The following is a 125,643-nucleotide window of genomic DNA, read 5'->3' on the forward strand; positions in this document are numbered from 1 at the left end:
CTGAAATACCTTTAAGAGAAATCATAACAATATCACACTTCTTATGTCTCTGTTCCCTGAATACCTCCTTAAAACCAGCCTCTACAGCGCTGCCTACAACTGCTTTCTGTTTTCCAGCAGTACTTAAGGTGACTGGCTCCTTGTAGTTAATATGTCCACTGAGGCCACTAAATTATACAAATGCATATAGACTGACTGCTGCCTTCACCTTGTTCATGTCTGTCTGAACACTTGTGGCATGTCTTCCTAACTTATCCTGGATAGTTTGTTCTCTGAAGCGAGGATTGTCTCTTTTGATAATCTCTATAGCAACTGGCACAAAGACCTCAATCTTTAGCCTCTGCTCCTTTTCCTGAGCCAGAATCAGAGGGAGAAGGAGCTTCTGAGTCTCTTGCACGTGGGATGGAGGACTCAGAAGGTCAGCAGGGTTGCTTCCCATAGGTAGTGAGGAGGGAGGGCAAAGGAAATGTACTGCTGTAGGGTTTTCTGTTATTAGGAATGCAGTGCTGGGCTCACCACCTTGAGAGGAAGCAAATTTTGTAATGTTTAGAAAGGATGTTGGATGTTGGTGTAGACACCAGGCTGGGAAATCTAAAAAGGGGTTTCAAATGAGTGGTAAGGATGTTTCTCTGACATGATCAGACTTACTTAATTATTCTGGCTATAGATATTGCAGGACAAAATCCTATAGCTCTTATATATTCTCTTCTGACTTTGACTATTAAAGGTGAGAATCTTTGATTCACTGTTTTGATATTTACTATTAATTTCTTAAAAGAACTGTCCTAAGTATTTTACAGGCTCTTAAAAGAGGGTAGACCCTGCTCTAGGAAGATCTTAATTAATCTTTACAGTATATTAAAAAAAAGGGGGGGGGGCACAATGACAATATGTGCCTTTTTTTTTTTTCCTGAGAGAAGGGCAAGAGTGTGGAAGCTTACTGTGAGACCCAAAGGAAAGGGAAATGGGTGAGAGCCTGAGGTGCTCTCCTCAGTGTGGGGCAGCATCACAGTGTCTATAGATCCCAGGATAAAGCTCAGGATCAATATGTCACTCCTCAGCTCTTCTCAATCACTTCCACAGCTTTGCTGCTGCACTGAAATTCCCAAGGCACACTAAAAGTATCTCCAGCTTGCAGGTTTCTGTCATTTGAGAAGATGGCTCACAAGCTCTATTTGACTAAAGGAATTACTGTAGGTATAAAATTACAATAGAATTAAAGAGATTAAATAAATGACCTATTCCATTACCTGCCTCTTAAAGTATAAATTTTAACAGGGTTTTTTTTTACTTCCACAGGTAGTCATTTCACAGTTCCTAGGTTTCATTTCATAGTTTTCAAACCCAACCATTTAGCTTAATTTTTCCAAATTTGATCTAAAATTTGAATATATCTTATTGGTATAGTTACTGACAAATGTCACCTGCTCAATGCCAAGTAAGAAAAAAATGTATACCCATTCTAATTCTCATTATTCTTCTAGCTGCGTATGCAGTATGAAAATCCACGCAGCCAAGCAAACACTGGGGTACAGATATCTGACAAGGAATAATCTAAAGATCCTGAGTTTGGTTTCCTGATCTGTTTTCTGTGCATGCTGTCATACTGTAATAAAGTTTTCCTAATTAATTATGCTTTCGCACTTCATACCAATCCTGCTTCTGGCCTGTGACTGGTGTACCTGTTGCCGCAATAGTTTTTTCCACTGACTGAAAAACTGCAATTCCAATTGGACACATATTAGGAATATCCTGGGTCTGCAAGTCCCTATTTGCAATGACGCAAAACTTGTCAGTATTACGAATATTAACATTTTCAGTCATCATCTCCACATACAAAGTGCACAGTATGAGGCACACAGCTCGCCTTTACTTTTTTGAGTATAAGCACAAAGATATACCTACCTTCATTCTACATTTAAGAAGGCACAATGTATCACTAGAGAGAGATTGCATAGCCACTACTTTTGCATTTTTCCTCCCCTAGTTTCATTAAAACTTGTGGTCTTCCTGCCTACAGATCTTATTCAGTGGGACACAGGAAGAAATTCCATTTTTTTCAGTGATGTTGCATTTTTTTAAACTAGCCAACACTGTCTGAGTAGGACATTATCTTTGTACTGTGTGCACTTTCTGGTTCCAAATTAAAATAAGCATTGCAAAAAAGGTCTTCAATAAACTGAAAACATTCATCTGTGTAAGAAAGAAGATTACCCCCACGAAAGTTTATGCATGATGAAGGTAAAAATGAACATGCAGCTGGCCTGGGATGGTTTATGCATCACTCTTTATGATTATATTTTTGTCTTGATTCTAGCAGGCATTAGACATGCCTAGAATATGAAAAAAAACGACAGGGCTAATATGTTAGAACTAGTGGATTTCAATTGTTTTAGTTTACTAGTGCTTATATACGTTTAACAAATATGAAACTATTTCCCACCTAAAAGGTCTGCCTTCACTAACACAGACCAGAAAATATTTTTTAAAAATCTTATTCACAAGTTGTGTGTCTATTTCACAGACCTTATATATACTAAACTACAGTAGAAATTATTGGAAAAGGAATTTGGCACTATCATGAGCAAAGGTTTCAAGAAAAGAGCTTATTGAATACAAATATGAGAAAATAACCATAAGAAAAGATCATAAGAGCTGAAATTGAAGCCACCACAGAAGTTTGAAAACCAAATTAGGTTTGGTACAGCTGTGCTACAGCTCCTACAGGCTGTGAGCTGGCTGTGTCGCACCTCAGCACACTGCTGGTGTCACCATGTAGCACACATGGGTCAGGGTGACAGCTCTGCCATAGGAGCTCATTTCACTGACAGTTGCAGTGGACAGGAAAGGTAGTAGTGATAGAAATACTTAATGGTTCTGTCAAGACAGATGCTTCCATGCAGGGGACATGCACTTTTTTTGGTATAGCAATCTTGTTAGACTACATGTTATATCCAATCTTATTAGAAAACATAGATTTACAACTACTTATCTCAGAGGTGAGAGACATTTAAAAATGTGGCAAAAGTCTCCAGATTAACCTCCTCGGACTTTAGACACTAAGCAGCCTGATTTCCAAAATTGAAAATTAGCACATCTACTTAAATGCCTACATTCTGGGGTGCTCAGCAAATTCCAAGATGCCCAAAAGCCATCTTGGGTACCCATCAGGTTTCACTCAGCCTGAGTAAGTGAGCAAACCCCACTGGAGTGGATGGAAAGACACTACTGTGTTTTGAATCAAGTTTATCAACTGCAGAAGCAGCTGCAGTTTGAACCACATGTGCAAATCCGATCACCAGATGTCTTGGCATCTGTATAAGCTTTTAGAAAATGTTTGTGAACAATACTGATAATATCTGGGCTTTGAGAATTAGCCTCTTCCCCATAGTCATTCATTTTGGATGTCAACTGTTCTTCATATAAGGGGTTATTAAAGAGCTGCCAAAAGCAAGAATTATGTCACAAGGTGTGTTTTTATCAAAATTATAACAAAATTCTTCCACATTGGTGGCCTGGAAAAGCATACTACATTCTCCTAGAAACAGATCATCTGCAAAGAAAGCAGAATTTCAAGTTCTTAAACCATTTACCACTTCAGCTGGTAACATATCACAATGGAAGTCCTGCTAATAATAATTCATCTTTTTTAGTCCTGAAAGCAATGGCAAAAAGGTCCCAGACATGTTTCCATCATCCACCACACGGGACAAAAAGAACCCTTCTCACCATGCCTGCTGTGGCAGTGTAATGCTATGCAGGTCCTCCTTTGTGTAATTATTAAAAGCACCATATAAACCTCTTTATTCCCAAGCCCCAATTAGTGAGGGAGCTTTTCAGTATTGTCTCCACACAGCAGGATATTTGCAGCTGTTTCAAGACCCCAGTTTCGAGCCCAGATGTCCCCAGCAATCCAGTTGAACAAAATGGAGTTGAATTTCTACAGTATGCCAGCTTTGGGTCTTATTTTTGGGATGTTTGGTGGAAGAAGCTCCAGATTGGTCTGCAGAAGCCAGGACAGATCAGGTGGTAGAGCTTTCAGAGAAATTGACTTGCCAAGGAGAACATCCTCATCCTCCTTGGAAATATACTTGTTGGGCTGAGGTGTCCCTAATGGCAGGAGACCTGCAGGACAGGCATTGGTCATGCCTTCTCAGACCAGATGATAAGCTCCAGAAAAGCACCTAAAACAGTTCAAGCATTAATGTACCATTAGTCCAGCGGCCAGACTACAGCTCATCTGAACTAAAGTTGCCCCAAAATGTGCAGCAAATGAAGAATTCATATAGAATAAATGCCTGCACTTATGCCTTAGAACAAATTTTGGCAAGCGGAAGAGAGCAGTGGTCTCCCTTTCACACTGGTATATTTGACTTTCACATGGCTTATGACAAAGCTAAATATAATGCTGCTCACCACGAAAAAGTACAAGGGACTCTATAGTCCCATGGAAAATCCTAATTCAGTGCTTCAGATGAACCAGGGAACTTTATTATGGCTGTGTGTGATACAACTCTGAATAAATTTACTTTGTGATAGACATCTACGGTAGGATTTCTTTTTTAAGTGCTCTATGCAAGCCACACCAATTGTAATTGAACAAAACTCTTTCCAAATACCAATGCTAAGGTACGATCAAATTGAGCTTGGAGGTCACATTTTGCAGCAACTAATTACTGAACTAGGAGGAAAAGAAATATATGTAAAACTTCTCAAAGAAAATTGAAAATCTTTATTATACTGTTATAAAACATCAGAAAAATAATTATTTTCATAACCTTGTACTGTCATGGTTAGAGAAAGCGGATGTGAAAGACTCCCATGGTAACCTCTCAGGAAGGGTGTTGTGGTCCTTCTCCAAGAACAACAAATTTGCACAGAAAAATACATTGTTAAAATGTTCAAAATTATCACTAGTATGTGTGTCACGAACTATTTATAGTCAATATTCATGCATTTTTCGATATTTGGCATATTTCAGTGACAAAAAGTTTCATCAAAAGTCTGCCATTTCTCAGAAACAGGTCTGCATGACACTGTAGTAGCCTCAAAAGCATCCAATACGTATCCCAAGGTCACCACACGCAGGATGTGTAGCACACAGGTGAAGTGGGTTGAATCCTAAAGGGATGAATGTTATTTCTGCTGAGCTACAGTGCAGTGAAACAGAGCGGCACGGAACCGGCAAAGCCATAAATTGTTCACAGGGCTCCGGTCGGTCACCGTGTAATATTGCTCACGAGAGGTGAGGTTACATCAGAGCATCCATTCCAAGAGTCTTAAAATCAATCAATCAATCAACCAACCAACCTCGTTCTAAAGGCAAGATCAATTACTTTGATTGTACAATCACAACTAAAAACGTGAGACGACCTCCCGCTCGGGGCAGGGCGGGCGCGCTGCGGGAGCGGCGAGCGCTCCGAGGGGCGGGCGCGACCTCCAGCCTCGGCAGCGGGACAGAGCGCTACCTGCACCGAAACGCGCCATGGCTTTCAAATTTGCCATTTCCCTTTCGCGTTATGGCTAACACCCCATCGGTGTGCGTTTTCACACAGAGGTGCCCTCAGCAATTATTCACGGTCTCTTGACGGGAAGCCCCCGCTCCAGCTGGCTGAGGGGGGCGCACCGGCAGTGGCTGCCCCTGGCTCACAGCAGCCCGAAGCTCCCACTCCCGCCGTGTCCCGCCAGCCCCGGGCCTTCGCCGCCCTCAGCGCTCCCGCGGCACCTGTTGCGGCAGGGCCGGCCCGGCCCGGCCCAGGGGGCAGGGGGCGCCCCCGGGCCCGCGGCGCTCGGCGCATGCGCCCCGCCGTCGGCAATTGTTGCTCCTCGCCGCCCCGCGCCAAGTTCCAGCGCGCGGCGCGTCCCCCGCGAGCGGCCGCCGGGATGGGGGCGGCGGCCGGGCGGGCCGGACCGCGGGAGCTGCTGCTGCCGCTGGCGCTGGCCGTGGCGTGCGCGGCGCGCAGGTGAGCGCCGCCAGCATGCGGAGGGAGGCAGGGAGGGAGGGAGGCAGGGAGGCGGACGCGGGGCGCCCCGGCGGCCTCCCTAACCCAGCCTGTGCTCCTTCCCGCAGCGCCGACGGGCCCAGCAACATGTCCTACGTGAAGGAGACAGTGGACAGGCTACTCCAGGGCTACGACATCCGCCTCCGCCCCGACTTCGGAGGTGAGGCGCCCGCGCTCCCCCGACCCGCACTCCGGCCCCCCGCGCTGCGCTAACGCCGCCTCCCGCTCCCCCCGCAGGTCCGCCCGTGGACGTGGGCATGCGGATAGAGATCGCCAGCATCGACCTGGTCTCCGAAGTCAACATGGTGAGTGACCCGCGAGCCAGAGCCCGGGCGCCGTCCCGCCGGTGCGGGGGCAGCCGGAGCCCCGGGGCTGGGAGCCCGGCTACCTACCGACCCACGGCAAGTGCTACAAAATAACCAAGCACGTTACAGTTGCTAGGAAAAGTTATTTCGCATTTTTGAGATAACGTGGCACGCCTGCGGTGGCACTTCAGAGGAGCCTTGCCTTGGTCAAAATACTTGCTGCAGGTTTGAGGTTCTGGGTCCCGCCTTGCCCTGGTTTGCCGTTTGCGTAGTCAACAGCTGTCTTCGGAAACGTTGGAGTTTCTTGAGCTGTAGCAGCAGATGGCCAGATGTGCGTGTTTTCATGTTAAATTATTTAAAGAGTTAGACACTTCACTTTGCAATCTAGTGGCCTTGAGTAAAAAGTGCAAAGAGAAGATAAAAAGGAGCTTCTAGAAAACACTCTTGTAGAAGGGAAAGAATAACGACATTGCAGAATAAGTACAAAGGATGTTTCCAGCTATCAAAATCAGAAAAGTCTCATAGCTACAGGTGTGAAACATACTGCATTTGATTTCAGATCTACAGCAAGAAGGAATGCTAATAGACATGCAGGCTTAAAGAGCAAATGTGTCTGTTTAGTGCCTGCTTCTTTTGACAGCCCTTTCCCAGAAGAAAACGAAAAATCAGTTGTAAGTTTGAACATTATACAAAATCATGTTGAATTAGTCTGCACCATGGGCATTTTGCTCTCAGTCTCTTATGTTTGATCTCATATGAAAACCTTTCTCGTATGAAAATGCTTTCTGTACAGAGGGGAATACCTACTTAGTTAAAAGAAGCTAGAAACCTTACATTTCCATCCTGATCAGCAGTTTATTTTATTGGGTGATATTTGCCCATACAAAGTAATTTACTCAAGAGTGGGAATTTCTTCCTTGATGTATTAGTTAACAGCTGTCATTAAAACAATCTCTTCAGAGATTGTTTTCGTTTTCATTTTCATATTTAGTTTTTTTCTGTTGTTTGTTATGTATACACAGCTTATGTTTGTTTGTAACTGTTATATTTGCTTATGAATATGGATGGCAGAATGGGGAGGAAAGGAGAGTTGTCACATTGTGTGTAGCACACTAGGTTCTGCAGACTGCTAATGCCACTCAAAGAGAACATTTTGCAAGTTTCAGCTCCTGGAGTTCTTGTTGCTGTATTGTACGTTCAGGGAGGAACATGGTACAGACAGTACAGATGAGGCAGAGAAATCAGAACACAGACCTTATCAAAATTGTCAAAGAACAAATATACTCCAACTCCAAACTATTCCTCCCACCCTGTAATAGGATTGCTGCTTCTACAAAGCATTACACCTGGGAAAAGCCAAACAGACCAAACAACAAAATACCTGTTCTGAAAGGTCCAGAATTTGTAACATCTCAACGCCAGAAATATTGTTAATCTGTTGATGTGGCAGTTCCCAATCGCAATCTCACGGGGCATTAATTGCATCAGTTCACAGCATTTCTTAGTTGCATGCTGGATCCATCAAAGCTTTCTTCTCCATTCTAACACTTGCACAGCCCCTGGGAAACTGTAATTTGAACCTTCTGATTTTTGATTAGGGGAAGTTACGTGCCAGATGGATTCTTTGAGCTAGGAGGGCAGCTTGACTAAAACTGGTCAAAAAGTAAGAAAATGTTTTCATTTCATAAAATGCCGCATCTCACAGCAGAAGGAATCAACCATTCCCAGTTATAGCCAATAGCCCATTACTTAAGGCAAAACACGGGAAAAGCAGTCTGCATTCTGAATCAGTCTGAAAGGGCTTGCCCCTATCACAAGTGCTGCCTGTACATACCCATGTGTAGGGTGTTCTTTGTTGTAACGTCTTTATTGTGTTGCTAGAGGCTGTTTGCCTGGTTTTGGACAATGACCAATTATTTCATCCATCATTGCAAAAATGAGGGAATTGACATCTTGGCTTAAGAAAAGTTTTCCTACCTAGTAAAATAATGCTTTGTTCTAGTACTTTTTTTTTTCTGAGAAATCACAGCCTTGAGATGCTTAATGTTGCAGTCACATGTGAATTGTTTACCTTCTCTTCTTTTAAACTGTTGTCTTATAGATTCTTCTATTTTTAATTTTTTAGTAAGAGCTACCATTCTTGGCTTCAGACACAGAAATGTTTTTCAGAAGTTCCTAATTTATAGCTTCTTTTGGCTATAGGGCAGTTTTCTTACTGAAGGAAAGGAAATGAATAACGTGAGTGGGAAAACAACACCCTCATCAAGTGAGCTCCTCCTGGCAAGAGAGTCTGGTTGGATTCCACCAGAATTCAGCCAGTCTCACCTTAGCAGTATTGGAGGGAGTTGTCTTATCCCTTGGTTTTCCTCAGGAACATGAAACCTTATACCGAGAATGACAGACAGCTATTCCAAATCATAGCACCCACAGGGTTAAATTTTGTATTCCAGTCTCAATGCCTAAATAAGAGTAAAGATTAATGTATATATATCTAGGCTATGAAGGAGGTGTTCTCCTTTGGTGCATTAGCTGGACTTTGTCATGGCTGTAGGATGTCTGCCAAGTGAACAGACTGATTTGTATGTCCAAATAAATCCAGTCCTCAGGTAAAAAGTTGAAATATAAACAGAATTATTTTGAATTCTCTGAACACCAGTAGTAATAACTGCCTGTTCAAGCAGCTTGTCTGGTTTTAGTGTCTTCTTCTAATATACTAAACTATTGTGAAATACTTTACTAATACTTAACTAATGAATCAAGACTTGCACAGTCTTGAAGTCAGCTGTTCGTTATTTCTCCCTGAGTACTTGGTCCTCATCTGTTCAGCTCTTTAAACATTGTTTTATAGCTGCTTGGTGGTTCAATAATACTGTGGTGAGCTGCCATAGCAACTTTTGCAGAAGGATTATTTGAAGCATTCATTCTTATGACTCTTCCATTTGACATCAGATGTGTTGTCTTATGTTGATTTTTGCAGGTAATAAGCTGAAGAGCTTGTCAAACAATGAACAAGCAGGAGAAGTAGAATGTAAAAGTCCCAGGGACCATTGCCCAGTTTCTCCCTAATATACTTGAAGTTTTAGTGTTTCCATCAGATTTGCACATCCTTGCTACAGTTACTGGAAGCATTCTCTTCCAAAGGTACAAGGTGACCCTTCCCTTTGTCTCAGTTAATGACTGCTCAGCTAACTTTCATCCATGACAGAGTTCCTTTAGAAGGATATCGGACATATACATTAATATAAAGATTTCATTAACAATTGTGCTATGACTAAATCTATTAAGCTGCTGTGATGTCTGGTTTACTCTGATACCTTTATGTGGTTAACGGAAGGTGCTGCTTGTACATCAAGAATAAACATGGATAGCATGATTGATGGTAACTACTGCATGCAAATAAATAACATATTGCTGTATCTACTAGGAAACAGTCAAGACTAGACTCTAAAAAAAATCACGTGGTTCATGACTTAATTTTCTCTAAAATATATTTCTTACTGAAGAAAAAGTGTTAAAACCTTTATAATAGGCAAAAGATAGCTGTACATATTTTAAAGTTTAAAAAAAATTCATATGATAAATAACTTCTTTTAGAGCAGTTAAAAGAGACATCAAGAAGCAGATAAAAAAACCCCTTTTTTTTATTTTGGGAACACTGACCTACCCTACTGATTTTACACTAATGATGATGTAGTTTCTATGATCACAGACTGAAGGTTTTGTGTCTCAGCAAAAAGAGGTTAAAGAAAACACGGAAAGAATGTTCAATTGTCTAGCTTCTCTACACTAGTACTTAAGGCTCTTACATTTATAATTGGTTAACAGACTCCAGAGGCAGAACTTCCCTTAACATTAATAAACATATATATGTATATATATGTACAAACAAGTTTTTCAAATTTGCCTGTAAATCTAGAGGAAGGACATGGAATCCTCCAGGGCCTAGAAGAGCAGAAGGCCTTCACCTTACTTTAGGGCTGATGCCAGCCAGGTGGCTGTGGCATCCTATACTGGTAGATGTTTAGTCAAGATAAGCTAAATCTGTGGGTTTAAACACTGAGTTGAGCTGGGTAACCAAGGCATTGAAAGTTAGACCATTAATGCTGGCAGGCCAGTGCTCATGCATTAGACCCCAGCTTTAAGAATGGTAGAAAGACATATGGATGCAAGTTATCTTAAGACACTTTTTGCAGATTGAGAAAGACTAAGTTTACAGACATAGCCAGAGTTTCACAGGTCTTGTTCTTTCTCCCTGTCTTGATAAGTATCTTGAGAATTAGCTTAGTGGCCATTGTGAATCTCAATGTAGGAAACAAACTCTACAACAGGAAACCAAATTGGCATTATGAACTCCATCTCATGCCTCTTTGAATCAGAGCATCCAAAAACTCCTTCAGTTCAGCCAGGGTGGCAACACAAGTGATCAGGGTAGTCATAGTGACAATAAGTGCTCCTTGGTCTAAATATATTTACCTGACGATGTTCATACAGATTAAACTGATTTTTTTTTTTTTAAGACATAAGGCTCAATAATTACTAATTAAAATTTGCTTAGCTGTAGGGCAAAAGAAGAAAGAAGTACTTTTCTGTTATATAGCATCTATCCTAAAGAACATGGAGGACATGCAAAAGCACTTTTAAATGAATATTAATACAAATGTTTGGCAAATGATTTTATTTTTTTTCAGCACATGTGGAAAAACTAATCAGGTAGTAATACATAAAGGTCAAATCATTCTGTCACTGCCTATTCCAAACAGGAGTAATTATATTAAAGAGTGAAACATGGAATGAATGTAGAAATTGGCAGCCTGAGGTTAAACAACTGGATCACTGTCACTGGAAGTTTTGTTGGCTCATTTTTCATTTGACAAGAATAAGAGGTTCTTCAACAAAATTGGCAAGTAGGCAAAAAGTATAAAGCAATAATGTTAATGTTGTTTTATATGATCCAGAAAGTGGATATGTCTTAAGTTTTCAGAGGTTAAATGAACTTGAGACCAGCTTCAGGGTTGATACAAACTGTATTCCAATTTTCTTTTTAGCCTGACTGGTGTAATACTTCCCTGATTTTAAGGTTTAAACAAACTAGGTATGAATGCCCTTTAGAGAAGATGTAATTCTTTTATCTAGTGTTAAACTCACAGTTCACTGCAAGGGCAACTCGCCTGACTCCCATAGTTGTTTCACTTTCTAGCCACTGCAGGTGGCTTATCCTCACTTTTCAGCTTTTCTCAAGAGCTGGTAAGCTCAGTTCTGACCTGTGTGCTTCATCTTTTGGCCCAGATTTAACACCTGACACCACAGGGCATCGTGACATGCCTGTAGTCTAGCCAGATAATAAAACTTGTGCAGAGTTTACATTTCTGAAGACAAGAAATAAAGTGGTCACACTTCCCATTTGTTCAAAAAGTATTCTAGGAATTCAACAGAATAGCACAAGATAACAACAGACAGAAAATAACTAGAATCAGTTGATTTTAACATTTTTTTTAGTAGCTGCTTTTTACCTTTTTGTTTCTTTCATGGAGTAAACAAACAAACAAACAAAACCCAAACCAACTTGAAGTTTGAAATATGATGGTATTATTGTGATGAACTGTCAAAAATCTCTTCCGCTGGAGTGAGCAAGTAACCATCTGCAAAGGAAAGGACCACACATTTTCTTAACTGTGCCCCAAAACACTTCTCCACCCAGATCTAAAATCTACAGTTAATCAATCTTATCACAGTGGTGCCTATGGCATTACCTGAAATTATGGAGTGACACCCTCCCCCTATTTAGTGGAAGCTTTAGCACTCAGTTTGGGGTGTCTAGGATTTAACTAAATGAGTTACTTGCAATGAGATAAGCCTTGTAGTTGTGTGGATGAGAAAATGCAAGGTTTTCTCCAGCACTGCCTATTTTGTGCACCCACATCAAACATCATGGCTGTGCTGTGACCACTGGAAATGTCCAGCTTGTGATCTGTTAGCATGCACAAATCCCACAGTTCAGTGGCACAAGCCTTTTGAAACATTCAGGGTCCCAGATGATTGGGGAATGGGAAAAGCCCATTGGGGAATGGAAGAGCCAATGATTAACACAAAAGACCCATTCCCCAAAATAAACTGCTTTCTAAAAAAAAAGAAAAATAAAGCCATAAAAATTAAATTTTAAGTTCTACCAGGAAGATGAAAGATGTGTCCATGTGCAGGACAGGACAGAGGCTTAATTAAAAGCTTCTTTTTTCATTTTTCACAATTGCATTGCTCCTTCTGATTCTGGAGAGAATCTTCCAAACTAAGCATTTTTCTCCATGAGGAAATTTAAGGGATAAATTTCAAGCTTCTGCAAAACTTAGTGATTTTTTTTTTTTGTAATCAGCTTTACTTTATACTCTATTGCCTGAAAAGTTACTTAACTCCTCTAGGCTGTATTAATAAAGTATCTGCCAGCTGCAGTTCATAACAGACCTGGAGCTGAAGCTGTGCAACCAAGAGAGGGAACATTCACAGCACCAGTTCACTGTGAGGTGGGAAAAGATACCAACGACGGTGGAAGAACAGTAACAAGCTCCAAGGCTGTTACCAGAAAGACTTGTTCCTGTTCACAGGATGCCAAGTACTCTGACAACAGCTGAAACTGTTAAATCAAACCCAAAGATTGTCTTCATTCAGAAGTATCCCCAGCTGATGTGTTTTCTTGATCGTTGTGTTCCAAACAGCTGCTGCTTGGAAGAGTTCTATAGGATGTCTCATCTCTCATTCATGTCAAGTGTGCTGTACTTCAGAGCATTAGTAAAGACTGAAAAAACAGTTAAGAGCTTCTAGCAGATGATGAAAAAGTCCAAGATGGCTACCAGAAAGATTTTAGACTTTAATACTCTTTGATACTCCTTTTTTTCTAGAAAGAGAACTCAGGATCTCAAGGCGTGTGTTTTCTTGCTTGTAAAATTCCCTTTCCCTCAAATGCACAAAAAAAAAATGCCTGTAACTCTGGCACTGCTCCCAAAACATATTTAAATGAAATTATTTCCACCCCAAATGCTAACTACTGCAAATATGTTCACAAGGAAATTGGTAGTAGTAGAATAATCTAGCAGAATAACACCAGAAAACGCAGCCTGTTTGACTCTTTCTTTAAGCAGTAGCTCTGTATTAAGATTTACATGGGCTGGAGAATGTAGATTAGATTTCTTGCCTATCAACCTTCGCAATACCCTTTCAAGATTAAAAGGTTGCTTTTGGCCAAAGCAGTTTCATACTGAGGTTTGCTTCATCCTGTTCTGGGCCGAATCCTTAATGGTTTGTTTTACATCATGAACCAAGGAAAGGCAATTTAAAAGACTGAAAGGCATTCTAGAAAGCTGCATTATCACTCAGACATCAACCTTATGGCAAGATTAAGTTGTATGGTTTTAAATATTCATGATAGAGTATGTAGTTTCAAAGCAAAGATTATTGATTTCAGACCACCAAACTTAATTAAAGGTTGGAATAAATGTTCTCTATTAAAATTCATCAATACATTTGACTGAGAAGGAAGAATTTCAGTCATGTCTTTTTTAATTGTCTATAGAAAGAACTGAAGAGACAGCAAAGTTAAACAGATAAACAGTGTCTAACTATTGTGCAGAATCTTTATCATATTAAAAGAGCAGTACAGTTAATTTCCCAGCATATTTCTAACCTGCAGAGCCTTTTAAGTGTAAGTGAAGTAACATGAGTAGAAGTCTGCTGGAGGTAGATATCTTCATGCTTGTGTATCTCAGGAGCTTCTGGAAGTACTAATTCTTAAATGCACTGAGGATTCTGGTCCCATCCAAATGAACTAGGTGCTGATAGACCCATTGTTTTCAATGAATATGCTTATAGGTAATATTTTGCACACCACTAAAATGAAGTACATATTAGCTTTACCAGCTCAACAGTTTACTCAGCAGCTTGCAGGAGCAGTCCAGCTCCCTGGTTTACATCAGTTTTAAACCTTTGTTTCTTTATAAATTTCTATGGTGTTAGTCTTCACAGCATGAGAGACTAACCAAGCCTGGAATAATACGCTCCCACCCTGTGTTCTGCCATTATGATTTATCCTTTCTTGAACCAATTTTTTATAAACAATTCACTTGGCAAAACAATACACTGGTCAAGGAGAGAAATGGATGAGGTTCAGAGGCTTCATACATATTAGTGCATTTCACAGGCAGTGCAGCTTTGTCACAGGTGTCATATGAAGGAAACGAAACATGAGATTAACAGCCATTCTGGGTTTATTTTAAGTACTGTGCCAGAACCAACTAGGGGGAAAAAAAATAAGTTGCAAAATATCAGTAACATGCTGGGAATCAAATCTGCAGTGACAGACTTCACAGCTCCGTGGATTTCTAAACTCATAGAGAGCAAATACACTGTCATTGTGGTGTCAATTGGAAACGAATCCTGAACATAGATCTTTTCAGTTCCCACTGTCAAGAGAAATGAGTTTGTTTTCCAGAAGCACACTGAGGTTATGAATTTCTGATATGTTAAAGATTATTTACATTTCATATAATACATTCTTTCTTTTTAATTATTCCTAGTAGAAACATAGAGTAAGTACAAAGCAGATGATGAGAAGGACTAGCAGATATGAGGAAAATATAAAGACAAAACATAAAGTAGTAAACCATCAACTCACAGCAATCATCATGGTTCTTCTCACCAATGTGACATGGTCTGGTCTATCAGAGAAAGTTTATCTCTGAGGACATTTTTATATTGGATCAATTCAGTGAACCAATTTCAAATATGAAGCTAAAAATTCCTCCTCCTTCTGGAGTGTCTGATCCCAATGGCCGTTTTGTCCCTCCAATGCTGAAAACCTTCTATACTGCTCTCTGTCATTTCAGATTCTTGGCTTGCAGTCAGCTTGGTTTTCCTTGCAGCTTTTTTACAATTTTCCTGTTCCTGCTGCTATATTCATCCATAATAACGTAACATTTTAAATAGGGGTTGCAGTAACCCCCCAATACAGGCTGGGGGTTAAAAAGAGAGAGAGCAACCCTGCTGAGAAGGACTTGGAGGTGCTGGTGGATGAGAGGCTGGACATGAGCCAGCAATGTCCTCTCATAGCCCAGAAAGCCAATTGTATCCTGGGCTGCATCAAAAGCAGCATGGCCAAGAGGTTGAGGGAGTGAATTCTGCCCCTCTACTCCGCTCTGGTGAGACCCCACCTGCAGTGTTGTGTCCAGCTCTGGGTCCCCCAACATAAGAAGGTTGTGGACCTGCTGGAGCGAGTCCAGAGGAGGACCACCAATAGGATAAGAGGGGTGGAGCGCTTCCCCTATGAGGAAAGGCTGAGAGAATTGGTATTGTTCAGCCTGGAGAAGACTCCAGGGGTGACCTAGTTGCGGCTTTCCAGTACCTGAAGGGAGCCTACAAGAAAGCTGAAGAGAGACTTTTTACAAGGGCATGTAGTGACAGGACATGGGGGAATGGCTTCAAACAAAAAGAGAGTAGTTTTGGATTAGATATTAGGAAGAAATTCTTTTCTGTGAGGGTGGTGAGGCACTGGAACAGGTTGCCTGGAGAAGTTGTGGATGTCCTGTCCCTGGAAGTGTTCAAGGCCAGGTTGGGCATGGCTCTGAGCTACCTGGTTTAATGAAAGATGTCCCTGCCCATGGCAGGGGGGTTGGAACTAGATGATCTTGTCCTTCCCAGTCGTAACTATTCTGTAATTTAAATGCTGATATAAGAAGCTATCAGTCTTTCTGAAGTAGAATGAGATCTCGGTCTCCTTATTCTATGCTGAGCCACCTCCAGTGGAAACAAAAGGAATGTGAACAACCACCTATGCATATTCTTTTTTATTATTCATGTCTACAACACCATTATCAGAACGGCATACAAGCTTTAAAAGTCACAAGTAAGAATCTCTTCTTTTCTCTGTAGGTATGAGCAATCAACTATCTTTGACTTTATTTGTATATTTGAGAAATCAAAATAGGTCCATAATAGAAGCTTTGAAGCTTGTGCTGAAACTGGGGAAGTGTGTGAGTGTTAACACTTCTTCCTCCCGGCAATCGTAACAGTCATTGTAGGGGCAGAACAAAGCTGTGAGTGGAGGTCCTGATTTCAAAGAAAAAGGCAGCAATTCAGTTGGCTTGGGTCATGCTCATAAAGTGTTTCAGATGCTGGTGTCTTATATTTCACTCTTGTGTTCAGTAGGAGATCCGTTCCTACAGGGGTTATGTATTTTTGCATTAGGGAAGAAAAATCCATCTCAGGGGAGAGACTAAGTGCAACCCAAGTGTCAGTGTATGTCCTTACATGGATTGTTTGTTTGTTTGTTTGTTTGTTTGTTTTGGCTGACTGTGGAAATGCAGCAATTCATCTGGCCCTCAGTTGCTTCTACATTAAGATTTCTACCTTACAGGGATATTATGAGAATTAAATGCATTGTGTGAGTGTTCGTTTGGCCAGTGAGCAAGTTTCTGCACAGTCAGGTAGAAAGAAAAGGCATACAACCTGCAGCTAAAAAAGAATATATCCCTCATGACTGGTAATTTCAACACAGCATCATGGCTTATGACCCAGCTGGTCTGTTCCTACATCTCTACAACAGTATTTCTGCAGTCAGAAATCCCAAGACAGCACAAGATGTTGCATGGTAATTACATTTTCCTCAGTGGTATTGCTGAATGACATATTGTGATATATCAAGAGGCAGCTGTGAATTTAACTTGAGTCAGCACAGTAGACTTTGCCCAGTACTGTCGGTTTACAGATGAACATAGTGTGAAGAAGAAAGAGAAGTTTCTGAACACCTCACAGCATCATGCATACTCTGTCAGCATTAGATTTAAAAATACACATGATTCTGAGCTGTCTTGGGAAATCTTCATGTACTCATTATTTGTTTAGCTTACGTATTCACTCTAATATTTAAGAACATATTGTTTGGAGAATGGTTTGACAGGAGAAGATGATAACGATACTCATTTATCAGAAGAATCAGATGTCAAAATATGAAGCTTACTCTTTATTCAGTTTTTGATGCCACTAAAGGCCTATATCTTGTGATTAGTAGAACAAGTAAGCAGCATGCATGACTATTCTGTTAATAGGCTATTTAACCTTATTAAATTTCAGATCATTATTTTCCCAGTTTTTGGAACATGACAACAAAATCAGAAGGCTTTGCTGATCTTTAAAGAGGTGGGCAGATTTTCACATATATCCTTCCATGATCATATTGTCTTTTGCAAGAAATTGCAAGGCTGGTATTTGGGGAGGAAGAAGCAATAGAGACTGACACAAATTCTGGTTTTTGTCTCACACACTTAGCAGGGCAGTTAACATGAGCAAAAATTCTCCTCTGTGGAAAAGATGTTTCTCTTTGTGGAAGATTTTTAGTGCACCCTAACAAAGAATAGCCTTCATGGAAAGTGTGTGGCTGATAAATGAAAAAGTCTTCCCAGACCTGCCATTCTTATTTCTTGAGAGGACACTTACTTCATTGGGTTCTCTGTTATGGCAGGCCCAATGTGCTCTGCAGAATAGCAACTCTGCATTGTAGTTGCAGCCCTTTGGCCTCTTGGTAAGTTGTGTCTTATGCTGGGAGCAGCGCTTTTAAAGTCAGGCATCCCTGAGGAGTACAAAGAGGTGGATACTAGTTTTAGTTCCTGGGTAGAGGAGCAGGTCAAGTACTTTGATTCCAAAGCACTGCTACTGATGTGCTGGAATGATAGTTGAGTGTAGTAGTGCCAAATATCTTCAGTCTATCAGTCTACTAACCAGAGAGGTAATGCAGGTTGCTTAAAGTGACAAAGAGGAAAGTTTTTCTCCCTCCTCTAGATAATTTATTTGAAGGAACCTCATCTCTCTCTCTCTTAATCCTGTTGTGCAAAGCTTATACTGATATTTCTTCAAGGTTAGGAAGATAAAGTTAGGCAGTAGGAAGACCTTGACAAAGATTTTTTTTTTTTCCCTGCTTTATAATCTGCCACTCCTTAAATTCAAAGCAGGGAGCAATCCCCCAGCAATCCTTAGTGTCATGATTCTAGCATTACTGGCCCAGTTGGACAAGTAACTGAAAGACGCCTAAAAACTGTATGGATATTAGGTGTGTTTTGGTGCATAAAATTGCTTCTTGGACTCATTTTTTTGGCCATGTCTCTACCAGAAAGATCATTCAAAGGCAACAGAAGGTAATATGGCTGGTGTGTGCCAATTGGAAATTTTCATTAGCTTGGCAAGAAGTCCCTTGATAACCTGGATAACACCCTTGGTGAACCGGTGTTAATAGCTGCTTAAAGGTAACAGGAATTAAGAATGACAAGATATTTAGATCCATGACAAAACCTGCTACCTTTGTTAAGAGGAAAGTGTAGAAATCAACATGAAAGGAGAGAAGTTATCTTACCTGGTCCATCCACTGAGTAAGGAGAATTTTACTCCTCATTGTGTATTTTCTATGCTTACTCCAAGCCAGTTTAAAAGATTCCAGGAACTAAAATCAGAACATTGTTGAGCAGTGCTTCCCTACCTCAGTCAGGACGTTCCCCTTTACTCCAGGACATTATTTCTCATCTGTTCATTTTATGACTTTGTATCACATTTCCCAATACCTGCTTCTTTCACAAAAAGGTAAGTAATTTTGTCTCCTTTGTCTTACATTTCATAGTGCTTTTTTTCTTCAAGGTTTTCTCTGATATGATATCTTTAATGAAACAGCACATCATGTGTCAGTACAAGTACCAGTCTCTGTAAGGATCTGCCTTAGGCTGGCTGGAAATATATGCTTGGTTAACTTGTTGCTTCCTAGGTGTATATTCATACATGTCACTGAGAAAATGTAGCAACTAACATGTAATGCCATTACAGATCAGAGGATAGGAATAGTCTATTTTGGAGTCATACTTTTCACTGTACAGTAATGTTGGATCAGAACCCATGCTCATCAACACTATTATGAATTGGCAGTAACTAGTCTGAAATGAGTGAGTCAGATTCAGATGAAAGAGGACAAGCAACATAGTGTATTTTCAAAAGCCAGCTTCTGCATATGTATGCATTCCAGAATAAAGCATCTTTCAGATGCTGGATGGAAGGTAATTATAATTCAGTGTATTATTCTTAAATCACATTTCTTTGTAATTTTTGTGCCTTACAGCACAGCCCTACTGGTTTTTTTTACTATGAATTATCTTTTATTAATTCTGTTTTCTTGCCTGTTTTTACATCTAAGCAATCTTACCTAAAAGTACAAGCACCCAGTTTATACTTTCCGCATTCACTCAACTTTCTGGTTGTATCATCCCAGAAAATGATATATAATAAATTCCTCTGTGAAAAGAGCCAGGAGCAAAGAGATTCAAGATGCTTTATCACACAAGATGCTTTACTGACACAAATTATTTCTCAACAACTTCTTAGCTGGTCTGACTGAAGTAAGTTTGGAACCAATGTCTTTCAGGTAAGGATGTAGATAAAAGGCTTTGACTGGTCAGCCTGGGCATTATTGCAGACTTGAAACAATCAAATTCTTGGATAGGCAGTATATTTTCCACAGCATGAATTCTAGTAGATAGGCAACTTTTATATTGTTTTCCACATCAGTGCCATGAATGAATTTTCATGGAAGACTGAGTGAAAATATGTTACAATAAGATAAGTAAACACACATTTTCTAGTGTCAGCAATCCAGCTCATTTTCTCAGGGTTGTTTTTTCCATTGAATGTGCAGCAGTAGGCTATCACCAAATGATTCTTTTTTCAGATTCAATATCTTCTGAGGCATAAGATATGCATAATGGGGCAGCCAAGCTGAAAGGTCACTGGGTGTCTCATTCATTGTCATGGAGGTGAGCAAACCAAACATCTGCATGGTGAATGTGAGGGGGGACTTCTGGCAAACAGTAGGAAGATACCCAGCTGGAGTTTAGTTATGGACTTACTGAAATTGGCCTGCACTTTGAGAGTAATTTAGATGTCATTCGATGTTTTTTATCTGGTTCCAGGGAGAACACTGGCATTTTAAAATGGCATTGGAAGCAAGAAAAGCAAATGCCTGGTGAGCCTTCAGTCTGGACAGTGAGACATAGCTTAGACCCAGATCAAGAACAGTGCTTACAAACCCCAAAACAAAACAGTTGTCTTCTTTCCAGCATGTTTCTGAGTTTGGTGAGGGTGGGCATTGTGTTTCTCTAAAGCAGATTATAAGCATCAAGCAAGAATATGATTCTCACCTTAACAAGGAGTGATATAATACTTTGATAGCAGACTTGGGCAATTTCTCAGTTTCTTTGTAGTCTTTATACACCCAGACAGTCCTATTGACAATTTGTATTCACAGAGTCAAATGATAAAAGAGAATCAGTGAAATGTATTTCAGAAATGATCAGCAGAAAACGTGTAAATAATATGATAATAATGTACCTAAAGCATGCCAGACTGGAATACAAATACTAGACGGTGTATTATATACAATCTACCATAGTACGATCATATTTTAAAAAATAAGTACATTTCTCATAGAAGTAAAAGATGGTTTCTGAGCAACAAAATCTCTCAGAAGAGATTAAACATTAAAAACAAAATAAAAACAATTTCTTTTTCATCCATCTCTGTTAACAGATTAAATCTCTACTGTCTGGACACAGATTAAATCTCTACTGTAAGCACAGTATAATCTAAAGAGAAATACAAAGTTTAATTTGTTTGGTTTGGGGGTTTTTTTGTAAGTTAGTTAGGTGTCCTTTCTCACTTTAAGTTGTTTTTACTTTATAAAATGTTTTACCCTCTATGTTTAGCTGGATAGGAAAAGGTGGCCAAGAAATTTTCCCGTCAAAAAAGAGCTTTCTGCATTCTGCTGTCCCATGGCTCCCATCTCTTACTATCGTTCTTTCCTGTATCTCAAATGATAATAAGCCAGAACTGGTGTTTCCAAAAACAGTGCTAGAGGTGTTTGCTCAGGTAGCTGCATAGCTAGGGGTTGGAGCAGGAGGATTTGGGCAGAAGTATGTGGGGAAAACATTGTCCTGAAAAATGCTGCCTAAATTCCTTTATTTATTTAGTGATTAGCAGAACTTAAAGGTCCATAGAAGGGTTAGGTTATGCTACAGACTTGGAGTTTACATTGGAAAATGGAATGGGATAAGCTTAACTCTTTGTTGCTAAATAGACAGAGCAAAAGCAAAATTCACAGATGAATTTTCATCCCAAAGGTGAAAATCAACCCTGTAGCTCTACCGTACTTGTGAATAGACCGTATAATCTTTGGAACTGGCATATATTCCCAACTCTACTCTAGAGCCTTCTTGCTCTAGAAAATGTTTTGCAAACCAGAGAGTATAAACAACTGAGCATAGTATTAGGCAGTGTTAAAAAATTTACTCTTAACTTCCCTGTTATTTCTACACAGAGATACAAGATTTAAAAAATGTAATCGAAATACTGTGATTCAGTTTCTATGTAATCAAAATACTATGACTCAGTTTCTATATTCTAGTAACCACAGCAGTGCTGGATCAAGGGTTGGACTTGATGATCTTGGAGGTCTTTTCCAACCCAGTCGATTCTATGATTCTGTGATTCTATCTCCCTTTGCAGTGTTCCATGGCAAAAATCTCTGGATTCTCACTGTGAACTAAATAGTAAAACAAAACTTAATGCAGTGCAGAAATCCAGATTTTATCCTGAAGATTTTATGAACCACTCTTCCTGTACCTTTGGCAGCCATTGTTTCTTTATGTTTGCCATGTTTTGAAATGGGTATTATAGGTTCTCCTGTACAATCCTCTGGAGTTTTCTTCACTTGGCATTTCCTGCTGACAAATTGCCAGCGTAGAAAATCCATTGCCAAAAATACTCCAAAACTCATTAATCTATCCCTTGTCTTCCACAACAGCTATTTGCATCTGTTGGAATACAGTAGTTGATCAGTAGCAGGAAAACTATGTGTATCTTGCACTGTCCAGGCAAAACAACCTTTCAAAACAAGGTATTTAGAAAAAAAGTTATTTCCAAAAGAGGTAGGAATAGCTGGCCACAGTTGTTTAAACATTTACTTAGTCAAAATTATCAGTCAGGCAGAGAAATGTTAGCTGGCAATAAGAAACTGCACAGGGCAGTAATCGAAGACATCATATGTGAAGTTGTTAGGGACCATGTAAAAGTCAGTGTTGTTTTTCCCTAAACCAGGATTAGAAAAGAAAGCTGTTCTTTGGCTGTGATTCTAGATAGCCTGATTCAGTTCCTAAATCAGCTGTAGAGTTGCAGTTGCATTTTATCTAGTGATATTATTTTCTTTTGCTAAAGATCTGAGATTTCCAACATGACCAGTTGTAACAGCATTCAACAAGTTTACTAAAGTACTGATATTTTATGATACCTCTGATTTCATTTTGTAAGCAGAATTACCTAAATTAATTTCACAGCATAAGAATTAGAGTCACAAAGAAGGATTTATATCTCTGTGTGATATATTTCTGCATCTGTATTTTCATGTTTTATTAGGTGACTATGATTTGCTTCCAATATTTTCAGATCACAGAGGAGTTTCTTTGAATGCTCATAATTCAAGTTCCTAATCTCTTGAGAATTAATTTTTGCTCAAACAGTTAGGGGAAAAGTGGTTAAGAGGATTATTTTATGAAAGAAAATTCCTACAAAAATGCATTTTCCATATAAATTTTCTTCTGCTGATTATAAGCCTAAGAGAATTAAATTAACAATATCTACTGGACTTGCACATGTTAGCAAAAAGAAAGGGGGTTTTATGGAGTCTCCAAGTCTCTGAATGTTTTGTCTTTTCTATAAGTCTCTGGAATCTGTAAACTGATTATACAACAGCAAGAAAATGTAGGGGTTTTGTTTTTACTGAGTGAATCTGACACATTTGTCAAACCAGTGATATAATTTGTTTCTATGCTGGACTGCAAAGAGACAACTGTTTTTTGCTTTCTTTTCCATTAATCATCCATTCTGTGATGAAAACAGCAATATCAAAGTAAAAATCCTTCCGAAGTTAAACTAAAGGAAGGAGACAACACAGACAGAGAAGGGCAAGATCTTCTGGTACAGCACTTAGTGACAGTGTTGTCTTGCATTTGCTTTCAGTATTTTCCTCTGGGAAGTTCTCACTGTGCAGACTACTGTTTGGTTGCTTCAGAATATCCGAAAATACAGAAGTTGATATAATCATGAAAACTGAAGGGAAGGGCATGAAAGAGTTTCAGAATTGCTTATCATTTGTGTAAATTTTGACATTTCAGAAATACTGGGCTTCCCTATCTCTAAATTGCTGTACATTTTTTTTTCCCTGTTATGTTGTTCTTGGTCAAACAGTAGGTTCATCCACTCCTTTTGCTCAGCTTGCAGAAAACTCTGATTCTGCTTTAGAGTGGTATCGGAAGGTTAGTTGTAAAGAAGAAACAGAAGGAACGTTAATTCTTCAGTTCTTCGGGGACATTCCTTTAGTGATTGCCAGCAAGATGAAGTATCAGACAAACAAACATAAATAGCTCATAAAGGAAAATGAAATAAAAAATAAAACCCTGGTGCCCAGCCTTTGGGATGCATGGGTTTAAGAGTATACGGAGAGATTCAACTTTCCATTAAAAAGCCTAGTTTTCACCACTTGTGTGTTGAAGGAGCCAGCTGTCAGGTTCTCCATGCACACTGTGGTCTCAGGCAAGTTTGCCTATGACTGATGATTCCCCTTGCTGTGCAGGATATTGTCAGCCTTAGATTTAGCGCTTGCTTTGTGTTCAAATCCGAGGAAGTTGCCAGCTGTACGTAAATCTGCCATTGGGGAAAGAGCACAGATATTACCTGTGACATAGATCAATTTTTCTGGCATGCTGCATTAGTGCCATTTAATAATCACACCTTGATAACCAAAGGTGTGATCATTATAAGGTCTCAATGGTCCTCTTCAGCAGTTGAAGTCATTTGTTAAAAGGTGTCAGGGAGTGTTTGCTTGCTGTCTTACCAGCATCTATTTGGAGCAAGTAGAAAGAGTTGCTCTCTTCTCTCTTTTCAGTATTATTGTTCAAAAAGGATTCAAAATTTAGCATGAATAGGTGAAGAAACAAAGCAGACTGTTTTCTCAACCAGTTTGGAGTCTCTGAATCTCTTCAGATTTAATTCTTGTCACTCATAGTGTTTGGACTGTAGCCCAGACAGAGAGTAGGAACAGCAAAGACCAGTTCGCAAACAGAAGGAACCATAATCAAATTCCCAAGCCCATTCCAGTGGTAACAGCCTCAGCAGAACTTCATTCACCCACACAATTCAAAAACAACTTCACTTATTCCAGGGAGTTATACCAACAACAGAGAAATTAAGAGCTAAAGTCACAAAATACCAGCTTCTGTAGCATTTCAAAGGCTTACACAGTGATTGATGCTATTGTGATGATGCTGTTTTTATCAATACAGCTGTTAAACACTGGGAAGGGGGAAGAACACACTTGATATGCTTGAGATACTGTTTTTCTGAAAATGTTTCTCAGTACTTTAATATTCACAGCTCAGTTAAGATGGTATTCCAATTTATTTGGGTAATGAAAATTTATAACCTATCTGACTTTAAAAAAAAAAGTGATTTCAGGTAGATTTCTTGAAGTTTGAAAATGACCTGTGATAAAAAGAAAAGGATTATTAAAAAAAATAACATTAACTAATAAACTGCGTCTTTGAAAACCGATAAAAATTTTAAACAGAAATTTTATGACTCTCTGACTGAAAAAAAAATCGTACTGCCTCTACTAAAGTGAAAAGAGGCAAAAAAGGAAGTGATTACAGGCTGAGAATTTATATTCCAAATTTTAGTTGGATGCTTGCACTGTAAACTCCTCAGATTCATTATGTTCACACTGCCAAGAATTAGTCTAATGTAGTAGATGAGAATTGCTCTAATCTATTACTGTTGGTTTCCAACAGTAATTCTATTAATTCAAAGAACTAATGACATTTACTAGTATCGCCATGCTGCTTTATTGGAGCTTTGAAAATAGATGAAATACTTAGTGGTATGTCATTCTAAACAGACTAAATTTAGAGCATTGTTCTCGGCTTTTTTCACTCTGTTTCATGGGACCAAATATGAACAGCAGTGTTTTGTGTCTGGTCTGCCCTGGTGTAGTGGAGTAAGTGGAATGGCACCTGCATGCCCAAATTACATACTCCACAGCATACATGGAGAATGTGAGGTGTCCCAGATGATGGGACACTTAGAAGATTGTTTGAATATTTTAAATCCCTCTGTACCAAATGTGCGTAGACATGCACAGGCTTTATTTTTCAGATGACAGATTTCGTAAAATGAAGTCTCTTCCCAAACAAAGGTGCTAAAATCTAACAGCAATACAGCAATAGCCACAAAGATTATAAACAGGAATGTGTACGGTGATAAATTATTTGTTACCTTCCTCCAGTCTTGTAGCAGATTCATTATCAAAATACACAGCATCTCTATCTGAAATACCCCCCGGCAGCTCTGAGTGAGTGGCTGTACTGGGAATTGCAGACTAAAGCATATGCAGCATCCTGCTCCTTTGTGACTGCATGTGCTAAAAGAGGGTGGAATGCAGGAAGTCAGTAGTTCCCACTGCATCACCAAATGATTCCTAACTGCTGGTGCAACATACGGGAGCATAATGGTTATTACTTACTGGCTTGCAATTTCCAGATAGTACAGGTTAAAACAGAGTTCTGAAAGCTATGCTCAGCAATGGCAAAGGCAGAAGCAAAATAAGCTGTTACTGAAACTAAGCAAGTGCTGGACACAGAAAATTTGTAGTGGTAAGCATAGGAGTGAAATCCTGTAGGTCTCACAGCGGTGACCACAGCTCTGCTCCAGGCTCACGCCCTCTCTCCAGAGCAGCTCATTCAACTGCCCTCTCCCTGTGCACCCCTGAATGCAAGTTTCTCTTGCAACACACACCTGGCCAGTGTTGACACTGAAGGAAAAGGCTGCACAGGTAAAGCTGCCTTGGTGGGCAGCATGGTGGCAGGGAGAGGCAACTGGCAGCCTTCTCCTCACATTCCTCCAGACAACAGGGCAAGGTCTGGGCACATGAGCTCAGTATTGGCAGAGAAAGTAGCCACTTCAGATACAGCTGAGACAAGTGTCAGGAAAGGGAGCTCATTTAACCTTTACTCACAGCCCATGTAGGTAGATGGTGCCTGACAGAGCCATGCTGTTGTGATTGTGAAACTGAATTTTGTCAAAATTAATAAGTTATTTTATCTTATCCTTATGGCAGTAATATTATTTGTGTTTGCACTGATATGAAACCTGCAGCCAACTCACTACTTGGGCAGATAAAAACCAGCTCATGCTGCATCTTCTATGTACTTTTCACAGCAGAAGGCTACAGATCTTGACACATCATGCTTTGCCACAAGGAGAATCCATTTGTTATCACTGCACATATCCTCCACAATTAACAAGATGTGATTTCACTGTGCCGAATCCGTAAGGAGCATCTTCATAGCAAATATGCTTAAATTTCCTGTGCTTAAATTTCCATACAGCTTACCCTCTAACTCCAGAAGTCTTCTCACTCACTGTTTTTGAATAGTGAAAGGGTCAGCTCTGAAAGAACAAGATGCCTGTGCATATACTTTGAAACCCATCCTAGAAGAGTTACTTCAGTTTCCAAAAGAGAAGGCTGCAAGAGAACCAAGAGCCTGAACTGATCCTGCCATCCACGATCTCAGGAAAGCAGTATCTCCCTAAAGGGTTAGGCTTGGTTTCAAACAGAGAATTTGCTGCAGCTATTAATGATTTAATTTTTTTTTTTTTTAATGCTAGCTCTCTTTTATTTTTTCTGCTACCTGACAAAACCCTTTCAGTTCATGGAAGGAAAATTATGAAGGCCCAAGATGTATAAACTAAACCATGAGCCTTATTTGTGTTCTACCAAGGTGGAAATCTTTGGGTCAAAGCACGGCCCTGTAGGTGTTAGGAATCTGATCCAAATCTTAATCTAAGCTAATTTGTAGTCATAAGAGAAAAACATGCCAGCCCAGCAAGTTACCAATCAATTCATCCCCATTCTAAGATGCATAAAATGTCTGTCAAAGGTGCGGTGAAAAATTCTGTTAAGTGAAATGACAGTTCACATAAAGGAAAAAGTGATTTGTTAAATGAGGGAGACAATCTACATGAAATAGTGAGCAAGGGAAAAAAAAATCAAGAATCAACAATAAAATATTTCAACAAGCCAGGGTAATTGAATCAGTTGCAAATGTTATTAGACATTTTCCTCCACTCACAATATAAAGCAGAGTGGCAAAGCTCTATTTGCATATACTCTCCAGTTCCATATTTGTCATCTGGAAATGGCGTGACAGAAACACACTGATTTGCACTTAAACACACACCCACACACAGAGTGGTCCCAGTTACATAAGAATATAAAGCAATTAAAGCCTCCTGGAAAGAAATAGTGTTATTTATTGCAGCTAATTTCATGCCTCCTTGTGCGCATCAATAAAGTATCATTAAAACCATCTTTTCTGTGGAGTAAAAAATGTTCATCTGAATATAATCAAAATGGGCAGCATGAGCTTTAAAGAACATTACCACAAAAACATAGGTGGTATAAAGAGGGGAAATTTGTGAATGACTTTCAAGGGTTTGATTTTTCTAATTGTGAACTACTGCTAACTGTGTGAAGTGCTTGTGCCGTCCACGTAAAAGCTAGTGAAATAATTCTTGTTAATGTTACTACAGTAAGCACAGAAGAACTGTTGATTTTCAGTAAACATCAGTCCATTAGAGCATCATGATGTATTTTCTTAAAGGAGAGTATTTATAAAAAGAGGAGGACAAGACAATTGATAAACTGCTCCCAAACTCTCCAACCTTCATCCCATTTTAAATGTTACCATTCATTAATAGCATCTTTATTTTCTGTGTCTCGTGTTTATACCCATCCCTCACCATGCTCCTTACAGCCACAGCCTTGGTGTGCCCAGACCCATCCCAGTGGTGGGAGGAGGTGTTTCGTGCCATGGCCTCAAGTCCCTGTGGCCCCATCACTGTAGCCAGGGAATGAACAGGAGCACAGTACAACTTCTCCTACCCATGCACTTGATTTCTAAAGCATGGAAGTGGAGTCAAGGGAAGACAGAACAAGTCACACTCATTTTGGGTGTTTTCATGCTTAATTTGTAGACTTAATTTGTGTAATTAAGTCATAGAAGCGATAGGTCTTAGGGGCACCTGATGCTGTCAGACTTGCACTGCTGAGTTAAAAAAAATAAAGTACCATTTTTCTGTGTGCATTTCAAATTAAAATTACCTTCATCTGAAGAAGACATCATTCAAGGCTTATGGGGCTGAAATTTGAAGGAATGGTAGCAGTTAAGAGACTCATCATAACATATGAATTAAAAAAGGTAGAAACTATAAAATTTTCTGTAACAAAAAAAAAGTACTTATGCCAAGTAAACACAAAAATATAAAAAGGACTATACTAATCAAGTTACATTTGATAGGAAAAAATGCTGTACCTTACTGCTATCTATAGTAGTTTAACTGTTAATGTTGCAAGTGGCAACACTGAGTTGTTGATAAACCTTCAAAACAGGGAGGTGTGTTCATTTCTGCTTGTAAAAGCCAGATTCCCTGAGTCCAGTTTCTAGCTGGACCAAATAGACTGCATGCAGGTTTGTTACCACAAGGAGTTTCTTTAAAATAGTTGTATAATGAGTGAAGCAGTTTCTAGAGAAAGAACAATAGGAGAAGTTCCATGTTAGAAATATACCATTTCTTCTGAACTTGTTTTCTTTTATGTTACCAAGTGTTTCATCATGAATTTTACTAGGAGGAAGACTATTCCAAGAATCCTCTTTAGGTCTGTACTTTTGACAGGTTTTTCTCCTTTTCCTGTCAAGGTTCTCTGGTTGCTCAATGACTACTGTTTCTGAAACACTTTTAAAATTTCTGGTCTCTTTTAGTGTAGTTCACTGGGCCAAAAGAAGCATTTCTAAGTAATTAATGCTCTACTGTGAATGAGAGCAGCTTCCCTGAGATGATCGTATGCTGTGATCTAGCACTTACCTTGTGCTCAGTTCACTTTGCTCAGCAACTGACTGGTGAGCAAAATTTTTATCTTGGCTCCACCTTCTGTCTTTATGTGGAGCTGATATATGATGCAGTAAAAAAAAAAGTCAGATGGTAAACGATGAGTAATCAACTTGAAACAAGTAGGTTCAATATTTAAAGGCTTCACCTGATAAGCAATGGCTGCAGCCCCCTCCCGTGGCTCCTAAAACACTTCCTCTTCTGTGATTGCTACTACCCTTCTGCTTTCTTTTTCTACTATGCCCTCTTTTTTTGTCCCTGTGGTGTCCCAGCCCCACACAGGGCTTGGTAGCTTGCTTCATTTGCACTCTGGCAGGCTGGCCAATATGCCAAATGGTAAAGGGGGTTAAAGGAATTGTCTGTAGGAAGTTTTCCACAGTTAGGAGAGAATAAAGGTTTTGGCAGGGGGGAAACCTCAAAAACAAGACTTAGACTGAGGATGACCTGTAGCTCTGGTAACAGGATAATTTGTATTACAGAGATTGTGTGTATTTAGGACACCTTCTTTAGATGTTATTGTTAACTTTTGCTATTAGATTGTTAGGAGTTGGCATGAATAGATATTTGAGTAATTGTAAAATAAATTAATATACTTAAAAACTGTTACCTTTCTTCCTGCCTCTAACAAAATACTACCCGATAATGAATTAATACAGTTATACATATTGGCATAATCCCAGAAAAGCTTGAACAGGTCACACAGTTGATTTCTTTGAATGCTGCAAGACAGGGTTAGTGGGGCTATGGTACCTGTACAACACATGTGGCTAATAGGTGCTTAGAAACTACCAGTGACTGATTCCATGTACCATCCTGAAGTAACTGATGTGAAGTGTATCCTCAGTATCAGAAAGTTTTCCCCTTGCTAACTGACATCTACCTTGCTGCATTTTAAGCCCATCATGTCTTGACTTAGCAAGTCAAAAAGTCAACGAGTCAAATCATCATCAGCCTTTCATGTATTTGAAGACTGATAGCTTATCCCCTCTATGTCTGCTCTATACTTTGTTAAATACAAGATGTTGCAGATTCTCCCTCTTCACACATCCCACTACAGCATATGCCTTTTTTTCTTCTGCAACAGCTTGACATTAGTCCACATTCATTTTGAGAACCACAGATCCTTTTGCCCAGAGCTGCTACCTATTCTCTACCCTGTATTTCACATTCTGTATTAGTGTTGAATATAGAACTTTAGTGCATCTTTAACTAATCACATCACACTTTTTCAGACTGTTTCTTGAGTACATCAAGACCTTGACATAAAGATAAGACAGCTAAAGGAAGAGACAGAGCAGAATCTTTCCTGTCTTTACAGTCATTGCTTTTTCTATTACAGGCAGAAATCTTGGCGGTGGGGAGATAAATATAACAATTCCTTGTCACTAAACATGTTTAAGGTCGAATTCACCACTACTGTGACAGGATTGTATCTTATCCTTTCCATACAAGGTTCTTATAAATAGTGACAATTTTCAGTGACATTTTTTCCCATAGAAAGAATGCTAGAAACCCAGCAAATAAAGCCAGAGTGGGACCTCGGTTCTCTCAGTGTCTCTGATAGTTTATAAGTTAATATAGAGTCACCTAAAGTAACTGAGGAAGTCACAAGCCACAATATTTTACTACTATAATTGATCATTTCAAAACATTAAATTCTTTTTTAATGTAATTATTTTTAGAGGTGGTGTCTGTCAGCTTCAAGGAGCTGTAGAGAAAGTTCAGCTTGTTGAACTACTTGTATTCTAAGAGAATCCAAGAGAAATAGTCCAGCTCATAACACATCAAATTAAAGACAACTGCTTGTTGAAGAAAGAGATGCTGCACTCCATCTGTTTATAACAAAGAATGGAAAACAATTTAAAAAGCTAATGCAGGAATCAGCACAGTATTTTTTCCCTGTAGTATTTAGGATAATGTGTCCAACTCTCTTTTTACAGTATTACAGCATACACATCAGAATACTGAAAGGAGTAAAACATACCATTTCCAAATGCCGATTCCGTATGCCATTGGAAACAATGGTGTACTTGCAATATCTCAAAATAAATGTGATTAATAGGCAAAGATTAGATAGAAAAGTTAAGGCCTTAAATCAGTCTTGCTGAATATCTGTAATCCTGTGACATCCGGAATGTCCAGAGTCAAATTATCTCTGTCCAAGAATTGTATAAAGGTACAAAAAGCAGCACTTTTCAAAATTGAGGATATTGGTACCTATTCATGTCATATTTTAATACTGAACCATAGTAGGGGTTCTTTGCCTCAGGAAGACAAAATTATAGCTCATAATCACCTTCTGGAGAGCAGCTTATAGGCATGGAAATCAAAACAGATCATTGTCCGTTCTTTCTCAGTCTGTACGAGAAAGAAGGCAGGAGGTTGAGTAACAGCTTCCACAGATGCTACCCCATCTCTGAACTCAAGCGTCTTATGGTAACTTACGCAAAGAACAAATCCACAACCCTTGCCTTGCTGTGGAAGCAGGTAGGGCAAGAACAACCTAGATTGACATGATTTAATACCTGCCAAGGATACTACCGCTCAGAAGATATATTTTGCAGCACTAAGTAGTGCAAAATCTGTGAAGACCAACTGTGGCATATACGTGGCATCCATGACAGGATAGATTTATAAAAGACAGCTCTGAGAAGTTGCTAGGTAACAGTGCCTTGTCCTCACAACTGCCGAGTGCTGATCATCTGTTCTCATGCTGCATCCTGCTGTCCTTGCTTAAAATTTCTGTGTATACAGATTTTTAAATAAAAGTAGATATGAGGTGATCACTAATGTATAAAATGTTTCCTTTGCCTACCTTCTAAAAGTCTGCCTAATCCATCACTCCTACACCAAACACAGCTCTTCATATTTCTGGGAAATCACTACCTGATCCTGAATGCTCACTGTTTCTGAAAGATCAATAAGGAAACTTTACAGCAGAAAGCTCTTCCCTCTGGCTGATTTCATTAAGCGAATATATGACATACAGTATCGCATTCGATGTGTACATTCAGTGTGATGTTAACTCAAAAAAAAGCATTGCGGCAGCACATACAGGAAAGTGACTTTGAAGTTTATGGGCCATCTGAGAAAAGACTTGCTCTGCAACAGAGCTCTCAGAGGACCTGAAACAGCCTAGGGGAAAAAAAGATGGTAGCACCAACACAAATCCAACTAAAAGGCAAGTTCCTACAGCCTTTTATAAATAATAAAGCACATCTTCTGCAAACATAACATCACTGGGATTTGTATGATTGAGTGTGACAGCCAAGGAACTTGGACGCTGACAATGGCTTTTCTTGGGCTTTGTTTTTTTTCCAAGTATGTTAACATGGCTTACCCATTCCCTTGATTCGTATCACTGTCATTTTGTCCTTTCTGTTGTTTTTTTAAAAGTAGACTAAGCAATACATTATAGATCATTGTCTTCCCAAGTTAGAAATTCAAGGCTAAAAAGTCGCTCTATGAGGGGTGAGCTGGTACAGAAGCTACCAGGGGCATCGGGTCTAAGGTGAGCACAAGGTCTCTGAAGGAACAGCTTAGCTGCCCCATCTGTTCACTGTGATGCTTTGTTCCCCAGCAGGGCAGACAAAAGCCATGAAATCCTGGCTACCAGAGCCAGAAGAACACAAACAGCTTCATTTTACAATGCAGGGAACTCTCACAGGCCATATGTCTTCGGTCAGATCCATTATAGTGGGAGCTGTAACTCAGGTTGATATTTCAAGTGATCCCAAATTGCCCAACACTGGTATCCTGCTTCCAGCAGTTTCGATCAGTTCCAGTCAGGAAAAGAGTTATTTGCTTACTAAATTCTGTTCAACCAGAAGCCAAATATTCTCAAAAAAACTTTTTTGGCAGTAATCGTCGTATTTTTCTGCTGGTTTTCTTATTTTTCAGTGTATTGCCCTAAGCATTCTGTGTACTATCTGAAAGTAATGGCTCCATGTTAAAGATTTTCTAAAAGTGAACAGGAGTTTTTAAGGTTGCCTTACACCCTTTCCAGCAAGTGCCACAATTCAAGTGCATCTGAAACCTCCCTTGCACATGTTACAGACACTCTTCCCAAGTAGGCCAGAAACTTGCTTTTTCACCAAGATAAAAGCTTCACAGTCATTAGGTGCTGTGATTTCGGGCCAGACTGTACAGTACCCCCTTGACAGAAGTACTCCTCCACCCAAGACACGCTGCACTTCTGAAGGCAGAGCCTCACAACTCTGCCAGGATTATCCTGCTTGAATAATTCTTCACATCCTACTGCCAATGGTGTTTGCTGTTTGGGGACCTAGTTCATTAAAATTTCTTCATAACAGAGGTACGTAGTGCCTTAAGTAAAAGGCAATGGCACATCTGACCACAACTAAACCTTATTTTCCTGGATATTTTTATTAAGTTCAACTTCTTTCAGGCACAAAATTGATTCAGAGGCTGACTAGCCTCTGCCCCCCTGAAAATTCCCTTTTCAGTGCAGCTAATTTCAGCATCTTTCCCAGCACATAATACTTTCAGAAATAATCTCTTTGCCCTGGGATCTTTCCAGTTTTTCAGAGTATACCTGAGTTTTCAGCTTACCAAATGTAGCTTCCTTGCATGTCACATCTTTTATAATGAGTAGCACCCAGTCAGAGTCTTTAAAGACATACTAGGGTATGCCTTCACTGCATATACAACACATTCCCCCATTCCAGTGCTCAACACCTTGGTCAACTGTCCACCAAGAATTTGCACACCAACCACACCTACTCCTGTTTTTAAAAGGTGATGTTATACTGTTTAGAAATCTGTCCCCTGTGTGTGTGTGAATCTGTTCCTTCTAACTACAAGGGCTACTGTTGTAACCGAAAAAAAAATACTCAACAGATTTTGTGGGGTTTTTTTTAATCTGAAGCTTTTTCAGGAGTGATATTGGACACAAAAGGAAGAGTTCAAAGAAAACAGAGACTTTTCTTATATCCATAACAGCTGTAGGTTTCCTCTGATTCTCACTGCTGCCATAGTGCTCTTTTTTTATTATGGTATTACATGGTCCATCATCAACTGCCAGTCTTGGGTTAGGTTCAGCTGTGAGTTATTTGGAATACTAGTCTTGAAATAACTTGTTTGTAATCAGGGATTAACAGAGCTGCACACTGTACTATGCAACTCCCCATTTCTCTTTTGTAAACATTTTTACAGACATTTCAAATTCTAAATCTCTAATTTCCTGCTGTTGGCTTAATGTTCCGCATTAAAGTCTACTTCAGTGGCTACTACTCTCTTCATAGGACTTTCCTCTTAATAACACAACAAGTGATTAAGGAACATCATTTTGTTATGTGTTACCTGATTAGCACTAGGTTTATTCGTCCTAGTACACAGTTCAATGTCAAACTAGTTGGTCGGTTCTTCATTACCACAGGTTTTCACCCATTAATCTTGCTAGAATGCACCATAAACCCCACACTCCAGAATATAAATCGACTGCATTATGTATGAATGTATGCCACATGACAGAAAGTTCCACTCATTTCCTTATTTTTAAACCAGTTTGAAATAATTGTGATTTCTACAATTTTAAATTAAATTAAAAAATCTAATTAAGCTCCCTTTCAGTGCAAAGAGTGAGTTTAGTTCATATCATACTAATGTTTAGAGCTGCTCATCTCTGTATTGGATCCACTTCAAAATGGATTATCTAAAGGCTTCCTAGGCACATATGTGGATGCTTTTTTTTACCAGCCCGTGTTATAAGGCCCAACAACAGAGCTAACACCATTTTCAACAGACATCAATACCAGAAACAAAATGACTATGCAGATTACCATCATTCTACTCAAACCACAGAAATTATATATAGAGTTCAAAGCAAAAAGTCTGTAACTCTGGAAACTGTTCTAGCTAATTGATCTCACCGCACGCCCAATGTACTCCTTCAATATTGAGAGTGTCTCTGCCACTGAAGTTTTGAGCTAGAGTCTTCATAAAGTGCAAAAGTGTGAAGTAGGAAACAAGTCAAGTACTTAGAAATTTCACTGAGAATTTAAACAAACGTAACACTTGCAAAATAACATTTACAAGATTTTCCAGTTATTTCTAAAGATGCATGCCTGGAAATTTCCCTCACTTATAATAGATACCTCTTAATACCACATGTCAGCTTAAAGTCCCCAGAGCATGTCACATTCTTGGTTATTTGCTTGCATTTCCCACTTCCTAGCTTGCTGTGACAGGAAGGGAAAAGTTATATAGGTTATTACTGTTCGTGAGATGTTTCTGCTTTATCCCCTCTCTTTTAAAACTGGTCGTTTGTTCACCCGTTAACACTAATTGCAGCAGCAGAGGTATCAGATGTGGAAAGCCAATTCTCTGCAATAACAAAGTCCCAAAACATTTAGAGCCTTATAGGGTAATAAGGCAGAAAGCAGCTAATGCAGCGTACAGTGTGCTAGCAGAATGTGTGAAGCACTACAGCTTAAATAAACCCATTCAGGCCTAATTCACCTCTTGTGTTATCTCAGTAAACAGTTCCATCTACTGCATAAATGTGTATTAGTGAAGGGTGATTATCTAAGTCAGACAGGCCAGATTCTTCACAGTAGACGTGGCTGCACAAACACCCAGAATTGAAACTACTTAAAAACTGTAAACTTTTCACTTTTCTGTGATAAAAATCACAGAATTGTTGAGGTTGGAAGGCACCCCTGGAGGTAATCTGGTCCAATAACTCTGCTCAAGCAAGGCCATTGTGAGCATGTTGTGCAGGACCATGCCCGGATAGCTTTTTAATATCTCCAAGAAGGGAGACTCCATGACCTCTGTTGGTAACCTGTACCAGTGATCAGTCAACCTGCACAGTAAAAAATGTGTTTCATGAAGTTCAGGAGAAACTTCCTGTGTTTCAATTTGTTCCTGATCACTGTTGTCCTGCCACTGGGCACCACTGGAAATAGCTTGGCTCTGTCCTTTTTGCACACTCCCTTCAGGCATTTATAGATATTGATGAGATCACCCCTGAGCCTTCTCTTCTCCAGGCTAAACAGTCCCAACTCTCACAGCCTTTTCTCACAGGAGAGGTGCTCCCATCCCTTCAACATCTTTGTGGCCCTTTAACTGAACTATGTCCAGTAGTTCCATGTATGTGTTGTTCTGAGCAGCCCAGAACTGGACACAGTACTCCAGGTATGGTCTTGCCAGTCCTGAGTAGAGGGGAAGGATCACCTTCATCAGCCTGCTGGCAACACTTTGTCTATCACAGCCCAAGATACCATTAGCCTTCTTTGCAGCAAGGGCACCTTGCAGCTGATGTTGAAGCTGCTTTCCAGGTGAGTGTGTGTCCCCCACACGTACCAGTGAATGGGGTTGTTCCTCTCCAGCGGCAAGAATTTACACTTCTCCTAGGTGCAGTTCATGAGGTTCCCACCCTGTCAAGGTCCCTCTGGATGGTGGCATAACTCTGGTGTATCAGCCCCTCCTCCCAGTTTGGTGTCATGCCCTGTCATAGAGGTCAGTAATGAAGATGTTGAACAGGACTGGACTCAGCATTGACCGCTGGGCTACAGTACTAGTTACTGGCCTCCAACCAGACTTTGTGCCACTGATCACTGCCCTCTGGGCCTGGCTATTCAGCCAGCTCTCAATCCAAACCACTATCTGTTCATCTGGGACATGCTTGATCAGCTTTTCTATGAGGATCTTAAGGAAGAGTGCCAAAAGTCTTACTGAAGTCCAGGTAAACAGTATCCACTGTTATCTCCTTGTGTTTATTCCCTGTGTTTCCTATTCCTTCAACATCAACCTCTACGGCAAAGCCTAGACTATTCCCCTCAGCTATAGCATAGCTGAACAGAGTCCACAACAATAATGTTGTAGTTCTCAACCAAGGGGTTGACCACAATCTTCCAACATCCTTGTCTGTATTTTCCTTTTGTTATAGCCCAGTACAGAACCTATGCATTTTTAGGATTCCTGGCACCTTGTTCCTGTTGTCTTCACAGAACAATGAGTACCCAGGCTTTTTCAAACCTTTTCCAACACCTCCTCCTATGGGGGCATTCATCAATTTAAATCAAAGGGTTCCACAGTGAAGTATCAAAACCCACTCTTTATATGTGTGTGTATATATATACTTGTGTATATATATGTGTGTATATATATGTATATTTCCCTCTGTGATTTGCATCAAGAAATTGCAAATTTCTTAACTAAATGTTAATTTGCTACTGTAGGATAGCTGCGGGGAGTGTTTTAAGTAACAAATACTAATTGAGTTGAGAGTAGCTGCTATATCCAGACTAATTGAAAGGATGAAAAGGCAGTTTCCCTCCTAAGCAATCCAAAAATCGCTTGGGATTGCAAGTCTACCAAAATTTCAAGCAGAAATGTACTAAAAGCCTGTGGGCCTTCAGAGGACCCATGTGCTTGCAGTTCCCCAGGCAATGACAAATACGCTTTGACTTGGTTCTAAAGCAAAAAAAGGTCTCAAAAAAAAAATACTGACTACAAAGACACCATTTCTAGTACCAGAGCTATAGCTTTCCAAAAGATTCAGCTGGTATATCATAGTAGGTGGTAGATTAACAGGATGCCTTCAATATTTGAGTTCCAGACCCTCTTTCTAGGCTGAGGACACTATGCTGTCTTTCCAAAGTCTACACATTCCCACTTTAAAGAAGTCTTGCAAAATTAGCAGCAAAAGAAACCCTATACTGATTTATTTTTCCGTTTCTATTCCTTTCTGCTTTGCAAATTACTCCTGCAAAAAAAAGGTAAAAGCGCCTTCAAGAGACATATCTCTTCTCATGTATAGCTATTAAGATGTTTCATTTCTTACCAGTTAAAATCTGACATTTTACATATCACAATGTAATAACCATAGTCCTGTAATGAGTGCAATTAATTAGGCCTCAGAATTAGCCAAGATTTATTATTCTACAGGTGAGTGAGCTGAGTGAGGCACAGAGAAGTTAAGACCAAGAAGAAACAAGAGAAATACTTAGTACTAACTCACCACATTCTTGCACAGATACTGTTAAGTTTACACTACTTGCTTCTAGCAGCTTATTAATTTGCAAGAAGACATTCCATCATTTACCAACAGTCCTGACTCACTGGGGAGGTCCCAGATGATTGGAAGTTGGCAAATGTCACGCCCATCCACAAAAAGGGCCAGGAGGACCTGGGAAACTACAGGCCCATCAGCCTTATTTTGGTGCCTGGCACTGGCAAGGTTATGAAGCAGATCATCCTAAGTGCAATCACACAGCACCTACAGGATGGACAGGGGATCAGACCCAGCCAGCATGGGTTTAGGAAGGTCAGGTCCTGTCTGACCAACCTGATCTTTTATGATCAAGTAACCCGCTTGGTTGATGAGGGGAGGGCTGTGGATGTGTCTACCTGGACTTCAGCAAAGCCTTTGACACCATTTCCCACAGCATTCTCCTGAAAAAGCTGGCAGCCCCCTGCAGGCCAACACAGAGAACTGCAGGCCCTGCACCTCCAGTGATCCAACAGGGCCCCCTGCAGGCCACGATGAGGACTGCGCTAAAGGACAGAGAAGTATTCATTCGGACTTTTTTGTTTGGTTTTTTCTAGGATTACTGTCTGGTTTTTTGTGTTCTGTTACTGTTTTTGCCAACATACATATATCTTTTAATAAAGAGTTGTTATTTCTTCTGTTTTTTCCACACTTCCTCGATTAAAGCCCCCTAATTTTGAATTTACAATTGCTGAGAGAGAGAAGTTTGGTCTATCTCGTAACTCATCCTCTTTAGTAAACACTTCAGTCTCATCAGACTGTGACAGTTGTGCTGACCTGTTATTTCTCCAGTTCACCTGGATTTCCTCCTAAAGGAAATGTATGGATTTGGTAAATGAAAACCACTGGCTGTTTGAATAGGTTGTCTGGCTGGGATGATTAATAGACCAGGTCTAATGAGGGTACAGCAGAGAACGTCTGATTGAACTGATTCAACATAGATTGAACCAGTGACAATATGGCACAAGAAGGCAAAATTTCAGGCCCTTGCCCATTAGAGCTCTGGAGATTAGTATTCAGTTTCACCTGGAAGTCAACTGTGGGCCAGGGTACAGGTTGTGAACTCCATTATAACTACACATAATACTGTTTCCCAGTAAGATGATGCTGAAAATAAATTAGGAGAACGTAAGAAGCAGGAGGAAGGGTTGTCTGTTTGAGCATGCATCACATAAATTTGACTTAAGGCAAAACTGACAGAAATATAAATATTTTCTACTTTCATATTCAAGAGAAATTACAGTTATCCACTAAAGCTAACACTGACTGCTAAAATATGTTGAATACAGTGAAGAAAATTGAGTTAGAAACATATAACAGAAACCTCATTCTCTTGAATTGCATAGGCTGTTGTAGATCTTTGTGCAATTGGAAAATAACTGCTAGAGGCACCTTTTCCATGCACTATCCGCCAAGTTCTGTGAAAAGTATGAAGCTCTTACAAGAAAGCTAAGCTTTAAAACTTACATCTAGCAGATTGTGGGCTTCAGGCTTTTCTTACAGAGGGAAAAATATAAACCAGATGTGCTAGCTAGAATGAGCCAAAAAGTATATCATAATGTTAGGAAACTAAGAAAAAATATGTTGAAGTAATCTTTGTGCTTTAAAGGTCCAGCCTTGTGTCACTGATCGGAAAGAGAAATCCTCTGGCAAGGTGATCTGTGAGTTTTCAGGATCAGTGATGCTTTCAGGAAAGGATTAACTGAGTAGCAAAAAAACTTGCTCTCCTCTCTGGAAAGAGATCATGCTCCTTATGGATTCATTTCAAGTTAAATTAACCTTGGCCCATCACTCTTCTGTAGGGTTACTTCTTCCTTCATCTTCTAAAACCCCTTTTATCAAGTCCATTACAAAACAAATTATATAAATGAACTTGACACAGCCTGGACTTTCATACTGGTCATTTCTGTAGTCAATAGACAGTCATTCCTATGATAAAGGAAGATTTTTATATTCACATAGTAAAAGGCTAAAAATTGAAGAATAGACTATCCCATAAGAGGGGAATTTGGAAACAAAGTGAAAGAAAAGGAATTTAAAAAAATTAAAGTTCTTAGGATCAAAAAGGATAAACCCCCCCCACTTTATCTTGGTAGTAATCTTGCTATTCATCATTGCAGGAATATCTCTGGCAAGTACATCTTTCATGTATTGAGAAAAATGTTTAGAATGTTCTTTTTCTTCACATGTGATGCACTCGTAAAAAGGGACATTTTTAGTATTCAAAGCGTGTTTTAGGATAAAATACTAAACCATAGTGGAACTGATAAGGTGAGCTGTTGCAGGGGATTAATTACCATTTTACTCCAAAACAAAGCCCCTCTAAATACTGTCTTTGTAAGCACATTACCATGAACAAAGGTAATTTGAAATTTTGCTTTGTAAGATACTGGGCATAACCTTCTAGTACATTCAAAACTAATCAGTTCACATGTGAACTTCATTACATAAAAGACATCAGTCTTATGACGAAATAAAAACCAGTTATGAGTACATAAGCAAATAACAAAAACTGAAACAATTCCAGAAATTCAGACAAATTGCTTCGAAATTCAGGTTATTGGAATAGTCAAAGCAGCATGCACAGACTTTTAAATCTACCAGAAATACAACAAAACAGACATCAAAAGCATATCTCTGAATTTAATATGATTCTCCTATTTCCTTTAAAGGTCCTTGTCAGACATAAGTTGTGCTCATTAACATGTAAGTTCTTGTGAACAAAACATTCAGCAAATTCTGCTTCTTTCACTCTGTAATATTACAAATTTCCTTGATGGGATCATTATTCAGTAATACTTGGTAACTAGTGCACCTGAACTGTTTATACTCATGAGGATATTTGAACTTTAGGCCAGGCTAATTAACTCTGCTTCAGTTGCTAGGGAAATAGAAGCACGTTAAGGAAACTTGCAACAATGGTCAAATAGCTAGTGTGCATAATCACAGAATGTAGCATCGGATTCACTATTAATGTTGCAAAAGAAGTCTACCTATTTGTCTCTCTCAACAAGCATTTTCAAAATTACCTCATCGTTGCAGGACAAAAAATTAAATGTGGCCACACACAGTGGAAAGTGGTAGTTAAAGGAAGGATGATAGGTTTCTTTAATTAAAATATTGATCCAGACTGGCATCAAAAGCCAAATTTAGATTTCAGCATCTGTGAAATGTAAGAGTTGTCTTTATTAGATCAAGGAGGTTGCCTACAGCTGACACTACCAGCCATTATATATTAATGCATTTGTCAGAAAAGAGCATCGATTTCCAAAGGCAGTCACCACCTGCCTCTCCCAATTTTTCTGTGGAAGGCTGGTATGCTGCTCTTCATTGCTTAAGGAGGTCTGTGAATCCCATGTTAGTTTCTTATAATAGTAATTTTCTGGATTTGCTGCTGGCTATATTACCTACATCTTCCCACTATATTTTAGGTGTTTACAAGCCTTCATAGAGTACATAAGACAGAGCTCTTTAGCCCTGTTCTGCTGGGCATGGCTAAGATCATAAAGGTATATAGTTACTTGCCCATCAGAAATACTAACTTCTTTCAAGAAAAGGGCGTGGATCCAGGTCCCACTGCCTCTAAATGTGGTTAAGGAAACAAAGGAATGGCTTGCTCAGTAGCTTATGATTGAGTGGCAGCAGACAAAAGCTTTGTTCTAAATCAAGGCTGAATATTGCTTCTGAGAGGAGAGTGTAATCAAAAAGTTATAGCAAGTACCTGAGAAAACTAGTGTCAAAATTCAGGTGATCAAGTTATTTGTTCATTTGGACATCCCTAAAATACATATTAGAGCTTCTGAAGTTCTAACAGAGCAATTCAGTATTTTAAACTAACAATGTGTAAAAGTCGAGAAGCTCAGAAACAGTTCTTGTATGGCACTGATACCTTCCTAAATTTACAGTAAAACTGCTGATTTTCTCCTTTAATTTCTCCTTTCAGATTTTCCCAGGACTGAAATAAGGTCTTCCTTTTTTCTGCAATCTTCCTCTTTCCCAGAATCTCCACTGACAATTTTACTTTCAGTTTGTCCCCATACAAATGTTGCATTGCCTTGACCACCACATCCTTCTGTAGCCTTTCTTTGCAATGTAATTGTAGAAACTCTGTAAGCTTGTGCAAAAGCCAGGCTGTCTGTTATCCTAACCAAATCCAGTGTTAGCAGACAAATTCAAGAGGCAGGATGCACCACGTTCAGAATTTGTACAGGTTCGAGTTTTATTTGATTCCTCAGTGGCTTTACAGAATATGCTCAGGAGATGAAGAGAGCCAGGAGCACTCTGGCTTGGATAGAAACTCTTATTACTCATAGTCACACGAAACAACCACATCAAAGTAAAAATTGATATTAAATAATATTTACAAACAGATGAGAAAGTAATGCAAACACTATCTTAGTCCCTATGGCTTCTATTATGCTAATTTATCATAATATCAGTGTCTTCTATTAGGGAAATGTGTCTTTTTTTATTAAAGAAGTATGATATATCTTAGAGAAAAGAAACGGAAATGACCTACTATTCTAAAATCAAATGTCAGATCTTCCTCTATATAAGCTTGCTGATGATTATGAAAAGCTTAGCCGGAAGCCAGTTCTTATGCCAGGATATACACTGAAGCATTCCTGTACTTAGGCTACACTCTTATTCCTTTATACAATGTGCATTGGCCAGAAGGAAATATTATTTGCTACTTACCAGCTAAAGAAAATGCTGAATACATTCACAAATTGCCTGTGCATCCCTATAGGCAAGCAAATACAAAATTTGATTCCCAACAGTCCTTTGCTGAAAGTATATTAGCAAAAGTTACTTTGCTTTCCTTTCCTCCTCAGCCCTCAGATTTTTTCATACTTGGGAATATGACAAGAATCTAAAACAAAGTAAAACATGTCTGACGTTTAATAACTATTAGTCAAAGTGACTCAAAGCCTTTCACTATTATTTTCTTCATTACTAATAAGAATTCGATTACAGTGAAATGTTCTAGATGATCATGAGCTCTATTTCTGTCACACTTCTGCTGAGATATGACAGCATTTCACGGTTAAAAAAATTAATCCCCAGTATTATTTCCTGACACACCTTAAGTTAAAAAGAAAAATATCATGCAAGTACACACATGCTATTACTAGAATATTACAGAGTAAAATAATACAGAAGATTACCTCAGAAAAATACTTTATGTGAATGAAAGTAATTTTCTGGATTACCTACACATTAATGAAAGACAGATATTCCCCACCAGTTCAGTGTTTAAAATTACCAGACCAACACATATCTGTGAGAACTTTTCCTTCACCTATAAATGAAGAAAATTTAGCAAATTACAAAAGCCCTTTGATCTACTCGATTTTCTAGTCTACATGTTTAAAGCTAACCATTTCAGCCAAAATTTCAAATAGTGCTCAGTGGAGCAAAAGATATTTTAGAGATAATTACAATACAGTTGAAACTTCTAAACATAGATTGTCTTATGTTGTCACATATAGCTCTATTTTAACGTGCTTCTATACAATGAGAAATTTCCTGTTCAAAAAGAATGTTAACACATCATGTAGGAATATATAAGAAGAATTTAAAAGTCAGTATCATCATGTAATATCATTAATAATCACAATCAGCTCTATTGAAATTTTTAGTTCAATACATGAGCTTTTTTGTATTTAAGTTACACACATCTTAAAGATTGGATGAGAGACAAGGGGCACAAATTGAAACATGAGAAATTCTGACTGAACATAAGGATGAAGGTTTTCCCTCTGAGGGCAATGAAACACCAGAACAAGTTGCCGAGGAAGGTTGTAGAGTTACCATCCTTGGAGATATGCAAAACTCAAGTGGATAAGGCCCCAAGAAGGCTGATTGGATATGCTGTGAGCTGGAAGAGATTTTCTGGAGCTTCCCTCCAACCTGCATGATTCTGTAGTTCATATAAAAACTTGTAGGTGTAGCTTAGAAAGAGGCTGAACACCCACACACTTTGAATCATTTAGGTGGAAATCTGGGGAGGGCTCTCAGAACAGAAATATTTTTTCTTAAATTATTCATTAATTCTTCTCACATTTTATGAAGTCTTTTGACCTCTCTAATATAAAAAAATACTGCGTCAACAGCCTGGTATATTGATTTTTAAGATTATATTTTTATAGCATATTCATCTATACTTAATTATGTATAATAAAGTAGTTTAAAAAAAGCAAAACAAAGCAAATGTGGGGTGTCATTTGATTAAAAATATTTTAGAGGAACTTTCAGTAAGAAAACTTAAGGTTTTACTTTTGAATGATTGAAAATTCTTTTAATTTTTCCATTTGTTTCCTGACCTAAAAAAAAAAGCCCCCAAAACACCTCATGCCTCCGTCAGATGCTGCTATTCTCTGATGCACAATCGTGCAATCTTGCCTCTCTCTTTTCCTAGGCTTTCCCAGCACAGTCCTGCTTAATTTCCTTCTGTTGTATTTTTATTTTTCCTGTTCCTTAGAAGTGAAAACTTTGTGGAGGGAAATGTCGTTCCCTTACTTCACTTAAAATATAATTCAGAGAAGTGATTTCCTGAACTGTTTTCTGATCCCTCCTGATCATTTTTCTGCTCTCTGAAGATCTAGTCTTTGCTGATCCCTCACTGACCACTTTTTCCTGCCCCTGTACTTCATGCTTCCTTCACCTCTTCTCCATGTTCACCCTTCTGCCTTTATTCTATTTTTCAACCATCACCTTCCCCAGGATACCTTAATAAAGATGTAAATGATAATTCCAATCAAACAGCTACAGACAGCCCTACTTTTCATCCCCTGCCAACAGGACACTTCGCCACATCCAGATTGTGCCCGGGCAGCCTAAACTGAAGTTGCAGTCTGCTGAGTTGCTGTCCCTTGCCAGCAGGGAGTAGCACACAGCAGCCAGGCTTCACAAGAGCTTGCGGGCATCCTTGGAGTTATCAGGATAATGCTGAAGCTGAGGAAGGGATGAGCTGTGCTCTTACACCATGCAAGTGAGGGAACATCTGCTTCAGGAGAGGCATATTCAGCATTACCAGCTATCATTCCGATGCTGACAGTAAAGCAGCGTATTTGTCAGAAGTGCATTTTTGACAATCAGTTCTTATCAGTATGTAAAAGCAAATGTATCACACGAAGTCAGAGAAGGTAGCCCTGCCCGTATGTAAAAGTTGTGCACATCTGTGGCCTTTAAGCTGATGCTCTGCATTTCCCACACCTTTCCCAAGTTTTTCAGCTGGCGATAGCTCAGGCTCACAGTGTGTCACAGATCTGTACTCTGACTACCTGCATAATGACCAGTCTGGCTTTTACAGCCCACCACTACCCGGCAGAACAAACAGCTCATATAAGAGGGCATCAGCATCCCTATATAGTAGCATGCAGATTTCCCAAACTCCAGTTAACTAAGCCTGCTGCTGTCACACAAGGCTGAACTTGAAATTCAGGACTGCACTCTCCATTGACTTGACCATCACCACAGCCCTTCTCTGTGACTGCCCCAGTCTAAATCAATCTCCTCTTTAATTAAATGGTCCTTCTGTGAAGGACCAGGACAATGTTCAGCATTCCCAGTCCCTTGTGCTCATGGACAGTAATATTAGCTGGTTTCTGATTTATCTGGAGTGCAACATTTAGTACTTATAACAATCCTGTTTCTTCTATCCCATCTCCATAACAATGGCACATGATATAGATAAATATTCAGCTCTTTCATCTTTTTTTTCATCCCATTCCTCAACAAGATCTCATCTTATAAAATAAATCCTTGTGATTAGTCTCCTAGTCTATGACTTTTCAGTATTGAATATAATCCCACTTCTACTGCCCTAGCATTCAAGGTGATCATTGTGATATTCTAATACTCTGTGATGTTAACTGTGGCTCTTTAATATCAGCTGGGAATATCATTGGCACAGTTTGATTTTTCTTGTGGCAGAAAAAATATAACAGAAAATAAAAATTAGTCCCAAATCTCATCCTTTGAGGATTTCTCCTGTAATCTCCCTTGGCGTGTTTCTTCTACATTCACTGCACACTACTGGCACATCCCCTTTTATCCAGTATCTTAACCATTCTGCTGTTCGTGCTGGTTTTGGCTGGGGTAGAGTTAGTTCTCTTCACAGTAGCTGGTAGGGGGCTGTGTTTTAAATTTGTGCTGGAAACAATGCTGATAACAGAGGAATGTTTTAGCTATGGCTGAGCAGGGCTTACAACAAAGGCAAGGCCACCTCTGCTCCTCACACCACCCCATCAGTGAGGAGGCTGAGGGTGCACAAGGAGCTGGGAGGGGGCACAGCCGGGGCGGTTGACCCAAGGGATATTCCAGACTGTATGGCATCGTGCTCAGCAAGAAACCAGGGCAGAAGTTGGCCAGCAGTTGCTACTGCTGGGGATCTGGCTGAGCATTGGTCAGTTAGTGGTGAGCGATTGCTTTCATTTTCATCCCTTATTTTTCTTGGATTTTACCTCCCTCTCTTTGTGATTTTCATTTTACTACAATTTATTACTAATATTATTAATTTATTTCTATTTTTAAACTGTTCTTATCTCCACTCACAAGTTTTCTCGTTTTTACCCTTCCAATTCTCCTGCACCCCATTCCTGCTGGGGGCAGGGGAGTGGGACTGGGAGAGGGAGCAAGTGGTTGTGTGGTGTGTAGTTACCAGCTGGGGTTAAACCACGACACTGGTTTTGTTCTAATTCCCATCTTCTTCAGTTTAAATCATGCAATCAAAGATGTTTTACTGAACATTAGATAGTTGAGGTGCACCACATTTCTTTTATCTATTGAATCAGTCAGAGAATAAACAAGAAGTGACATGGGTCTACAATTGGTAAGCATATGTTGCATTTTATTTCATGACCAGCTGTTTCTAATTTTGTCCCTTATGGTCTTAAAAAAACAACCAAACAACAAAACAAACAAACCAATAACATAATTCTTAAGGTTGCTCTAAGCAAAACAAAACAAAAAAACTCTAGGGCAAAAGGAGCTATCAATTAATCATCTCAGACCACAGATATGAATGAAGCTTAATCTGAAACAATGAGCCCTTTCAAACATCCTCAATTTAAAAGTCAAGTGAGAGCAAGAGCAGCTGACACCTCCTAATTTATATACCAAAACAAACAAACTCCATGGTAAATATGTACTAGCTGCTTGAGATATGGATGACTTAGTTAAAAAGTTCAAAGACTTGCTGTCTGGAGAATATTCTACATCTGGTATTATATTTAATAGATTCAGGCCTAAAATAAACCACAGTTATGATGAGTCACTAAATATAAAAGATTACTTGCAGTAAAAGATTACATAAGATTTCTATTTTCTCAAAGACTCAAAAAATAATATCATAAAGTTAAAAAAATCATATATGAAATGGAAAAATATGGTGTGCTATTTAAAACTGTATTGTAGGAAAATATTATGAATGGGATTTCCTTAAAGGTTTGATTAAAAATTCCAATTAGTTCTGCACTTCATTATGAAAAATTATCTAGGGAATGAATCATAGAATCACAGAATGGCTTGGATTGGAAGGGATCTCAAAGACCATCTAGTTCCCATACCCCTGAATCGTGCAGAAAGACCTTTCACAGGGTGCTTAAAGCCCCATCCAGCCTGGCCTTGAACAGGAATGGGGCATCCACAACTTCTCCACAACCTGTTCCAGTGCCTCACCACCCTCACAGTAAAGAATTTTTTCCTAATACTTAATCCAAACCTACTTTCTTTCATTTTGAATCCATTTCCCCATGTCCTATCACTACATGTCCATGTAGAAAGTCTCTCTCCATCTTTCTTGTAGGCTCCCTTCAGGTACTGAAGGCTGCAATTAGGTCAACCTGAAGCCTTCTCTTCTCCAGAATGAACAAATATAATGTAAAATAATACGAAATATTATAGGAGAATGAGCCCTTTGAGATTAGCAAGTAGTGCCATTCTGTGAATGCAATAACAAACCCCACATTGTTATGTTTTGTGATACAGAGTCTCTCGATCTCTGTTAGTTACTGCAGTCATGTTTGAAATTCAGTTCTCAGGGAACTCTACACCTTTTTTTTTCCCCATTCATTAAGCATAAAGACAACCCTGTACATTCCTATATTGACCTGAACTATAGAATGTTCTGGATTAGACATTTCCTATCCAGATTCATTCCTATGCCTGAGCCACAGCCAGAAGAGACATTTGCCAGCATAAAAGCATCGTTTGTCTAGATTTTCCCATTAGACTTGGTCCTGAGCAGAGCCCCCAGTACTGCACTAACAGCACTGAGGCACAGATATCATGCATGGGCATCTCAGCAAATCTCCCTGAGCGATTCCAGTCTTGGGTTATTAATTTGCCTTATTGATGGATACCTGTCTACTAGAGAGAACTGTGGTAGATCAGTGATTTTCTGCAATCCATAAAGAGATGGATGGAATTTCATTACTAATTGGGGTGAGAGATCTCAACACAGGAAATACCAGCCACCTCGGCCATAAAGTCATCTGCTGTAGGTTTGTGAAATTCTGGTGCTTCATAATGTTCATAGTTCTCATAATGCCTAAAAATGGCCCATGGTGATGTCCTGATAATATTTGCAGCTGTAAAGGAACCAAGATTCATTTTTTTTTTTTTTTTGGTCGACAGTCTTGACACAGACTGCTAACCAAGCAGTGATTAAATCTTATATTTCTGACTTTAAAAATGCAACACTGCTTTGAGCTGCATTTTAAACTAGTATGTATTCTTTCACCTCTTATGTAAGCAATACACTTAGAAAAGCAGACCACTGTTTTGCAAGAAAAGCATTGCAATGGAATTATCTCAAACTGTCACTGTCTGTTTTAACACTTGCAAACACAATCCCAAATGTCCGGGGGTGTCTCAAATATACACATTTGCTACAAGCGTTAAGACTTAAATGTTGCATTTGTTGCTAGAACTGGATACTGTAACCATAGTGATTACCTTTCAGTTGCTAGACTTTGACTCGCTATGAAAGGAATGAGGGAAAGGTTTGGGGAGAGATTTAAACAGTTCATCCAATATTAAACTGACACCTACTGCTGAATCTACATTGATGCTGTAAAAAATAGGTATCTTTATGACAAGCAATCTTTGCATACAGAATTTGAAGAAGGAATATGATTAAAAACTGACTAAAATCAGGATTAAAGAAGAATTGTTCCTATAAATAGAGAAAGGGAGAAATAAAAGCACTGTTCTCACACAGAACACTTATCTTCCACCTAACAGATATCCCCATCAGAGAAAAGCTTTTTCCAAGCATCAGGTTGGTGATATAGGAGAGGATATATGATAAAAATTCAGTGCTGGGCAGAGACTAAGCTGTCTTAGTTGCTCCCCTGGAGTTGAGACATAAGAGTATTATCCATGTTATAAAACTGTGGCAGTTACCATTACAGCAGACCATGTACCATACCTACTAAGCCTACTGAATTTCATTTTGCTACAGCCAAAACCAAGCTATTCTTCCATCCTGTCCCATACACATTCTTTGTAGAAGTACATTAACTATGTCCATGTGTCTTGCAGAAACCACAGAGCTCATCTGCAGCTATTTTATTGCTCAGTACGCAGACATTTATTTGTCTGTTGTATCTCATCTGTAATCCAGGAGATCCAAGTGTTAACGTTCGTCTGGCTGCCTTAGAACAAGAGGGCTGTCATCCTGCCCAAGACTTGGTATTCACTTAAAGTTTTGTCTCCAGTGATGGCCAACATCCAGTGCTACATAAAAAGATACAAGAATCCTCCAACACACAGAAGTGGAACAATCTCCCCCCAGCATTATTTTCATTCTGACCCACAAAAGGGAAGTTATTTTACCCTGAACCATGCTAATTTATATTCCTCCCAAGATTTATTTACAATGTATTTTCATAAGCCTGTTTTAACAAGTGCAAATTAGGTGTCAGATTTACTTCTATCACTAAAAATAGTAAACTGAAAAGCATACCAGAAGAGTAACCTATTTCACTCATTTTAAATTATGAGAAATTATGGGAAATCTTCCCATGAGAACACTCGTGAGTGGTGGAGTGAGATCTGCTTCTGGTCTTGTGCTCTAGGGTTCAGAATGGGTGGAAAAGGAGGAAGGACTATTCGCTTCTGATGATCTGGTAACACAAATTTTTAGAGCAAGATGTTCAAGTACCAGAGCCACTCTCTGATTTTCTATCCTGTTCTGAAGAAAAGGGGCTATTGCATCTGGAAAGTTTGCTGTAGGGTTTGTTAGAAAGCCAATCTAGTGAAAGGAATGAAATACTAGGGTGGGAGTTAGCGAATAAAGGCAGAGTTGTCCCTTGTTGTTTTCTGTACTCCATTCTCCACTCCATTTATTAGCTGTATGATTATTGTCTGTGAAGAGTCAATCTCCAGGGAACAGATGTTCATATTATCCTGAGATACCTTGATATGTTGTAATCAGCTGAAAGCAAACAGGAAGATAAATTATTTGGTAGTTCAGTAAATTTATTACTATAACCTAACAGATCTAAAAGTCATTCCTGCTATAAATAAGTGAAAAACTACACATCCACTTGGATATAACATACCCATCTGGAAAGTCATGTGACATAGCCAGCATGTTTATCTCTAAACATTCAGTGTCTATTGATGCAAATCCACTAATTCTGTAACTATTTAATCAAGCTTTATGTGATTGGGTAAGGCAAATAACAGGCAATTTATTGAATTGGTTCATTCTACTAAACCCATACTTGACTACACCTACTCCGTGTCATCAGAAACCTTAACTGAAGCCACTTGCCATATTGCTTCAAAGCTTTTCTTACTGCGTGGCATGGTGCTGCATCCTACTTTGTGCTGAATCACAAAGCTGATCACCTGTAAGGGCCTTCTCTCTGGTTAGAAGTCACCAGGCAGAGCTATTTTATCATATTGAAGTACAGCAAAACTCACTGCCACAAAGAAGAAAAACCTTTCCATCATCTGCATCACTGTTCATACCATGAACAGCATGACTTAGTCACCTCTTGCCGTGCAACAAAACTGCCAAACAGCTGATCTGCTGTCCCAGGAGTTTCCTCTGTTCAGTTTCTTACTATTGTCCCTTCCTTGCCACAGGCCCTCTTTGTAGGTGACAAGAGGAGGTCTACATCTGTCCCATAATTTACACCTCTGCCAGGAGTGCTGCTTCACTGACATTGGCTTCCACTTGTGTCCACGAACACCTCATTTCTCAGCAAAAGCAAAACCTTCTGGACCTCTACACTTCATACACCTCTGACAACATCATTTTGATTACTTCTGAATTAAATTAAGCCAGTCCAACAAAAAGTCATAGTTAGGAAAATACTACATTTTAGCTTTGAACGATAGTGGCACAGACCTAGGCTTCAGTTTAGCCAGCTGCATGTAGAACTTCTCTGGCTGAATATAAGCGTATTTTAGTGGAACATTAGCCTTACTATACAGTGAAGGAATTAAGGAAAAGAAACAGAAAAGCAGTCTCATATTTGTAGAAAGAGAGATAAATGCACAGGAACCATTTGAAATGCCTGTTTCACTCCTGAAAACACACTTGAATTTCCATTCCTCTCTTGTATTGAAATTGTCTCATTTGCGAAACAGTGAAAACTTAGCAGTAACAAGCAGCTGTTTTCTTGTTTCTAAATGGAGAAAAATTCATGAGGAGTTTTAGTTGACACGGTTTAGGCACTGCAATGTCTCCAGAAATAGAAGCCACATGAGAAAACATTGCCTGGCCAACAACCCATGGATTTAGGATCCCTCAGCCCTCAATAGCCCCTCTAGCCTATGTTGTGTCAATTGCAATAAATTCAGGACACCTGGGCACCCCAAACTTATGCCTTCTGCATCAGTGATCATCACATATGGATCTCTGAGACATTTTAACTTCATCCTGTCTCTCTATAAAGCACCAAGGAAAGTGAAGCTGTGTGCAAGAGAACTGCTACATGTACTTCTGCTGACATCTCAAGATGGACCAAAAAATTACTATCTCAGAAGGGGAAGGACAGGCAAAAATAACCCCCAAACAACAACTCAGCAAACCAAAACCACTCTTCTGTCAGCCAGGCTCCAGTCTGCCCCTCTCAGAAGTTACCATGCTGGACAAGCTTCACAACAGCACCTCAACGTTTTCTAGCAGGCTGTAGTAAGCAAGGAAAAGCTGAAGAGTCAAGACTGGTTTCCTGGCTTTTTCAAACGTTTTAGATGCAAATTTTTTTTTTCCAAGTTAATAAATAAGCAAACAAAGGTGAGATAACGCTGAAACAGACAAGTGTCTGCTGAGCTCCTGCGGTATTTTAATACTGTGAATACACTAATAAAGTCACGTAGCCAATTTAGAGAGCAGATAGACCGCTAGATGCCAACCCACAGACCTTGGGTGACCAGGGTTGGTGCAGCCCTGGCAATAGATCTGAACTGCCTCTGTCACTCTGGCCTGAAACTGTAGAACAGTTGTACACAGCTACTAAAGCTGGTCTCTGCTGTAGCCCCATGCATGGCACCACACAGCTAACTCGTTCTGCTTCATCCTGGCCTCCTCTGACTAGCAAACATGAAAATTGCCTTGGTTGAGAACACTGGTACATGTGCTTTATGATCTTTTGCAAGTCCTTAAGTTTTTGTTGCCTCATTTTTGAGGCTGTAAAACCCACTCCAGAACTGTACTTTCACAGCTGTTCTGCAAGGAAGCTGCTCTGCCTTCCTACTTCACTCCTAGTGTTCTTTCCTCCCTCATTACCAATGCTCGGGTAGCCATGGTGTGTACAGGATAAGGGAATTTACCTACATAAAAAACACCATGCCAAAATAGTAATGACAAAGTTCATCTCTAACCTGGATCAATTCCCTCCACTTCGTAAGTAGTTATTCAGATGTGTGCTCTCACATGGGAAGGGATGAAAGCAGTCGTTGTCCGACCTTCAGTGAGATGAAAGCCTTCTGAAACTTCAGACTCAGAGAGAGGTTTTATTGCTGTAAGCATTAAAGAAAACTGATTTCGAGGTTTGTATTTATAAAGTCATTTGCATGAAAACATTTTCAGTGTAGTGGTACCAGTTTCAACATTCTGAGCTACTCAGTTCTTCAAATAATTACTAATCCCATGTTCTCCCTAGTTTCATATTTTGGAGGAAAGAGAGCCTGCACCTCCATATTCTAATCAGTACTCAGGAGTACTATTCAGATGCTTTCAAACTGACTGATGAGTTATTTGCTCTTGATTTTTTTTTTTTTCCCAAAATGCCTACACATACTATACAATATTTTGAAATGTGGATTCCCATGAGACTGGCAACAGCACTGGATTTGTAGGGTTTTAATCAGATTAATCATATTAAATTGGCCAACTTCATTAGTTATCCGATTGATTATGCTGTTAGTAAGATAAAAATAAAACAAGGTTCTTTATTATCAGCACTCTAAAAATACCCTGCATTCTGCTCTGAGGATTTATTGTCAACAATACATGCATCTAAAGGCAAACTGATTCCCAGCAAAAGCTAAAGGCAATTTTTCCACAGAAAATCCACATCGCTGCTCTAAACTCATCAACTATGATGGATTATCATGTAAGCAGCTTAATATTATTTAAATTATGCAGCTCACCAGAAGTCACATGGGGGACTTTTTCTCAAGCTGCCTTTTGTAAAAGCATCGCAGATGCAACGCAGGTATTTACAGCACACTTGGTTTACAATGATCAGAAGGTGACAGAATTCAGGATCTGGAGGATAGCTGGGACAGTGAGCAGCAGAGTTAGGACTCAGGACATCAGGACAGTAGAATTTGGCTTGTTTGGGTAATTGCTAAGTAAAATTCCCCAGCAAGTAGTCATCAAGCAGAAACAATGGAGGCTGAATTTTAAAGAAAACCAGAAACAATCCACCCTGTCATGCAAGAAGGCCATAATTTTAGCAGAAGAGCTGTCAGGCTAAGACAGGAGCTTCTCAATGAACTAAAACATGGAAGGGAGCATACAGGAGGAGGAAGCAAGGCAACAGAACTGGCAAAGAAATCAGCAACAAGAATTATTTGTTGTTGAACTGACTGGAAAGTAAAGGGAACGGATCTGCCGTCTATGTGAGAAAGCAACCGGAATGCTTTTTGCTTTGCCTTTGGATAGGTCCAGAGCCAAACAAGAGTTTATGGATCAAGAATAGCAGCCAAAACAACATGGCCTTGTAGTAGTGCATATCTACTATAGACATCCTGGCCAAGAAGAAAATGCAGATGAGACCTTCTTCCAACAACTGGAAGAAGTCTCATGTGCATAGTTCTGTTCCTCATGGGAGACTTTAACCACCATGAAATCTGCCAGAAGGAAGACACAGCAGGGCTCAGATAATCTAGAAGACTTCTTGAATGCACTGATGACCATTTCCTGGCACAGGTAACTGAGAAGCTAACAAAAAAATGTGCTCTGCTAGATCTCATAGTTACAAGAAAAAAGAACTTTTTTGAGATGAGAAACTCAGAGGTAGCCTTAGCTGCAGTGACCATGAACTGTGACTATAGGCTGTGACTATAAACAGCAAAAAAACCTAAACAAGTCTCAAAACACCAAAACCTGAAGTAGTAATTACATATAAAACTAATAAAAAAAAAAGGGGCAACTAACCAATAAAAATAAATAAAAAAATAAAATAAAAAAAAAAAAACCCACACCAAAAAGACACACTAAGATTTAGATTGTAGATATACAAGTCTAAAGATCTGGCAGCTATGTAATCACTGCTTCTATTCCAGGTAGAGTCACTCACTGACTCACTGCATGTCACTTTGACCTCCATCTGCTTCTCTTGAAACTAAAGAAAATTGATACAGTAGAATGACAACTGAGAACAAGGCGGGAAGAATCAAATAGATTTCCATCACCAGACCCACAGAAATAGAAATAATTCCTACTGAGAAATAAATTTGTAAATATATATATATATTAAGGCATTAAAAAAAAATTCAGTTACTGTTTTTATAAAGTTAGCTCGACTTCATATTAAGATATATGTATCTGCCATCCTACATTGTTAAGCATCTTCTGGAGCCAAGGAATCTAGCCATGGTTGTCTGTCTTCACTAGTGATTTCCTACTTAGAAGCTTGGCTTACCATAAGGCCCTGCACATCACAGAATAAAGGTTTGTGGGATTTGCTTCACATGCTCAGCTAGTTCATCCTGTGACTCCATTTGCACATTACTGATATTCACCTGTTTGTGTTCTTTTCAACTTTTTGTCCAGTTCCTATAAGGTTTCTGGTACTGTTATCACTTATACAATAGGGTTCAAAACAAAATTCAACAAACCTCTCCCATCAGCTCCACAATCAGGTCAGCTTCACCTGCAGTGCTGTGCACTGACACCACAAGGAATTATTCTGAGCTCTTAGCACTGTGTCATCCTCCTTAGACATTCAGGCACTTTGTAATGGTCTCGTAGTTCACTCCTGCTGAGCTAGCTGGAAATTACAAATAAAAAAAATTAAGTACTTCAGGAACAACCATTGTTGGAAAACAGGCTGCTTTCCAATTATCTTGCTTATAGGTAGCAAGGGAAGTGTGGTTTAATTAATTCTTCACTCTTTCACAATGGTTTGCCTTAATAGGAACTTGAAAGTGCTGCATTCATCCAACACATCTTTGGCTTCATTTGCTTTAGTCTTCACATCACATTCCATATGGTAAACCCTCAAAGCTGATCTATGCCCACCTCATTGTGAGTCAGTCCTCCAATCAGTAAGGCACCATCTTCCACACAGTCCACACAAGAACCTGGGAAGTACAGCTTTTGTCCAAATGCCCAGTCCCACTCCTGTGTATTGGTGCTTCAAATCCAAGCTGGATGAAGTGTTTTGGAATGTAAGTTAAAGTTTGAAATTTCTTTTCCTTGGAGTGCTTTCTAAACCTGCTTTACGGAGAGGATGAGGACAGCACTACTTGAGCACGTCACAGTCCTCAAATGTCATTCCACCATTCCCTTTCATGCCTGCATATGAGTAGACAAGTTTTTGCACAGCTCAGAGGAGAAGAATCCTAGAACATCCTGGACTTCAGCAAGAAGCAGCACATAATACCTAGAACGCTTTTGGACTGTAGTTGCCAATACCTGGACTTGAACACTAACTGGCATCCTCAGATGCAGATAGACAGGTATGAGCCACCTGGGCTAGTTGGGGGTTTTTAGCAAAAACTTGTTTTCAGCTGCCTCACAGAGAGAAATGGCTAAGAGAAAACATGGTTGTCTCTTACTGCTGTCTACATTTGCTCTTAAAAGATGTATCAAGACATGTATTAATATATACTGGTCTGTGGAGTACTTGCCCGTAAGAAACTTTTCTATTCCTTTGTTTTCCCTCCAGTTGTTCTTTAAGAAACACTAGGTGCCTGGAGGCTTAACAGGAAAGAAAAAAGTCCCTTATTGCCCTTACATCATCTATATGTATTGCACAAAAAAAAAAAAAAAAAAGAATAGGGAACAAAAAAATTATAGAAATAAAAAGAAACTTATGGGAACTGTCCAGTCTATTCCTTACTGGAACTCTAAGTTGTTCTTCTAACTTCAAGTACAATATGCTTCAGTGGTCCATTCATTTTCTTTCCTACAAGAAATTTATATTACTCAAGTGAACTGTGAAGCTTGGTGCCAGTATTTATTTATGAGGCTGCTTAAATTCAGATTACAAAATAATTTGCAATTCTGAGTAAAATAGACTAGTTTCTCTTACTCACATTTTCACAGAACCTCTCTTACCTAGGAAGAGCATGTATTTGTCTTAGCAACCTAATGCACCTTATTAAAGCACTGTACAGATATACCTATATATGTTATAGTACACATCGAGTTACATTCACTTACACATTTCCAGTTTGATACAAAGAAATAAGAAATTTTCACAAGTACTAAGAAAGGGGAAAAAAAATCTCATTCTAACGAATCAAAATTTGTTACCTAAAAAAACCCAACAACACTAAACCAGATACACATCAAAACAGCATTATTATTGATGCTCTAACATTACCCCTCTAACGGTTCACTATGCCCTGAAAAAGTAGGGAAGCGCTTCTGGAAAGCATAGATAGCTCAATTAAATCTACTGAAATATCATAATTTTTATGCAGCATTATAGCTTTTTTTGATTATGGAAAGTACAGTTCAGCACAAAAAATGTTCAGTGTGTTTCTAAAAAAGGTGAAATATTTTAAAAACAAATAATTTAAAAGAACAGTTAGCTGCAGAAACAGATTCTCTTTTTTTTAATTTTACATTGAGCCCTGCTTTTTTAACTCATGAATAGAAATTCTTAAATATGAAAGTTAAACCTAGTCTGATTTATTTCCATGTCTAGACTGACGGAAATCTCGGGAAGCTTTCATAAAAGCTAAAAAAATTCTGCAGCCAATTACCACTACAGATATGACAGATTCGGAAATTATTCATATACTCCAGAGCTTGAAACCACAAAATCCCCAGCAAATTTTACAGGGTAGAAGACAAGTAGTCGTTAAATTTCCACTTCATTCACACCCCTGTACAATATAAAAAATAATACAGAAACCTCCAAGATGTGACTAGCCATATGACCTGCCAGCATTTTATCCTTCACTGATGAGAAATGAGAAAGATAAGGCTGTATTTCATGTAAAAAACTTGGAAAATTTATAGCTATAGAATTTGGGTTATTATAGCTCAGATATAATTTGCTTTTCATTAAAATAATCTTTAACTATGCTTTTTAAAATAAGAACTTACAGCTACAGGGACTCTCACAATCGTGACATCAGACTATTTTCCTCATTAAAATATTAAATGATTAACAAGCTCAAGTACTGGGGAATGGGAAAAAAAATTGGTAATTTCCTCAGTTAAGAAACACTGACATTCCTTTAGGATGAAGCTCAGAATTTTTTCTTCCTCATTAGCACTTGCTGGCTTACCGAGTGCTTCTCCATAGTGTAGCACAATTGCAGGGCAGAGGATCACTCTCTCTTACCATGGTGTTACCAACCACAGTATTTGGGATGTAGCACAGCTGGATGAAACAAAGTTTCTTCACAGACTACGATGCTAAAAATAGCAACTCATTTTCTTCTAATAGTCATAGCCAAGACACAGAATTTCTTTTTCTTTCGCTTGATCACATCCTTTAAGATCTCTTGTAGCTTACCTTGGCTATTTTTCTCTCTTGGTTGAGCTTTGAGAACCATCACATAGACACCCTCTCAATTGTTTGCTTTCTTCCAGGACAGCATGACAGTTCTACAAAAGCAGCTTCAAGACCTAGTGAAAATACAAAGGAAAACAAGAAGGAGAAAAGATTATTGTGTATAATTGGAATTTCTACACCATCTGTGCTGAGGACTGCATAGGCTCTGCTGAATCAAGCAGAAGATGTAGAGTGCACCTGGTGAAGCACTGAGGTTAACTATTATCAGTCATCTCTGAAGGCTTTTCTACCTGAAGTGTCTTGAAGTAGGACAGGTTATAAAACAGATACAACATATGAAAAATGAAGACTTGTGATGTTGGGTTTTTTTCATCTTCATTTGGGTTTTTCTTGTTTGATTTTTAGATTGGCTTTTATTTTTAATTTTCATTTTCTCTCATCCAATTCCCAAATGATTGCTGTACAAGGAGGAACAAGGGGCAGGGATTTAACTTCTCTTTAAGTGAGGCTTCTAACCAACTTCTATTCAAGTTGTACATTCAAAAACTTGCCTCCTTGGTATCCATGTTTCTCTGTACCGCTATTTAAATTATAAATCACCCACTCAGCAACGCATAGCATATACTCCACTGCATTAGTTCGTAGTTCCAGGCTTGACCAGCATGGTCTAGAAAGCAAAGAAGCTGTCCTGACCTCCTCCTAGGGCCTGGGCCAGGAAAAAAAAAACTTATTCCTTCAGCATATAACCTCTTGTCTTTGTTGCGGGTAGCAATTGTCTTGCAGGCCTGGAAAAGGGCATATCTATGAAGTCCTTGCAAATCTGGGATCTGTGCTCGCAATGGATGTAATTGTCCTATCTTATATGACCACTGATATTTCATCCATACAAAAAATTACTACAGACCAAGGACAAGGAAGAACAGCATTTTTATTACTAACTTTTACTGATAAGTCCATAGCTCTGTTAGATGCAACATTTCAGGTAGAAAGGTTTTTTGAAAGTTAACAACTCTGCTTTGATTTCATGGCAACGATAGTCTTTAGAAACCATTAAAGATGAAGAGAGCAAATTGTATCAGACAGTTTTTATGCTGTTTCTTCAAAAATTAGAGTCCACGCCAGGATTTGTGAGAATGACAGAGGTAAGGTTTTCTATCACGTAAAAAAAAAAGTCTTACCTCTGACCAATTTTTTCAATAATAGCTACGATTTTGATGCACTTCTACCTTAAAAAAATATGTAAGTGTGACCTGTCACTTGAAAACAGGGTTGGGAAAAGAGATGAGGAAGAGAAAACTAATAGCCCACATACTGCTGTTTTAGTCATCTTCTAAGAACTCCATCAGCTACAAAGTACATGAGCTTTACCACTTTAAAAAATTGACTACCTTTAAAATGACCGAATTCCCAGAAAAACAGATAAGAGAGCGTAAATCAGACTAGAAGCCTTTTAGAACAATTTCTTTTCAGATGAAGGGAAAGCTGAAAGGCTGCATAAACGGTATTTCACCTAAGTTACAACATGATAATCAAGAAAAGGTATTGATTTTCTATGCAATAAAATCCAATTGTCAAGGACAGAAAGGACTGCATTCCCCAGGCTGAGGCAAGGTGTGCCTGGCTATCTAAAGTCATTGCATCTGGCATCTCCAGCAGATGGGGAATGGGAAGTTATCCATTATGTTCTGAGGTCATATTTGCTATTTCTGAGGAAGTCTAAGGACTGCTGGCCATTCTGGATTGTGGGGACAATCAGGATAAGAGGAGTGAATATCAAAAGAATGTCCTCAGTGCTATGCAATGCTATTTGGCTGAGGTCACCTAAGCCCTGCTCTTTTCACATTAAAAAAAATGTTTAAAAAATCAAAACCCAAGTTTGATCCACAGACTGGAAAAGCAAACATATTCCCTCTGACTTAAGAGGTTTTGAAAGCCTGTGGTAGTCACTGCCACTGGTGAGTGGTGTGAGGTTTGAACAAGCCAAGGCTTATGATCATGGCTAATGACAACAACACCTTAATGATCCCTAGATTTTCTGTTGCTACTGAAACTCAGTAACTGAGACTTATCTAAAAGTAATCGGTATAAAAATACAAAGAGCCCTTCTTGTTTCTTCCATAGGACTACACCCTGACCATGTACTTTCAGCAGTCCTGGAGGGATAAAAGGCTCTCCTATTCTGGAATACCTTTGAACCTAACTCTGGACAACAGAGTGGCCGACCAGCTCTGGGTGCCGGACACATATTTCCAGAATGACAAGAAATCATTTGTCCATGGGGTGACAGTGAAAAACCGAATGATTCGACTCCATCCAGATGGGACAGTCCTTTATGGCCTACGGTACGTTGGGTTTTTTAATCAGCTACATTACTGTCCTGGCAGAAGTGCAGGTAGTACCAATGTCACTTTCCTCTCCTTTTTCCCAGTTTCTCAGTGCAGCTGTATGAGTCAGCACATACTTCATCTAGATGACCACATCACACCCAAGAATTTTCCACAGAGCATCAACACTATCTTTAATAACTATATCCATAACTAACAAAGTCTAATGCCTCTTTTTTTTTTCAGCTCTTCTGAGTATATTTAAACTACTAAAAGAGTTCTTTATTATGGTTATCACTTGGTAATCAATCACAGTTTAGACCATCACTTACTTCCTTCTAAAATTTCTCCAACAGCTCTTTAGGACAATGTGAAATTAAAATTTGGAGTCATCTGAAGAAATCTGACCAACATTTGGTAGGGAATAAAAAGAAGATATTTGTAAGTTTGAGTTAATTATTTAAATATTGTCTATATGTCTGAGTATAGGTTTATAACTGCCTCTTCACACCACAACTGCTTCTTCATACAGTGCAACCCATATTCATCCCTGTAGATAAAACTATATTCTGAAGTTTGAACAGGCACAGTCTGATTATAAGGTACACAGATGTGAAATTAAAACTATGCCAAGCTATTTGTTATGTTGAGAATTTTGCAGAGCCTGAGTAGGGCTTTATTGCATTATTTTTGAAGTTAAGGTAGCTTTGCTTGGAAATAACATTGTCTGTCTGAAAGAACCTTTGATCACTCTTGTCATTCGACAATAAAAATAATGTCTGGGGAATATAAACCTGAAAGCATAGTTCAGTTAATCAGAAAAAGTTATAAAGCATAAAACTTAGTTGAAATACCTCAAAAATGTACCTAAGATAGAATTAGAAAAAAAACCCAAACTACTGCAGCAGTTCAAAATGAAAATAATATTTGGGAAAGTATAACTTAGAGCTTACTGAAAAGAGAAATTTGAAATTACCTTTTAGCCTATAAAAACATAACCTTTTAAAACACAGCACTACCCATGCAGAGAAAGCCTTCCAACCTATCAATTCAAGCTTCTCAAGAAACAAGAAATTATTTAAAAATTATTATTTTGGATAATCATGAGTTTGCTTTTGAACCTATCAGATTCCCAGGCAGTGCATCAGTTGCTATCAAGAACCACACAGTTTAATACAGCTAGATCTGTTCTGGTACAGAAAAACTGCTATTTCAGTTGTGAAAAAGAAAACAAGGGACCCGTGAGGAATTAGTTGTTCAACTAAAGGATGTCATTAACATCTGCTAAACAGAGCATTTGAAAAATACATCTTTCCCATTGCCTTCAGACCTCCTACAGTTCCTTTCAATCAAATTGACTCCTACAGGACAGTTACCATGAGAGGAATTTTTGGCCTGATAGCTTTTCAAAATATTTCTCCTTTTTTTCTTTTTTTTTCCTTTAAGGCCAGGAAGTAAATTTATTTAGATTCTAGAATTTGCAAAGTGGCAAGAATGTGCATTAGAGGCAAGCACTCCCTCACAGGCAGTTGTATATACAATATAAACTACACCTTGAAATGTATGCCATGCATATGCTTCCACACACACACTGTACATTGGATATCAATAACAGTCTTCTGCAGAAACAGCAAAAGAGGCTGTGACACATCTGGTGAACCTGCTGCAAGTCCTCTCATGTGTTTCATCCACAAAGCAGCAGCATGGCCAAGAAGCTGTGACCTTGCCCATGCTTGTCCTCTCAGAGGTGATCAGGCAAACCTCCAGTGCAGCAGCAAAGATGGTCAGCTTCACATAACAAGGTTGCTAGTTCATATGATCGAATAACCACTCACATTTGAATAGTTAAGCAACAGTTCTGCAACCCTGCAACAGCTGCAGTTCTGCGCGTTAATACCCCAGCCAATATCTATCACTTCTTGTGGTAGGAAATCCAAACAGAAAAACCAAAACAAAAAAGGCAGAAAACCCCACACTAATATAAAGGGTAACCTACATCCCACACGCTTGCAGTTCGGTACTATGCAATTCCCTTCTCCTCCCTTACCCCTGCCTCATGCCCTTAACATACACTGCCACAGGAGCAACTCTGAGTCTCCCAGATTTCTGGGCTTCCCCACCTTCTCACCCAGGTTTCTGGGCTTCTCCACCTTCTCACCCCAGAGAAGGCAGCACGGTCTCAGGATACAGCAGGGCCAAGTGTCGCTCGGTGTGCCCGTATCCACTGACGGCATTGTCGTCACCAACCACATGCATAAAAAAAGTGCTGAGCTGTCAGGTCTTTTTCACAGGTTGAGCTGGTGTGCCATGTTTTCTCCGGGGACAAGGCAGCTCTTTAGATGCATCTGGTGAGTAGACTTTGGCCTGTAGTTACCACACATATAGTGTCCCCATCCCACAAGAGGGATCTGATCAAAGACAAAACTAGCAAATGAGCAGGAGAAAAAATGATGTTAAGAAACATTAAAACTATTTTCATATGACTTATTGCTTTAAACTTACATTAGTGGTCACTTTCCTCGTGGTAATAAATATGCTTCTGTGAGCCTATAGTTACCTTTAGATCATACGAACATCAATTTTTTCATTTGCTAGATGACACATATGCCTCATAAGAAATAAAACATGAGAAAACACTACAGAAAATGTTTTTAGGTAAAATTCAGCATTGCCCATTAGAAATTTGAGCACAACTCCGATCTTAGTCTCACAAGTAGAAAAGAGACCGTGTAGCATATTAACTTGCGCTTAGTTTCTGTGCAGTAGGGAGAGGGAGGACAGTATCACCAAACTTCTCATAGGTTGTGACGTGTGAGTTTCATTTTCCTTGCTGAAGACAGATCGTTGGCCAGGCATGACTTGAACAAGAAAGACAACACCAATTACACTGCAGACCAGGGTCTGAGTTCCCAACAAATTAGACAGGGTTTTAACCCATCCCTCAGGGATGATTTAAATGCTTCCTTTCCCTCATGCCTCCTATTCCCCAAACAACTTTTCTATTTTTGGTTGAGTTAATGTTTCTGTTCAGGCTCAGATATGAAACTATACTGGCTTCTTTAAAAAGAAATTGGAACAATCATAGCAGCTCTAAATAACCTGCTTTGTTTGCATCCATGTACACAGCAGTTTGTCATTGATGCAATGCTCAGTCTCAACAGAGTTGAGGAGAAATAAACCAAGGTTAGTCATTTGGCTCTTAAGATGAATAAACAACGGAAACATGCACATAATACACTGGACTGGTTTTAGATCATGTAACAAAGCATTATCACTTCAGTATGCCTCCATTATAGTATTATTTCTATGATGAACTGAACAACCCCTTTAGCTACTTTTTCCAGTAACTTTCAGCTGCCATGTCCCCACAGTTTAAAAAATGATATATGCTATAAACTTGTGCAGACACAAAATACTCCTAAACCTTCTGCCCTCTAAAATTGTGCATTGCTGTTTTGTCTCTTGCTGCAAATTCTACTTCTGTTAATTGTTCGTAGTAGTGAAACATATATAACCTTACTAATCAAATAACTCCTTCATCCTTTTACCCAAGCAACCACACACACAAACACGTTTAACTCCATGTTATTATTTCCACTGAATTCCATTTCAAATATGTCAGGGAAGTTGAGTGTCACTGTTAATTATTATGTACCTGAAGTGTGTGATTCTTCAGTTTCTGTCAAGTACTCCCACCAGCAGCTATTATCATTTTCTGTGGTGTAGACACCTGCTTCCTAAGAGAAAAAAAAAATTCTCTTTGAGTCAATGTGCAAACCTGCAGCACTGTGAGGATGGTGTATGAGACAGTTCTAGCCTGGTCCCAGTACAGCTGGTAAAATACTGAATACTATTTTATTTATTTATACCTAATTTTTCCCCCCATTTTTAGTGAGTGATTGGATCCCATTAACTCTAACCCTTTTGGCATTAGCAGTGTCTCCCATTACTTTTATTGCCTATTCAGGCAAGATCCTCCAGAAGTCTCTCCCAAATCTCTAGATTCTCAAACCAACACATGCTGTTGCTTCTTTTGCTTCTCGTTTCTCACCCTTTTCCAAGTAAGATGCTAGACATGTAATCTGTCTTTGAGATATTTAAGAAAACATTAATAATTTATTGTACTGAATTCTATGCTCAAATTCTTATGTCATGATGTCAAGAACGGAAGCTCTGATTTAAATCATCCTTTCCTAGTATTTTATGACACCTCTTAATTCTTCTCAAATTTTCACTAGCAGAACAATGACACCTTGTTGCTTTGGAGACATCTGTTCTTTTATCATGACATTGCCTTGAAATAAACAGCAGAATTTCATCTGGTGTGCTGGAAGAAGCATATCCTTGAAAAGTATTAGTTGTTAAGAAGCATAACATACCTTCAGTAATACCTTTACACAGATTTCTCTCCCTTGTGATATTCAGACACCAACATGATTCCATTAGAGCAAGTCTTTATTTCAAGGCAGGGAGACTGAGCATATCATGACAAGATGTGAAGCTCTGGCTTGGAGCGTTGAAAACTTCTGGTTTCAGTGAGACCACCATCTTTAAACTGCTACAGCAGAGGATGCAACTTTGCTAGACACTGCTGCAACTGCAAGAGGACAAGGGGGAAGAATGATCTTTGCCTTCAATGTAAGGACTTATTTCACCACTTCTTACACAAGTAAAATCTTCTGTGATGCGAACACTGGCAAATGAATCCACCTACCTCCAACCAATTCACAAATGCGAATCGACTGATGCAACATTGGATTTACCAACCACTTATTCATGCAATATCCATGGAAGCCCATCTAGCATATCATAGAGGTGGAATACAAAAAAGCTATATTTAATTGCTAAATGTCTAAGTTTTAAATATAATCTTAAAAGTGAATCTTAGTGGGAACTTCTCTTCTTGACTGCATCTATTTTGGTGATATAGCCGTGAATGTTACTAAAGAAATTAGCTAGACCCATGTTTACATCTTTTATTACAGGGAATCTTAATAGTTTGTGGGTTGCTTTTGCATTGCCATAATTTGGGGCTATGGAGTTTTGGTTTTCCTCTAAACACCTTCAGGAATTTTCTTAAAGAGTCAGTTATTGAGTCCTTTTGAGGACAACCCATCATGTCAACAAGTAACCCACTTACACTGGTACTCAATAGATTGTCCTACTTGTGTTATTAAACAGCTCCAGCCAAAAAAAATACTGCAGTTTATTCTAAATGATAAAAAAACATGTCATCTAACTGAAATGAAAAGCTACACTTGTTTCACTTCATAAAAATACAGAACAAACTATAAAGAGTTATTTTATTAGATGATAGTTTTGAAAATGCTAAAAAATATTTCTTCCATGTATCAATGGCAAAAGATTTAGCAGTGAGCATTTTAAGACTCAGCCAATTTGGGACTTCCTTCATATTTTTAAAACCTAAAGATATACAAGAATTGCAAAAATAAGTCAATCAGTTATTCACCATTTCTTCCACCTCTCAGAACATTTCAGTCTCAGAGGGTCAGTTTTCAGGACTCACAGTCAGTGAAGACATTCTCAGTGTATAGCCCTTAGGAAGGGGTAGGGATTAGTGGGGACATTCACATGCACACTGTGGGCGCCTGTTCAGCCTGTCACAGGTCACACTTTATCTGCTGCAAACTTTCTTCCAACAGGCCTTTCAACAAGCATATGTGCCTGTTGGGCAATCAGCACGACCCCTTATCACAGGCAATGCGCTGCTAGGAGCATTTCTTCAACTCGGAAGGGAAAAAAGGGAAGAAGAGGACACGGCAAATTGATCCTGAGGCAGAAGGATTGTCTTTGTCCCTCCAGCTGCTTGCAGACTGTTTGAATTGTCTGTGTCACTCTGTGAATCCTGTTGTCATCTCCTCTTCCTGGTCTGTAACCCAGTCCTTGGCCGTAACATAGCTGGTGTAAGATGATCACAGAATCATAGAATTTTTTAGGGTGGAAAAGATCTTCGAGATCATCAAGTCCAACCATTAACCTGATATTGACAAGTCTAGCACTAAACCATGTCCCTAAATGCCACATCTATATGTCTTTTAAATACCTCCCGGGATGGTGGCTCCACCATTTCCCTGGGCAGTCTGTTCCAATGACTGACCATCACCCTTTCAGTGAAGAAAATCTTCCTAATATCCAATCTAAACCACCTCTGAGACAGCTTGAGGTCCTTTCCTCTTATCCCATCATTTGTTACTAGAGATCAACTCCCCACACCTGGCTACAACCTCCTCTCAGGTAGTTGTAGAGGGCAATAAGGTCCCCCTTGAGCCTCCTTTTCTCCAGGCTAAACAACCCCAGCTCCCTCAGCCGCTCCTCATAAGACTGGTGCTCCAGACCCTTCACCAGCTTCATTGGACACACTCCAGCACCTCAATACCTTTCCTGTAGTGAGGGGCCCAGAACTGGATGCAGGATTCAAGGTATGGCCTCATCAGTGCCGAGTAGTGGGGGACAATTGCTGCCCTAGTCCCCCTGGCCACACTATTTCTGATACAGTCCAGGATGCCACTGGCCTTCTTGGCCCCCAGGCACACTGCTGGCTTGTACTCAGCCAGATGTCAGCCAGCACCCCAGGTCCTTTTCCGGTGGACAGCTCTCCAGCCACTCTTCCCCCAGCCTGTAGCGCTACCTGGGGTTGTTGTGGCCCAAGTGCAGGACCCGACACTTGGCACTGTTGTACCTCATCCAGTTGGCCTCAGCCCATCAATCCAACTTGTCCAGATCCCTCTGCAGAGCCTTCCTGCCCTTCAGCAGTTCAGCATTCCTGCCCAACTTGGTGTCATCTGCAAACTGACTGAGGGTGCACTCGATCCCCTCATCCAGATCATCAGTAAAGATCTTAAGCAGGACTGGCCCCAGTATTGAACCCTGGGAAACACCACTCATGGTCAGTTGCCAATTGGATGTAACTCCATTTACCACCACTCTCTGGGCCTGACCATACAGACAGTTATTTACCCAGTGAACAGTGCACCTGTCCAAGCCATGAGCAGACAGTTTCTCCAGGAGAATGGTGTTAGAGAGAGTGTCAAAGGCTTTTAATAATGTCCAAGAAGACAACACCTGCAGCCTTTCCCTCATCCACTACATGAGTTACCTTGTCATAGAAGGAGGTAAAGATATGCCTTTCATAAAGCCACATGGCTGGGCCTGATCTCATGGTTGTCCTGCACACGTTATGACACGCAAGATTATCTGCTCCATGACCTTCCCTGGCATTAAAGTCAGGCTAACAGGTCTTTAGTTCCCCAGAACTTCTTTAAGGCCCTTCTTGTAAAAGAGTGAGCAATGACCAGTACCAAAACTGGGAGAAAGCAGTTGGCACCAGCACTCAGAAGACAGCATGTATGGCCAAAATACAGATGCATTTGTTAACCAGGCTGTAGCTGTAGGAGAAAGAGCTACAGCTGTAGCTGTAGGAGGAGCTACTCCTTACTCTTGGCAGTTACCAGATGGAAAAAAATACCGATGTGCACTTACACTTTCTCACATTTGAGCAAGGACTCCTCCAGTCTGCACATTTGTAAAGTAAAAACAGACAATGTCTATATTTGCCCAACAGCTGCAGCACCATCAATATGTTGCCATAAGCTGAAATGCATTTTCAGGATTGTTCTTACCATCTGTAAAACTGGATAATTTTACACGGGTCACTTCCCACACATTGCAGTTAGTTTGATAGAGATTGATAGAGATTGCAAAGGGGTTTATATAATACATTTTGAGAAAAAAAAATCACCTCAATGCAGCTATGGTCTGCAATTTACTGCATGAAGCACAACAGCACTCAAGCAAGCATTGGCATACCAAGATATAACTTATTTTTCACACAGAAGCTGATGTATTTGCTTGTCTAAATACTGCTGAAAGCACAAGAAGGCAGTACAGGTGTATTCTGTCTCACAGCTCCATGCAAGAACCACAAAGAAACACCAGGGAATGAGATGCTCTCAGTACTTTTTGATAATTTTTTTTAATTATTATCTCCTCTCCAGGCTGGGTGTCCACTGAAACCATCTAACTTGCTAGCAGCAGGCAAGATGGCAGTAGCAGCACAAAGCTGTGTTTCACCACTGGACCTCCTGCATTTCAAAAATGTTTTTCAGATCCAGACAGACTTTTCTCCAGCTTAGATGCTGAAACCCACATTTGTACTCCACACCAGCTTAGTTGCACAATCCTCTCCAGAAACAAACACTTCTCCCTAAACCTGCCTCCTCCAGTTCCTCCCAAGATTCTTCATGCTGAGCCTGAAGTTTCTTATTCTCCTATATAATGTACAAAGATGGAAAAAGACAGAGGGCTACAGAATGATAAAGATGATAAATCAGTGGGAGACCAGTACATTCAGTCCATTTGCCGCATGAAGCTCATTTCATCATTGTTTTACTTCTCTGGTATTTAGTTGGGCATTGGTGGGAAACTATGTGCTATGTTGCTCTGTATTCGACCCTAGAGGCTGCTCAACTGCTTAACACCAGGGCTGGAAATCCAAGAGACAACTGCAGTTCAGGCACCTCCTTGCTCTGGAGCAGCTGAATTTGTAACCTTTTTGCCACATCCGTATAGTGCTGTCTAAACAGTGAAATACAATCTTGTTACAACTTTACTCACACATTTATTATAGAGAATGTAACATATCAATTAACGCAGAGTTTTATAATTTCTTTAACATCATTTCATGAAGAATACCTGAGACTGAGATCATTGTAGTAATTTATAACTGAAAGCACACAGCTGAAACTGAGAAATTTAAGACAAAAGTGAGTACAACACTTAAAATTTATGGGGCATCATTTATGTAGACCTTTATTACCGCAGATAAGTTAGAAAACCTGCAGCTGCTTATGGGCTTCTATGGGTAGACCAAAAATACTGCTTCCAAAACATGGAGGTTTTATTCAGCATCGAGCACAAAATGGAGCTGGCAGGCTCGATAAATTTAAGTGGCAAATTGGTAGTTAATAAATAGCACAAATGGAAAAGGAAGACTGAAAACATCAAGACCAAGGAAGGAAGTGAGGGTCTTCTCTGGCTGCCAGGGCCAAGTAAGTCCCAGGTGTAACTCAGAGACAGCCTTGCTGTCTTCCTTTAGCACAAATAGCTTCAGAAACAGTCAGGGTGAATCCACTGGCTGTCCATCCCAAAAAGAGGTGCTTTCCTCTCTTGGGATGAAAGGAGAGGATGCACGAACTGAAATCCCTTCAGCGGCACACACAGCAAACCTCCCCACTCTTACTCCCAATGTAGAGCAAATATGGCAGAAACATGCAGCTCTGTAGGGAGCAACTATTCATAAACTCCATGTACTGAGTTATCAAATAATTACCTGTATTTGATTTGGAACTTTTTCCTCCAATTTCACCCAATTTTATATTTATTCCATGTCACATAATATTTTTTTTAATACATACCTTAGGGAAGATGGGGAAATGCTTCAGGTTGAATCTATCTCTCTAGAGAGTGTATAAAAGAAAAACAACAAACATTCAAGTACTCAGCTTTGAATATGTGAGCAGTGGCTCTTATAATCAGTAGTTAAGTACATAAGCATTCTGGTGGAGTCACAACTAGCTTCACAGGCTTGAATTTCAGCACAAGCTTTAGATGCTGTAATTGATTGCAGCTATCAAGTACAGCACTTTGAAGAAGTAAATAAGCATTTTGTAGAGCAAAGCCCACTAGGGTTTTTTCAAAGACCACTTAATTCAAGCAGATTCTAGATCAAACTCAGATTCCTGGAATGATATGTCAACTATTTAAGTACAGTAATATTTTTTAGAAACTATTTAACCTCATTAATACCATCAAAAGAACAATTAAAAAATAATTAGACAACATTTTAAAAATGTTTCATTTTAAAGCTGAGAGACACTGCAGAGTATGGATTACATTATCTCATCACACCTTATCATCTTGGTATAAATTGGTTTTCTTATTCTCTATTTTACAGACTGCGTTCTGCCTACTAAATTTGAGCAAGTCCTCCCTTTCTGCCATATTAGAAGTGCAAATACCTTCCAATACTTTGAAATTATTACTCTGCCACTGTCAACCTAGCCTGCATCAAAATTGCACTTCTGAATGTAAAGGTCTTCAACTTATTTATTTTTAACTATGTATAACTTTTAAAAGAACTCCAATCACACTAAATCTCATCTCTAGTGTGTATAAGTAATGCTGTCATAGTTGGCCCAAACACATTTGGAGACAAAAATCAAGTAAAAAAAAAATTAATGGCAGAGATTAGCACTGAAGTAGTTTTGATCAAGAGGAATTTCAAATAAATTTATATAAACACTCTAAGAATCACTTAATCCAATAATAGTTTGGGCATTTTTACAAGTATTTCCTTCTTTACTTGCTTTGAGCAAGTAGGTGTCAGATGAGAAAGGAACTGTTGTGTATTTATTGTCTCAGTTTTCTCCTCTCACAAACTCTAAAAGTTCAGATGCAGAGATATCTTATAATTGAGTAACCAGAAAGAAAACCTTCACAGACTTTTCACAACCGAGCTATGTAATTCCTATTGTATCAGTGTGACCAGTTAGATACACACTCTTGCAGCAGCACATATTTAATCTGCATCTTCTGGAAGTTACTGCTTCAATTTGCATAATGTCATAATATTTGCTTTCTCCCTGAAATACTAGATTTTTAACACACTTCTTGTTGCTTATACTTTGCAAAGAACACCAAATGGACATATACAGTTACAACACTTACTTGTATTTTTGAAAGAAATAGGCAAAAGTGTTTCAAAAAACTACTGCAATTTAACTTATAGCGCTGGAATATATTGTTAGCAGTACAGATTATTTAGTATATGTTTTTATATAATGCTATATGCAGGTACATAACAGCATAGATCTATACCAAATCCTAATATGTTAACATACTTTTAGTACATTTCATATCACAATACATTTGGTATGTACCACAGTGTGTGTGTTTTCCAGGTCCTGAAGTTCCTTAAAAAGCCACTTAAAAAGCTTAATAAAAAGCACTTCCCTTTAATAATAAAAATTTTAAAGGGACAGTAATTAAAGCTGTGCTTTGCTGCAGGTTTCCAACTTACATACTATTAATTTTGAGCACATCTGAGAACAATTAATATTGAAGGACGAAATGTGAGTTCTTAGCTGCTCAAAGCCAACCTCTCATTTAATACTGATGTTGATTCATTACATCAGTGAAAACCAAGAATCAGAGGGGCGTGGGATGAGGGATCAATCTGTACCATTTCTGTGCAACAAAAGTATCAGGCAGGTAAATTAAGGTCCTAGGGGAGGCAACAAATATTTTACCAGACCTGCACCAAACTGATGAATCCACTGGGATCCAAAAGAGGGAAGAGTCTTAATTTAGATGTTCTCTCTAAGAGACAAGCACTTTCCTAACGAACACTACCTGAAAGCTGCTGAAATCCTGAACAAATGCTGGGACAGCTCATTCGCTAACAACATAATAGTGAAGAAGGAAAATTAATAAAAGATGTCAGGTTGTGGGTGCTGCTGTTCTCAGAAACATGCCCTTGCTCACGTAACTCACAGCCCTCAGGCCGTGTCTGCTCTGTGCCACGGCATGCAGAAGGTTGGCTGGTGCCATATGAAGTGTTTAAGGATATCAATATCAAGAGCAACCCTGCATTGCTTAATTCCCTAAGACAATCAAATACAGTGTTTATAAGTAATTTTAAAACCGATTAAAAACCATTTTCTGATGACAATGCAAAGATGCAAATAATAATGCATTAAAAATGTTTTAAGCCAATGTATTTTTAACATTCACTCTTGTATAAATATCTCCATTTAAAAAGTGGATTGGCCTTTATTCTCAAAAATTATTGGCCAAGTTTAGAAGTAGTTGCAAGAGAATTCACAATCCAGATAATAGCCAAGCACTTGAGTGTAATAAACTGTAAATATTAGTTTTAAAATAAAATTATTAAATATAAAATTAATTAATTAATTATAATAGAAAACACAATAGTGCATTCCTCTATTTGGCACTTCTGCTATAGTACCAACATATATGGTGTTATAACTCTAGGGCCAAAATGACCTCATTTTAAGAGGCAAAATATTTGACAACTAGAATGTTTTAATTTATAAAGCCGTTAATATGGTAAGATTACCAAGTATTGCCACAGCATTGGTAATAAAAATCCACCTTAAACTGCCAGTCCGACCTCATTTTGTTAGACTGAGAAGTCTGCCTGAGCAGACAGGAGGAGGTAGGCACTTCAAATACAATTTATGTAGTTATATTACAAATATAATTAGACATGTTCTTTCAAGGAAGAATCTAGAAATATCAGAAGTCCTGGAATTACTCAGAGCCTAAAGCAAGTGTCAAAAGTGTGGACAAAGGAACTTGAAATTCGCTCAGCAATTAAACCTATAGTAGGTAAGTTTACATGGAAGTCACCTACACAGGAGTCTGAGCTGACAGTAAACTATTCCTCAACCTCTGGGTAAATCATGAGGCAGCAACATCAGCTGCAGCTCCCCCAGCCTGGATACAGCGTTGTCTACACCCCGAGTGGTTGGTTTCACCTCAGCTGAGGTGTGTGCTCACAAGTCAGAGTAATACAGCAGTCACGATCTCCACCCTTGGTACCAAACAACATGGCCCAGTGACAGAGACATTGGCTCCAATTCTTGAAATTTCATTAGAAAAGCAAACAACAAACTCCCAAATACAACAACAACAGAAAACAAACACACAACACCCCCCCCCAAACTATTAAATAAAACAGAAACACACTGAAAAACCACACAAAGGTCCTTTCTAGAGTCAGGTCAGTAAGAATATACATTTCTTGCACTTAGTTTCTTCTTGGAAAAACAGCTAAAAACAAGTCAAAACAAGTACAAATTATTTGTGCTTACTGATTGCAAAACTGTGTGTTTCTCATATGTGAAAAGCGTCCAGTTCTTAATATTCACAAAAAATGCCAAAGAGAAATTTTTCCAAGCCATGTGCATGTCAATAGGCTTAGTTCAACAAGACACCAGCCATCCAAGGAGCTATATATACACCCCCTTATACTACCATCAGGCAGAGGAGTTTATAATCTGAGAAGATAAGTTACATACAAAGGGTGAACTGACATCTCCCATGCATCATGGCACAAGCAGAAGGAATTTGGGGAAGTTTAAACCCCTTGGCACTTCTCAGGCCTGAGAAATTTAACTATCTGATACTCCCATGCATGCTGCTGATGTCTCTTTTAGCGGAGTCTCTCTAGCCACCTCTGAGAGCGTGGCCACAAGAGACTGCAAATGCAGCATTTTTCATAGTCTGTAGATAGATGGATTTGTAAGCTATGTGAGACAGTGTGATCAAATGGCTATATTGGAACCATAAATCTGCTTCCAGTCTTGTTCCTATTATATTTGTGTAAATTGAGAACCTGGAAAGTAAATCTGTTCTGGAAATCTTGGTATTTTGAGGTTTATTAACACATGTGAGATGTTTCAAATTTGTTCTCAGATTTGCTGGTAAGCCTTTTTACAAACAAATCATATCTCTTAAGGCTATCGATTTTTTAGTAAAACAAGAGACAATATTTAACAGTTTTTAAAAGGCCTGACAGTTATCCAAGTGAATCACCCATCTATCTTCAATGCTGTGTTTATTAGTTTTAGTATCTTCTGATCAAGGGACAGAAAGAAAAAGTTGCACAGAATTTATTGGTAAGGATTTAGTTCAAATAATGTCTTAACACATGTCCCATTACTTTCTTCTCTCAGAAAACATCTGTGTAACACATCTTTGGAGTCCAGTAAAAAAAAAATCTCAAATTCTGTTTTTATTGGTCCTAAAATATTCTACAAGAAATATTTAACTATCTGAGTAAATGATTCTGAAGAAATATTTTTGACTAATCTCTAGTCAGACTTTTTGGAAATAGGGCGAGGGGAGAGAATTGTCAGATTGCTTCCTGAGAAAATTCCATTGATCTCAGCTGGCATAATTTCAAATACAGTTGGCTGTTGGTTTACTTGTCTCCAGTTGTTGAGACTGAAAGAAGTAAATGAAAAAGCTATAAAATTAGCACTTTTTTTTTTTTGGCAGGATTCTAACATGTTATAGCAATATTTCATTTTTTTAATTATTTCTTTACATGAGACTAATAATTCTGCTCTTAACACAATTAATGCTGCCTCTTCTTGATATAGGCTATAAATTTAACCGATTTGCAGAAAACTACTAAAGTGCATAAGGATTCCAAGCTCTCTCTCTGGGTTGTTAGGTGGAGTTAAGCCTAAACTGGCACAAGACCAATATCAGCCAGATTTTTTAAATATCTAAGGTAAAAATTTGAACTTTTCACCATCCAGCTTTGGATCCAAGGAAAAGCAATTCCTACTGAAACAGTTCAAGATGAGCCAGAGGAGTTCACCGTCTAAAATCTGCTTTAACTAAAAGGCTTAAAAAAACCAACCAAACAAAAACCAGCAACAACAACAAAACCTACAGTAAGATAACTCAAATTCTAGGAAGTTTTAAAATATATGCTGTTATCCAAGTGTGGGCACCAAGTGTGCATTAAGACTGCTAAAGATTTCTGTTATCTGGGAGCCCCCTGCTGGGACTCTACCTTGAGAAAACAAAACAAAAGGGTTTTGTTTTGAAGGTGTGTCACAGAGGTTTCAATAATATTTAATTATGCAATATGTGGCATATGATCACCTTAGAGTCACTGAATGCTTAATTTCTCATCAGCAAATTACTACAAATGAGAAAAATAAGTATTTTTTCTCTGCATAACAAATGCATGTGCTTAGTATTAGTTAAATACTTAAAATTCTCTAAAATATCCCTAGTTCCGGGAAATGCATGAAGATTCAAATGGACAGCCTGTGTGCTAGATAGAAAGGATCCAAACTGGTGAATTATCTTTGTGGTTATCATTAAAGAAGCTATAAGCAGAAATCAGTTTATTCAGTTTGAATAACACAGACCAAAAAAAAAAAAAAAAAACTTACAAAAAAAACTTACAAGAACAGCCCAGACATTAAAACATTTCAGGACTGCAGAAAAAAAAAGTAAAATATCAAAAATAATCTTTGTCTTTTGTGGAAAAATAGTATTTTTATTTCACCACCTGATTTAACTGAAAAAATACGGAAAAGTTTTCAGGCAAGTTTTCAGGCACACAAGCTCATCTTTAGATCTAACCAAAGCAACAGATTTCAGATTAAGTACATGTTAGAGCAATTGCTCTGAACTCACAGATCATCAGTATTTTCTTTCCTGAAAAACTCATCTGAAATATTTCAGCTTTATTCTACCAGGTACAGCCGACCATTCAGAGCGCTGTGCAATTAAACCACCTGGGGTTGTAAAGAGCAGCCTTTTCCACAAGCATTTTGTACCAATATGATTTCACTCTTCTGGTTATGAACAATACAGCCATAAAGCTTAGTCTCCAGATTAATATTTGAGGATATTTTGTAGGTCTCCCTATAAGCAGGAAATGTTTTCTCAATGGCAATGAAAGTTTCTGTCTTTTATGAGCATTGAGGTGATGACTGCTTGATATATATGTATAAACTTTCATTCACTAGTGATCTTTTATTCCATTTTTAATTCCCTTTTTCTATTATTTCTTAATGGCAAAATGTCAGGCTTATGTTTAAGATGCCAGTGAAAATATCAAAGCATTTTCTTGGAAAAAAAAATCAAAGGCCTGCATGCTCACAAGATTATAAGTAAATCTGCCTGAATACTGCACAGCGCTGTGTTTCTTTTTCATGAGGAATAACTCAATCTTCTGCTATACTCAGTCACCCGTAGAAAATTTTATCAGTATAAGCAAATTATTTGCTAAATTGGAGAGCTGTTAGCATACTCAAAGAGACGGTCCTGACCATAGCAAGAGGAGTTAAAAGATCAAAGGGAAAAAAACTTATCATAGTTCTTCTCACTATGCCAGTTATGCACTTACTTTGTGTAAAGGTAACAAGAAGTAAAATGTATATGTAAATATTCCTCCTTCTAAAGCAGCTTTAAATTAGACTCAGGAAGAATGCATGAAACTAGTAGAAGCTGCAGTATATAACATTTAAAATATAACATTTCCAAACCCATTTTTAGACCCCTCTATTATAAAAGTTACAGACTCCTTCCTTCAATAAAAAATAAGGTGTCCATTCAAGGAAAAGAAATCATTTTGTGAAACCACTGGGTAACCTATGGTATTTGAACACAGTGTGATAGCTCCTTATAGTGAACCATTTGCAGCTTTTAAGAGAAGGCAAAAAAAGGTCAAGCCACATTAGGCCTCTTCACCCAAGGAACTCTTGCCCTCTCAGACAATTCTGAAAGAGCAAAAAAGGGGCTGAACCTGGAGTGTAAATCTTTCCCCATACAATATGAGGAGCAGGTGAGGTCACTTGTTCTGTTCAGCCTGGAGGAGACTGAGGGGAGATCTCATTGCAGTCTACAACTTCCTCATGAGGTTCTCTGTGGTGACCACTGACAAGTCCCAAGGTAATAGCCTGAAGTTGTGTCAGGGCAGGTTTAGGTCGGATATTAGAAAAAGGTTCTTCACCCAGAGGGTAGTTGGATGCTGGAACAGGCTGCCCAGGGAAGTGGTAACAGAACCAAGTCTGTCTGAATTCAAGAAGCACTAGGACAATGCTCTCAGGCTCATGATGTGACTCTTGGGGTGTCCTGCATAGGGCTGGAGTTGGATTTGATGATCCTTATGGGTCCCTTCCAACTCAGCATATTCTGTCATTCTGTGATTCTGTGATTACACATTCCTTTTGCATCTTGATCTGCTAGGGTGTCGTGGTTTAAGAAATGCTACTCCACCATTCAATGCCCTCACCGAGACTCTCCCAAACCATACTCCACTCACTCACTCCCATCTTCTGCTCTCCCTTCCCACTCCAGCAGGATGACTTACATCATCACAACATTTCAGGGAAGAACTTCTGAACTGTGAAATCCAGTAGAAAATACAACACAGTAGTCAAGCAGCAATGCCTTACTGTATTTCTCTCTTGTCCTAGGAGAAAAAAAAAAGGAAAATTACACAACCACCTCTTGGTACTCAAGAAGCCATGCAACACAGAAAGCTTATGACAAAATAACACGAAGAATTAAAAACCATAAACAACCTGATTTTATATGAAAATTCTCCTTAATGACTCAGATGACATGAGCAGAAAAGTTCGTTTGTATGAGCTTCAATCTTATTTCAGTATTTTAACACTATGGTAAAGAGCATCTCTGTCATCTAAGAAGATTTTTACTTGTTCTGTCCTCATGAACATTGTATAAATAAAGGCACAGTAGCATTAAAAAGAATCTCTCATACTGTGCTCTTAAAGCTAAAGATAGAAGAAATGGGCACAACAGCAGATACTGACTGTGAGGAATTATACGTCAACTAATTGTAGAAATCAAATGCAGTTATGTTGCTAGGAGAGAACAAATGCCTGCAGAGTCCAAGCTTGCAGAATATTAAAGATCACATAAGCACAGAATATTTTGAGTTGAAAGGGACCCAGAATGATCATCAAAGTCCAACTCCTGGCCCTGCACAGGACAGTGACAAGAATCACACTGTGTGCCTGAGAGTGTTGTCACAATTCTTCTTGAACTCAGACAAGTTTGGTGCTGTGAGATTACTCAAGGCAGAAGAAAAAAGGTGATAAGAAGGCCTGATAGGTCAACACGAAAACCTAAGCCAGGAAACTCTCAAAATATGTAAATATGTGTCCTGATATATAAGAAGCTGAGGAAAACAAGTCTTGTCCTCATTGTGCGCATGGCTTTTGTTCATAAAACTTGCTCATTTATTTTTCTTTCATCAAGGCTTTGAGTCTCTCTGCTCACAGAGCCAATAGTCAGTACATCTGCACATTCACATAACATCCAGATTCCTCACTTTCCACAAGTGCACACCACCATTCAGAACATGTCTAACCTTCATGATTTAAGTGAAAGTCAAGCATTGTCTAGCCAGCCTTTCTATGAGAATACTCTAAATGCAGTTCTACAATCAAAAGTAATGTGTGAAGAAGTACCAAGAGATTTCATTCATACACCTTCTTGGATTTCAGATATTAAAACCTGCCAGCCCTATAAGTTGGTAAGTATCAAAAAGTATGACTGTACTACATAACGAGGCATGGAGTGGGCAACCTGAACTTTAAGTACTTAGTTGGACCTCTTACTCTCCTACTTCGACAGGTCCACCTTTCTGGCTGTCATGTATTGCATCCATTTGCAAAATGTTCTGTGTCAAGAAGAAATTAGAATGGCTAATGGATTTTGAGTAGGACCAGGCAATTTTTCTATGAAGCTTTTAAAATCAATGTATGTTTCGAAATTGAAAAAAAATGGCAAAAAAAGCAAATAGGCAAAATAAAGTCCTCCAAGATATCACAGGGAAAGCATTTATACAAGTGTAAACATGCACCCTTCCTTATATTATGAACTATATATTTAATTCCCAAATAATATATATTTAATTACTGAAATAACACTGTATAAGAAGTATGCATGTTCTGTTTATGAAGTGACAGATGTTGTGCATTCAAGATGCTACACATCAGTCTGCTGGATCACTGGTGCACACAGTGTTCGGTGAATATAAGAACACACTAAGTATCATTGTGTAAAAGTAAAGAGAAATTGTATTTTTGATATAAAGAAGGTCTAAACCCAAATAAAATAGTATAAAGCATCAACATTGGAACAAGTTGTTCTTACCTCTTAAGATATAAGTATAGTTAAAAAATTAAATATACATATTCTACTTTAGAACTGCTTACAATTTTTGTACCTTTTTGTTCCCCATAAGACATTTTTGGTATGCAGAACTGCTACCCACCTTGTAAAACAGTTACCACTACTGAAAGACACAAACAGTGAAAATATTCCCCTCTCAACACATCCAATTACAAAATATCCACCCCCTACCCGTTCGAAGTTATCAATACTGGTTTAGTTAACAGACGTTTTAAGATAAAAATATCTCATTGGCACAAACAACGATTTTCTTTTCAAAGCTCTGAGCGGCTCAGATGAAATCTGCATATGACTCATCTGTGTTGGCAGCCAGGAGACACTGGATGCTCTAAGCACAACTAAGGAACTCACTCTCTCGGGGCTCACTCTCTTCTCCATCTTATGCAAACCCAGCTGAAGAACTGGATGAAAAGGACAAGCTCATATAAAATGTGCACACAGAGAAGTGCGCATATGTATAGATATGTTATCTGCTAATCCACATCATGCTGATTTAAGGTCTCTCCCAGTCTCCTCCAAGTTAACCATGACCATTTCTCTTCTAGAGACTACAGCTCTCTTATAGATGCTAGCAAAGGTTGATTTGCTGAACACTTCCTAATCTATTTTAGTCACTATGAACTAGTTACCACATTACCCAACTTAACTACCAGTCAACAAAAACATGTTCACAAAGACTATTCAAGTTAGTAGCTCTGCTGATAGACAGTAATAGATTTTAGTTTCCATGGAAGAAAGAATAAACTCAAGGATGGTAACCTATTCGTGTAGTGCTGATGAACCTGGGAAAGGGCATATGTCTGCCTAACAAGGACAGAGAATTTTTTCTCACAGCAGAAGAGGCATTTACAGGAGACATACTTGTCCAGAAAGGAGTAAGCACTGTTAGGGAAAAGTGCTGTGTAAGCCACAGGACAATATTGCCCCAGAGGCAAAGGAGTACACATCATCCATAAAACAATTCAGGTGCCAAATTAGAGGGTTAACTATCAGAAAAACATTGTTCCCCAAAAACTTCCTATTTAATAGTTTGCCCTACTACTCCCAAGTATTTTAAGACACGTTAATCAGGTTCTGAAAGAAACATCATGAGGCAGTACTTGCAGTAGTATGAATGACAACCCAAAGGTCCTTCCCTTCCCACTATGTCTCAACTCATTTTCTAATTAAAAGGAATGTCAGGGTATAATTTTTATTTCTATAATGTTTTAACTGACTCAACAGCAAAATTCAGAGAAAAATAAGAGGTAAGAACAACAAAAAAGCTGTACTGGCATAACAAACACCACACTGTCCCAGGTTTATTTTAATGATCCTTTGAAGTAATACACCCTTTAAACTGATTCCCTGTCACAGAATCAGTCTTGGGACAAATGCAATGAAAACATTAATTTCTTCTCTGATTTATCTAGTTTGCCAATTACAATCCATTGACAGGGCATGATCATCAGTCAGTGTTCTACACAAAAATCACATCAGCATCCCTCCCAAGTCAGAGGAGTGCAAAAAGGCAATCTAATTTCTTTGTTCATTCTTTACACTGCCAACGGGGTCAATATTTTGGCAGCAACAAAAATCCTCTCACTGAGGTCCTAGTGCAGGTTTTCATTTCACTTTCAGTTCTCCAACAAAAGTCACCACACATGGTAGACTAACTGCAGCAGCTCAGCTTCTTCAGATGCTCTCAAGTTTCCTCACATTATATGTATCAAGAAATAATTACTCTGCCAGCTTTACTGACTGGAATTATTAGTTTTCACATTGAACTACCTATCTGGAACAAATGATGTATACTTATTGTCTGGACAGGATGGGAGAACACGGGAAAACCATGAATACCAAAGACCTGAGAAAAAACCTGAGAAATCAATCATACTTTATATTAAGAATTGCTTGAGTGGTCTGTAAAGGCTTGATAATTTTAGATAAGTGATAAAAGCCTATTTTAATGAGTATTAGGCCTTACAGTCAATTAAAAACATAAAGCAGTGCAATGTCATACCATAAGAAGCCATTTACTGGTGCTATTGCGTTCTTTCCTAGGTGATACACATCATTAGTGGATTTAATAGGTGAGTTCACTATAAAGAAGTGTGGCCATATAAATAACAACAGATTCAAGTGGAAGCCCTCTTTCTTTTGGATCAGGGATCCTTCTGCCTCTTACCTTTCCTTCTTTTCTCCACAGGAGCCCTTTAGAAAATGCTGCCTTCCCTCTCTGTTGCACTCTTCTAGGAACAAGGACTGTAGTTTCAAACAATGTTCAGCATGAAGTCCTAAAAAATCTTAAGTAAAATTTCTCAGCAGCTAATTAGTTACCAATTTCCTCTTCTGTATAGCTAAAAAAAGAAGCGAGGCTCATCCACCATCAGCCAAAACCTTAGCAATTCACACCTTAAACAGACGCTTAGCCTGGTCAGTCATCTGTTTCAAAAAAAACCAAAAACCAAAAACACCAAACAAAACTCCAAACAAACAAACAAAAACCAAACAAACAAAAAACCATAGAAGTATGTCTGGTGCCTGAAACAACATGTTTTTTTTTACCATTTGTTTTGACCAAGCACATCCTGAAGCCTTCCAAACCAGGTTGGGTGTGAAAGATGTTGCCTAGTTTCTGCTACTCTGTTGCCTAATTTCTGCTTCTGCCAAAGAAGAGAGGACAACTGAACATGTGCGTGTCTTTCTTTCACACGCAATACATATGTTGGTGTCTAATTTGGTTTTATTTTGGAATAAAAAACAAAATAACGAACAACCCAAAAGGTGAAGATACTAAATTACATTAGCATCACTGCTGCCATCTGGCGGACATCTATGCTCTCCTGAGCAGGATGGTTTTGTCTGTGGATATTTCCTGCATCTGAGGAATTTCAGTAGTAACATCACCCTACTTGCATTTAGTCCCTTTTAGGACGTTTGTATAGAGAGACGGGAAAAGTTACAGATTTATCACCTTTTTTTTTTTTTTAATGAAAACCAGATTGAAAACCAGTTATCTCACTTCTCCCTTGGACTTTCCTTTGTGCTAAGCACTTCCCATCTGGCTCACTCTCTTTTTTTATATATATCTTGCAACATCCTTGCACTGTCAAACTAAATTACTATTTGCAGTAAATTTCAACTCAAACTCTAAGACACTTTTTATTGAAGCATCTTGTTTGCCCTGTTATGGTTATAGTCCTTTTGGGATATATAATAAAATTTATTTTCCTGAGTTTATAGCTGTGCAGTAAAAATTCTCTCTGTCCTGAAATTTGGCTTATAAGAATCAATGATAGTGCTTTTTTCTAATATTTAAAAGGTTACCCTTTAAAATTTTAATGATTTTTTTACATTTCTTGGTATTTACAAGCAAGCCACATACTCTGATACACTGCATTGAACAGAAATAAGGTCTTACATTATCTATAAGGCGTACATATCCTGCTTAAGATTTTGATTTTAGAAGTTTCTTTTTCAGTCAGAGCAACATATTTTCTTGCAGACCTTTTCTCCCACCATCTCTCTCCTCATCTCCATGTTTAAGCTCTCCCTTTCCCACTGCTTCCTATTTCCACTGCTACCCTGGACCTCAGACTCTCCTCTTGAGGCAGAAGCCAGCAATTTTCTCATCCCATCCCTACTCTATGATAGTACTATGTAACTGTTCTCTGTAGAAGAGAATCAGACTATTCATCAAGGGTTTATTCCTTTAAATATAGTAATGATGATTAATTTACTGACAATTACTTTGAGTGCTTAGGTAAATCTTCCAAGACAACTGAAATGTGATATCCCCTCCCCAATATATTTTCATACCTACAGCACTTAAGTTGAAAACTGTCTAACCTTTGAGACACTCCTACTTGGCACTGACTGTAGAAGTCAATGTTCTCTGTGAAAAAAATATTTAAAAAATCAGTGATCTGCAGCTCTGGTCTTTTTCAGTAATTGCTAAGCAGAACGTAAAATACAAAAAACTTTCCATAAGCATTAACACATGCTTAACACACTTGATAACATCTATTTGCATTCAAAAGAGGAGTCAAAGAATGATAGGATCAGTTTACATTTACAACATCAAAGGAAGGGACAGTGATTCTGGTTGAAGACATCACTTGCTGCAAACATTTCTTGGACAGCACTGCCCTGTAGATCACACCATTATTGAAGCCCTCATTAGAAAACTCATAAGCTTCAAAGTGCTTCAAGGAACTTCTGAACTTGGAATGCTTAAAGGAAGATCAGCAGTGACCTTCTCCAGCAAATAACGCTTCATCATTAAAAAAACAACCGAATAAAACAAAAGCAAACAAAGAAAAACAGTAAAGGAGGTAAATACAATCTGTAAGAGGGGAGAAAAAGAATAAACAGCAAATGGATAACAGGTTTCAAATTCACAGTCAGTTCAGTCTAGCATAAGAGTATTTACATTTGAATAGATGGTAGCACAGAGCCGATTCTCATGCTGTAGTCTCTCATAGTTTGCTCATCCTGAATGTCTGGAATTGCCAGAGATAAGGATACAGCCCTGCAGCTCCTCTGCCTTGAAGCATGCATTAGTTATTTACACCTGCTCCAACTCACAAAATGCCAGTGACTCAGTTCTGACAGTGTACAAGTCCAAGAACTCTCTTTTTAATTTTGCACTTCTTGTCACTGGCTATATTTAAAAAAGAATTAAGGAGTTCTGAATTTTTTTCAGATATTTTGTGACAATGTCCACATCTCATCTCCCTGTCTACATGATCTCATGATTCAGGCTTTTAAAAATATATATTGCTATATGCACTATAAAGGTTACTATGCACTGCACCCACTTCTACTTGCCTTAGTCTGTGGATCCCACAATCTCTACTGACAGAATTTCAGGTCACAGGAGTAGGTAACTCAGCAGGACTACTCATATAATTAGAGCTCTAAAGACCGAGCAGTGCTATAACCTGTGCACAGGTGCAAGAGACTAGATCAAATATTTGGAAATAGAAAACATTTCCTGGGCATACAGGAATGAAATATCATGGATACATGCTCCTCTTTTTTAATCAATCTTGCTTTGTACCTGTAGTTCCTGTAGAAGACCAGACTATTTTCACCCATCTTCTACAGCCTGTTAGATCCTGCTAAGGAAATTAGACCTTGTTTCCCTGAGAAAGATCTACCCCGAAATCATTCATTGCATATGCAGGCTATATATATAAATGTGCTAGGTGAGTCAGACTCTGAAAAGAAGGATTTGGGGAAGTAAAGATTGCCTGCGACGGACCACAAAATGGTGAGGGGTAGACCTGTACTTAAGTTGTTGACTTAGTCAAAGGTCAGAACATCAAAAATTATGGTTAAATGTTAGATTAAAGGTCCATCTAGCCCATTATCTTATCCCCAGAACTAACTAAGGGCAGATATCTTGGGAAGGGCTCAAGATGATTTCTGATTTCTTGCTTCACCTTCTCCTCACCAAGCTACCAGGTATCCTCAAAGAGAACTCATGTTTTTTAGGAAGTGAAAAAGACACCACATAGCTTTGTTGGCACAAAACTGATGTAATAAACTAGTGCCTGGGTTATGTTAAAGAATACTAATTGAATCAAACTTAAGTGACTACAACAGCAAGAGGAGGCATATTCTTACTCCAGTCAACATCTCCTGCATCAGATCAGTAACTATTTGGACATATAAAGACACACTCACTAACCATTCTTTTTCTCTCAGATGGATGTCACACTGTGCATTTACTCAGTGGCTTTCCCCTGCCTAAGACATACTAAATGTACAACACAGGATTAGGCTCTGCTGCTGAGATAGACAGGAAACATTATTTAAGAATAGCATTTTTGCTCTTCCAGGACTTCCCTCTGAGACAAAGGTCAAGTAGCTTACCATCAATCAGCTGACAAAACTCATCACCTTGACAAAAGGTGAGCACTGCCTTCATCAGTCCTTCATCATAATACCTCTTCAGAGATGGTGCCATTAACCATCTTTAGGGCCCAGCAGTGAGCCCAGCTGATGAACCATGTTAAACCAATCTAACAAGAACAACAGTCAACTCAGGCAAGTTCTGCCTTATTTGGCTTGGCAGATGTTAAACTGATATGACCTGGGGAAAGAAGAATGGGATAAGGAGTTTCTCAGGGGAGCTATAGGACAACATGGCAGCCCAAGCAGGCAACTCAGTAGCTTTTTGGGAGGCAAATACATTAATGGAAAGAGCTGTAGGGACAGCCATGTTTTCATTAGGTTGCGGGGTTTTTTTACAAGCCATGCAGTTTATTGATTTGACACCCTGTAGATTACCTTCTCATGCCGGTCTTTTGCTTGGAAACAGACACTTGTATTTATATCTCAGAGAAAACCAACTATTCCTTCCCTACATTTGACAAGCCTATTCACTCTCAGGGATGTTACTAGGTATGCAGGGATACACAAATCGAATAGACGAATCCCTGTCCATTACTATGCTACAGGACTAGTCAGTGGTACTATTATAGTTACTTCATCTTATGATTTTTTTCAATAGTTTGTTTTGGTTTTGGGTTTTTTTTTTGGTTTTTGGTTGGTTTTTTGTTTCTTTGGTTTTTGTTTGGTTTGGGTTTTTTTGCTGACCACTGCAGTTATTTTTGTCTTGAAAGCAATGTTTTACCCCTTGAAAGACATTGCAAAATTTCACCACGTGTCCTTTTCTGTCTGCAGCTAGACTAGCTCAAGACCTTGATACCTGAGGTTGCCAACCTTACTGCTGAGCTACTCACATTTCACTCAAAGTTCAATGTAGGCAACTAAAAGGTAGATTGGGAGGAAAGGAACATGACATCAGGGGAGGAGGAGGCTACGGCACTGCAGGCCAGTGGGAGTCGTTGGAAATTTACAATGTCAGCAGGCATGGCAACTGTAAACATTATACATGGCATGGACAGAGAAAAAAATTTGCAGATTAAATGTACATTTTTTTCTGCCTTCCTCTAATCCTTCAATGACTTTCCCTACAAGACATCCCATTAAATCTCAAACATCAAAATTCTTTTAGGTTCCAGAAAAATTAGGTAAATTACACCAGGGATATGGGTCTGGGTTCTGAGGTCAAACAGTTGCCAGGGCATTAAGTTCCCTGATACCACTGAAGTTAAATTACACTGATTTAATAAAAGCAATGTTTTACCTGGGATATGAAAGTCTACTTCCAGCATATACTAGAAACCCAGCTCTGCAGTAGTTAAGAGAAACATGTTTATTCTTTATTTGATTTGCAGATTTTATTTAGCTTTTAAGGAAAAAAATTAGTCCATCCCACTTCATAAATTCATATACATTTATAATTTATGCTCTGTTGACTGACAGAAAAAGAATAAACATATTAAAATTTGATACCTGTCCTCCAAATGAAGGAAACATTTCACAACAGAATTTGCATTGTTTATCTCTGATCATCTTCACATTTAGTTATGGCTGTCTTAACTATTGCTTCTATTTCTTATCCAAGAATTGAGAATCAGCTTTTTGGCAGCATTTTGAGGAAACACTATAAGTACTAAACCATAAATCCACTTCCTGTACTCTTTCTGAACTTACTTAAATGCTCATTGATGATTTAACCCAGAATATTAAGTTTTACCATTTGTTCCTACAAAACCTGTTGCCCTGCAGGGAAATCTCTGACGATATTACTTATTACTTATTATTAAGGAAGTCAGATTTGCAAATACTGGATGTCAGTGTTTTCTTTCATATAATTTTTAGCAAAAAACCCCTTGCTTTTACAGTAAGAATATGATATTCAGAGAGTAAGGCATCAAAGCCAAGCAGTGGATCAGATAACCTGAACCCCAAGCCACAATTTAAAAAAAAAAAAAACCAGCTAATTTTGCTTTTATGCAAATGCTATTTATCTTGTCTGTTGGCAGTTCAGACCTCATTCCACCCCAGAATCTCTGAGTACTGACATGAATGAAATTAAGTAGTGTAATGATATATCTCTACCTAACTACTTACCTTCTTTGCATAATCCCTTTTTTTTTCATTTGTATCCAAATGAATCTAAAGAATGTAAGGACATCATGGTCAAAGTCACTGTACAAACAAAATACATTAGCCCCAACACCAGAATTTAAAACATATTTTAAGAATGGAAAGCCTGGAAGAAACATATCCTACTTTGAAATATAAATAGTTCTGCTTCAAATGTAGGATTAATCCTCCGCCTAAACATTTACAGAGGCTCATGATACTCACAAACTGCTTGTGTGAGGGACTTTCAGGTCTAATCCTCTTGAACACAGATTTACTGCAGTTTTGCCCTACCTTCAGAGTATTTCCTTCCTCTTCCTGCCATTACACTCCTGTATTCTGCATTTGAATGTCTTTATTTTTAACTGATGTGCAAGCCATCAGTTACTCTCTCCTCTGAGAGAGTACAACCACTAACAGGTCTGGGATTTTACTGTATGTATAATAAAAGATTTTATTTTTTTCATCGAGACAATTACTATGACTGCATCTGGGTTTAATTTATCTCCTTAAACAAGTTTTGTGATTATCCAGAGCATAATGCCATTAACAATTTTACACAGCTGAGCTCTACCATGAGGGAGAAAGAAATGCTTGAAAAGCGGATTTATGAATTACAGGTAATGAATGTTGCTGGATAGTGAAGACTCCTACTGCAATTACAAGTAGCTAGTTTAAAGGAAGCCTAAGATTCCCAATAAAGTTTAAGCACCTCCAGCTTTAGAAGGGACAACATTGTGTCCTCCCTTCAGGGAGGAGCCTTCAGCAGCTCCCATTGGCCTTTTCCCATTCACATGGCTGTGTAGCTCAGGCTCAGCTGGCTCTGCCAAATCCTTGGGCAGATACTGCTTATCATCCCCCTGTCCAGGGCACTACACCACTTCCAAAGCTGTGTGTATACAAGGGAAGCATAATCCTTTCTCCTGATGCTGGAAGCCACAAGTTTCAAGCTTCTTGACAGATACCCTCCACTACCTACCACTGTCTTTCCTGTCTCAGGTTGTGCAGCCCTTGTCTCTGCAAACTTCAGCAAAAGCCCTTTAACTCCCTCTTCCATGGAAGCACCTGCTTGCTATTGCACCACAGAGCCACAGTAGCATTCAGCACTGCTGCTAAGGGGTTGCAAGAATCATGAGGGGAAAGCTGCTCCCCACCTTCCCCAAAGTATGAACCTTCCCTAAAGTATGAAGAATAGTTCTAAAGCACAGAGGCTGCCTCACAGGTCCTATACAGAATGCAAAACATACCTGAGGGAGGCAGAGAGCACAGATGAAGTGCTTTGTTTTACCTTTCCTTGTAGCATCACAAGAAGTGATTAACCAGGATGAAGGATGAGAAATTACCAATAGACAGGCCAGACGGATTTGGATCACTTACTGCTGCCAGAAAAAATTAACTTATTTTTGTTTATTAAATTTCTGCTCCATAATCCAAGCATTTACTTCCAGACCCCACCTGCAATTAGCAGTACAGTGTCTTAGTAAGACATACATTAACTTTTGTTCTTGGATTATATTAGAGATCAGAAACACCAAACGATGCAGGGCGACAAAAACTGCACAAATAGTGAGAAGACAATGCAGTTGTCAGAATTCATGTCTGGGGGAAAAATTATGTAGAGTATTTGAATTCCAGGTATGAACAATTGCATTATTTACTACTACACTATTAATTTGCATTGGTGTTATGTTATGATGTTATGAAAAATAGCTAATTGCTGTTACTTATGTAGCTTATGTAAAAACTGCAGAAGTCAGCCGTACAGATACACTGGCCAATAGGAAATAGCTTAAACACTGTGGTCAGATGAGTGGTTAAGGTAACTCAAAGAATCATTGTTAAATGTATTACTAAAAGAAGGTTTTATATAAATTTATGAATGTACGACTTCACAAAGTGCTATGGAAAGGTTTACTCTATTATTTATTATATAGATGAAGCACACAAAGGAAAATCTGACTAGAATCAATTTAGAATTATTTACTCAGAAGTGGGGGATGTAAAAGAGTAAGGGTGAAGTAAGAGAGACCCTCCTGTTGAGTCACAAAGTTCAGAGAGGGCCCCTTGCTTTCTAAATTCCTGATAGATCCTAGGTGAGGCTGAGTCCAATTTCAGTACCATATAGTTTAGTCTAAAGGCTTTAGCTGCACTTAATAATTTACTAATTTAACATTGGTAAAAGGATTCAGTAGAATTTACTACAGTTAACACAGTGACTTAATTATGGATCCAAGAAGCAACATTAATGTTAGACTTGCTATAGTGTGTTTCAGTCAATTCATACACACAAATATATACAGACATAAATCTGTGTATACATAAATTTACCAAGGTATAACTGTTAAAAATTCCCCTCAAGTTCAGTGAAATACTAAGGTCAAATGCCTTGTCATTTCTCAATGGGTGAGACTTGAACCTTGAGGTGGGGGGGGAGTCAGACCGTGTCTCACCATCAGTTTTCAGTGACGGTTCTGCCAATATTGCAAATTTGAGAGTTGGTGAGCTCTGAATGGCTTCCCTCTCAGAGAGAGATGCTGCTGCATCCCACTGCACTCCAGGACAGCTCAAAGGGCCTCACTTAAAACAGCCGCTTATAGAGTCACAAAATGCTTGTTGTCTTCCATCCTGGCTGTAATCCAAGCTGGTAATTACCGGAGTTTTTAAAAAGTTCAGTAACAATGGTACTGTTTCACTCAGGCTACAATTCAGGTAAATAAGGTTCCAAAGCTGTCAGGGGATGGATGATTATCTCTCATTCCCCTTTTTGGTCAGGCAACAGCAGTCCCTTGTACAGGCAGTGCCACCCCCACCTTAGCCAAGCAAGAGTTTCTGGCACAGTCAAGGTACACTTCACCACTCAACTCGTTACTCAAAAGCCAAAGCCTAATGGGAGTTCCTGAAATCATAGAACAGTCTGAGGATGATGCAGGGTTGTGTTTCACCTCTGCAGTGGTTTAGAAAACACTATGTCAACTTGTATTTCTGTACATAAAAAAATCTGGTTGATATAGGTGAACTAAATTACCATAGAAGCCAATTTATTAATTGGGAACAAAATATTGCCCTATGAAACCTTCATTAAAAAAGCATTTAACTGTGACTAATGTTAGTATATTATTACGTATGATCTTAAGCATTATTAAGCAGGCATCTGACAAATTAGCGCTGCATGTCTTCTCATTGCCTGTCAGTAAGGTGTAGTTGGTACATGGCTAATCTAAATGAGGTCCTACCGCAGCTGAAGCCCTTGACCTTTTTTATGACAAATGCAAAACCTGTTAAGACACATGCATTTCAATTTAATGTGACAAAAATCAGCCTGAGAAAATGTATAAATATACCATTTCCATGGCACTTTGCACAGTATTCCAGAATGGTTTCATGGATGGGTTCTCATTACAGCCATTTCTAGTCCTTATACTTAGATATGACAGATGAATTTTGTAGACTTAGGATATTTTGAAGTATGTCACAGTAGTAAAGCAGTTGGTGACAGCAAGGATTGTTACCCCAATACAGGATGTAAGTGTGCTTGACTTTCAGCACATCAAAAGTAAAATCTCAAGATGTGTTCCTGTGGTATTAATTAACATGGAACTGGAACAACAGGATCGAATCCACATCAAGAAAAGAGGTTATCTGCCTTCCTCTGGTAGAAATTGTTGAAGGGAGGAGGGGAGAGAGAGACCAATAAAATTACAAATCAAGTTTGACCATTCACAGCTTCAAAAGTTTTGTAAGCATTTAAGAACCCATCTATCACCAAAAAAAAAAAAAAAAACCAAAAAAAGAGAAAAAAGAGGAAAAAACTTTTGTGAGTTTGAAAACACCAATATGATTGTCTTTCTTGAAGGGACCTTTAAGAAAGCTAAAATTTGACCCCTATCCTCATGAAGTCTCTTAACCTTCCTCCCACATGTAACAGGCTTATCAGTAAGTATTTGTTCAGATGCTCTGTGATTTATGGTATAACAAAGGGAGAGGAATTGCTTTTCAAAAAATCTTAGGCTATGGAGAATATCTTTAGAGACCATGTATCAACTCACATGCCCCCTAGAAGGAGCAAGGATCTGAAATGTCCAGCCTGCAATCACAGTTACTCTCAACATTCATGAAGTAGCCACCATACAATGTTATATGTCACAAGTGTTTGATTGGCTCATGCCATTATTAAGAGGTGATGTTCAATTGTCATAGTTAATGATAAACTGATCATGAAACCATAAAGATAATTAAAGATAAATAAGATATTACCAGTATTTCTACCGCATGGATGAAAGTGCACATACCTATCAGACAAAATTAAAACAACAGTAAGTGACAATAAAATGAAAAAAGAAAGCTGTCAGCAGTATGAGTTACAAATTAAAAAGTCACAAAACAATTTGAAGGTGTCTGAATTAAGAACATTAAAAATAAGATGCCCAAATAGAAATATCGCTGAATGTTCTCCAAAGCACTTTTGCACATAAGGTTTTCAGTCAAAATCCTGCTCTACAATATTCGGCGTATGCTCTGATGTTTAATCAGTATATTGTGCTGTATAAATTATTTAGTCATGCTTTACAAGCTCTAAGAAGCCTGTATGCCAGGAATCCATGTGCAGAACCATTCTACATTTAAACAAAGAGAAAAGCCACTATAAAAAATCTTGCCACCTCAAATAAGTAAAATGTGGTTTCAAGTCTCATTATTTCTTTCACCCTCCTCTTACAGGATCACAACAACAGCTGCTTGCATGATGGACCTACGCAGATATCCTCTGGATGAACAAAACTGCACACTAGAAATTGAAAGTTGTAAGTTATTGGAGGGAGAGGGTTGGCCAAATGACAGCTGAGGACTGAAAGACATTGACAGGTTAGGCAAAACAGGAGTAAGTTGTTGAAACACTGTGTGTCCAGTGAGCTTGCACACTGAACATACCCAATGTATTTCTATAATGCATAAGCCAAAATATGTTTCATTCACAATATTGGTTGATCCAAGCTTGTAAGATGTCTTTCAAAATCTCTTGTCGAGCAAGTGAAGAGTTTATTTCCTGATGATTAGCTCAGAGGACAGCAACTGAGTACTGTCCATCTTCAGTGCATAATCACTGCAGAACCTGAAATAATTACTTCACCTTGGTGCATTCATCTCTAAGTCTAACATCTCTCCCACATGGTGGTGGCAGGATTGATCAATTGCTTTCACCAGATCACTTGGAGGTTATAAGAGGAAACAACTTGATCCTTCAGGACCAAGGTTAATGAGAGCTTTGTCATTGTCTTCCATGAGCGTAGGAACAAGGTGTGCATTTACAAATTTTTGTTATTAACACAGTCTCTATATCCTTTATGATAGTAGCTTTTAGAGAAATGCCTGCTAAAGGTTTTTGAAAAGAAAATGTTGGGAAATATTTCAGTTTATTCTGAACTGCAGAGGTTTTAATCGACTATACATCTCAACATATCTGAGGTGGCAGTTGTCAGGCACTGAAAAAAAAATACAGTCAGTCTAGAGTACTCATAGGCTCACAAGAGCCCAGCAAAAGAGGAGCTCTCGGCCCAATGTTTATAGTAATTTATAATTTCTACTTAATGCCACCAGAAAAAATGCCTTATTTAAGGCATTGAAATGGCCAAATACCTTCAAAATTACTTTCCATACTGAAGTAAGTCAGTGGAAGGGCAGCTTTTAATTTAGATTTTATATTGTTTGGTAAGAAACTCGAAATGGTTTCCCAAGAATTATTTGCTTTTCCTCCTTTTCCTGGAAAGTCTCTCTACAGTAATTTTATAAATTTTCTGTCAGATTAAAAACAACAAACCTTTCATTCCACCAGCAAAAGATTTTAATCAAGTAAACATTCACAATCAGCTTAATGATAATTATTTTTACTTGAGAGCTTTGTCTGAACACTACCTGCTCATTTATTCCTTTAGAGATCTAAAAATGGTGGGGTTTTTTTGTTTTGGTTTGGGTTTTTTTAAAGATCCTAGTGTTTTGGCATTGCATGTTGACATGTCAGAAAGAGAAGCAGGGAGACAGTTTTGTCATGGTTCCCCATGAAACACTTCAATAGCTGCAGTGCAGAGTCTCCACAGTAGCTTATTCTTTGTTCACCATTCAACTCGTTCAAGAAAGTGTCTGGAAGGACATACTCATTGTGCACCATATCAAACCCCCTCAACAGACACAGTAGCATGGCAAGCTGGGCCAAGTTGGTGTTCATGTGATGAATATTTGTGTTAGACCAACATGCATTAATCTTCCTTGTACATCTGCTTCCATTTAGCATGTCCATATCTCCATTGCCCTGAGCTGACTGAAGCACCACAAACCCACACCCCTGTGTATGAACACATATATAGCCATTTTCTTCTCCTTCCTGAGAAGCAGAGACAGTAGGCAACTGTAGCTTCCTTTTCCAGTGCTGCCCATCACCCTACTGATCTCCCCAGTCACTTTCTGATAGTTCAAAACTCTGTCTGAGTGTCATAATGCACCAATTTACGGGACCTAAGAAGTTACTTGTTAGGATACATGGTTGTCATCCTATCCTTGGAATTTGCAGTCCCCTGCATTTTTTGGCACAAACCAGTTTTCTTGATGTTGTTTGCTGCTGCTTAGCTCATCTTCTGGCTTAAAACTATTAAGGCATGCAGTGGATATATTTGGGGAATGAGTCATACATTGTGTTTCAAAATAAAGTGCATGACACATCTCCTGAGTAGCTTTTCTACCTGATCAGCAGAGGAAATGGATATATACTGTACCACAGCAATCAAAATGGGTGATGATACTGAAGTTGCCTTCATCCTGAATTCATACCTGTGTTATTTGCTGCGAGGTAGTTGATTTGAAGTCTCCGTCTCAATCATGACTGAAGCTGATCAAAGTACATAAGCATTTATCAGCTATCAGCTCACATAACAAATCAGATGGATACTTGACTGGTTTACACTTCTTTATTCACAAGCTTTGACATAAATGAATCTTTTTAGGGATAAATGTTCAGTGAGAATTACTATCAGTGAGACCTCATCAAGAATCAAAATTGGGATCAGATGGAATAAGCAATTAAAATGCTAACACAATCAGGGATGAGAGAATACCATGCAAATCACATGGCCAGTCGTACATCCCCAAAAGAAAATTGCTTTTCTGACCTTTTGAACACCCACATAAATAATTCATGTCTCCAGAGATACATATGTTGATATGTTAATACTTGTCGAGCTGATCACAAATTGCCAACAGGTCAAAAATGGAGACTGAATTATTTTTCATGAGTACTTAGGTCAGTTCTACTATCAACTGAACAACAAAAGCACAGACATGCTTGCCTCCTACTGAAAGCCCAGAGGTAGCATATGCATCAGGGGCGTTGGCATCTTTGACAATTCTCCACCTAAAACATAACTTCTATTGCACTGCAGATCTTCTCCTCTGCACCTCTAAAACTCTTGAAAATTGTTTATCATACTTGGAAGAACAGAGTTCAGAAGGGTTGACTGCTTCTTTCTTATGCATTTGAGTACAAGTAAGCCAGTTGACCTGTGTACTCTGTACTTAGTATTACCTGCTAATCCACTTGAAAGTTACAAGGAGGCAGAATGGAGAGGGTGATTAAAGAGGTGATAACCATGACACTGCTTCTCTGCTCATGCCACATGTATTAGGCATGTGGTGTTTCCTTCCATGACAGAACTGGTTTATAAGAATCTCACCCTTAAGCTCTCCTTCCAGCTCCTGCATCACCCTTTAGCTATTAAACTTTCTATTTTGCCAGTATACAAATATTCACAGAGCCAGGATGAACATGAAACTGTTAACACTTTTTTGATAAAAAAAAAATATCCCTTTGGTAGAAAGGCTTATCCACCTCAATTTTGGGAGAGACAGGAATTAAATAAACCCCAGGGCAGAACTGTTCCTTAAATAAAAGGGCCAGGGAAGGTGGTGCTGTAATCACTAAGCATTTCTGGAACAGCCTGTGTAATGGCAAGCAGCATTGCTCACCACTAGACAGAACCTGTGCAGTATGGGCACTGACAAACCATTTTCAAAGCACTGGAAAGTAGTTTTGTTCATTTTTATACTGTGTACAGTTATATGGCTTAACCCATGTGGCACCAGCTTCCAGAGCAGTACTGCTGTACTGTGAGAGCTGCAGGATTTCCTTCATTCCTAAAGGATGGTAGGCAGGTGACTTCTGAGATAATCGTTTTTCTGTCCCAGGATGCTTCCCTACCTCTGAAACAAGCAAGCTGGAGACACATTTTCCTCTCCAAAATCTGGGTGCTCCCCAGTGCATCCACAACAACTCTATAGCCCTGCAGCAGAGCCGAAGCAATGCTGAAGTACACACTACCTGTCCCTCTTTTGAGTTTCCATGTGTTTTTAAGGTTGACTTACTCCTGCTGCAGAAGGAGCATGTTCCAGAGGAACCAGGAATTCCCACAGATTAATTGTTCATAGATGAACATCACACTATTTGCGAGCAGAAAGGCAGTGAGCCGTTTCAGCTCACAGGGATGCTGTGGAAATTAGCCAAAGACAGTCCCTGAAAATCTAAAATGCTAAGAATTGTTCCTTAATAATACTTAACAGGCCTTGCAAATAGCAGCAAAAAAACTGTGTGACACAGGAATGGAAAAGAGCACAAGGAATCAAACACTGCCCTATTATCAAACCTCCCCAGCAGTACAGCAAAGGCATGGATAATGCATGTCTATATTGAGTCAGCAGATTATTTTCATAAAAAAATTGCATTTTCAGCTTTCCAGAAACTGTCTTACAGGATTGTGGAAGCCATATATGCACGGCTGTCAACCAGAGAAATGTATACATTTAGGAGGAGAACATTTTGGCTGCACGTGTTTCTTCACACACATTTTTCACAGCTTTTCTCAAGCAGTTCACCTTATTCCAAATTCTGCAGTGGCAGGTGGGGAGACCATATCAGACGTTTTACACCTGTTCCAGTGCCTAATACCATGATGGCCACTGGAAACTTCAGTGTACAAAATCAAGGGATTTTATAACTGGAACTGCTTCATCAGCAGAGCTGGGATCTGTAACAATCCATTTCTCACAGATTAGCATATATTGGGAAAGAGGAGACTTAATACTTGGCTGGAGGTTACACAGACTGCTTGGCACTCTCACATGAGCTCTGATGGATGTCAGCTTGGCAATTTAAGATGTTAAATCCCCCAGCTGTTAATTCTGCTGGACCAGGTAGCCTCTGGCAAGGGCTACAGTTGCTATGACAGTTCAGAACCAAGTGCCTTGGCACAAGTCCGCTGTCCCTGGCAGCAGCTAGGACAGGCTCTGGACTGGCATGGGTGAGATGCAGACACAGATCTTAGCTGATAAAGCAGCAGACGGGAGGAGGATGCAAACAACCAGGAACAGTAGACTGAAACTGCTACAGCTGTATCACCCAGAGCTTGTCTGTCAGAGTTCTGACTGCACACAGTTGCCCCACTCTAGCATCTCTCATTACAATCACAAGTGCTGACCTCATCACACTACCTACAAGATAAGACAGATACTGTTATTACTCTAATACTCTTCGTCCCTCTGAGGTCGCCAGTATCACAATCACAGCGTGACCTTGTGGACCAAGCTTGCACCTGGCTTTCATTTATCAGAAAATAATGGTGTGCCAACAGCATCACTGACAATAAATTAAATCCCCATTTAGGGTTTTACTTACAGCATCTCCCAGACTTCGGTGAAATATGTTTCACTGGCACAGGAGAGGGAGGGTCAGGCTGGTCTGCAATTTGGCAAAGTTATTTACTTATTGGCAAGCTATTATGTGTTTTATAACAGGTCTGGGCAGATTATCAGAACTGTCCTTTTGGTCTCAAAAATCTGTGTCTCTATGACAACTGGAAAGCTGCAGCATGATTCAGGGATCGACACGGCAACACTGAACCATGCTTTAGTCTTGTCAGCAGCACTCTTAGACACCACTTGCGTGAGTGAACTGAACAAGCTCACAGAAACCTGAGAATACAGCTGAGGAAAAGAGGAAGATTTACTTAGCTGGATACAGTATAAAAAATGGCAACTCTGCCTTGATTCAGCTGGTTTTTTGGCTGTCTGTTCTTCATATAGAAATAGATCTAACACTAAATATATGCAATGCTTCGATGAAAGCACAACCAACTTATAGTGATATTACAGTAAATCAATAAAATACTCCACTCAGACCTCTACACAGTTTGTTGTCAGAAAAACACAACTGAGTTCATACCTGAACTTTCATTATCACCTTTGTTGGCACAGAGCTATCTGACAGAATGAGATTTGAACGGATTTATCACAGTTCCCTGCTTGAGTCGAGATTGCATTGATCCAGGGAATGATTGCATTTAAACTACCAATGATGTAAGAACCTACACCTCAGACAAATAGGGATATTTTTTTAGAGATGAAAAACCGTCTTAAATCCAAGATTTCCTATTCAGCTCTTCCTTTGCCAGTCTGCAGGCACCAGATATCTAGTAATTTATTCATGCCTGGCAATAAAAATTCACTAATGAATATTACTGCTCTGGTACCTAAGGCTGCAAGATCTTTGAGCTGGATCCACTTATGTATTTTCCCTAAGGTATCCAAAACCACTAAAAGGGCATCTGTTCTCATCCTGCTTCTCCTCATCAAGCATATCAAATTGCTTCCACAGAAGGCATAATTTCTCCCTTCTCAGTGGAGATTATTGGAATATTTTGAAAGCCAGTTGCAAGGCTCCTTCCCAATTAAAAAAAAAAAAAAAAAAAAGAAAAAGGCTGGAAGGATGACCAACTCAATGCCTATTTTTAAGAGTTTCCATTTCTGATGTTCCTAATGAGGGTAGCTCTCCCCCCCGCAGTTGCTTAGGTTTTGCCACATCTGTAAATGGAGAGCTTCTCTCACTCACCCCCTGTCAGACTGCCCTTGCTCCCCCATGAGACCTGTCAGCCATAAACCCATGTTCTGGCATGTGTTCCTTCCCATGGGCCCTGCAAACCCTGGAGAGGAAAAACTCTCATTTTCTCCACTTTGACTTGATCTCTGGTTATTACAGCATAGCACTGGGAATAAAAGCTCTCTTCTGCTTCTGACCAACTCCTTTAACTGTTCTAAAATACATACTCAGCCTTAAATTTCTTTCAAACTTGGTGGACTAAGACAAGAGAGAGAGGTATGAGTTCCAAAACTCAGATCACTCAAAGAGTGCATCTTTCTGAGATGATTAACTATCTGAATGCAAAAGGCAGAAGGGTTCCAGCCTGTACATCTTGACTTAATCTGCCACCTCTAAGTGATAGGTTGTTCTTAGCACCTCATCCCACTCACAGTGTTCACAACGCACCAGTGTGCAGGTGAGTCTCCATCCATGCCTGCTGTACTCCCATTGCTGCCTGTGCTATGACATGCACAAAATGCCTTATTTCACAAAGACTTTTCTCTGGATCAAATGCCAGATTCAAGTGACCAGCTCCCACAAAGCCCAGCAGAAGGACAGTTAACAGCAGAAAATAGAAAAGCACACTTTATTATAACACACTCATAAAATAAGCAAGACAGTACCATGGGAAACATCCCAGCAAGAGCAGGAATGGAGAGCAGCACAAAAGGCTGCAGAATTTATCCCATATACAGCCAATTGGGACAACAAAGTGACTACTCTCTGGGCAACACATTTTGCAATTTGAAACTCGCTTTAATAATTTCTTAAGACATTCAGATAATACACCCTAGATTACTCGATATACCCTGTGCAAAATACACACATGGAGTTTGTATCATTGCAAATACACTCTCAGAAGGATCAGCCATGGAGACTCTGCATGCACACAACAATCTGTTAGATCCACATTAACTTCTGACATGCCATCCTTCTGAGCTGCAGAGAACATGCTGGCAGAAAAACAGGAGAGGTTTTAAAATTACAGCATGAGCATCCACAGTAGGAGATTTAAGCATCACAGGAACAGAAAGACTAGCACAGTGCTGTGAAGCTGAGCAAGTTGTTTTTTAGATACTCCAAGAGGCAGGTTCACAAATAGTTTGTTGATACTGAAACTGAGAAATTAGCCAAATAGGACTGCATGTTTGCCTTTTTTTCCCCATCAAAATTTAAAATGTGTTTTCAGCTCAGTTTAAGCCATTCCTTACCACTCATTTCTTAAGTCAGTCACTAAGATAAAATAATTCATTCTTCACAGCACACTAGTGTTAAGCCACAGCAACTGCTCTGTTTCCACACTTTGGGAAGATTTCTTTCCCCAGAGGATTATAAATCAGTTATGTTGCTTTCACAATGTATTTTTACACCACACACAAATTTACAAGTTTCTCAGATGCTGATAGTACAGTCTATATGACTTTCTCTTTTCATTTTCAAAAAGATGGATAGGTTGTCTTTCTATGGATATATAGATTTTAATAGCAAATCTTTGACATTCAATTATTCCAGTACATGAACATATGAAATTAGTCAAGTCTGGTATATCTTCAGCAGTTTTCTATTGCACACAGAGGAATGCAGTTATTTTCACCAACTGCTCTTTTCATTTAGTGCCATCTCAGTAGCCTCAGAGGTACCAATACAGGATGCAGACTGTCCCCTGGTGACCACAGAGGACAGGAAAGCTGGAGCCAAGTCACTTCTCAGCATAGCCTCATCAAGTCTCAGTCTTCAGCCTCTGATAGCCCCCAGGCTAGGGGAATAGCAAAAGGAAAAACTGGGCTTGTTTAAAAAAAAATTAAGGATGCACTTAGGTGAGGGGCTGATTTCTCCAGAAGCAACTGTGCTCTTAAATGAGTCAGTATTTCTGCAGTCAGAGCTGAAGGAAAAATCTCTCTGCCTGCTCATATCACAGTCTTGGAAGAGCTGGCACACTGTGCTTTGAGATAATGCAATTGTCCTAGAATGTTACAGCCATAAATATAGTTTATGTATTTCCTTGTCTTCTGCCAGGATGTGAATTGCTGTATAAAAGAAGGCTCTGGTACTCATGGATTCACTTCAATTTGTGAAAATGAAGCCTTGCCCCAAATGCACTGGAGTTTACAGATATTATAAATCTTGAGAAATTATCTGCTCAGTGCCTATCCAGTCTCTGTCTTGATCTATACCTATGGTTCCTTGATGCTGCAGTAATACAAATAACAAAACACAGTGCCTCAAATCTCAATGTGGGAAGACAGCTTACCTGACCTGGGACAGCATTAATATAAGTAGTTTCATTAAGTGGGCAGTATACTCACATGCAAGTCCTCCAGCCCTCAGGAAACCACTCTGTAGAATGGAGAACAGAATTGAGCCTTTCAGATAAAATTCTTAATGCTTCTTCCATTAGCTTTCTCCTACCACTTCTAACAGCTTTATTTATTTATTCATCTCCCTCATAAACTTATAGCAACAAACACTAAGTGCAAGAGTAGGCTGTACAGAGACACACAGGTTGTTAGAGCAAACCAGTGTGTGGGAAACTTCAAGAAAACGTAGATTATTTCAGTTGTGTTTGAAGACTTCATTCATACTGATACAATTTTTCATTGAATTTATCTTTTCTGGTGATTGGCAGCCCTCAATTCATCAGAAATTCAATCTTCATGGAAACAGCGGCACCAAGTTTCCCAGACTGCCAGCTCAGATCTCCCTGGCCATGCAGGAAACATCTGTGCAGAAAGATACATGTTTGTCTCCCTCAGTCTTTCAAATACATATTACCATTTGAGAGCAAGCCTTATTTGTAAAAGGGACAACTGTCCATCAGCATGTAGATGGAAACTGAATTAGACAATGATTCATTTCACCTGAGGCACTGGACTCCAGGATCAGGGCTGCATAGCCATAGTGCTGATGTCCAGGGAAAATGGAAAGACTGCATGGTAACTCTAATTACAGATCTGAGCTATTGAAGTAGCACCTAAAGGTTGCTAGATTGCTTTCCAGTCTTGCAATCTGTTCCTGCTGGTGAGATGCAATTTTGGCTAATAATCTCAGTGACTTAACTCAGAATATATGGCTAATTTCTTCTCACCTCCAATCCTCATGTGGCCAACCTCCTCCACTGTTATTCGTTTATATTCTGTAAATGCCTGTGTAAGTACAAATACAAGTTGGGTAGAGAATGGATTAAGAGCAGCCCTGAGGAGAAGGACTTAGGAGCTTTGTTTGATGAGAAGCTCAACGTGACTCAGCAATGTGCACTCCCAGCACAGGAAGGCAACCACATCCTAAGCTGCATCAAAAGCAGTGTGGCCAGCTGATCGAGGAGGGTGATTCTCACCTTCTACTCCACTTTTGTGAGACCCACCCTGGAATACTGTGTCCAGCTCTGGGGCCTCCAACACAAGAAGGATGTGGACCAGCTGGACCAAGTCCAGGGGAGGCCACCAAGCTGATCAGAGGGAGAGAACACCTCTCCTACGAAGACAGACTGAGAGTTGGGGCTGTTCAGCCTGGAGAATAGGAGGCTCCAGGAAGACCTTATAGCATCTTCCAGTACCTAAAGGGAGCCTACAAGAGGGACTTTCTACAATGGCATGCAGTGACAGGACAAGGAGAAATGGCTTCAGACTGAAAGAGGGTATGTTTAGACTGGATATTAGGAAGAAATTCTTTACTGTGAAGGTGATGAGGCACTGGAATGGGTTGCCCAGAGAAGTTGTGGATGCCCCATCCCTGGAAGTGTTCAAGACCAGGTTGGATGGAGCTTTGAGAAACCTGGTCTAGTGAAAGGTGTCCCTGCCCTTGGGAGGGTTGGGCAGGGTTGACAGAGGAACTAGATGATCTTTAACCTCCCTTCCAGCTCAAACCTTTCTATGATTGTGTGATTCTATGATTCTATGATCACTAAATTACCTATGGAGAGCTCTTCCTGGGAAAACAAACTTTATTTAAACTTTTACCATTTCTAATCCAAACCACACAGACCGTGACAGCCTTATTTGTATTCACATTTAGGGTCCAAGCAACAGAACCTGTAATTCAAATATTTCATACACTTACTGTGGCCAGGAATATGTATCAACAAGATCAGGCACACAGAAAACTATTCAGCATCTTTTGATTATAAGACTTTGGATCTTCTCCCTTCCATGGAGCACTTGCCCCTCCATTACACCTTGTATTAGCCCACCAATGAGTGTGTGCTGCATGTCTGCCTCCCTCCACACAAAACTGCAGATACCAAGCAGACTTTGTACATCAACCACCTAAAAAGTCTGTTCCTTGAATTCAGCCTATGCTTTTAGCCACAAAAATACCCTACTCATTCTTCAGTGCTTAGGGAAAACTGACAACCATAGCAGTATCTCAGATACCTTGATGTCCAAGAAGGCATTCATTTTCTTGGTGCAGGACTGCACTCTGCTGCTGAACTCAGCCAACAGGGAACATGGTACTTTTCAGGCAAGAATTTCTCCCCAGCAAAGTATATCAATTCAGTAATGAATAATTATTTTGGGAAAATATGCACACAGAAAATGTGAAGTACATGTACAATACATGTGCATTGCAAAATATACTTTCTAAAATGAGTCAATACTTCATTTTCAAAAGTTAATGTAGTTGGTATTTGTATTTGAAATTAATTTCATTTAGAAAAGTACTTTTTTTTCTCTCAATTATTGTTAATTTTGTCCGAATGAAAATTTTAATGTAGCTCAGGATAACTTTAAATCTTTCTACAATTGTTCATGATTTGAAAATTCAGCTACTTACATAGTCAGAGTAGTGAGTGAGCCTGTATTGTGGGTTAACTCCAGCTGGCAATTAAGTACCAAACAGCCACTCACTCACTCCCCACCTTCCCTTGGTGGGGAGAGGAATAAGAAAAGAAAGGGCAGACCATCATGAAAACTTCATTCTTGTTACTTATCTAAAAAGCCCAAGTACAGTGGTCTCATACTTGCCTCCATATTTATCTATCTGAGAGAATTATACACCTGAATTAAATAATAAAAATTTTAAAGGTTTTTCACCATCTCAGATGGGAACACGATATTGCATAGAAATATGAGGTGTACTCATATAAGACATGCTGGCATAAGTGAGAAATACAAAATGTCCTGATTAATCTCCAGTCTGAGTCCTGAGGTATGCAGAGACCCTACTGTCTTAAAGAAGAGAAGGTTTTGGCCTGACTCACTATGGCACCAACCAGATGGACCTGGATTTCAAATGCCTTCTTCACCAAGTACAACAGTTTTATCTAAAATTGACTGAGTCTGCCTGGCAACAGAATGAGAGCACTTAGAAGTAGATCTTAATTAGTCAAATGAAATAAGTGCTCAAGGGCAAGATGTGTTTACAATACGAGCAGACAAAACTGTGTACCATGCAATATTGACTGAACTAAATTAATTGAATGCTAAGCAGCTGGACCTCTGCTGCTAATGTTTACATAATGTGCTTATAAATAGTGTTGTTCCCTGTTTAACTTTGTAAAGTAACTGAAGTCAGAAAAAAAATTTCATGGTTATAGCTCAGACAGGGATAGCCAGCTATTGTACAGCAGCTCTGATGAGAGAAAAAGAGGAAGAAACTGCAGGGTGAAAAGAGTCATTTCTATTGGACTTATAAACTGTACATAAAATGTGCTCCTGACAGTACTGCAAGTAAATTACCTCTGTCAGGTTCATGTGAAGGTATGGAAGTCCTTTGAGTTAGAAAACGAGGTAAAGGACTGCAACACTGAGCTTCCAGGATAGGTCAGGTCTCTCCCAACATGTTGATGATGTCTCTCATCCTGATTCTGGCACTCCTGGCCTGTGCTGCCGGGAATGGAGTAGAAACAATTTGTTGTCTGCGTTTTGCTGCTCCCAAAAACGGGGCTTTTCCCCCACCTCATCAAACCACGGGGGAATGAAGGGTAGAAGATAAAAAGAAAGAGGGGGTAAAAAGCAAGAAAACCTCTCTTGGAGAAGTCAGGAGCTTTGGTTCAACTTTCTGCAGATTGAGATACAGTTGGTATGCAGTATAAGTGTCCATTCAAAAAGAGAATAAGAAAGGGAGAAGTAGAAAGCTCAAAACAGATTCAGGAAAAAGACATCTCAGAATGAAAGGAAGAGAAGATGACTTGGACTTCTGACACTTGCTTCTGGAAAAAAAACAAACCCTCTCTTGCCAGTTCCAAGCTCTCAAGGACAATCTGGTACCAACAGCAAATGAACAGGATGCAAGGCAAGGAGAATATTGAGGTTACTTCCTCAGACATAGCTGCTGCCCTAATCACTATTGACTAGCCCTTAGACAGGAACATGACAGTGTGACTTCAGAACTTTGGTGGTTTCAACCCCACAAGAGAAGAGGATCCAGGCAAAGAAGTGAGACACGTGGAAGCAATTAAACAAAGAGATCCTCAGGATATGTAGTTACCAAAGTAACTGACATGCCATTTTAAAACTTCATGCTTCAGAGCCACTCTACACGAGTATCTAGTCTAGTCAGGAACACATACTGCACATCTGCTTTGCTAAAAAATTTTTAAAAGCAATATATCATTGTTGAAAATTTTTAGACATCAGGTCATCAAAATGTCTCAAGTCTAAAATTAAATCACCGGCACTGCTCACTAAACATTTGCATGTAAGAGACTTCTGAGTTTTCAGTGACATTTTAGCCACTTTAGCCCAGTTACTAAGGGCAGGTTGCTTTTTACTGCACAAAATGTGTGAGCATGAACAAGACTTCCTAATCACACTTTGATTTACAGGAATTATACAGAGATGTGTAGAGTCAGATGCCCTCAACATCAGGCTAAAAGTCATCACTCCACTGATGAAAGAAAAGTATTGTAAATATAAAAGTAATGCGATGGACAAATCAGGCTGCAGAGGAACATGTGAGGCCCTTAACTGCTATACTATCTCAGATCAAATGTCTATCTCACCTATCATCTTGTCTCTGAGAGTGGCCAGCAGTACACATCAATGAAGCTGGAACAGAACATAGGATATACATCCCGATATTTCCACAGTAAACACCTCCAGTAAGTGTTCTGCACATTGCTATATTAAGTCAGAAATAGTATCACTGTGTTTAATAACCTGGATAGATTTTTATTCTGTGACTGTTTGATAGCTTCTGAACAAGTTTAAATTTCTGACACTCATGTCAATGAGTGAACACAGTGAGTTCTGCAGTTTATCTGTGTGCTGTATTTCCCTTTATTTCTGTCAAACTAACCACTAGACATATGATTTGTTGCTTTCTTGGTTTGGAAGTCTGATGGATTGTAAAAAATCATGTGCTCTTCAAGCTCACATGCTAACTCAGGATCATACAGACTTTTATCATAACATTCCGTCAGTCACCTTGCCTCCAGGCTAAAGAATAATGACTCAGACAGTCCTTTCTTCCATGGAAGCAAGTCTGTTCTTCATCATTTCCATGACCCTTCTTTCTAACCAACTTAGTGCTGCTATTTTGGGGAAAGAAACAAAACTGCATATAGTAATGAAGAAATAGCACAACAGGAATTGGAACTTATATGGAAATGCAAACAAAGAATTTTACATTTGTTTTCCTTTCCTAATAATTCCTTGGTTTGTTTTTTTTTCCTGATAATTAAATGCTTATTAGTAAATGACACAAAATAAAAATAGCAGCATTCCTTACAGGAGGTACTCTTGCACAAGAAAGACATACTAGGTAAAACATAGTAATGTGCATTTCTGATTGTTCATTGCATTATATTTATTTTAGGCTCAGTAGGTCCTTTGACATCACTGGCATAATCCAGTAGAAGGAGCCAAATTAACTGGTAAGGTAGTTTCAGTACAAGTTTGACTACTTATACAGAGTCCTTCAGTGTTTCCCTCTATTGAGTCTCTACTGAGACTACAGTGATTCAGAGAATCCTGTAGTCCTGCTGTGTTAGCCATTATGGAGATACTGAGCAAAACCAAACAATTTCTCTCCCAAAGGACTTTGAAGCTTTTATCAAATCTCATTGGCAAATGAGATTTAGAAAGTTAAGGGGTAAAAAATTATAACAAGTAACAATAAACCAATATTAAAAGTACTTGCAAATTAAGGCAAGGTTCACTCTCTGAACTAGATTATGATGTTGCGAGAGTAACTTTGTGCTGTAATAACATTTATTTTGTGTTTCTAATGGATAGGAAGTGATGTCTCCAACTGGGATGGAACAGATTGCTCCATACATAAAATTTATTTTTATTTGAGAAACCTTCTTAAATAACTGACAATGTGGAGCACGTCGGACATGCCTGTCTCGTATTGGCCTTTTTAGCCACCAGTGCGCTTGTGACAAACGTGGGTAGAGACCTTTCCCAAATCTTTGTTCATGAAGCCCAGCCATGAAATTGGAGTACTCCAGCAGTCTAGCCAAGTTTTCATTTGAGTCAGTGTTGCTAAGGCTAGATTCTGACTTACATCTCCAGCTAAAATCTGCCATCTGCCTATAGAAAATATTTCTCAGTGAAAAAAAAGGTAACTGAAAGATGCAAATACACACTCAAACACAGGTGGCAGGGAGTCTTTTCAAGCAATTCTTTCACCTTAATGTTAACTAGTCACAGTTACAAACCACATCTTCAGATCTGTGACGCCCCATTCACATGTTAGGTTTAAGTTGAAATAGTACAATACATTTACCACTGTATGGACCACCTCAGTGGTGTGTGGGAGAAATGCATTATCTTCCTGTTTGAATACAGTCATAGGAATAATAACAAGAAAAATATAAGACTACATTTAGCAACAAAGACTAAGTTGTTACAAAAGGCATGGTCCAGGAGGGATGGAAGAGGGTTGGGTTCCAGCCTCATATCCTTACACAGGGCCAAAAGATTTGGGTCACACACAATTGATGCAGACTTTTGAAAAACTGTATTTAGACACAGATCCTAAGACGAAACTGTGCTTCTGGATGTTTCAGAGCCACCTACCCTGGAGAATAAGAAGGAAAAAGGGACATCTCTGTTGAATTGGTAAAGATAGTGGAACCATGACTTTAATTTGCTAAAGTAACACTGATCCTTATTTATCCCAGAGGTATTTAAGATGGTAGGTGCTGCAGTGGAAAATAAAACAGCCTAGTGACATCCAATACACTGTTAACCTCGGCTATATCACAATGTCAGCAACATTTCCAAAACATTTTTTCTGTGAACAGCAAGATTTATACATAATCTATTTCTTACTGTGTGTGTATCTAGACACTTTTTAGATCTGTGGTACTTCTGACCGAGTGTTCTCACTTGGAGTCTTAGCTGCTGCTCTAGAAGTTAAAAAAAAAAAAAAAAAAAAAAAAGTGTTGGCACATCAAGGGCTGTATTTTCATTTCTGGACAATATTTTCTAGTAAGCAGAAGTTTCATATCTTGAGCTGGGCAATGAAATATTTTTTAATGGTTTTAAAGATGGAAAAGAATCTCGCACACAAAGGCTTAAATAGATCAAATATTTTTCATGGGATATTTATTAACTAAAATAAATAAATTTAGTGATCATTTATTATTTAGGTCAACAAAGTTAGATGCAAAATTCTTGGGAAAACTGTTTGATGAAGTGAGTTAGACTGTCAGGGATTTCTCGGCCCAGAAATCAGGCCATGTTTGCTCTAGAAACACGGAGCCGATGTGCTCAAATCGCGGCTCACCCTCCGCGCCCGGGCCGGCGGATCCCGCAGGATCCGCGCAGCGACACCGCCCGGCTGCGGAGCGCGGGCGCCCCCGAGAGCCCAACGGGAGCGGTACCCGGCGCGATGCTCTGCGGGGGAAACAACACTGGACTTCTGGAGTTAGAGTTGCAACCTCTCTTTGACGGCTGTTGTGAACGTAACTGAAATATTTCGGTTCTCGATATCTGACTCTTGTGAAATTTGTGTTCACACATCCTTGTCCAGTTGAGAGTGCTGCGCTCTCTGTCACAAAAGCAGAGGCATCTCTTTAAATTGGTGACATGGATACATGCACAGAGGGAAAAGGATTACATGGAAAGAGCTGCAGAGGGAATACGTGGGCAGTACAGATAAGTTCAGTGAACAACTCAGCATTTACACTGGCCACTGCACAGGCAAAACACACTTTTCCTATCATTGAAATAGCTTTTCTTCCATTGTAAATGCCAAGGCATTTGCTGTCCAAAATGAGGGTTTGTCATTACCTGCTAGCCAGAAGTCAGTGCTGCTCCACACTTGAAGGTTGCTTAATTTACGTCACTACAGCTCCTCTCTTAAAGGCACTGTCCACTTCAAAAGGAAGGAGTGATCTGTCCTCTGCTAACTCTGTTCAGAGCTGAGATCAATTCCTGTCTTTAAACTGCAGCCAACTGTCTTCCTCTCAAGTTTGCTAGTTTGGAAAGAAAATAGCATGTCAACACCTACAGAATATGAGGGCCTCCAAGCCCTGCACCTGTGAGTCACCATCAGCTAGGAATGCAATGCCTCTCATACACCTGCACAATGTGCAAAACACATAACGAAGGACATCACACAGCAACAATCCTATCACGTCAGGGAATGGACTGCCCAGGGAGAGTTTACACCTTCTTAGTGTCTAGCAGAGTTATTACAATGACTGCCAAGGAAATAATGAATGTACTGAGGTTCGCTCTACATAAAAGCACAGGAAGATGTTCCTGCTCAATTACTCTTCAAAAAGAGAGCTAACAAATGTGAATGCTCCTGATTGAAAAACATCACTATCCCTTTCTCATAATTTCCTTCAGCTTCAAGGAAGAAATCAGTATATTTAGAAACAGCAGATGCTTATATTAGATCTATTGTTTGATGTATTTAGAAGTCTCTTTGAAGTTTGTAAAGCTTAAAAACATGGCCTGTCATGGCCAAGCAGTGATAGCTTGTCGCCAGCTGGTATCTTCCAGGCAACGTTCTTGCTTTTGCTCAACTGACTTTATAACCTACTAGTTTTACTTTTCATTTAGTAGCCAAAGTCATAGAAACCTTTCCAAGATTAGTGAAAAGCACACTTGTCTACATTACAGAACTCACGTAATTTCTTTGTGTTAAGATCCAGCATTAGCACACAATGTACCAATAACATTGTGCAATCCTTTTGTAGGAGGTTGTGCTTGTTTTCTTTTTGAAATCTGACCTGTGGTATTCCAGGTGTTTATTTGGCACCACTGTGGGTTTTAAAAACTATATCTACAATAATTCACCTTTGAGGAAGGGAATTTTAGCTGCAATGAGGTGCCCAAACTATTCCCTCTTTCATCAAAAAGTCAGAGGAACTGCAGAGGATGGCAGAGGCTGCCTGTAGAGGCTGCATATAAAGTCAGGAGTTGCTGAGGATTGGAGACAGCTCCCTTCTCTGCTCTGGGTCCCAGCACTAAGTGGCACAATGGGAGCAGATTTGAAGGGTAGGGTGTGAAATGGGCCTTAGGTGATGATGGCACAGAACAGAAGAATCAGGGTCATCATTTTCTTCCAAACCCTGAGGTAGAATTCAGGATTCTCACATTTAAATCTTCACCTGTGACTTTACAGCAAGTACCTGTGCAACATCTAAGTAGTGATGTCAATTTTGTTCTTTATTCTGTGCCCTAAAGACAAAGGATGAGTATTACCTCATGTAGAGGATATCTGTGTAGTACCAAGCCTACGCATACCTTTTCAGTATGAGATGACAGGTCCAATTTCCTCTGTTTGGCACCATCTTTTCTGAAAAGGGAAATCATTCAAGAGAATTTTTTTTATAATACAGACTTGCAAGAAAATGAAGTTAACAATTCCTTGCCAATCTTGGTCTTGGCCTTTTAAACAGTTTTAGCAGTCTTCATTCCCTCTTTCAATTATTCTGTATTACACCCTACATTTGGCTCATGTTGGTTCTGTGGTTTGTGTACAAAGCCTTTAAAGCAGCTACTGAAGTCCCACTAGTAAGGAGCTACTTTGACCTTTTGCAGTGAAAAGGAATGGAAACCAGCCATACAGAGCTCTATGTCACAGCCTTGAGATGGTTCATTTAAAAAAAGTTAGCATAAGTAATGAAAAGCACCATTTTAAGCTAACAGCAGTGATCCATATTACATAGATTAGTATGGTTTTTGGAGCAATTCCTATAGCTAGAAACCCATGGTTCTGAACAATTCACAAATAAAATATGTGAACATTTAACCTTGTTCAGCCCATCACTGTGTGTTTGCATCAAAAGATAGCTGTTCAATAACTGCAGGCTTTCCAAGCAGTCTCTGGAGCCTGCCAGCAAGTTCTGAGAGCTCCTCTGATTGTCACCAGGGAAACCATGAACCTGTTCTGTATGTGGCCAGCCATCCAGAGATGAGGTTATTACCAAGCACCATCATAGGGAAAGACATCTCAAGACTAATTTCCCTAGCTAGATATTGTATTACTGGTGTATATGAAAGGATAAGTTCCTACTTTTGTAGAGGCTTCTGATGCTATGGTTAGTTCAGCTGGCAAAACTACTGTCAAGTTTTCTAAAGCTTTGAGTTCAAACACATGTTTTTATTTGATCTCTGTTATATGATTTAAACCTGATTAAATCTAACACCTGAAGGAAAAGTTTAAAAATAGATGAGAAGTTGTTCTCTCCTTTAGTAGATACAGGGAGAAATTAGAAAAATGCAATAAAGTGGAACCTGTTTAAATATTAGTTTGAAAATGTTGTCAATTTGAGATTTTTTTGAAATTCAGTCACTTTTTAGTTCAATCAAACTATTTCTGAAAATGATAACAATAATGTTAACATTCCCAGTGGTAGAATGGCAAATTAATTTTTAATTAAATTAGAAATAATCAACATCACTGCTAAAAGGAAACAGAAGAAAGGTGCTAGTTTTGAAGTAAAAAAGCAACAGTTCTGTGATAACAGAAGATCAAAGTTGGCATGGTCTAATTAAAATATAAAATGCTTCATGAATATCAAAGGGTTACCTTCAGCTCTGACAGACACTGTCGGGTAATATTACAGACACCTTAATTCTTCTAGAATCATCTTTGCCTCCACTGGCTCCCAATTCTATATTTTGTCACAGCCTGCATAGGAAATCAAATGAAAAGCTGGGAACTGAAGCTGGTTTTACTGTCAGGGCTCCTCCAAAAAGAGTTTAAAAGTTTTGTTGATGTTGTATCAGTCTATTGGCAAACTGAGCAACTCAAGTCTGAATGGAAAACTGTTGCATTTTCGCTAGCTAAAAAATCATCTTTAATCTTAAATTCTGTCCTGGTTTTCTGTCTTCTCCCTTTTTACACCTAGATGCTTCCCCAGGGTATGGAGGAGGCTACATGGCTTCTGTATAACAGGAATGTCACACAACAGAAGGCTGAATTTGTGGTTAACAACAGTTCCTTCCACTTGAACCTTAACTATTTAAGCAAAATAGTAAAACAAAAAGAAAAGTCAATAACCAAATTTTGCCTCTGTTTCAGATGGATACACTACTGATGATATTGAATTTTACTGGAATGGAGGAGAGTCGGCAGTAACAGGAGTTAATAACATTGAGCTCCCGCAATTTTCTATCGTTGATTACAAGATGGTATCAAAGAGAGTGGAATTTACAACAGGTAAGCACTGGCTAGTTAAAAAAACCCTCTTCTCTCTTCCCCAACCCAGAAATATCAGTGTCTAACTTTCGTTAGGTATTACTTATTATATGATTTCTTTCTTTCAGGAGCATATCCTCGATTATCACTTAGCTTCCGGCTTAAAAGAAATATTGGATACTTCATTTTGCAAACTTATATGCCTTCCACGCTAATCACAATTCTTTCATGGGTATCTTTTTGGATCAATTATGATGCCTCTGCAGCCAGAGTTGCTCTAGGTAACTTCTCAAAATAACTGAACTGCATAAATACTTGTTGCCTTTGAGTACAGTGGCACCAATTCCATATTGCTGATTGCAGCATCATTAATTGTGATCTTACATATACAGCGTAGGACCTTCATTGTCAGGAAGGCAGGCAGGTGCCACCTTGCCTATATCTGAAGCTCTTGCTCTGCAGTTAAGTTGGGATCCTGACTGATTTCCAGTTGTCATAATGGTCTCTGGATCAGAACAAAAGTGTCTTGCTTCCAAACTGAAGTGCAAAGGTCTAATTCAGGTATTTAAGGATATCTACACCGTGCTGCATGAACAATCCATGTAGATGTTAAAAAGTGTCCTCTCAGGCCAGATGCATGATTGAAATGTATACAGAAGATCCTACTGACATCAGTGGAAATATACTAGCTTCCTTTTCTCCTTTCAATGCTCTGTTTTCAATCAAAAGCTAGATACTTATTCCAGATCTCCAGATCAATGCAAGTCACCCTCTGGGATCAAGCAAGGCTACTGATGTAAATAAAGTGAGAAGCATTTCCTCACATAGAAAAAACATCAATCGACTCTTTGCTATCCAGGTCAGCTAACACCATGTTCCCTAGCCAAGCTTTTGTAAAAATTAAGACAAGTTGTATCAAGACAGCCTGGGCTTTTGAAAGTTATTTCATTCACCTTCCATTGCATGGAAGGCCAAGGAAGGTGCTATCAGAGGACCTGCAAGGATATCTTCCTTTCCAGTCCTGCAAAATGCATTCCCTTGGCTGTTAAGAATCTGATCACATAATTAAGCCATCTATATGGGAATATAATGCTGCCATTATGCCTTTCACACTCAAATCTCCCTCCTTGTCTTGTTAGTCAATGACTTTTTCTTCTTTTTTCAGGAATCACAACTGTGCTGACCATGACCACCATCAGCACCCACCTCAGGGAGACCTTGCCAAAGATTCCCTATGTCAAGGCAATAGATATTTACTTGATGGGATGCTTTGTGTTTGTGTTCCTGGCCTTGCTGGAATATGCCTTTGTAAACTACATATTCTTTGGGAAAGGACCTCAGCATCAAAAAAAGACAGCAGGCAGGGCAGGACGTGCTCCAGGCGAGAAGAGCAGACTGGAAACAAATAGAGTCCAGGTAAAACATTCAAGCTAACTTCTCAATCGTTATTTCTACTGTGACAATGTTGATGTATATGATGATAGAGATAAATGCAGATGAAACACATGCAAAAGCATTTAAAATTGCCTAAAGAAAAATTGTATTTTAAGAGAATACAGCAATGCATGGTCTGTTCCATCTTCAGTTGAAAACAAAGTAAGAAACCACATAAAATGCAAATGAGTATTCAGGATACACATTTCTTTGCAGCAGAGAAGGAATACAAGGGTACAAGGGTACAAGGAAGTTAAATATTTACTACTTCAGCTGTATATTTCTTTGATATAGAAGGTGGTATAGAAGAAATGTTTATAATAAAGTTCCTCTTTACACACAGAAACTTCATCAAAAACAAAAAGCAAAGACAGACTCTGTTGCTTCAGTGAGCCCTGAATGAAGCCCACATGACAGAGTTTCCAGGAACACAAGGAAGCCGCTGCTAGGTTATAACAGCTTTCACATGTCAGGATTTTTCTTTCAGCTAAGTTCAAGCAGACCTCAATACCCTCTCTTAAAAAAATAAGCCAGAAAAGCTCTAGGAAGTAATACTATGGACTTTTTTTTTTTTTACAGGGACAAGTTTAATTTTGCAATACATCACTGAGCACTTGCAAACTGCTATAAACCTATTTCAACTTTTCCCAATTTTTCAGAAATAAACCCTTCAAAGCCTCAGGTGTATTTGGCCCAGTCTGACTCAGAGGAAAATACATATTCTAATGAGCCAAAAATCTTCTTCCTTTCTCTGCTTTTCTTACAATATATTACATCCAAGTATTAACGAGATCTTACCCAGGCTGTCCTATAAACTTCTGTACTGTTGTGGCCTGAGGCAATAACATTTGGTCAAAACTTTATTCGAGCCCTCTGTTCAGCTGGAAGAATGAGACCGACACATAAAACTCTAACAGGTAAGACCGTATCTTGATGGATGGTTGCAATTTCACATACATATCAGGAAGTGTGTTTCAGAAACTCTGTGATACCTTATTAGTTCTAAATTTGTGTGTATGGTGTCCCAGCAGCCACACCACTACAGCTAAGCATCATTAACAAAGCTGTCATGTTCTCAGCCTCAGTGAACTCATGAGCCCATTAAAAGTCCTTACTCGCATTTGCCTCCTGTCTCCTTGTGTAGGAGATGCTTTATTACAATGGGGGCACAATATCAGTTCAGGCAATCATCAGTCTCCAAGGTCCCACAAAGTACTGTCTTCCACAGAGCAGAGAAGATAAGCCACCCTGTTACGGATTGTTTCACGCAGACACTGTCTATGCATTTCTGTGGCAAATAAGGAAGGGAAAAAACCCAACAAAACTCACAAACTGACCAGCCACCTCAACAGCTCCTGAGATAACCCAGCCTAGGTGAGAAACAGCACAGCAAGGATTCAGGATGAAGAGGGAATCAATGCTTCTTCAGAGGTCAGCCTTGTCCCCATGGGCCCCAGTGCACTGAACTGAGTAAAGGACGAGAAAGTGTAAAGGATAAGAGTGCCGGTAAGTTCTTTTTCCTACATATTTGGAGAGTTTGTTTAACTAACAAAAGGCCCTAACTCATAACTAAAAGCTTTTGTCTAAATGTTACATGGCAAAGATTTAACTGAGGCTGGTACTCAGAATGGAACGGAATCAAAAGTTTTCAGAGCACCACATGCATACACCAGCATTTTTCTGACAGAAAAAGAAGGCATACATGCTTTGTACCAGGATTTGTAAGTGCTTACACTTAAGACAGCAATTCCATTTTGAGGCTGAGAGTGCTTTAAGTGAACAGAGTTCTTTCTGCCTGTACAGTGCAGGTTTGTGAACATTCATTTTACTCAGCATGGAAATGCTGATGTCCGACAGTTGTATTTCTGTCCTTGGCAGGAACAATGTTCATGGCTGAAGAAGTGGGACACAGTAAGGTTATGTGAAAACAGCTTTGAGCTCCTCTCCACTGTGTTTTGAGATTTTTCACTGGTGTTATGATGTCTGTACCAGAGCAGGAGAAAGTTTTTTTTTGAGCATAAAAGTACAGTTGTAAGTATATATAGCTGTAGGATAATTTTTTCCCTTCTGCTCATGACCCACGTCACTTATCCATACAGAGACTTCTAACCAATAGATGATATGTAACAGTGCTTCATCTCTTTGTGCCAGGTGAAGATATTAATCATTCCCATCTGACATGCAACTCCCATGAGTAAAAGAGTTAAAATTCCTTCACCAGATAACAAAAGCATTAGATGTGTGAGCAACACTCAACAAACTGACCACGATATTGACAGTATAGAGAAGACCAGATGAACAATGAAACTGAACTGCTGTTTCCTATGTGGCTGTTCCTTTCTCTACAGACTGAAGAAGGTGGAAATAGTGTCTTTCCAGTTTCACAATTTATGCCATTTTAATTTCTAATATGCAAAACATATTAATTTGTAGTAAACAATATTTCTGTTTCTCTGAATAAACCATAAAGACTGTTTATATGTCCTTGCTCATTTGTTGAAGCTAGATGTCATTGAGGAGACCACTGTAATTATGGATAAATAGGACAAAAGCACCCTGCAAGAAAATATTTAGATAGTCCATGCATGCAACTGCTCCTGTTTCCCTAGACAATGATAGTGTGAATGTTACAGAGAAGATTTCTCTTAAATATGAGAAAAAGGTAGAATGCAATCATACTGTTACTGGAAAAGGGGCTGAGCCATCATAAGGTTCATAAATGACAACACAAGGCAAGTGATAGATGGTCCCTCGCTCCCCGAGTCTGCACAGCATCACACCTTCCTTTCAAACCTTCTGTGAACCACAAAGCACCCAGAATAGAAAGCCAAAGGCCAGCCACAGGTTCTGAGGAAACCATGATTCTCCAACAGAGTGGCTACTGGAAGGAGAAAAAAAAAAGGGAATACATAACCACACAACCAGCTCAAACATCAAGTAAATCCCCACCTGAATAAGTATAGCCCTGCTGAGCATAACCTGTTTCTTTGCAGATCAGATTGTGATAACACTACTGCATTTGTTCCAACAAGACAGCTTGTATGAGTAACATGGCCCTGAATCTTTCATCTTAAGAGGAAGATGGGTTTGTATTGAGATAAAACAGAAGTTCTTACCTTTTATCTCCCAACAGTTAAGGTAAAAAAATAGGTAGGTAAAAACTCATTCCAGACAGCGTTTAACATTTGAGACTCATTCTTTTTCAAGGAATGCCAACCTGCTATTCTTCCCCTAGAGCTGACTGACTATTTTTTATGTGGTCAACACAGGACTGTTGTTTTGGGTGGTTTTCTTTTTATTACTTTACTGTTTTACACTAAAAATATAATTTGATGGCCCTCAGCAGAAAACTCATTTTCTAAGTAAACATACAAGCAAAATTATTACTTTTTTTTTTATGATGTTTCCTCAGCACACATCATACACTTTAAAAAATTCATATATATGTACCTGTGCTGATTTAGGCTTTAGGTAGTTCCACTGTAAAGGGAAAATTAAAAATTTATATACTCAATTTAGATACACTCTCAATACAGATATGAATGTTCTTACAAGAAGCATCACCATATACCTGAAGAATACATAAACTTCAATAATTACACCAGATGACTAACACAGCATCAGCTCTAGATCCTTTGACATGTTCCTCACATATTCTTCATTATATGTTCAAAAGACCAAAAAAAATCAGTTCTTTGGCTTTCTACAACTTTAGGCAAGATTTATGCATTGTACAAACCAAAGTGTTCATGCAAACACACATTTAGGCTCAGAACATCTGTTAAGCAAGAAATCTTGTTTTCATCTGAGCCTTAAACAAAATTTAAGGCATCGTAGTTAAAGAGCAACACGGTGGTATTTGAAAGAATAAATGTATCATATCTGAGCAAGGAAAAAGTACTCTAGGCTTGATATGGCTCTTCCTTCCTCCATAAGCAGGGGACTGAGATACTCTACTCCTAAGCAAGCAGCCAGACAGCTACTGGGTCAGAAAACTCAGTGGACAGAGCCTTGTCTCTTCCATGCCAATTTTTTGTCATGCCATCTGATGCAAATATGTCAAAGACTGTACAACTGCAGTACCTACCTACTCTCTGGTTCTCATGCACAGGGCCAAGAGAAAGGCCTCAGTAACCTTGTATTAAGTAAGGGAGAAAAGATTTTAAGACAGAAAATTTACAGCATTTACTGTGCATATATTTGCTGTTAATTCATTCCAAAAATAAAAATAGACAAAATTAATAACAAGACTCTTTTGGGGATCCCTTAACAAGTTGTACAATTTCCAGATTCCTGCAGGAATTTGTAGAATTACTAAGCTTCAGTAACAAAATCTCAGCTGTACAAGTTTAAGAATATTTTGAAGTGAACTTCAAGATATATTGAAAGGGTTTTTAATTATGTGGGAAACTAACTGTTTCCCACAAGCTTCACATTACACAGAGAATTTGACCAGGTACATAAGAAGAGACTTTACACTTCCCTGAGCTAATTTAGTCAAGATCAGTGTAAGGCCTTTTGTTGTGAATTGCTAAGACTTCAATTCAAAGACCGAATTGTTTCATGATATATACAAATCACCTCACCTAAAATGGTTTAAATGAAACTTATTCTAAAAATAACAGGTTCATTCAGAACACTTAGAGTAGGAATTCATGCGCTGCTTGCCTCATAATAAACTGTCAGGGTATATTAGTTTAAGAAAGATCCCTGTGAATCACTTCAGATTGTAGGCTGTTAAGAGATGTCTTGTCAAAAGAAAAGTCATAATAACTGCTTAATGATGCTTGCATTACTGTTACTACTATTATAAGACTAAAGTCAATTAGCTTACACATTAGCTTATGTAATCAAAGACAGTTCAAAGAGTTATTTCATAAAACTGGGACAAAAAGGTTGACTATCAAAACTTCTGAGTATTAAAAAAAAATATCTCTTTCTACACAGAGACAACTCTGAGATCATTATTTTTTCCACTGAAAAAAAAATGTCAGATCTTTGGAGTAATGAATAGTCCCATGGTTATGGCAGTCCTCTGGAAAGCAGGAAACCCTAGTTTAAATCTTCCTTCTGCTTAAATTTGAAGGCTTGACCTAAAAAGTATAAACTGGGTAGTCTATATCTCAAGTAAATACTTGAAAATAGCATGCTCATTTGTGACAAGCTGGCCTCTCTAACCCAGAATATACGAGTTTTTTCCCACCAAAGCAGTGGTGGGAACTGGGGTGTTCCCACTGAATGCTCTTTTCAGCACAAACAGAATCAGTTGCTAAACCAGAGAAGTGCATTTTCTGTCTGTGCTGACTTATACTCCATTTAGAAGACGTTTTTACCCCACAGATCTCTTGTGTGGCTTTTGTACAAATAGCCCTTTCACTGCTTTGTTTTCAGTTAGCAGGTGCTTAATCTGGTAACTACATGAAGATTTCTCCTGGCGATGGGAAGGAACATCTTCCACACTGCCAGGTGGAACCAAGGCTTTCTCTGGCTCTCAGCTATCCTCTGTGGCAACCCCAGAGACTGGGTTTCCCTGTGTGTTTTTCTTGGAGATTTTTCTTGAACATACTTCAAATCTGCTGTAGATTATTATATCACTTCCTAGCTCTGCTATGTCTTACTAAAAATGTAAAGATCAGAGTGCAAACAAAGCATTACATATCACTGGTGCTTCACAACACCAGATGTTGTCTATAATTACTATTTTATTCCTTGATATAAAGGCATCCACAGACATGGTCTAGACTGTAATATATTTGGGATAGGTCAAACAGCACAGCTTACAGAAACCAATTTAGTATTCAAGCCTCGAGGTGAAGTCTTTGAAGTTTCATTTAAGAGGCCTGTGTTCTGATGTGTATTTCCCTCATACAAGCTACAGTGGATGTTTAAATACCTGTGAATTTGAAACATCTAGGAAGTCTTTATGAAGAAGTCAGAAGTCTTCATCCTGGGAACAACAAAAATTTTCAAAAGAGGTTTTACTACAAACAGGTACAAAACTAAAGACTTGTGAAAAGGTAAACACTTTGTAGCAATGCTGCCATTCATGGTTAATTATATTCATACATAAGAAAGACAATAACACAAAAATATTTTATATATATTTATATATATATAAAATATTGGACCAGATGTACATAGTGGTTCTAGTTTCCAGTTCATTGCATAGGTACCTAAAACAGTGCCCTGACTAAATAACAGTACAAATAAAGTAAGTGACAAATATATTTGAAACAACTGCTTCTGATACTAACACATACAAATGCAAATGAATGTAGGGTTTCATTGAGTAAAATGGATTATGACAAGGCACAGGAACAAGTTAATGATATGCTATGATTTCCAAAATCAATTTTCATCATGAACATTTTAAATAACTGTACCTTCGTGCTCTTCCTATCATAAACCCATTGTTACAAAACTCTTTGAAATTAACCTTCAGCACTAAATCTGTATAAAATTGTTTAAACAGTAACATTTTCTTTTCACCTTGTGTATATGAAACCTTCAAGTGTCCAGTCACCAGACATTACAAATCAGAATTTCATAAAGACTGTGATCCAAGTTAAAAATAAAATTAAAAAAGTCTTATTTCACAGAGGATGAGATAACTAACCGAATTACAAGGTCCCAGACCAAGAAACCAGGTCAGGATGGAAGGTACTTAGATGTTTATTAGCTAATTTCACACCAGTCAGGAAAGTGTATTCAGTATCTTTTCACTTTTGTGAATGATGTACCAGACATGAACTGTCACTGCAGGAGTGTTTCAGTAGCAGAGCCAGAAGGTCCATCTGGGATACACCTTGGGCTGGCTGAGCAACTTGTCTAATCCACATTCCTTCCTTGACACAGGTTGATCCCCATGGAAACATGCTCCTTAGACCACTTGAAACACGAAATGACGTCAGCAGCTCAGATGCGTTCATGAGCCTCCGTGACCCTCGAGCCACCACGTACACGTACGACAGTGCCAACCTGCAGTACAGAAGAGCCACTTCCAGCAGAGACCTCTACAACAGGAGTGCTCTGGATAGGCACAGGCTTCATAAAAAAGGACACTTACGAAGAAGGGCATCCCAGATCAAAGTCAAAATCCCTGATTTGACTGATGTTAACTTGATAGACAAGTGGTCCAGAATGGTCTTTCCCATAACGTTTATTCTTTTCAATGTTATTTACTGGCTGTATTATGTCCACTAATTTATGCAATAATGTTACCACAGACTGACTTAATTAGACTTGTTGCTTTTCCTTCTCAATTTTAACTCTGAAGAACTTCAGTAGCTATAATGTTACATGTTCAATGTAAGATACCCAGCCATGGAACACTTCTAGATTTAAGTTTTCAAAAAAAAACCCCAAACCAACCCAAATTCAGCCTTATAGCATTCAGATCAGAATACTACAGATCTGTTCTTAAAAAGCATCTTCAGCAAAAGGGCTATACCTTGATTTTTACAAAGTTTATGCATCACAAAAGACCTTTCTCTAGCCACTTCAATTTTTTTTTTAAGTGGAATAAAAATTAGTCCCACTGTATTTCTTATCACATATTGGCAGCCCACAGCAGCATGATTCCAAACAACACAGTAAAACAATTCAAAGTAGTATCTATGTCACTATCTTTCAGCATTTAGAGTGTACAGAAATTTGAAGAAAACACAGTTTGGAGGATTATAATTGTTACACCACACATCATTTCAAATAGTTATACTGGGAAGGATTTCCATAGTGTGTGTGAGAAGTATCACTCAAGGAAAAGTCAAATCACATTTTCAGAGAAGCTGGGATCTTGAAAAGAAATAAAGGGTAGCAGAGAGAAATTCCACTGAATTTCCAAGCAAGGAATCAGCTGATTTGATCTAACTGGACACAAAGTAATAATGCTGAAATTTATGAGAACAATTGTGCCATATGCAATTTTGTATTAAAAAGTAGAAAACAAGCACATGCTCATTCCTGGAAGCAATACTGAGACATACCCCAGGCCAAGACTTTTCTTGACTCCCAGGTCTCCTGTGGTTGGTAATTGCAACATTCTCCCAAAAGTTACACACAAAATCACACAGAGTATTCCGAGTTGGAAGGGGCCCATGAGGATCATTGAGTAAAACTCTTAAGTGAATGGCCCCTATGGGGATCGAACCCACAACCTTGGTGTTATTAGCACCATGCTCTAAGAGGAAATCAAACCCAAAACTAAGTTGGCAGATGTCTAGGAACAGATCTGAGGAAATTTCTGCATATAGTTTCCTACAGATTTCCTTACTCCACTGAGGACCAGGAGATGTGTCTGAGTCTTATGGCACACCAGTGATGTTGGGTGCACTCCTTTTGAGGAGCTGCCTCTCCGCACTTGGCTGCTTTTTGCCTAACACAGCCAATTCCTGCCAAGGAGCCACAGGTAAAGTTCTAGCAAGGTCCATGCAATTGAGAAGCAATAGGTCAGTCATCTTCTCTATGGCTAATTGTTTCCTAACAGTGTTTACACTGCTGTCTAACATAGCAATTTATTGAAACTATTATCAGTTAATTTTTTTTTTAATTAAAAATGTTTCATACTTTTAGGAGAGTCAAGATACCCAAGCCAACAGAGTCTATGTAGGTACCAAAGTGATTGTTACCCATGGAAGCTTGTACAGAAAGAAACATTGGTACAGATACAAATGAGTGATGTGGAAAGCTTCTTCAGCAGCTCCTCATTGCCTGGCAGTAAGGTCAGCTGACTACCTTATTGTCAACTGATATGACAATTTCTTTAATCAGAATATAATAACAAATGAAACCTTCCTACATGCTAACGTTTGTCACATTGTACAATACCTGGACCTTCTCATCCTTCCCTTTGTTTGTGCAGCAGGCTTCTGCAGAAAGAGTCTGGAATAACAGAATAAACAAACAAGAAAAGGAATAGGTTTAATTTACAAGAAATATAGGGCTGCAAACCAGGCATTTGACATTGCTAATCTAGGGGGGTCTTTAAGACTATCAATTTTTCTGTGGGCTCCAAAGTCCCAACCTCATCCCGAGTTCAATGGAGCACAGTGGTGGTCTCCTCAGATGTCTTCTCTCCTCTCATACAACCTTTAACCTCCAGTCTACTAAAAAGTTGCACAATTTTATCAGATTAATCAGTCACTGGGTACAGCTTGAGGTGATTCAGGACAAATATTAATTCAGTCAAATGGTTCTTCTGAGTAGGCTACAACTTGTACACCTATCCCCACCCTGAAACAACTCCAAATATTTTTTAAACAAGAATTCCACATGGGACAATTTGATTAATTTTTTAGTCAAATTTAAGCAGTGTTTAGATAAGAATATTTGAGTGGCAACTAACTATATTATTTTGGTATTGTAAAATAAATAATACAGAGAACATATGGAAATAAGAAAAGTGAACTTTCCATAACTGAAAAAATGGCCCCAGGAGGGAGACAGCAGTAGGGCCATACGTACTGTCCATTCCAAACAAACAGTTTTGAATTCAGTGAACTGGCACCAGACTTTGCAAACGGAATAAGTTCACAAACCAGTGAATTTGCCCACTTTGTGGTTATATACAAAACTAAATTCTAGAAAGTAATACATTCTGCAGACTTGTAGTGTAATAGACTCTATGAATAACAACTGCCAGTGACCTATATTTTTACATTACCTGATTTCCTAAAAATAATCACAGATAGACCATAGGATAGTAATTTAACCTGGCTGTTCAAGTGCTGCAGAGACATTAGAACCTCTCCTTTCAGTTGCAGTGAATATTCAGGAAGAACTAACACCCAATATGACATTGAAACAAGACAAGACTTTGGGTTAAAAAAAAAAGGATCCTTTATCTTTGATTACAAGAGCAAGGATCAGCTTTAATGGTCTTCAGCATTTTTTCTTGTAGGCTTTTAACATCTACATACACGTCTACTTCACACAACAGATGACAGGCACATGGATTAAAAGCAGTTACATTTTACAACTCCAAGGGGATAAAAAAAGTATGGAGCAGAGTAAAAGCCATTAACAAAATGAGCAGTGCAAATACAAAACTCCTTAAGAACAGCATGTTCCAAAATAGGAAGGTCCACCCTTATGCACCAGGAGACCTTTAACATATGCCACTGATACAAATCCCAGCCCTGCAGCCCATTTTGAGTTGCACCCACTAAGGCCTGTCTGCACGGAGAGCAGGAAGCCATGATCTTGAGCCAGGAAACCCCTGCCAGCTCTTGGTGCAAAGTTTGGCAGCAGAGATTAGTGACTCCACCACATACAGAGGCAAGAGCCACTAACTGTAGGTACAACAACTTCTAGAAAAAAAAGCAGAAGAAAACACTTCTCACTTGAGAGCAATAGCTTGGCAGCAAGGAGAATGCAGTAGTTGTTAGAGGCATAGGATGGAAAATGAGTCTGTTTATGGGTTACCCAGGTACATTGCCATCTGGAGCTAGAAATTAGTGAGTACAAAAGAAACAATCTCTTCCCATCAATAGGCTGGAGTAATTCGGCTGGATTTGCACAATAAAGGTGAATAAGCTGTAATGCTAAGCTCCCTCACAGTTGTCCTTCAGTAGTTAATTTCCTTGCCCCTAGGAACCAGCCTTCAAGATCAGCATAAGTAGGTCCTATTGCTAATTATGTTTCAGCTAAATCCCATTACAGTTTGTGCAGCTCTCATTCAATTTGAACTGGAAGTCCTTTTTGGTTCAGTTTCCCAAGGACTTGAGCTGTATTGTCCCTGAGTGTGTATATTTGTGTGCCCACCTGGGAGTGTCTCAATAATATACGAATCCATTCGTAATTTCAACCGAAAGATAACAGAACAGTAAGGACCTATGAGATACGACATTCCTACAAGTTTCAACAAAGCAGCTAGCTTAGAGCAGAGGACAAGGCTCACGTTAACCCACCACTCACATGTGCAAAGTTTTGTTTTTGGTGTAAATTACATACTTAGGAGGTCTGTACACAGTACCTGCAAAACCACAGAGATTTCTTAAACATGCTCATGATGGTTGGTTAGGATTTTTTTGGCCATATGACTGCAGGACCCAGAAGTGAGCTGCTCTGCAGGGTAAGCATTGGGAGAATATGAACCCGTGTCCCTGAAAACAGGACGAAGGGGAAGCATCTCCTGGGAACAATCTTTACAAGTTAGTGTGGTGTAATGTGCAAGCACCAAAGCTACTCCATGCACTGCAGTCAATTAGAAAGACCTTAGGCCTGAAAGAACATAGGAAAATACAGATATGGGCAAAGTGAGCAGATAAGTAAAGACAAAATTAAAAATTATTTAATCTAATGGGGTCTCTTTAAACTCCTGCACCTTTGGCCTAAGCCTTCTTATGCCTTCAGAAGATTTTCCCAATTCCCCCTTAGTCACAGCCTTAGTCTTTGTGAATGACACTCCTCACACCACAAGCTCTCCTCAGCTTTTGTTACTTTATTTAGCTCTGGTCCCAGCATCTAGTTCTCTCCAGGGGCTGTGACGTGCATGGCCATGCTCCACACTTTATGAAAACTTCTGTGTGGAAATGTGATGCCAACTTCTTTACCTGTCCTCCTATTCTTCAGGAGGGAAGGGAGCATGGCTGGGCACACTTGACAGAGGCGCTCCTGGCCACGAGCTTGTCTTAGATGCGTACATTTGTCCTGTTTGCTACCTGCTTGGGTCTACCTGCGTTCCTTGAAGTGTATGTTGAAGCTGACACCCGTATAACGGGGTTTGTGAAATCTCTAGCTTTTTGCATCAATGTGGCCTGGTACAGTCTCCACAAATGCCTTATCTGTCACAACTGGAGACCTTGCTTGTTCCAGAAGTAACTAATTCTCTGAGCAAAGACAGAAAAAAAAACATTTTCTGATAGATGGTACAAAGTACAGAGCAGCAAACTCTCTTCTCCATTCTCTTTAGTCCTGTTCCTGGTCACCTACTGGAGGTCATTTTGTGCCTTATGAGTACAGTTCATTTCTCTTTAGTGATGTAAGGTCAGGATGCAATTCCACACATTCAAATGCAATTCCACGATCATCATGTTTTAGCTGCT

The 125,643-nt window shown here is 39.0% G+C and overlaps 1 protein-coding gene across 7 annotated transcripts; it reads left to right on the forward strand.

The window, feature by feature from the left end:
* The first annotated feature begins 5,820 nt into the window (after positions 1-5,820).
* On the forward strand, positions 5,821-121,268 carry GABRB1 (gamma-aminobutyric acid type A receptor subunit beta1). 7 transcript variants are annotated; one of them, XR_007904898.1, is made up of 11 exons: positions 5,834-5,963; positions 6,071-6,162; positions 6,240-6,307; positions 60,680-60,900; positions 92,383-92,465; positions 112,049-112,186; positions 112,294-112,446; positions 113,331-113,581; positions 114,828-115,105; positions 115,478-115,630; positions 115,751-116,079. XR_007904898.1 is itself a non-coding variant. In XM_051790040.1 (9 exons), the coding sequence occupies exons 1-9, from the start codon at positions 5,884-5,886 to the stop codon at positions 120,800-120,802; spliced, it is 1,434 nt and encodes a 477-aa protein (XP_051646000.1). In that variant the 5' UTR covers positions 5,828-5,883; the 3' UTR covers positions 120,803-121,268. The 7 variants fall into 7 exon arrangements, 3 of the variants coding, with proteins under 3 accessions (XP_051646001.1, XP_051646000.1, XP_051646002.1); XR_007904897.1 differs by having other exon boundaries at positions 114,828-115,630; XM_051790040.1 differs by lacking the exons at positions 114,828-115,105; positions 115,478-115,630; positions 115,751-116,079 and adding an exon at positions 120,455-121,268 and having other exon boundaries at positions 5,828-5,963.
* Positions 121,269-125,643: the final 4,375 nt, after the last annotated feature.

Source organism: Manacus candei, unplaced genomic scaffold (genome assembly GCF_025592945.1).
Source record: "Manacus candei isolate 608988 ecotype Guabito, Panama unplaced genomic scaffold, ASM2559294v1 h1tg000028l, whole genome shotgun sequence".
NCBI classification, from domain to species: domain Eukaryota; kingdom Metazoa; phylum Chordata; class Aves; order Passeriformes; family Pipridae; genus Manacus; species Manacus candei.

Excerpts from the sequence above, each read along its gene's own strand:
- GABRB1 (XM_051790040.1), top strand. The coding sequence starts at position 5,884 with ATGGGGGCGGCGGCCGGGCGGGCCGGACCGCGGGAGCTGCTGCTGCCG. Across the intron at positions 6,308-60,679 it reads TGGTCTCCGAAGTCAACATG|GACTACACCCTGACCATGTA; the intron begins GTGAGTGACCCG and ends TTTCTTCCATAG. Across the intron at positions 112,447-113,330 it reads TGCAGCCAGAGTTGCTCTAG|GAATCACAACTGTGCTGACC; the intron begins GTAACTTCTCAA and ends TTCTTTTTTCAG.